The sequence below is a fragment of the Salmo salar genome, chromosome 05 (genome assembly GCF_965601325.2).
Source record: "Salmo salar chromosome 05, fSalSal1, whole genome shotgun sequence".
NCBI classification, from domain to species: domain Eukaryota; kingdom Metazoa; phylum Chordata; class Actinopteri; order Salmoniformes; family Salmonidae; genus Salmo; species Salmo salar.
The window spans coordinates 6,355,703-6,499,881 of record NC_138295.1 but is presented as its reverse complement, the minus strand read 5'-3'; the positions used below and the strand labels follow the sequence as shown (position 1 = coordinate 6,499,881).

Here is a 144,179-nt window from a genome sequence, read left to right as displayed (position 1 = left end):
CAAGCCAGGCCTTTCACAGCTGAATGGAGACATGACCTTCCAGCTTCAAAGAAGGTTCTGTGACAAACATTCCAAAAGAGGTTCTAGAGTTTGACTTTAGAATCACCAAGGTCCAATCAACAAAGACAATAGAATGCTGTTGAACAAAACAAAATGACAACAACAAGATGAACCCTATTATATTTTGTGGAGATATTCAGTTTACAGTAACTGATATGTTTTGTGTTGTGTTTAGTCTGTGTCTTGTCATCAACATCTTGGATAACTATATCTTTGAATGAAGAACACTTACGTACTTTGGATTGCTCAAGCAAGGCCAAGGGCTCTGTCTCTTTGCTTCCTGTTTGTCTGTTAACAGAGGGACACATGGAGAGAGAAGAGGAATAGGAGTTAATCACATTGATTGATCGACTAGTTAAGTTCATTCTCACGTCCACACGTCTCTCTTGTATATGTTACTCACACAAGACAGCAACCAACTTCAACACACTTTCATTCATGGCTTTCGGACAGACATAGAAACAAATTCATAAACTACGCCCGTACTTATACGGTATTGCTCCAGGGATATCTAGTCTACATGACTACGTCACATGTCTGCAGTGTGTTGCGATTGTGTCTTCCTAACAAGGACTTTCACCTCAGAGAGAATTGCTTTAATCAGCTGGAGGGGCACTCCGGAACATTAATAATGAACCTGCCTGGGTGAGAATAAAGTATTGATGGCAAAGAGTACCAATTATGTAAAACACTCCCTTAAATTATGTGTATGCAGCTACTGCTTAGCTCTGCATCATTTTACCCCCCCCCCAAAAAAAATCTATGTGATGACATTGAATCAATGTGGACAACTGATTGGATTTGCAAAAAGTTATCAACGTAAGGACATTTTAGTCTTTTTTACACCCAAATTCTTACCTAAATCCAACAACGTGGTTAAATGTTTTGAAGATTTCACATTAAATTGGCGTTAGTGGACAACTCAACCAAATGCAAATCAAAACGAGACGTTTAACTGACGTCTGTGCCCAGTGGGTAATGTGAATTATGTGGCAGACCATACCATAGCAGGCAGCCATACCATTTAAAATATGCACCACTGATCACTCAACACAACAAGATACACCGCAGGCAGGTCATTTCAGTTTCCCAACTCAACGCAAGACTAGTATGTTTAAACCACAACTTGAACACATTGCTGGACTATCAAATGGTGCCAAATCAGTCCCATACAAAAACAGTCACGAGGTATTGGCCCTTTACTTATAATGTTCCCCTGGGGAGTCAACACCTTGGCTTGTACACAGACCTCACATACCCAGCTGCTGTCTGCCGTAGGCCTAGTTCTGATGTCTGCATGTGGCTGCTAATACGTTTAGTCAAGATTCACTTTCAGTTCAGCTCTATTAACATCTTAAAAACAACTAGCGACTAGCCTTAGGCCAACCTAACAGATAGTGTTTCGCTTGAGGTTATAGCACCTTCAGAAAGTATTCCCACACCCATGACTTTTTCCACATTTTGTTTTTGTAGTGGGGAGGACAACGCCGACATTTCTCGCTTAAATCATTTTACAGACACAAAAAGATCCCACCTTGTCTGGCGTATTTTGTTTTGTGGACATTTGGAAAGTTTACTGAAAAAAATTCTGTTTCCATCAGGCCTGTCCTTGTATTGTTTTATTCGACATGAACTTTACTCACATAAACATTTTGGATGGAAACCTGCTTAGTGTCCCAATACTTTTGGAGCTCACTGTACTAGCACATGGCTGAAGGTGAAGAAATATCTGATTTAAGATTCATGACTCATACTATAAATTATCTGGAGAATTCTGATTTCCTGAATGATTACGGTCATTTTCAGCACAGCCTTTAAGCTTTGAGACGTCTATATTTTCAAGATATAATTGTATAAGCATATGCTAGCCAACTGCTTTGGTATTGATATATTTATTTTCCAATTAAACTTTGACATTTGTCTAGACAGTAAAAGCTGAACTTGGTACGTTATATTTAAAGTGCTTTCATTCCGGCTTAGTTCACAATTCCTGTTCACGTTTGAAGATTACTGCTTAGACTGGAAGAGGGTACTGTGAAACAAAGAATAGTCTTTCCTCTGGAGCAGAAACAGCACATGGTGGGACTGGATTCCTCACAGACAGGAACAGACCAGTGACAACCTGCCCCATTTACAAATTCTTTAAAGACAAGTTATTTTTTTAACAACTGTCATTATTCTGCTGCTTCCTCCCCTGTTGTTGTATACAGCTGAACTGTTCAATACTTCCAAGAAAAGTACAACAAACAACTGTTTACAATCCTAAGAGACTTTATTGGACTGTCTTCCCTCGCCACCAGCAAACATGTTGTTGTTTTGTTTTGTTTATTTGAGCCACTTTCAATTGAAAAACAGAACTCAAAGTCAAAGTTATAGTAAAGGGTAAAAATATGAAAAGCTTTCCAGGATTTTGATTGGTTACTTAACAGGCTGAACTAGTTTGAGCATCAAAGACAAACCTTTGATGCATAACACAGTTATATGTGCATATTGTTAACAAACTGGATCTAAGCTTGATTTATAGTTATGTATCACTCCGGTGTTCCGTTTGTGCTTACCTGTTGAAGTTGTAGAAGAGCAGAAACCAAGCACGTCATAGCTACATGTCGTTGTCTATAGAGATAGAGGCTGGCAACGGATCCAACAAGTGTTTCTCTCTTAACTGACCGCCAGCCACCAGTCATTTCAAACCCTCATTAAAGTCTTTCATCACAACACCACCAAGCTAAAACGTCTTCCTATCCTTACTGCTTTATTGTTGGCGCAGCTAGCTGGTTGGTTATTTCTGCCTGGTACTGAAATAGATAGGCCAGTGGTGATAAACGCCAAGCGATACGAGGTTGGATTGTCACTGTGTTTGCATAGAGAGACTCAGGGTATGGCAGCTGTCTAAACTAGCAGACACCAGCGGCGTTGTATTCATTTGTCTCCTGTCACGAAGGGGAGATCAACAACATACGTAGTAGGGCTGACCCCAATTAGTCGACTGGTCCGATTGTTTGGTCGTTAGGGTGGTAGTTGACCGCCATGCGCCTCCCAGAGTACACAACCTATGCTACACTTGTGAGAAACAAGTTTTGGTTTATTTCATTCCATTTACGAGTTTTGTCAATTTAGTCATTGTCTTTTGTTTGGAGCGCTCCAGTCAATGTTGAGTAAGGACGCGCACGCATAGAAGTAGGTCTATAGGCTACCTGGCCTGCATGCAAATGTAGGCATATAAATGTGCCCATTTGGGCATCTGATAGTATTTCTGATTGGCTTAACACACCACCACTAATGAGCTGTGGAGCTTCTCAAAGTAATGTTTTCTTTACCTCAAACAACAAGCAAAGTCTGTTTTACATCCGTTGAGAATGATAATAGTTCCTCCATGTATTTGAAAAATCTTTCCAGCTCTTTCCCTTTCAATAACCACTCAGTGTGATAGGGAAAAATGTCATGCTCTGATCCAATGGAAACATCATAAAATAGGCCTACCTGATTACTTCTTATCAGTGCTTGACTTGGACTGAATTAGGTTCCGGTACTCATTTTGGGTGCTGGTACTGTATATATTTAGGTGCAGGAGCTCCACAATAATTTTTTGCTAATTCTATCAGAGGAATAGAGCAGTAGAACATTTGAGGTGCTGGTACTCAGCTCCAGTGAGCTCCTCCCCAAGTCAAGCACTGCTTCTTATCGCTTGCGCAAATAGCCTACAGCTGTGTCTGTCCCAGGCTCACTGGCGTGGGAAACTCTGAGGGCCCAGAATATTTTATACAATGTTGCAAGCTTCAGCCAACACAAGCTAATAGTTGATAAAAATGTTTCAAGTTCGTTGCAGACAGGCTGAATATGATTTAACAGATATTTATTTTTATGAGGATATTTTCTACCTGCAGGCTGCAATGTTTATATTTGTTGGATTTATATAGGCTATTTTTTACATAGTTAGCAATAGCAATAGAAGTTACATTTTAGGTTTGTATCATTTTCATTTAGATTTGGATGGAATTTTGATGAACCTCATGAACAACGATTTTGAGATATGAATAAGTTATTATGAATTAAATTTCACAAACATTTGCATATGAAAACCATACCTTGCACGCAGATCAGTTGAAATGGTAAGATAAATTGGCATTCCACATGAGAAACGCTACCAACTCCTTATGGAGCCTAGTACCGGCAACTTCAGGAAAGTAACGGCAGAATCTGTTAAAGCCAGTATGAGCAGCAGGAGGAGGATGGTCAGGTTAAATTCTTTATTTTTTTCTGGTTATCTAGATCTCTGGCGCCCTCTTGAGGCATTTGTCTTATTTAATCAATCCGTAAGCTTAAAGCATCAGACAAGCTCAATGCATCGAGTTGATTTCATTAAAACACATAGGGTGTGTCTATATATAGAAAAATAGACATTGAACAATGTTGGCCAATCGATTGGTCGAAAGAATAGACGACTTTGTGGGCTCTGTATTCCATTCAAGGAAGCAGATTCAGGTAAGGTTGATCTGATTTGCATTGGTTGTTTTAATGTCTGTTTGGAAACATGTTCTGACTAGATAAATGGATATTGTCAATGGTGCTATTAACATAGGAAAATGTCAACCTTGACTTGCATTGACTAGTTACATGGGCATCACACATCCAAAACACTATTTACAATTGGTCACACCTATGTGGTAAAGCGAACGCCATTAGTCAAAGCAAGGCGACTGGAATAACAGTTACAGAAATATTCTGAGAAGTGTGGGGAAACCTTCACCTATCATAGTACTGTTTTTGGAAACTAGTTCAAGGTCACTGCAAAACTAAGCTGAACAAATCTCAGGTAGGTTTAATCCAGAAAGGAAACAGTGTGGGCCCCAGACTACTGCTGACCATCACAAGCACAGCAGTACACACAGAGGGGTGGTCAGCGTTAGCTAGCTTGCTAGTGACAGATAGCCAAGTGGTTAGAGCATTGGACTAATAACTGGAAGGTTGCAAGATCAAATCCCTGAGGTGACAAGGTCAAAATCTGTCTTTCTGCCTCTGAACAAGGCAGTTAACCCACTGTTCCTAGGCTGTCATTGAAAATAAGAATTTGTTCTTAACTGACTTGGCTAATTAAATAAAAGGTCAAATAAAACATTTTTTTAAATGAAAGCTGTGTAGGGATGTGCAGGGCTGGCTTGGGAATTCGACTGACTAGAATAGATGCATCACAATACCATGTCAGGAAATATTGATTGTACCCTTGAGTGTACTGTCAAAATGTCTGAGATCTGATGGGCTTTTCCCCATTCTAGTCAGTCAAACAAATATGTGTATTTCTATGTGCCTCCGGTCTTTTCACCATCTCAGCTCTAGCTTGTTTGCTATTGGATCGGAGCAACGGGCTAGGCTTTGGGTCCTACCTCAGGCAGTGCTTGCTTGGTAAAGGAGCAACAGGCTAAAGGGCTAGGTGCTGTGCTACGATGCTGGGCCCCACCCTAGCCTCCAGCCATGTCTCAGCGCTAGCAGTTAGCTTGCTAAGCGATTGGAGCAATAAGCTACGAGGCTATGCCCCACCTTAGCCCCCAGCCCTGTCTCAGCCCTAGCAGTTAGCTTGCTAAGAGATTGGAGCAATAGGCTGCAATGCTGGGCCCCACCCTAGCCTCCAGCCCTGTCTCAGCGGTAGCAGTTAGCTTGCTAAGCGATTGGAGCAATAGGCTACGAGGCTGGGCCCCACCCTAGCCTCCAGCCCTGTCTCAGCCCTAGCAGTTAGCTTGTTAAGAGATTGGAGCAACAGGCTACGGGGCTGAGATCCACCATAGTCTCTCAGTTCTAGCTAGATTGCTAGGAGAGCAACCAACGTGCTAGGCAACAGGGCTGGGTGTTGTGCTGTGCTCTAACGGGCTGAGCAGGCCAGGCCCTGGGATGGGTGTTGTGCTGTGCTCTACGGGGCTGAGCAGGCCCCACCCTGCCTCTACCACATTCCTTGATAGAGTTGTCAGGCCAGCTGGAACAGAGCCTAGTCTCTCCTCTCCTCTGTCTCTCTCTCGCAGTGACTAACTCCAAAGAAATGTCCTCCACTCACTCTACCCAGCCTCTTCGTGTGCTGCCTGCCACCCAGAGCATGTCAGCACAGGGTTCAGCCACAAAACAGAATCACTTTTTTCTTTCTTTATTTCTTAATACTGTTGGGTTGTGCAACTACAATCATCATCACTGAATGGATCTCTGTACATGATTGTGCCAAGGAGCCATATAGACACTCCAGTTTAGTAAATACATAGTGAGATAGTCTTGTCTCTGAAAGAGGCAGTGAAAGTGAATGAAACCAGAGCGCAAAGGATCTGAAAGGATCTGTCAGTCAAGACAACAATAAACAATAGATTGAATGGTGACTGTGTTAAGAACACTAATAAAACAATGAAGTGTGAAACCCTGGTGAGTGAGTGGCAAGATTTGGTTAAGGATCTATGGGCCATGGTTAAAAGTAGTGCACTATGAAGGGACTAGGGTGCCATTTGGGATGCATATTTAGTTGCGGAATTTTTCCAATGTTATCAAACAGAATTGTCTCAATGTTTTCCTCCTTCCTTTATTGAAGGGGTGGACTGATCAGCTGACAAAGCAACATTTGCTACCACTAACTGGCGTGACTGGTTTACAGACCAGAGAGAGAAATGGAGAGAGAGAGAGGTTTTACATAAACAAAGAGAAATATGTTTAGATTGACAGAGGCAAATGTGATTTTTCTACAGTACATGGTGTGTGAAACCTCAAAATCAAATAACATAACATTGTTCAATAACTGAACATGAAATTATTTATTACACTGATTTGCAAGTGGAATATATTTTGCTTCCAACGCGCATCAAAATGCACCAACAACTAAGGATGGCATACAAGTATTGTTTTAAAAGAGTGCAAATAAGTATTGTTATTTATACTGTAGGCTGTTGTTGTCTGACCCAAAGTGGCAGGAACACTGTTTATTGCTTGTGTGAATGTCACCAGTGGCTAATGGTATTTACAGGCTTATATCACACCTCCATTTTAATCTTAAAGTGATGGAGCTTTGTAAATCACCATTTAATACCTGAAATGTTATTACATTCTATAGTTATTGTTGACATTAATCATTATAACGTCTTCCAGTGACATGACATATTGATATATAGTGTTTAACACACCTGGAACCTTTTGACGTTTTGCAACTTTCTGCACATTCTATAGACTGGCGGTTTTATTTCAGAGTACAAGAACAACTGTGATTGGAAACAAGTGCTGAGAAGGAGGTAAACAAATTACAGTTTAAAAAACATATGTGAGCCAGTATCTGTTGCCAGTAAGATAACAACCTCAACAAAGCAAAATATAAGTCTAAATTAACATTCCTCGCACTGCCACAATGATATTTAGGCACTCCATTCCAAACAACATGTACGTACAGATGTAGGATCTTAATTTGACCCGTACAACAGGAAAATAATCCTACAGCAACGGGAAATGTGAATGATTGTGTGGATTATAATTAAATGTACATTTTTGTAGGGGTTGATAAATGTTTTGTTTAGTTAGGGCAAATGAAGTCTGACTTTGTGGAAATTACAAATACTTTTTAAACCTTGAATACACTACAAGTTTGCAAACTTGTAGGGTGATCAACAACAGGGTGATCAAATTAAGATCCTATATCTGTACACCACATGTCAACTCTAGTCAGAGCTGTATAAAGGGAGTTGGAAGGCGGTTGCACATATGCAAGGTTGTGTAAGGTTTACAGCGTGAGTACTGTCGGGTTTTTCTGTGTTTCTTAGTTGTTATCTTTGTGATAGTGAAACCACTATCACCTAGGATGTCTGTTAACACATACTAGATTAAGGCACCATTTCTACTGAGTGACAATTATACACCTTTCAAACCAACTTTCCAGCTGAAATAATACATTTCATAAAAAAGATATATCAAATGTCCTAAATCAAAGATATACACAAATAAAAACATCTGATTCAATTGCTTTAGAAAGGGGCACATGACAGGGATGTCCTCTCTCCCCCCTTCTGTTTGCACTTGCAATTAAACCGCTTGCAGAAGGAATTAGACAGGATCCAAACGTAACAGGTATCAGTATTGGTAAACATGAATATAAGCTAAACTTATTTGCAGATGATATGTTGATATACCAGACCAATATTGAAAACTCAATGCCTCCGTTGCTAAAAAATATTATCAGAATACTTAAAACAATTATGGCAATAGGGGAAAAAAATGAATAACTCATGATCTACAGCAATCCTTTAAGTGGACCAAAAAAATATATTAAATACTTAGACGGTTAATAAGTGACAACAAACAACAAATATTTAAAGATAACTTCATCCCATTATTCAACAAGTTGAAAGCAGATCTGAATAAATGGAACAAACTTCCCATAAATCTTACAGGTAGAATAAACCTCTTCAGAATGGCATGGCTCCCAAAGTTTTTATATTTATTCTCGGTAATACCAATTACCCTACCGAAGACATTCTTTAAATAACTATACTCGGTCATAACAGACTTTATAGTGTCAAATAAAATGCATAGAATAAAAAGGAAAGCTTTATCTTCTTAAGCCTGAGGGTGGTTTTAACCTTCCAGACTTGGAATTGTATCAACTTGCCACCCAGGGCTTTTACTTACGACATATAGAGTACCAGTCAAAAATTTGGACACACCTACTCATTCAAGGTTTTTTCTTTATATTTACTATTTTCTACATTGAAGAACAATATTGAAGACATCAAACTATGAAATAACACATGGAATCATGCAGCAACCAAAAAAGTGTTAAACAAATAGAAGACAGATTCTCTATTTGGTAAAAGACCAAGTCCATATTATGGCAAGAACATTTCAAATAAGCAAAGAGAAACAACAGTCCATCATTACTTTAAGACATGAAGGTCAGTCAATGCGGAACATTTCAAGAACTTTTCAAGTTATTCAAGTGCAGTCGAAAAAACCATCAAGCGCTATGATGAAACTGGCACTCGTGAGGCCCTCCACAGGAAAGGAAGGCCCAGAGTTACCTCTGCAGCAGAGGGTAAGTTTATTAGCGTTAATTGTACCTCAGATTGCAGCCCAAATAAATGCTTCACAGTGTTCAAGTAACAGACACATCTTAACATCAACTGTTCATCCATAAACTGTTCCACATGGTAAACTAAAGCCTTCCAATTGGCTCATTCATCCCCCCTCCTCTCCTCTGGAACTATTCCCCAGGTCGTTGCTGTAAATGAAAATGTGTTCTCAGTCAACTTTCCCTGTAAAATAAGGGTAAAATAAAATAACAAATGTAAAGGCATAGAAACCATAAATGACTTGGTAATAGGAAATTATTGCCATGACAGAATTAAAAAGCAATTTTGGACCAATGTAGATATCTTCAAATACATGCAACTTGAAAGTTTCATATCAAGACATTTCAATTTGAAATCTTTTGGACATCAGAGCAATCTTGAGGAAACCTATTTCAATCAGAAAAGGATGTTCATATGATAGATAAGCTATACAAAACCTTGCAGAGAGACTATCCAACTGACAATCTCTTTGAAAAAAATATAAACTATTGGAAACAAGACTTAAAAAGAACTGATGTTGGCACAAGATAGAGGGAATGATGGAACATAACTAAGAGTTAACAAAAATGTACACATAATTCATTATAAACTAATGTATATAATGTATTACACAAGAGACAAAATTCACAAATTCTACAGCACAATGGCAGAGTCATGTCTTAAGTGTAAAACTAACAATGACTCAATAATCCGTCTGGGAATCCTATAGTCCAAAAGTTATGGGCTGAGTTTTGCCTTAGTATTAAATGTAGCCATAATGCTGAGGTGGCTTTGGCACACACTATGCTCTTAAGTTCTTGATGGTTGCTAGGCAGCGCCCATTACTACTATCATCCTGGCAGTTCTAAACTTTGCAAGGCATGTCACTTCACCCATGAAAAAAAAAATATATATATAATCTTAATCATAACTGGATGGATCCATAAAGAACTGCTGTGGGAATAAATACAACTGAACGGTGAACATATTGGAATAAAGTACGCTAATGAAATTGAAGGCATCAAATTGTTATAATACTATATAATATATATATATAATAATAATATATAATAATAGCATGTTCAACTATTTCAGCTGCATTGAGACAATGTCAGATGTTTTTTTTTCTTCTCACTAAATCTTTGTTTGGATACTGTTTAGGCTAGAATTAGAAATGTTAGCTTAGTTGAGGTGAGTGCTGCTCATGATCATCTTGTCTAGTTCGCTCGTTCATTGTCACTGATCAGAACATTTTGCCAGCATGTTGTGTAGCTAACAAGTGGATTAGTTTACTCTTCACTCGCAGCCACTTAGTAACCTAGGCCCATCTCCTGACCAAAAGACTGTGACTTGTTTTAATTCATCAATGTGATTTTGTTTCACTGAATCTCTATCTTTATATTTGGTTAATTCTCTGACTGGGCAAATAAGTGGAGGTGGTATAGCTCATCAATTCGTTTGCTTATCTATCACTAATCAGAAACATTTAGCATGTTATAATTAAGCAATAAGCCATGAGGGGGTGTGGTATATGGCCAATATACCTTAGGTATATTGTCTTAGGCACAACGCAACGCAGAGTGCCTGGACACAGCCCTTAGCAGTGGTATATTGGCCATATATCACAAACCCCTGAGGTGCCTTATTGCTATTATAAACTGGTTATCAACATAATTAGAGAAGTTAAAATTACTGTTTTGACATACCCGTGGTATACGGTCTGATATACCACGGCTGTCAGCCAATCAGCATTCAGGGCTCGAACCACCCAGTTTATAATGTAGCCTAAACCAAATGTAGATCTACTATTTTGCTTGATCGCGTAAATACAACTCCAAAAGCCCGCTGAGGATCTGAGATATGAACACGAGAATCTTGTAAATATAGATTGCTATTATTTTCTATCAGTATCATGATGAAGATACTTTCAATGTAAAACCATATGTCTGCTCCCTAACGAAGTGGAGTGAGGAAAGAGATGAAAACATGGATTTTAAAAAAAAAACATGGGCTCTGTTTCAAAATATCACCTGTTTTTTCCCCCTACGACAGCGGTTCCACACGTTGCCGTGACGACGCAAGTTGTGTTGGGGGAAAAAAGTATTATTTTATATTTTATTCTGTTATATTTCATTATATTCTTAGCCTACTATAAAATATAATTGTGTTGACTGTGATCAGTAAGTGTGTCGTGTCTGTTTAATGAACATAATAACTATTGATTTAACGTCCGCCCACATCTACTTCCACTCATAAACGTGCCGCCATGTGCACAAGAGATATAAAAAAGCTTATTACGGCAAGAATTTGGTAAAAAAAAAAAAAGGACTGTATGGAATTGGGCTCTAAAAACATTGGCAGGTTTTTTTTTTTTACAGGCAACATCCTGCAAAGTCTGTCTCTAAATGCACAGACAGAATAGTAGGGAGGAGGGTGTAGGGAGTGGCTCTCTCTGTGTACAATCGCTCTGTCTGAAAGAGATATTTTGCAATAATTATTATCATGAACATTGCTACATTTCATTATGGCAAAATAAGTCCATGAGTCAAGAGATATTTTTTTAGATTTGCTTACAGTTACACAGAGGGGGAGGAGAACCCGCTCCAGCCAACAATTTCACAAGTTGGGATCAATAACGTACTACTGTCCTACTTCTGACGGATGGACAACTGTTCCTGCTTTAGTGTACCAGTTATGAAATCTACGTGATAAATAAAAGAAAATAGGGTGGGATTAAAATGAGTTAAATGTCTCAATTATCCACAATCAGAACACCCAGGGACCAATCAGACAAAGAGATTAATCGAAGTGTTAAAATAAAAACTTGTTTGATGGGAATCAGTCCTCCTCCCGTACTCTCTCTCTCCCTCTCTCTCCCGTACTCTCCCTCTCTCCCGTACGCTCTCCCTCTCTCTCCGGTACTCTCCCTCTCTCTCCCATACTCTCCCTCTCTCTCCTGTACTCTCCCTCTCTCTCCCGTACGCTCTCTCTCCCTCTCTCTCCCGTACGCTCTCTCTCTCTCTCTCCCGTACGCTCTCCCTCTCTCTCCCGTACGCTCTCCCTCTCTCTCCCGTACGCTCTCTCTCTCTCTCCCGTACGCTCTCTCTCCCTCTCTCTCCCGTACGCTCTCCCTCTCTCTCCCGTACGCTCTCCCTCTCTCTCCCGTACGCTCTCTCTCCCTCTCTCTCCCATACTCTCTCTCTCCCGTACGCTCTCTCTCCCTCTCACTCCCTCTCTCTCCCGTATGCTCTCCCTCTCTCTCCCGTACTCTCCCTCTCTCTCCTGTACTCTCTCCCGTACGCTCTACCTCTCTCTCCCTCTCTCGCACTCTCCCTCTCTCTCTCCCGTATGCTCTCCCTCTCTCTCCTGTACGCTCTCTCTCTCTCCCGTACGCTCTCCCGTACGCTCTACCTCTCTCTCCCTCTCTCTCCCTCTCTCTCCCGTATGCTCTCCCTCTCTCCCCCATACTCTCTCTCCCCCGTGCGCTCTCCCGTATGCTCTCCCTCTCTCTCTCCCTCTCTCCCGTACTCTCTCCCTCTCTCTCGTACGCTCTCCCTCTCCTACCCTCTCTCTCCCGTATGCTCTCCCTCTCTCTCCCATACTCTCTCTCTCCCGTGCGCTCTCCCGTATGCTCTCCCTCTCTCTCTCCCGTACTCTCTCCCTCTCTCTCGTACGCTCTCCCTCTCCTACCCTCTCTCTCCCGTATGCTCTCCCTCTCTCTCCCGTACGCTCTCTCTCTCCCTCTCTCTCCCGTACGCTCTCTCTCCCATACTCTCTCTCTCCCTCTCTCTCTCTCCCGTACGCTCTACCTCTCTCTCCCATACTCTCTCCCTCTCTCTCCCGTACGCTCTCCCTCTCTCTAACGGGGAAGGTCCTAAACGCCCCTGAATGGGACCGTGAGAAGGAAATGACAAAAGGAAGTGTGCGAGAGTCTGGGCTCTTTCTGTTTCACACTGGCACAGTGAGAATGCCACTCCTCTCCTCTGCTATCAACAGTTGGCAGGGGGAAAGCTGTGGTGGCACGTTTGGTGGAGTACAATAATGAGTGTTCTATGAATTCCATGTCCACTGGATTGACAGATTACGTTAATAAATAACAAAACCAGGTCTGGGTTTGTCAGGGGGTTGTCAAGAACAATTCTGAATCTGAAGTTGGCTGTGTAGTAACTTATCGCTTACTTTGTTCCAGTCAAAATTTGACACTTACTATATTCTCTGTTTTGAACAAGTACTACCATGTCAAATGAACTGTTCAAAACACTGAACATACAGACATAGGCTATACTTTTACATACCATCCCAATAAAAAAACATTTAAAGGTCCAGTGCAGTCAAAAACGTGATTTGCCTGTGTTTTATATATTGCCACACTGAGGTTGGAATAATACTGTGAAATTGTGAAAATTATGATAATGCCCTTTTAGTGTAAGAGATGTGTAAGAAATGTTTGAAAATATTGCCTGAAATTTAACCTGTTTTTTGGTGGGATGTAGTTTTTGCCTGTCTGGTTACATCATCAGGTGGTAAATTAGTTAATAGACCAATAAGAATGAGAGTTCCAAACCTCTCTACCAATAACAGCTAGTTTTAAGTTTTCCCCTCCCCACTCAGACCACTCCCAGACAGTCCTAGCTAAATTCTTACTGGAGTAATTGCTCTTTGCTAAGAAGCTATTTTAGTTTATTTTTGATCATTTTAATTTGAAACAATCACTGTAAGGTACTTAATATTTACCCAGAAATTATTTGATATTGAGATTACATTTTTTTAAAGAGTCTGTATTGGACCTTTAAGCACGACTTGACCGACCATACAACCCTTTGCTCATAGCCGCTGTTATTATCCATCACTTCGACAGGAACAATTGGGAGAAACACTATACTTTTACAGCTTTAAGACATTTTCTGTGAGCTCGCTGGCTCTGGTGCCAGCCTGTGGCTTGTGTTCTCTGGGAGAGAGACTTTCCTTTCCCTGCTGCTCTAACAGAAGAAAGTCGGCCAGGGTGTGGCAGAAAGGGGGAAGGGAGCGATTAAAGCATTTGAATTTCCACCCAACTATTCAAAGCATAATATCAGGGGGATCTAAGTCTCTCCGTCTATAACTCTATCTCTATCTATTGGAATGGAGAAACACACAGAAGGTGGCTGTTTGGTTTTATTATAACTCTTCAAAGTTAATACACGCCTGAAGTTATAACAACGTAGCTGTTTCTGTTATTCAAACACATTCTGTATCTTTGTTACTTAATGCTCTGAGCTCGAGTAAAACACCTCTTTCACTCTGAAATGCAGAAGTTTTGATTATTTTTTCCCCTCTTTTCCTCAAGCCTGGTTTCAATTAGTAAGTATTTCCAAACCACTACATTCCATTACCATACCCCACCCCTCTCTCTCTCTTTCTCTCTCTGTCTCTCTCTCTCTCTCTCTCTCGCTCTCTCTCTCTCTCTCTCTCTCCACCCTGGCTAGAATCCCAGGATATAACGAATCGAGTTAAAACTGCAAGTGAGGAGAAAGTCGCTAGAACCCCATTCATGTGAACACCTTAAAACTTAAAACAGATGAAAACAGTTTTGGGTTTTTTTAAGTTTTAGCTAAATTGGAAAGTACAGTTTGATTTATCACACACACACTGTATACTCGTATACTATATTAAAACCGTTACTATATTATACTCTGAAAAGCGTTGGTTTTTTGGTGAAGATGGGTTAGAAGATGGTGTTCTAAGATTGCAGAGTGTGTGTCATTATGTTCTCTCTCCCATGGGTGCGCCTCCCTGAAACAGGGAGTAAGAGGGAGGGAGGGAGGGAGTAGGAGGGTAATAGTAAGAAAGTAGAACCCACACCCAAAGCATGTAGCCTATCTTAAAAGGTTTTATGGGTAACTGCCTTTACTGATAGTCATTTCTAAACAAACAATTACTCTTACTCATACAAACACAAACAAAACATTATTTAGCTTGACAGGTTTTTCATCAAAGATGATACTTGGGCGTTTTCTTTGTACATTAAAAAAAAAAAGTTTTACTGCGTGCAGGGTGATGTTAGAATAGGAGGGTCTATATCCACGTTGCTGAGATGAAGTAACAACTGAACGAGGCTATACATCTGCATGGGGGGGGGGTTATTTTAAAATGGGATAGATAAGCATTAAGCACAATGGAACATAAACCCCCTTTATGGGACTGGCGTCGCTCCATATGCCCCAGTCAGCCTTTATTTTGTGCGCAGTAAAAGAGAGTGAAATAAGAAGTGCGACCCAAGTCTCCGTTAATGTGTGGTGGTGACACACACCCACTTCATCTCGTGTTCTAAATTACAGAACTTTGACCGAGAAAACCAAGTAACACCACGAACCAGCACCCTTCATCTCAGTTAGTTAGCGGGCTGAAAGACTGTTATTCTTATTTTCAAAAACGTAATGTAAACGAACCTCAAACGACACGGTTGCCACGTCATTTAACAAATGCCTTACAACTTTGTGAGTTTACCAGATATGATACCATCACCATAATACACTTTTAAAATAAGCTAAATAAGAATTGTGATGAAACGGTTGTTTTACCTATGAGCAGTCTGAGTTGCAACAACTTTATCACAGCAGCTTGAGCATCTTCGGCCGTGTTCTCTTCCCCTCCTCTGTTCCAGCAGTTGATAAAAGCACGTCTTCTTCTTAACAATCAAACCTTATTTCTCTCTTATAAAAAAAACAACTTTTCTTGCTTTATCAACCCGAGTCTCCCTCGGTGTCCAGGGAGTTTTTCTCTCTCCCCTCCCTACTCACTCTCTCCCCTTAGAAAGTGCGTGTTACCTTTTTTTCTAGTCTGCGTGGCTGTTACTCCGGGCGATGCAGAATGGTTGGACATGCGAACGGGTAGGGCTACTGGTCGTGGATAGAGGGCGGGAAGGAGGGATATAGGGAGGGAGGTGAAGGGAGTGGCCGTAGTCTCCTTTTCTGGCTCTGCCCATCCAATGCAACCTGGAATCAGGGGTAGACATAACATAGTATATAAAATCCTGGAGACTAATTATGCTGAACAAAAATATAAACGCAACATGCAACAATTTGAAAGATTTTACTGAGTTACAGTTAATATAAGGAAATAAGTCAGTTTAAATAAATGAATTAGGCCCTATTCCATGGATTTCAGAACTGGGCAGGGGTGTAGCCATGGGTGGTCCGGGAGGGCATAGGCCCACCCACTTGGGAGCCAGGCTCACCTACTGGGGAGCAAGGCCCAGCCAATCAGAATGAGTTTTTCCCCACAAAAGGGCTTTATTACAGCCAGAAATACTCCTCAGTTTCATCAGCTGTCCTGGTGGCTGGTCTCAGACAATCCTGCAGGTGAAGAAGCTGGATGTGGAGGTCTTGGGCTGGCCTGGTTACACCTGGTCTGCGGTTTTGAGGCCAGTTGTATGTACTGCCAAATTCTCTAAAACGACATTGGTGGCTTATGGTAGAGAAATGAACATTAAATTATCTGGCAACAGCTCTGGTGGACAGTCCTGCAGTCAGCATGCCAACTGCATACTCCCTCAAAACTTTTGATATCTGTTGCATTGTGTTGTGTGACAAAACTGCAGATTTTAGAGTGGCCTTTTATGGTCCCCAGCACAAGGTGCACCTGTGTAATGATCATGCTGTTTAATCAGCTTCTTGATATGCCACACCTGTCAGATGGATGGATTATCTTGGCAAAGGAGAAATGCTCACTAACATGGATGGAAACAAATTTGTTGATCAAAGTTTGAGAAAAATAAGCTTTTTGTGCATATGGAACATTTCTGGGATCTTTTATTTCAGCTCATGAAACATGGGACCAACACTTTACATGTTGCATTTATATTTTTGTTCAGTATAGTATGTAATGTTACTTTGGTATGGTATGTATTTAATTTGTGGATGTCCATCATCCATTTTGTATGACGTTACGAAATACAATTTGTATAATATGTTACGAATTGCAATTCGTACAATATATTACAAATTTTGAATACCTATGATATGTTACAAATTCAAATGTTTTGTTGCTAATGTTAGCTAGGTTAGGGTTAGGGGTTAAGGTTAGGGTTAAAGTTAGGGTTAAGGTTAGGGTTAAAGTTAGGGTTAAGGTTTGGGTTAGGAGTTAGATTAAAGGGTTCAATTTAGGGGAAGTGTTAGCTAACACGCTAAGAAGTAGCACAGTATCTAGAAAGTAGTAGGTTGTTGCAAAATTGCTAATTGGCTAAAATGATGAAGTTGTCCTTGATGAGATTTGATAACGAAATATTTCAGTTGCTAGACATTCGCATTATACGCCCACCCATAAGGGACCTTCTGTCTTATGTAACCATACAAAATGTAACACATCATACTGATTTGTGTCCCGGATTTTGGTGCATTATGTTACGTCTAGTCTATGAGACCAGCCTTCCCAATGCAACAGTCATACACTGCTCCAATGACATGTAATAGAAAACTTTTCTACAACCAAAAAATGTGGTTAAAGGGGCAGTCCTTCATGGTCCAGTTCTCCAACATAATACATTTGTAACAGAGTTCTAGAGCACAGATAAACTCATGTGTTTCAAATATAACTTTTTATCCTTTAAATATAACTTTTGTCTCTTTTTCTTTGAAGAAACAATCTCTCTTGTTTCTGTATAAACTTTTGAAGTAGTTTTTGTTTGAAGCAATAGGAAAATGGCATATTTTTTTTAACCTTTATTTAACTAGGCAAGTCAGTTAAGAACAAATTCTTATTTACAATGACAGCCTAGGAACAGTGGGTTAAGTGCCTTGTTCAGGGGTAGAACGACAGATTTGTACCTTGTCAGCTCAGGGATTCCATCTTGCAACCTTCCGGTTACTAGTCCAACACTCTAACCACTAGGGTACCTGCCACCCCAATAAAGACAAACAATATAGTCCTAACCTATTTATTAACAACACATAAAGATGAAACTTTCTAATTTTGTGAAGGAGCTTTGGTTGAAACTCAGCAGGGACAATTTATTATTGCTTTGAATGATTGTTCAACTTTGCTCTCTCAGATTCAAGAGATCCATTCAAAACTTCAAACAACCCTTTGTTATGATCAGGGTTGAGTAGGTTACTTTCTAAATGTAATCCGTTACTTGTTACCTGTCCAAAATTGTAATCAATAACATAACTTTTGGATTACCCAAACTCAGTAACATAATCTGATTACATTCCGTTACTTTTAGATTACTTTCCCCTTAAGAGGCATTATAATTTGTATTTAAACAAAGTCAGTTAAGAACAAATTCTTATTTACAATAACAGTGTACACCAGCCAAACCCGGACAACTGTGCACCGCCCTATGGGACTCACAATCACTTCTGGTTGTCACACAGACAGGATTCGAACCAGGGTCTGTAATGACACCTCTAGCACTGACATGCAGTGCCTTTGACGACTGCACCACTCAGGAAGAAGACAAACATTAACGTTACCAATTGAATGAGAAATCCATTTTTTACCCCCTTTTTTCTCCCCAATTGGTAGCTACAGCCTTGTCTCATCGCTGCAACTCCCATACAGACTCGGGAGAGGCAAAGGTCAAGAGCCATGCATCCTCCGAAACACAACCCAACCAAGCCAAGCCACACTGCTTCTTGACACAATGCACATCCAACCCGGAAGCCAGCCGCACTAATGTGTCGGAGGAAACACTGGCAACCTGGTCAGCGTGCACTGCACTCAGCCCAACAGAGGAGTCGCTAGTGCACATTGAGACAAGGATATCCCTGCCGGCCAAACCCTACCCAACCCAGATGACGCTGGGCCAATTGTGCACCAACCCATGAGCCTCCCGGTCGCGGCCGGCTGCAACAGAGCCTGGGCTCGAACCCAGAATCTCTGGTGGCACAGCTAGCACTGCAACGCAGTACCTTAGACCACTGAGCCACCTGGGAGGCCGACGACAAATCAATGTTAAAGTTTACACAGCTGGCCATAATACATTTTTTATGACAATTTTGGACAGGTAAACTTGTAACGGATTACATTTGGTGATGATTTGATTATAACAAAGGGTTGTTTCACGTTTTGAATTGATCTCTTGAATGTGAGAAAGTTGAATGTCTAGATATCTTTGTTATTATGTGTCATAAGTTGACCCAGATGAGACCCATATATTGCACCAGTCCTGGTCAAAAGCAGTGCCCTATAAAGGGAATAGGGTGCCACTCAGAACCATAGGGTTGCAGGTAGCCTAGTGGTTAGAGTGTCGGGGCCAGTAACCGGTAGGTCGCTGGTTTGAATACCTCAGCTGACAAAGGTGAAAAATCTGTCCTTGGGAAAGGCACTCAAACCGAATCTGCATTCCAGCTGTGTCACCCAATTCTGTTATTCATACCAGAGCAAATGCTACTTTGCTATTTTCACCCTCATTGCTGTAGCTTCACCGCTTGCTCATTTTCAGTGCTAGTCTCACGGCAGCAAGATAAAGCATTGTACATATCATCTTTGTCAACAGCAATTAAGTTAAATAGGGAAAACTTCTCAAACAGCACCCTATTCCCTATATGGTGCACTACTTTTGACCAGAGGCCCAAAACATAGGCAACAGAGTGTCATTTGGGACGTAGACATGCTGGGCGTTGTCTAACTTGGTTCCAGGTAGACTACTCTTTCAGCAGTTATTGTCCTGACCTGAATACACAGGAGAAGTAGACACGGAGAGAAGGTTTTGTTTTCTATCAAAAAGGTTATATTTTGTTTTTCATGTGAGGCAGAATATGTACAGTGGGTATAGAAAGTTCGCTTTCAAAATGTTCATATTTTGTTACCTTACAGCCTGAAATGAAAACACATCAAATTTGACTTTTTCCAGCTTTATTTACACACAGTAACCCACAATACCCAAGTCAGAAGAAAAAAAAATTCTGAAAATTAATTACAATTAAAACAGTAAAATACCCTATTTGGATAAGTGGACACCCCCCCCCCTGAGTTAATACTTGGTGGAACCACTTTTTGCTTGAATTACAGACATGAGTCTCTTTGAATACGTCTCTACTAACTTTGCACACCTAGAATTCGCAATATTTGCCCATTCTTCACTGCAGAATTGTTCAAGCTCAGTCAAATTGCATGGTGACAGCTCGTGGACTGCACTCTTCAAGTCATTCCACAGATTCTCGATGGGATTTAGGTCGGGGCTCTGACTAGGCCACTCAAGGACATTGACCTTCTTGTCCTTCAGCCACTGTACGATTGCATTGGCGGTGTGCTTTGGGTCATTGTCATGTTGAAACGTGAACCATCTTCTCATTTTCAACTTCCTGGCAGAGGGCTGCAGGTTCTCTTCAAGAATCTGTCAGTATTTTGCGCTGACCATTTTCCATTCTATCGTGACAAGTGCTCCAGTCCCTGCTGAAGAGAAACACCCCCACAACAGGATGCTGCCACTGCCGTGATTTACTGTAGATGTGGTGTTCTTTGCTGTAGACGTGGTGTTCTTTACTGTAGAAGTGGTGTTCTTTACTGTAGACATGGTGTTCTTTACTGTAGACATGGTGTTCTTTACTGTAGGCATGGTGTTCTTTACTGTAGACATGGTGTTCTTTACTGTAGACATGGTGTTCTTTACTGTAGGCATGGTGTTCTTTACTGTAGGCATGATGTGCTTTACTGTAGGCATGGTGTTCTTTACTGTAGACATGGTGTTCTTTACTGTAGACATGGTGTTCTTTACTGTAGGCTTGGTGTTCTTTACTGTAGACATGGTGTTCTTTACTGTAGACATGGTGTTCTTTACTGTAGACATGGTGTTCTTTACTGTAGGCGTGGTGTTCTTTACTGTAGACATGGTGTTCTTTACTGTAGGCATGGTGTTCTTTACTGTAGACATGGTGTTCTTTACAGTAGGCTTGGTGTTCTTTACTGTAGGCATGGTGTTCTTTACCGTAGGCTTGGTGTTCTTTACTGTAGGCATGGTGTTCTTTACCGTAGGCATGGTGTCCTTTACTGTAGACATGGTGTTCTTTACTGTAGACATGGTGTTCTTTACTGTAGACATGGTGTTCTTTACTGTAGGCATGGTGTTCTTTACTGTAGACATGGTGTTCTTTACTGTAGATGTGGTGTTCTTTACTGTAGGCTTGGTGTTCTTTACTGTAGACATGGTGTTCTTTACTGTAGACATGGTGTTCTTTACTGTAGGCATGGTGTTCTTTACTGTAGACATGGTGTTCTTTACTGTAGGCATGGTGTTCTTTACTGTAGACATGGTGTTCTTTACTGTAGACATGGTGTTCTTTACTGTAGACATGGTGTTCTTTACTGAAGACATGGTGTTCTTTACTGTAGGCATGGTGTTCTTTACTGTAGACGTGGTGTTTTTTACTGTAGACATGGTGTTCTTTGGGTGGGAAGATGTATTGGGTTTTCACCAGAAATACCGTTTTGCATTCAGGCCAAAAAAGTTCTATTTTGGTCGCATCTGACCACAGCACCTTTTGCCACTTGGCCTCGAAATCTACAATGTGCTTTTTTTGGCAAAGCTGAAACGAGACTTGTGTTTTTTTTAAGGAGTGTTATTTTTCTTGAGCAGTGGAGTCCTCTATGAACAGCTGTTTTTATTCGGAACTAATCAAAGTCATTACAATTTCTTAATTTTTTTTATTTCACCTTTATTTAACCAGGTAGGCCAGTTGAGAAAACGTTCTCATTTACAACTGCGACCTGACCAAGATAAAGAAAAGCAGTGCGACAAAAACAACAACACAGAGTTACAAATCAACAAATGTACAGTCAATAACACAATAGAAAAAAAAAGAATAATCTATGTACAGTGTGTGAAAATGTAGAAGAGTAGGGAGGTAGGCAATAAATAGGCCATAGAGGTGAAATGTATTACAATTTACCATTAACACTGGAGTGACAGATGTGCAGATGATGATGTGCAAGTAGAGATACTGGGGTGCAAAAGAGCAAGAGGGTAAATAACAATATGAGGATGAGGTAGTTGGGTGGGCTATTTACAGATTGGCTGTGTACAGGTACAGTGATTGGTGAGCTGCTCTGACAGCTGATGCTTAAAGTTAGAGAGGGAGATATAAGTCTCCAGCTTCAGTGATTTTTGCAATTCGTTCCAGTCTTTGGCAGCAGAGAACTGGAAGTAAAGGCAAACAAATCAGGTGTTGGCTTTGGGGATGACCAATGAAATATACCTGCTGGAGCGCATGCTACGGGTGGGTGTTTCTATGGTGAACAGTGAGCTGAGATAAGGCGGGGCTTTACCTAGCAAAGACTTATAGATGACCTGGAGCCAGTGGGTTTGGATACGAATATGTAGCGAGGGCCAGCCAAACTAGAGCATACAGGTCGCAGTGGTGGGTGGTACATGGGGCTTTGGTGACAAAACGGATGGCACTGTGATAGACTACATCCAGTTTGCTGAGTACAGTATTGGGGGCTATTTTGTTAATGACATCGCCGAAATCAAGGATCGGTAGGATAGTCAGTTTACGAGGGTATGTTTGGCAGCATCAGTGAAGGAGGCTTTGTTGCGAAATAGGAAGCCGATTCTATATTTAATTTTGGATTGGAGATGCTTAATGTGAGTCTGGAAGGAGGGTTTACAGTCTAACCAGGCACCTAGGTATTTGTAGTTGTCCACATATTCTAGGTCAGAACCGTAGTAGAGTAGTGGACATAGTAAACGGCTCTCTATCCACCGGATGTGTACCAAATTCACTAAAAGTGGCAGTAATAAAGCCTCTCTTGAAAAAGCCAAACCTTGACCCAGAAAATATAAAAAACTATCAGCAACTCACTGCCTTCCTGAAGACAAACAATGTATACGAAATGCTTCAGTCTGGTTTTAGACCCCATCATAGCACTGAGACTGCACTTGTGAAGGTGGTAAATGACCTTTTAATGGCGTCAGACCGAAGCTCTGCATCTGTCCTCGTGCTCCTAGACCTTAGTGCTGCTTTTGATACCATTGATCACCACATTCTTTTGGAGAGATTGGAAACCCAAATTGGTCTACACGGACAAGTTCTGGCCTGGTTTAGATCTTATCTGTCGGAAAGATATCAGTTTGTCTCTGTGAATCGTTTGTCCTCTGACAAATCAACAGTAAATTTTGGTGTTGCTCAAGGTTCCGTTTTAGGACCACTATTGTTTTCACTATATATTTTACCTCTTGGGGATGTCATTAGAAAACATAATGTTAACTTTCACTGCTATGCGGATACACACAGCTGTACATTTCGATGAAACATGGTGAAGCCCCAAAATTGCCCTCGCTGGAAGCCTGTGTTTCAGACATAAGGAAGTGGATGACTGCAAACTTTCTACTTTTAAACTCGGAAAAAACAGAGATGCTTGTTCTAGGTCCCAAGAAACAAAGAGATCTTCTGTTGAATCTGACAATTAATCTTGATGGTTGTACAGTCGTCTCAAATAAAACTGTGAAGGACCTCGGCGTTACTCTGGACCCTGATCTCTCTTTTGATTAACATATCAAGACAGTAGAGATACTCTCAATGAAAAGCCAACTGACATTTACTCCTGAGGTGCTGAACTGTTGCACCCTCGACAACTATTGTGATTATTATTATTTGACATTTGCTGGTCATTTATGAACATTTGAACATCTTGGCCATGTTCTGTTATAATCTCCACCCGGCACAGCCAGAAGAGGACTGGCCACCCCTCATAGCCTGGTTCCTCTCTAGGTTTCTTCCTAGGTTTTGGCCTTTCTAGGGAGTTTTGCTTGCTGTTTGGAGGTTTTAGGCTGGGTTTCTGTACAGCACTGAGATATCAGCTGATGTAAGAAGGGCTATATAAATACATTTGATTTGATTTGATTAGTGATGCTAGTCGGGCGGCAGGGTGCGGGCAGCAGTCGGTAGAAGAGCACTTAGTTTTACTAGCATTTAAAAGCAGTTGGAGGCCACGGATGTCTTTCCTTAAAAGTCAATCAGCAGTGTGATAGATCACTGATAAATGAGACAATTGATCAATTGATTGATGAACTGCTGCCAGAAAGGTTCTGCTAAAGTCCATAGATTCTACCAAAGGAAGATATTTGTGCTATCTGTGTGTGTGTGTGTGTGTGTGTGTGTGTGTGTGTGTGTGTGTGTGTGTGTGTGTGTGTGTGTGTGTGTGTGTGTGTGTGTGTGTGTGTGTTTGTGCATACTTGCAGGTAGGTGTCTTTGTATGGGTGTGGGTGTGGGTGTGTTTGTGTGTCCTTGCACGTAGGTGTGTGTATGTGGACGTGCCCGTGTAGGTGCGTGTGCTTGTCGATGCTGTCATATCCCAGGCCATGTCACACCCATATTGACTGAGGTGAAACAGCAAACAGTCAGATGAAGAGAGAGAGAGGGAGCGAGAGAGAGAGAGGTTGAGAGAATGAGTGAAAGAGAAAGAGAGAGTGAGTGAGACACCATTGTAAATACAACCTATGTTTATTTATTTTCCCTTTTGTAATTGAACTATTTGCACATCATTACAACACTGTATATATACATAACATGACATTTGAAATGTCTTTATTCTTTTGGAACTTGTGTGTAATGTTTACTGTTGTTTTTTTATTGTTTATTTCACTTTTGTTAATTATCTATTTCACTTGCTTTGGAAATGTAAACATATGTTTCCCATGCCAATAAATCCCTTAAATTCTAATTGATTCATGCAGTCTCCTCTGAGATGTTGAGATGTGTCTGTTACTTTAAGAAAACGCACTGAGGTCAAACGCTGCCCCATGGATTGATGATGAGCTGAGAAATATAATGATGCCAAAAAAGCAGCAGATAAATCTGGCACTCTGTTATGTTGAGCAAAGTTATTCTAAATTAAGAAATCTTGTGACCAAGCTAAACAAAGGAAAGAAGAAGGGATTCTATCAAAAAACTGTGGAGAACATTGAACGCTATTATGGGTAGGAATTTGAACATGTCCACCTCTGTTGATGAATCAGAGGGTATATTTATTACAAAACCACACGACATCGCAAACTACTTTAACTTAAATTTAACAGGCAAAATGGACAAGTTGAGGAATGCTATGATTCCAACTGATGGCTCCATGGCCATATACCCTTATAAAAGATTGTATCATGAAGGAGAAGCAATGCAGGTTTGAATTTCACCAAGTAGAAAGGGAAGACGTTGATAGGATGCTGTTGTCTCTTTCAGATGACAAGGCACCTGGTACAGATAATCTGGACACCAAATTGCTAAGAGTTACAGCTAACGAAAATATCTAGCCCAATCTCTCATATTTTTAATAAGTGCTTGATATATGGGGTGTGCCCAGAAGTCAGGAAAGAGTCAAAGGTTATTCCACTACCTAAGGATAACAAATCTGCATTCACTAGTCATCCTATAAAATTGCTGCCTGTGTTAAGTAAATTATTGGAAAATGTTGTATCTGTACACATAAAGGATTATTTCTCATATAATGGTCTGATAATGGGTTTCTAGCATGCATACAAAGAAGGGCATTCTACGAGTACGGCCTTAGCACAAATGACAGATGATTGGTTAAAGAGTATGGATGACAGAGAGTGAGTGGTGCAGTGTTGCTAGATTCCAGTGCTGCTTTTGATGTAATTGATCATGAATTGCTACAAGGTAAACTCAAATGTTATGGTTTTAAGTCTACAGCTCTATCCTGGATGGAAAGCCATCTATCCAAGAGAAGGCAAAAAGTGTTCTTTAATGGTAGCTTTTCAAATAGTAAAGATATACATTGTGGTGTTCCTCAAGGAATCTGCCTAGGCCCACTTCTCTACTTTTCTAATGATTTACCTTCAGTAATGAACAAAGCAAGAGTGGTAACATATGCTGATTACTCTAGAACGTATAGCGCAACATCAGAATTTAATGAGCTAACAGACGTACTGAGCAGTGAACCAAGAATGGTGTCTGAGTGGGTTGATATGAACAAATTGGTGTTGAACATTTCTAAAATGAAATGTATTATATTTGGTTCAAGATATATGCTTGCTGATGATCCCCAATTGAATTAGTCAATGAATAGAACACATGTACAGCAAGTGAACAAAACAAACTACAAGGTGTCATATTGGATGCAGCTTTATCATGGTCAGAACACATAGATAATATTGTTATTAAGATGGGTAAGGGAATTGCTGTTACAAGAAAATGTTCAGAGTATGTAACATCTAGCACTCTGTATCAGGTGATTCAATCCCTGGTCCTATCACACTTAGAGTACTGTCCAGTTATATGGTCAATCCCTGGTCCTATCACAATTAGAGTACAGTCCAGTTAAACGGTCATCTGCAGCAAAGAATGATATAAAAAATCACCAAATGGCTCAAAACAGGGCTGCCAGATTAGCTCTTCATTGCTCTAAACAGGGCTGCCAGATTAGCTCTTCATTGCTCTAAACAGGGCAGCCAGATGAGCTCTTTATTGCTCTAAACAGGGCTGCCAGATTAGCTCTTCATTGCTCTAAACAGGGCAGCCAGATGAGCTCTTTATTGCTCTATCTGTATGAATATTTTCCAAGTGCATCAGAAATTCTCATGGCTTCACGTTGAAAACCAATTACTATCCAGTCTTCTGATTTTCTATAGGAATGTTATATTTATACTAGCAACACGCATAACCACCAAACCAGACAAGGCAAATTCAGGGCAGCTAAGACAACCCAAGCCAAGGACAAATCACATGAAATCTACAGTTTTATATAGAGCCATAGCTAAATGGAACTCTTTACCAACCCATATTTCTCAGGCAAAAAGTAAATCAACCTTCAAGAACATTTTTTAAGAACATCTAATGTGATAGACAATATGACTGGACAAGAAATAGAAAGTATCAACTGAATTTTAAATGTGTTTCCTGTCAGGTATTTTAATTATCTGTATTGTCTACTTGTTAAATGTTTGTAAAGCCTTAATTTGTAATTGTTTCTAAAGTCTTACTAATTGGTGTTGGACCCCAGGAAGATTAGCTAACGTTATGGCGTTAGCTAATGGGGATCCTAACATAAATTAACATAATTTACTTGAATTCTGTGAAGCATTTATTTTGGCTGCAATTTCTGAGGCTGGTAACTTTAATGAACTGGGTCTTCCTTTCCTGTGGCAGTCCTTATGAGAGCCAGATTCATCATAGCGCTTGATGGTTTTGGCAACTGCACTTGAAGAAACATTCAAAGTTCTTGAAATTTTCCCAATTTTCCCCATGCCTTTTTTTTTTTCTTTGTATTATCTTCTACCAGATCAATTGTGTTATATTCTCCTACATTAATTTAGCATTTCCACAAGCTTCAAAGTGTTTCCTTTCAAATGGTATCAAGAATATGCATATCCTTGCTTCAGGTCCTGAGCAACAGGCAGTTAGATTGGGGTATGTCATTTGAGGCGAAAATTAAAAAAAAAAGGGGTAGATCCATAATTAAGAGGTTAAAGTAATGATTGACTGTCGTTTCTCTTTGCTTATTTGGTCTGTTCTTGCCAGAATATGGACTTGATCTTTTACCAAATAGGGCTATCTTCTGTATACCACCCGTACCTTGTCACAACACAACTGATTGGCTCAAACACATTCAGAAGTAAAGAAATTCCACAAATGAACTTTTAAGAAGGTACACCTGTAAATCGAAATGCATTCCAGGTGACTACCTCATGAAGCTGGTTGAGAGAATGCCAAGCGTGTGCAAAGCTGTCATCAAGGCAAAGGGTGGCTACTTTGAAGAATCTCAAATATAAAATATACAGTGGCTTGCAAAAGTATTCACCTCCTTTTTCCTATTTTGTTGCCTTACAACCTGTAATTAAAAAGGATTTTGGGGGGGGTTGTATCATTTGATTTACACAACATGCCAACAACTTTGAAGATGCAAAATATTTTTTTATTGTGAAACAAACAAGAAATAAGATTACAAAAAAACAGAAAACTTGAGTGTGCATAACTATTCATCCCCCCCAAAATCAATACTTTTAAAAGTCACCTTTTGCAGCAATTACAGCTGCAAGTCTCTTGGGGTATGTCTCTATAAGCTTGGCACATCTAGCCACTGGGATTGTTGTCAATTCTTCAAGGCAAAACTGCTCCAGCTCCTTCAAGTTGGATGGGTTCCACTGGTGTACAGCAATCTTTAAGTCATACCACAGATTCTCAATTGGATTGAGGTCTGGGCTTTGACTAGACCATTCCAAGTCATTTAAATGTTTCCCCTTAAACCACTCAAGTGTTGCTTTAGCAGTATGCTTAGAGTCGTTGTCCTGCTGGAAGGTGAACCTCTGTCCCAGTCTCAAATCTCTGTAAGACTGAAACAGGTTTCCCTCAAGAATTTCCCTGTATTTAGCGCCATCCATCATTCCTTCAATTCTGACCAGTTTCCCAGTCCCTGCCGATGAAAAACATCCCCACAGCATGATACTGCCACCACCGTGCTCCACTGTGGGGATGATATTCTCGGGGTGATGAGAGGTGTTGGGTTTGCACTAGACATAGCGTTTTCCTTGATGGCCAAAAAGCTACATTTTTGTCTCATCTGACCAGAGTACCTTCTTCCATATGGTTGGGTAATCTCCCACATGCCTTTTGGCGAACACCAAACATGTTTGCTTATTTTTTTCTATAAGCAATGGCTTTTTTTCTGGCCACTCTTCCGTAAAGCCCAGCTCTGTGGAGTGTACGGCTTAAATCAAATCAAATTTATTTATATAGCCCTTCTTACATCAGCTGATATCTCAAAGTGCTGTACAGAAACCCAGCCTAAAACCCCAAACAGCAAGCAATGCAGGTGTAGAAGCACGGTGGCTAGGAAAAACTCCCTAGAAAGGCCAAAACCTAGGAAGAAACCTAGAGAGGAACCAGGCTATGAGGGGTGGCCAGTCCTCTTCTGGCTGTGCCGGGTGGAGATTATAACAGAACATGGCCAAGATGTTCAAATGTTCATAAATGACCAGCATGGTCAATTAATAATAATCACAGTAGTTGTCGAGGGTGCAACAAGTCAGCACCTCAAGAGTAAATGTCAGTTGGCTTTTCATAGCCGATCATTGAGAGTATCTCTACCGCTCCTGCTGTCTCTAGAGAGTTGAAAACAGCAGGTCTGGGACAGGTAGCATGTCCGGTGAACAAGTCAGGGTTCCATAGCCACAGGCAGAACAGTTGAAACTGGAGCAGCAGCACGGCCAGGTGGACTGGGGACAGCAAGGAGTCATCATGTCAGGTAGTCCTGAGGCATGGTCCTAGGGCTCAGGTCCTCCGAGAGAGTGGTCCTTAAAGTGGTCCTATGGACAGATACTCCAATCTCCACTGTGGAGCTTTGCAGCTCCTTCAGGGTTTTCTTTGGTCGCTTTGTTGCATCTCTGATTAATGCCCTCCTTGTCTGGTCTGTGAGTTTTGGTGGGCGGCCCTCTCTTGGCAGGTTTGTTGTGTTGCCATGTTCTTTCCATTTTTTAATAATGGATTTAATGGTGCTCCGCGGGATGTTCAAAGTTTCTGATATTTTTTTATAACCCAACCCTGATCTGTATTTCTCCACAACTTTGTCCCTGACCTGTTTAGAGAGCTCCTTGGTCTTCATAGTGCCGCTTGCTTGGTGGTGCCCCTTGCTTAGTGATGTTGCAGACTCTGGGGCCTTTCAGAACAGGTGTATATATACTGAGATCATGTGACAGATCATGTGACACTTAGATTGCAAACAGGTGGACTTTAACTAATTATGTGACTTCTGAAGGTAATTGGTTGCACCAGATCTTATTTAAGGGCTTCATAGCAAAGGAGGTGAATACATACGCACGCACCACTTTTCCGTTTTCTATTATTTTTTATTTTTTTAACAAGTTATTCTTTTCATTTCGCTTCACCAATTTGGACTATTTTGTGTATGTCAATTACATGAAATCCAAATAATAATCAATTTAAATTACAGGTTGTAATGCAACAAAATAGGAAAAATGCCAAGGCACTGTATTTTGATTTGTTTAACACTATTTTGGTTACTACATGATTCCATATGTGTTACTTCATAGCTTGATGTCTTCACTATTATTCTGCAATGTAGAAAATAGCAAAAAAATAAAGAAAAACCCCTGGAATTTCTGGTACTGTATTTTATACATCAAACATACATGATGTTTGAAAGTAGGCACTTTTCTGTATGGGGTGTGTATGTCATGCTCACACAGTTTGTTAAGCAAATTTAGAAACATGCTTTGTATGAAATTACTCTTCTTTCAACTAACATTGTGTTAAACTTTTGAACATTTAGTTAAATCACACACAATCATATAATCATACTCAAGCCAAAAAAAATCCAGCAGCAGATACAATAAGTGGTTGTACTTCAGAAAACTGCAACTGCACCTGTTTACCTGAGTACCTGTTTGATTCACTTTCACTTGGGCGTTGTCCATTTTGAAGACCAGTTGCTTTTCTCACAGGCTGCTGTGTCTGACAAACACTTTGTCATGCTCAGTGACTCACAATGCCACAAATGTATTAAATCATTTTGTAATAAAATGCAGCTAAAATCTATACATTTCTAAATGCCTTCCTATAATGCGTCTACTTTTCATTTTCTCAACAGCTCATTGTTATTTTTGTGTTGTTGTAAAAACGTAAGGAATGTGTCAGTGGTTGAATGGTAGGATATGTAGGAAGCACGGGTGTGTTTCCTGGTGAGTGTACTATAGTGTAGGTGTGTCTGCCTGTGAGAACCAGAGAAAATAGCTGGAGCAACAGTCACCATGAGTCAGAGAGATTGTCCCAAATGGCACCCTATTCCTTATTTAGCGCACTACTTTGTTCATATTGGGATCTGTTCAAAGTAGTGCACTGTATAGGGTGTAATTTGGGAAGCATGTAGAGCCCCACATGACTACAATACATACACAGCCACCGTAGCATAGAGGCAGAGAAGAGGAAAAGTCTTTATGAATTAGAAGAGAGGGATGAATGCGTTGGACGTGTTTAACTATTCTGGACCAGAAGTCCCAGAAGAACAGATGTCCCCACAAGAATAGTAAACAAACAGAAATTTGACTAACTGGGGACATTTTGTTAATCCCCACAAGGTCAAATGCTATTTCTAGGGGGTTTAGGTTTAAGGTTAGAATTAGAGTTAGGGTTAGAATTAGGTTTAGGGTTACAATTAGGGTTAGGAGCTAGGTTTAGGTTTAGGGTTAAGGTTAGGTTTTTGGGTTAAGGTTAGGGTTAGGGTAAGGGTAAATAGGATTTTGAATGGGACTGAATTGTGTGTCCCCACAAGGTTAGCTGTACAAGACTGTGTGTGTGTGTGTGCGTGCGTGCGTGCGTGTGTGTGTGTGTCCTCCCATTGGACAGATCTACAAACACATTTACAAACATCCTGGAGCAGCCAAATACGATAAGACAGATGTTTTCCATCAGTTCAAACAAGAAGGTCCACATGCCAATAGTAAAACACTAAAACCCAAATGATGATAATACACTGGAATTCCAATCCTCCGATTGGACAATACAAGCAGTGTGTTTAGTAGAGAATAGCCAGCCTCTTTGTCTCTTTCATTTTTTTCATGAGATCAGTTGATAGATCATGGGGTAGTATTTGTGATATTTCAGGCCTGCTCCTCAGTGTAACCATTGGATGTTGTGTTGTTGTCCTCAATGTAACAGTAGGATGTTGTGTTGTTGTCTTCAGGGTAACCTTAGGATGTTGTGTTGTTGTCTGTAACCTTAGGATGCTGTGTTGTTGTCTGTGACCTTAGGATGTTGTGTTGTTGTCTTCAGGCTGACCTTAGGATGCTGTGTTGTTGTCTGTAACATTAGGATGTTGTTGTCCTCAGTGTAACCTTAGAATGTTGTGTCGTTGTCTGTATCCTTAGGATGTTGCGTTATTGTTTGTAACCTTAGGATGTTGTGTTGTTGTCTTCAATGTAACCTTAGTATGTTGTGTTGTTATTTGCCCCCCCCCCCCCCCACAGATATGGAATGAACTCCAAGATAGACTTCAAGTAGGAACATGTAGTCCCCTCCCCAACAGTCATTTTAAGACATTAATAGACCATTGTATGTATATTTCTGTATATTGTATATATATTTCTGTATATTGTATGTATATTTCTGTATATTGTATGTATGTCATGTCCTGACCAGGTAAAGAGGTAATTTGCCATAGTAGAATGGTCAGGGGTGGCGGGGGGGTTTGTTTTGTATGTATTTTGTTTTTTTTGTTTCTATGTGGGTTTGTTCTAGTTATCTATTTCTATGTGTTGTTTTTCATGTTCGGCCGGGTATGGTTTCCAATCAGAGGCAGGTGTCTTTCGTTGTCTCTGATTGGAAACCATACTTAGGCAGCCTGTTTTTCCTTTGGGGTTGTGGGTAGTTGTTTTACGTTTTAGTCTTAGTACCTGACGGGACTGTTATCGGTCGTTTTCTTGTTTTGCTGTTGTAGTGTTTTTCATTAAAGAAAAAGAATGAGCACTTTACACGCTGCACCTTGGTCTCCTTTCCACGACCCCTGTGACAATATAGAGTTTTCTTTGTATCCAGGACTCCCTTGTGAAAGAGACTTTGATCTCAATGTTGATGTCAAAATAAAGGTTAAACAAATTTAAAAAAGTGTCTTCTTTTAAACTTTTGAGACATCTTGCTTTCATTGAAACTGAGTTCTAAATGTCTAGACCTCTTCTGTGGTAGCTTGGAAATGTCATTCTGATCATTTTCTAGACCTCTTCTGTGGTAGCTTGGAAATGTCATTCTGATCATTTTCTAGACCTCTTCTGTGGTAGCTTGGAAATGTCATTCTGATCATTTTCTAGACCTCTTCTGTGATAGCTTGGAAATGTCATTCTGATCGTTTTCTAGACCTCTTCTGTGTTCACTTGGAAATGTCCTGATCGTTTTCTGGACCTCTTCTGTGGTAGCTTGGAAATGTCATTCTGATCGTTTTCTGGACTTCTGTGACAGCTTGGAAATGTCGTTCTGATCATTTTCTGGAGTACAATCGGAGGTAACTGCCAAAATAACGGAAATACTTGAGTAAATGAGAGATACAAAGTATATTGAAAGCAGGTGGGTCATTCTCACAAAACTGACATTTGACCCTAAAATTCTGAAGTGTAATTTTTCACAAAATGTCCTCTAGGATCACTGAGATCAGGATCTGAACTTATCTATTTCAAATTATCTATTTTTTTAATCAGATATTATGCATTTTACCACAATTTCCAAGGCAAAAAATGATCATTATCGCAACAGTTTGCAAAGTCCCAAAAAGTAATAAACAAATCAATTTAATTTGTATTTGTTTACATTGCTACCCTAATGAGAAGGCCTGAGTTTAGCAGAGTCGCCAAAGACTGGATGTTCTGGTTTTCAGGGATAAAGCTATTTGCAACCTAGCTTTCATTTCCTTTAAACCTAGCTTCTCTTATGCCTGCTACGTTACATTTTACATTTAAGTCATTTAGCAGACGCTCTTATCCAGAGCGACTTACAAATTGGTGCATTCACCTTATAATATCCAGTGGAACAACCACTTTACAATAGTGCATCTAAATCTTTTAAGGGGGGGTTAGAAGGATTACTTTATCCTATCCCAGGTATTCTTTAAAGAGGTGGGGTTTCAGGTGTCTCCGGAAGGTGGTGATTGACTCCGCTGTCCTGGCGTCGTGAGGGAGCTTGTTCCACCATTGGGGTGCCAGAGCAGCGAACAGTTTTGACTGGGCTGAGCGGGAACTGTGCTTCCTCAGAGGTAGGGAGGCGAGCAGGCCAGAGGTGGATGAACGTTAGCCTGAGTTATACATAACACTCATATTTATTTTTATTCTTTAAAATGTATTTTAGAATGTATCTCATTACTGTGGCACAACTTTTTCTTTGTCTTTTTTTTGTCACTTGTGTATGCATGTTATTAGTCTTTACTTACACATATTTGGATAAAGAACAAAGGTCACACTATCAGATTAAGTTAAATATTGGTGCATTACGGTAATGATGAGCAGGTTTCAGAGATGAGACTGAATGTTTCAGTAATGAGTGTTATATAACTTGCCATTGAAAACCTGTACTGATCTTAATCAGAGACTCAGTAACCCAATGCATCCTTCGACTGTGTCACTTGTTAATCTCCAATTACTTGCATTATACTAAAATCACTGATCTTAATGCAATTGACCAAAATACCGCTTATTTCAGTTTAAGTATACGTACTGTAATTGAATTAATGTATTTTCAAAAGTCGAAAGGACTTGAACTTAACAAAGTGACTTAAACAAATATAGAATTATCCAAGGTCTTGACAGCTAATTGGTGTATTAGGATGTGGATATTTGTGGTTGTAAGGTATTTTAGATGTACAGCGCATTCGGAAAGTATTCAGACCCCTTGACTTTTTCAAAATTTTGTTACGTTACAGCCTTCTATAAAATTGATTAATTTGTAATTAATTAGAATTAAATTAATTTGTTTTTCCCCACATCAATATACACTCAATATCCCATAATGACAAAGCAAAAACGTTTATTTTTAATTGTTACAAATTTATTACAAATAAAAAACTGAAATATCACGTTTACATAAGTATTCAGACCCTTTACTCAGTACTTTGTTGAAGCACTTTTGGCAGCAATTACAGCCTCAAGTCTTCTAGGGTATGACGCTACAAGCTTGGCACACCTGTATTTGTGTAGCTTCTCCCATTCTTCTCTGCAGATCCTCTCAAGCTCTGTCAGGTTGGATGGGGAGCGTCGCTGCACAGCTATTTTCAGGTCTCTCCAGAGATGTCGATCGGGTTCAAGTCTGGGGTCTGGCTGGGCCACTCAAAGACATTTAGAGACTTGTCCCATAGCCACTATTGCGTTGTCTTGGCTGTGTGCTTAGGGTCGTTGTCCTGTTGGAAGGTGAACCTTCGCCCCAGTCTGAGGTCATGAGCGCTCTGGAGCAGGTTTTCATCAAGGATCTCTCTGTACTTTTCTCTGTTCATCTTTCCCTCTTTCCTGACAAGTCTCCCAGTCCCTGCTGCTGAAAAACATCCCCACAGCATGATGCTGCCACCACCATGCTTCACCGTAGGGATGGTGCCAAGTTTCCTCCAGACGTGACGCTTGGCATTCAGGCCAAATCTTTGTTTTATCAGACCAGATAATCTTGTTTCTCATGGTCAGAGTCCTTTAGGGGCCTTTTGGCAAACTCCAAGAGGGCTGTCATGTGCCTTTTTACTGAGGAGTGGCTTCCGCCTGGCCACTCTACCATAAAGGCCTGATTGGTGGAGTGCTGCATAGACGGTTGTACTTCTAGAAGGTTGTCCCATCTCCACAGAGGAACTCTGGAGCTCTGTCAGTGTGACCATCGGGTTCTTGGTCACCTCCCTGACCAAGACCCTTCTCCCTCGATTGCTCAGTTTGGGATATTAAACAACAGTATAGGTACATTTGAAAACAGATACACATGTCAAAATTGGGGATATCCTCATTTAGTTGGTGTGGTTGCTCTTTGCTGAATGGTTTTACACTCCATACATCTTGACAAACCCTACAATAACAACAACAAAAAAGGTTGTTTTGTAAAAATAAAAATAAAATCTATACAATGGGTTTAAAGACTGGTCCCAGTAAGTAAATAAAAGTTACCAGCTCAACACACCCATTGAATATACATTTGAATTAGCTTATTATCAATACCGAAATTAAGGTTCTCATTAACGAAACTGACCTAAAAAAATGACGTGGTAATAAGAACTGTGTGTTTCGGTAATGATAGATCTTTAGCTCAATCTGCAAATAATGGAATACAGCCATTATGAGTCAGCAAACAATGAACCATATCACTAAAGCCCATTCATGCGTCCATATTGGTAAGGTAATCGTTCTCTTACCTTTACCTGATTTGAGCTTTTTGTTGTTGTTGCTGTTTCAGTAATGTGGGGTTAAGAACCTCATTCTGAATAAACGAACACATGAACTTGTGCTCATCTAAGGACTACAACTCTAGATGATGCATCATGGGTAAATAAAACTTAATTTAAAAATGAATTAAGCTATTAACATCCCATCATGCTTAGGGTCATGTATGAAAATGCTGGGCAGGGCATTATTTTGGCTACCATGGCTATGCCCCCATAGGATGACAATGCCCCCATTCACAGGGCACGAGTGGTTTTGAATGGTTTGATGAGCAAGAAAACGATGTAAACCACATGCCATGGCCGTCTCAGTCACCAGATCTCAAACCCAATTGAACACTTATGGGAGATTCTGGAGCGGCGCCAGAGACAGTGTTTTCCACCACCATCAACAAAACATCAAATTATGGAATTTCTTGTGGAAGAATGGTGTCTCATCCCTCCAATGGAGTTCCTAGAGCTACTGTAGGTCAGGAAGGCTGAGTTATCAGACACCAAAATCCCTCCACCAAACATGTAGTGTAAAAACTAAAAACAGACGAACCAGCAATGACAGCTACAAATATCTAACCATCTTGCAACACGCATATCATAGATCACGGAAATATGGCTATTGTTATGTCGTTGCCATAGTTACTTTGTCATTTGATGATGGGATGTTTTTGGGATTTCCCCACGCACTCACATGATTCAGATAGTCAGGCAAGCCTTCCCCGGAGCCTCCCCACCCCTATCCCTTCTTCTGATAGGCTACAGAGAAGATAATGAAGAAGAAAAAAAAGCAGGGAATGAGAGACAGATTGAATTGTGGTTTCCACTGCGAGTTGTGAGTCACAAACACGAGGGAGGGACAGAGAGGAGTCTGAAAAAAAATACTATTCTGGGATGGTTGGCTGCTATAGCAACATAATAAGCAAGGGGGCAGGTTATTGCAGGGATGTTTCCATAGCAATGCCCTGTGTGTGTATATAAATATCAGATGCCAAAAAGAGGTTGTAAGTGCTGTGACAAACTATGCAGAAATGAAGTGCAGTCCAAAAAAACTTTTCTTTATACTATTATTGCGTGGTGAATAGATAGTTTGTCTATAGGACTGAGAATATGTCCCGGTACTTTGAACTTTTCCGGGATTACCCTCCCATAGCTAACAGCTTTGGCATGTTACGTCTTGTTATAGCCGACCACAGCACTGGACAATCAGCCACCCTCCACTTAGGGAACAGTTGCCTCAGCATTTTGCTCAAGGTGCGTAACACTCCACCTAGAATTTCAACAGCCAGGCGGAAAAGTTGATAAACCCCTTTATTTGCTACTTTAAGGCTAAAGGCAATGATAGTTTGAGTTTTATCTGTTCAGAGATAAAACCGTTTCTCAATGTGGATGCCTCCCCCCCGAGCCGTTGTTCCATCGAGTCAGAGGTTTTTACTATTGACCCAGTGTGTGATAAAAAAAAAAACACTTTGCAATAGTTTAGTGTAGCCCTCGTCAATGCTCCTTCTAGTCTTTACTCAGACAGATACCTTCCTGTGAGCTCTGCATTCCTCTATTAGTTGAACGTGTTCCAGAAGTCCAACACTGCAGTGTGGCAATGAATCCTGTTAAAAGTAGGTGGTGTTGTAATTATCTATGTGACTCAAAACGTATGCCGAAGGACTCTGGTCACCACCCGTGGTAGCTAGACCTTAAACAAAACAAGTCCCAAATACACCAATAAGGTACCCTGGTTTTACCTGAGTGTGTTGAGTGTATCTGAGTCCAATAGTGTGCTCACTTACCACTACCCTCCCGCAGGCCTCGCCCGAGAAACCTATATTGAGAAGTATTTAAATGATTCTATATCTCTGCAGAATGTAAGCTATGGCATTTATCTACTTCAAACACAGACACTGAGACGCACGTGCTATTTACACACGTCATATTAACTTTTGCTCTTTGTTTGATCAATATCAAATCCGAGATATCTTGTAGATTTTTGGCAAAACAATGATCAATAGTTCTCGGCTGAGCCTGTGACTTTAGTGTGAGCATTGCAGTTGTGCTTTGTAGACGACATTAACTTCAACGCCCCACCTCCCAACTTTGGAAATATGAGCCTGAGGAACTAAGGGGTCTCATATCCAAAAATGCAGGGGCTGCCTGTCTGTTTTCCTTCTCCGTCCCCCTCTTCTCTCCCTCTCTTCTCTCTCTCTCTGCTTTCTGGTATGTAGCAATGACATAGTGTTCTCTCTCTCTCTCTCTCTCTCACACACACACACACACACACACACACACACACACACACACACACACACACACAGTCCTACAGAGCAGCTGAAAATAAACAGAAATGGCATTGACAAAATTATCGACACCCTAGACTTAATATTTGGTAGCACAGCCTTTGGTCAAAATAACTGCAATCAAGCGCTTCCTATAGCCGTCAATGAGCTTCCTGCACCACTGTACTGGCAGTTTGGTCCGCTCCTCTTGTGCAAACAGCTCTAGTTCGCCCAGTTTCGAAGGGTGCCTTCTCCCAACTGCTGATTTCAGATCCCTCCATAAAATGTTCAATTAAACTTAGATCTGAACTCATTGCTGGCCACTTCAGAAGCGTCCAGCGTTTTTTTGTGATGAACCATTCCTCGTGCTGTTTTGAAGTGTGTTTTGGTGGTCATTGTCCTGTTGGAATTCTCATTACCTTTGACGGAGACCCAGCTGTCTGACACTGGATCCGACATTGCGCTCCAAAAAATGCCTTGGTATTCTACTGACTTCATAATGCCATGCACACGTTCAAGGCACTCAGTGCCAGAGGTAGCAAAGCAACCCCCAAAACATCACTGAATCTCCTCCATGTTGGACTGTAGGGAAGGTGTTCTTTTCTTTTGAAGGCTTCATTTTGTTTTCTGTAAATATAGAGATTGTGTGCTTTACCAAAAAAGCTCTAATTTGGTCTCATCTATCAACAGGACATTCTCCCAGAAGGATTGGGCATGTTCAGGTGTGTTTTGGCAAACTGCAATCTGGCTTTCTTTTTTCTCTCTCTCAGCAGTGGGGTCCTTCTGGGTCTCCTACCACATAACCCCCTTTCATTGAGTCGGCAAAGGATGGTGCAAGTTGAAACTGTCGTACCTTGTGTGTGAAGGTCAACTTGAAACTGTGTGGCAGTTTATCGAGGTGCTTTCTCCACCATTCTAACAGTCCATCGCTGCAATCTTCCATCAAGTTTTCTCTTGCGGCCACGTCCAGGGAGGCTGGCTACAGTGGCATGGGCCTTAAACTTCTTAATAACATTACGTACGGTGGAAACAGGAAACATCAAGGTCTCTGGAGGTGGACTTGTAGCCTTGAGATTATCCATGCTCGGCTACAATGTTGTGTCTGACCTCCTCAGATAATATTCTGGTTTTCTATCTTTTCTCCATGCTCATTGCGGTACAAACAGTGACACAAAACAGGAGAATGAGTCCTTTTCTCTATTCAAACTGGTTGAATGAGGGATTTTTATATTGCAGGCACCTGCAACTCACCACAGGTGAGTTCAATTCCAGGCACCTGCTAAATATCAACTAATTTCTAACTACTTCTAGAAGGCGCCAATAAAATTGTTGTGCCATTTTAAGACTTATTTATGGAATAAGCTATCATTTAGTAAATTATTCTGATTTTTTTTGTTTTGTTGCAAACCAAAGACATACATATGTGGATACCAAAGGATTTTTTAAATTTCAACAGTTTTCTGGAAGAAATTGTGCATTATTTGAAAAAAGTGCAAGGTTGACATGAAATGAAATGAAACATTGTTTACGTACTCAATATATCAGACTATGTTGCCATGGCTCCCTGCCTGGTGAGTGTTGAGATGTTCATATCAGACAGTGCATGCATCCCAAATGGCACCCTATTCCCTATGCACTACTTTTAACCAGAGCACTATGAACACGCTCTATTGCCCTGGTCAAAAGTAGTGCACTAGATAAGGAATAGGGTGCCATTTGGGACAAGGGCACTGTCTTCTTCCACAGCCCCATTCAGCTATTTCACCCTTTGCCACAGTCATAACCCTTGCCCTCTGACCCTCACCATTCCATTCCAATGCAAAATGACTCTGCTGTTGTGTTTTAGTGCCACTGCAAAACACAACCTCATGACCCCTTTAAGTGTGTGTACCAACTGACTGGAGGCTGCAGGGAGCGGAGGGAGACAGGGCAGAGGGGAGGGAGACAGCCCAGGGTGGAGGGAGACAGGGCAGAGGGGAGGGAGACAACCCAGAGTGGAGGGAGACAACCCAGGGTGGAGGGAGACAGGGCAGAGGGGAGGGAGACAGGGCAGAGTGGAGGGAGACAACCCAGAGTGGAGGGAGACAGGGCAGAGGGGAGGGAGACAGCCCAGGGTGGAGGGAGACAACCCAGGGTGGAGGGAGACAGGGCAGAGGGGAGGGAGACAGGGCAGAGGGGAGGTAGACAGCCCAGGGTGGAGGGAGACAGGGCAGAGGGGAGGGAGACAGGGCAGAGGGGAGGGAGACAGCCCAGAGTGGAGGGAGACAGGGCAGAGGGGAGGGAGACAGCCCAGGGTGGAGGGAGACAACCCAGGGTGGAGGGAGACAGGGCAGAGGGGAGGGAGACAGGGCAGAGGGGAGGTAGACAGCCCAGGGTGGAGGGAGACAGGGCAGAGGGGAGGGAGACAGGGCAGAGGGGAGGGAGACAGCCCAGGGTGGAGGGAGACAGGGCAGAGGGGAGGGAGACAGCCCAGGGTGGAGGGAGACAACCCAGGGTGGAGGGAGACAGGGCAGAGGGGAGGGAGACAGGGCAGAGGGGAGGGAGACAGCCCAGGGTGGAGGGAGACAGCCCAGGGTGGAGGGAGACAACCCAGGGTGGAGGGAGACAGGGCAGAGCGGAGGGAGACAGCCCAGGGTGGAGGGAGACAGGGCAGAGGTGAGGGAGACAGCCCAGGGTGGAGGGAGACAACCCAGGGTGGAGGGAGACAGGGCAGAGCGGAGGGAGACAGGGCAGAGGGGAGGGAGACAGGGCAGAGGGGAGGGAGACAGCCCAGGGTGGAGGGAGACAGGGCAGAGGGGAGGGAGACAGCCCAGGGTGGAGGGAGACAACCCAGGGTGGAGGGAGACAGGGCAGAGGGGAGGGAGACAGGGCAGAGGGGAGGGAGACAGCCCAGGGTGGAGGGAGACAGGGCAGAGGGGAGGGAGACAGCCCAGGGTGGAGGGAGACAACCCAGGGTGGAGGGAGACAGGGCAGAGGGGAGGGAGACAGGGCAGAGGGGAGGGAGACAGCCCAGGGTGGAGGGAGACAGCCCAGGGTGGAGGGAGACAACCCAGGGTGGAGGGAGACAGGGCAGAGCGGAGGGAGACAGCCCAGGGTGGAGGGAGACAGGGCAGAGGGGAGGGAGACAGCCCAGGGTGGAGGGAGACAACCCAGGGTGGAGGGAGACAGGGCAGAGGGGAGGGAGACAGGGCAGAGGGGAGGGAGACAGCCCAGGGTGTAGGGAGACAGGGCAGAGGGGAGGGAGACAGCCCAGAGGGGAGGGAGACAGGGCAGAGGGGAGGGAGACAGGGCAGAGGGGAGGGAGACAGGGCAGAGGGGAGGGAGACAGGGCAGAGGGGAGGGAGACAGGGCAGAGGGGAGGGAGACAGGGCAGAGGGGAGGGAGACAGGGCAGAGGGGAGGGAGACAGCCCAGAGGGGAGGGAGACAGGGCAGAGGGGAGGGAGACAGCCCAGAGTGGAGGGAGACAGGCCAGAGCGGAGGGAGACAGGGCAGAGGGGAGGGAGACAGGGCAGAGGGGAGGGAGACAGCCCAGAGTGGAGGGAGACAGGGCAGAGGGGAGGGAGACAGGGCAGAGGGAGGGAGACAGCCCAGAGCGGAGGGAGACAGGGCAGAGGGGAGGGAGACAGGGCAGAGGGGAGGGAGACAGCCCAGAGTGGAGGGAGACAGGCCAGAGCGGAGGGAGACAGGGCAGAGGGGAGGGAGACAGGGCAGAGGGGAGGGAGACAGCCCAGAGTGGAGGGAGACAGGGCAGAGGGGAGGGAGACAGCCCAGAGGGGAGGGAGACAGGGCAGAGGGGAGGGAGACAGGCCAGAGCGGAGGGAGACAGGGCAGAGGGGAGGGAGACAGGGCAGAGGGGAGGGAGACAGCCCAGAGTGGAGGGAGACAGGGCAGAGGGGAGGGAGACAGGGCAGAGGGAGGGAGACAGCCCAGAGCGGAGGGAGACAGGGCAGAGGGGAGGGAGACAGGGCAGAGGGGAGGGAGACAACCCAGAGTGGAGGGAGACAGGCCAGAGCGGAGGGAGACAGGGCAGAGGGGAGGGAGACAGCCCAGGGTGGAGGGAGACAACCATACCCACACTCAAGCCACCCAGGATTGTTTTGTAAAAATAAATATTGTAAAATGGAATTTGAAAGGTTAAAGTCATATCCCACGGTGGGCCGGGAGGAAAACTTAAAATAAAAGTGTGTTATTTTGCAATTTTTTTAATGTTGTTGTTATAAAGCAAAATAAGAATATTAATGTTGATCAATATGGTCTAACATTTTTTAGAAAAATATGAAACAATTATAGAAGAATGTCAATACATTAGTATATCCTTACCACCATATGAAATAGTATCTTCTGTCTAGCTTACTAAATAGTATCTTCGGTCTCCCATACTAAATAGTAACATTTGCAGGATGTTAACAAAGATATATATGAAAAATGTTACTGGGTTGTTGGTCCGCTGTCTAATTCATTAACATTTCTAAAACTGTCTGGTATTGACAATTAAATCACTATTTCTGGCATGAATATGTCAAGACGGAGAAGATCCCAATTTAGACACAATGTTGTCTAAACCCACTTCCTCTAAAAGATTCTGATACATCGGTTTGTCATTCAACCAATGACAAACAAAACTAGAGCTCTCCAAACTAGAGTACCGTAACTGTCACTCTACCATAGTAACGACACAAATCAGAGGACAAGTGTGACAGTGAAATAAAGTGCGTGAGTTGAAGTGAAATATTTAGAGAACAGGGAAGTAGGGATTGGGGTGAGGTTGGTTTCTACTTCTGTTGTGTATTGTTCTCTTCAGACCCAAACCAAACCTGACTACAACCATCCCACTCTCTCCAGATGTGTGGACCGAAACAGATGCCAAGCACATGCATACCATGCCTAAACATTCACATGGGATTAACAAAGAGAAAGAAAGGAAAAACTAAATGAACAATACATAGTTTTTGTTATTTTTTCAATTGGCCAAACATGCTTCTTTTGCAACTGCTTTGCTCGAATTTTCAAAAAGATCCCATAAAGTACAGAAGAAGATCAATTATTGTAAAGTTGAGCAATGAGAGAAGAAGTCAAAGTAAGAAATGAAGCGGAGGGTGGGGGTGGGAGGGGGTGAGGGTGGGAGGGGGGCAAGTTTATCGAGGTGCATTCTCCACCATTCTAACAATCCATCGCTGCAATCTTCCATCAAGTTTTCTCTTGCGGCCACGTCCAGGGAGGCTGGCTACAGTGGCATGGGCCTTAAACTTCTTAATAACATTACGTACGGTGGAAACAGGAAACATCAAGGTCTCTGGAGGTGGACTTGTAGCCTTGAGATTATCCATGCTCGGCTACAATGTTGTGTCTGACCTCCTCAGATAATATTCTGGTTTTCTATCTTTTCTCCATGCTCATTGCGGTATAAACAGTAACACAAAACAGGAGAATGAGTCCTTTTCTCTATTCAAACTAGTTGAATGAGGGATTTTTATATTGCAGGCACCTGCAACTCACCACAGGTGAGTTCAATTACAAAGTAAAGGAGAATTACTTCTAGAAGGTGCTAATAACATCGCTGGGGCCATTGTAGGATTTCTTTGTGGAATAAGCTAACATTGCTGTTGGACTTTTTAACTTAAAAGTTACTGGCCAAACTCTAGAGACTGTACAGCCTTTAAAGACTAGGCTTGTTCTGGTCGCTGTACAGCTTGTACACTTTTATTCACGCCGTATTTCCCTGTAGCTCTATGCTCTTACATACCAATATGCTTTAGACACACGTAGAGTTCAGTTCAACAATACCAGTCCTTATTGTAGGAATGGGATCAAGGAATAGGAAACCATAGATGTTGGGAACACCCAAAGTCTTGTTGCTATGGTGACTATGATAATGAATTTGGTGTGTGTAAACGAATTCTTATGTTACGGTAGGCTTAAGCCGTGATCCACAGGACGAGTGAGTCATTCATCCGCTGTAGGACTCAGGTCTGGCACCACTGTCTTGTGTTGTGGGAACATTTCCATAGTGTGTGTGTGTGTGTGTGTGTGTTGTGTGTGATTTCCATGGGACCACAGAATAAACTAAAATGGCGGTCAGAATGTATAACTCATAACTAGTATTACTCAAGAAATATCTGGATATAGTCTCAGACAGTCACCAGCCACACATCACATGGGTCTCAGCACACAAGACAAGACTTAACTTTGGGATATTGTCCTTGAGTGTGCATCTACACTCCCCTATGTATGTATTTGGACAGTGAAACTATTAATATGGCTCTATACTCCAGGATTTTGAATTTGGGATCAAATGTTTCATATGATGCAACAGTACAGAATGTCACCTTATATTTGAGGGTATTTTCATGCATATCTGTTTTACCCTTCAGAACTGAAAGCACTTCATGTATCTAGTCCCCCCATTTGAATATGTCATAAATATTTGACAAATTCACGTGTACTGTAAGTGACAGAAATACGTATTAAAATGGTAACCATGTATTTCCTTTTAATGTGGCATGAACACAACCAGTCATGATGTTGTCATCTGTTTGTCAAACAAAGCACCTCACAAAGTAAATACAAAACTTTTCAACTACTTTTTTTTACAATATAAGTGAATTTGTCCAAAAACACACTTCTTCAAATTAGGGGACCAGATACATAAAGTGCCTTCATTTCTAAATGGCGAACAGTGCCGCGAGTTCACCCCCTTGGCATTTTTCCTATTTTGTTGCCTAACAACCTGGAATTAAAAATGATTTTTGGGGGGTTTATATCATTTGATTTACACAACATGCCTAGCACTTTGAAGATGCAAAATATTTTTTCTTGTGAAACAAACAAGAAATAATATTGAAAAAAACAGAAAACTTGAGTGTGCATAAGTATTCACCCCCCCAAAGTCAATACTTTGTAGAGCCACCTTTTTCAGCAATTACAGCTGCAAGTCTCTTGGGGTATGTCTCTATAAGCTTGGCACATCTAGCCCCTGGGATTGTTGTCAATTCTTCAAGGCAAAACTGCTCCAGCTCCTTCAAGTTGGATGGGTTCCACTGGTGTGCAGCAATCTTTAACCTCTTACATCTAGACGTTCCGCTAGCGGAACACCTGCTCCAATATCCAATGATAGGCGTGGCGCGAATGACAAATTCCTCAAAAATACAAAAACGTCAATTTTTCAAACATATGACTATTTTACAGCATTTTAAAGACAAGACTCTCCTTTATCTAACCACACAGGCCGATTTCAAAAAGGCTTTACAGCGAAAGAAAAACATTAGATTATGTCAGCAGAGTACCCAGCCAGAAATAATCAGACACCCATTTTTCAAGCTAGCATATAATGTCACAAAAAACAAAACCACAGCTAAATGCAGCACTAACCTTTGATGATCTTCATCAGATTACACACCTAGGACATTATGTTATACAATACATGCATATTTTGTTCAATCAAGTTCATATTTATATCAAAAACCAGCTTTTTACATTAGCATGTGACGTTCAGAACTAGCATACCCCCCGCAAACCTCCGGTGAATTTACTAAATTACTCACGATAAACGTTCACAAAAAACGTAACAATTATTTTAAGAATTATAGATACAGAACTCCTTTGTGCAATCGGGTGTCCGTAAAATAGCTTTTCGGTGAAAGCACATTTTGCAATATTCTGAGTAGATAGCCCAGCCATCACGGCTAGCTATTTAGACACCCACCAAGTTTAGCCCTCACCAAACTCCGATTTACTATTAGAAAAGTTTGATTACCTTTGGTGTTCTTCGTCAGAATGCACTCCCAGGACTGCTACTTCAATAACAAATGTTGGTTTGGTTCCAAATAATCCATTGTTATATCCAAATAGCGGTGTTTTGTTCGTGCGTTCAAGACACTATCCGAAGTGTAAATAAGGGTCACGCGCACGACGCATTTCGTGACAAAAAATGTCTAAATATTCCATTACCGTACTTCGAAGCATGTCAACCGCTGTTTAAAATCAATTTTTATGCAATTTTTCTCGTAAAAAAGCGATAATATTCCGACCGGGAAAGCGTGTTTATGTACAAAAGAGAGAGAAAATAAAAGCATGGGATCCCCTCGTGCACGAGCCTGAGTCTCATAGTACTGTGACTGGCCACTATCCAAACGCGCTAATGTTTTTCAGCCAGAGGCTGCCTCGATATCATTCAGCTTTTTGCCGCCTTCTGAGAGCCCATGGGAGCTGTAGGAAGTGTCACGTAACAGCAGAGATCCCCTGTATTGGATAGAGACAATCAAGAAGGCAAAGAAATGGTCAGACAGGGTACTTCCTGTACAGAATCTTCTCAGGTTTTGGCCTGCCAAATGAGTTCTGTTATACTCACAGACACCATTCAAACAGTTTTAGAAACTTTGGAGTGTTTTCTATCCAAAGCTAATAATTATATGCATATTCTAGTTTCTGGGCAGGAGTAATAATCAGATTAAATTGGGTACGTTTTTTATCCGGCCGTGAAAATACTGCCCCCTAGCCATAACAGGTTAAGTCATACCACAGATTCTCAATTGGATTGAGGTCTGGGCTTTGACTAGGCCATTCCAAGACATTTAAATGTTTCCCCTTAAACCACTGTTGCTTTAGCAGTATGCTTAAGGTCATTGTCCTGCTGGAAGGTGAACCTCCGTCCCAGTCTCAAATCTCTGTAAGACTGAAACAGGTTTCCCTCAAGAATTTCCCTGTATTTAGCGCCATCCACCATTCCATCAATTCTGACCAGTTTCCCAGTCCCTGCTGATGAAAAACATCTCCACAGCACGATGCTGACACCACCATGCTTCACTGTGGGCATGGTTTTCTGGGGGTGATGAGAGGTGTTGGGTTTGCGCTAGACATAGCGTTTTCCTTGATGGCCAAAAAGCTAAATTTTTGTCTCATCTGACCAGAGTACCTTCTTCCATATGGTTGGGTAATCTCCCACATGCCTTTTGGCGAACACCAAATGTGTTTGCTTATTTTTTTCTTTAAGCAATGGCTTTTTTTCTGGCCACTCTTCCGTAAAGCCCAGCTCTGTGGAGCCTCCGCTGTGGAGCTTTGCAGCTCCTTCAGGGTTTTCTTTGGTCTCTTTGTTGCCTCTCTGATTTATGCCCTCCTTGTCTGGTCTGTGAGCTTTGGTGGGCGGCCCTCTCTTGGCAGGTTTGTTGTGATGCCATATTCTTTCCATTTTTTTAATAATGGATTTAATGGTGCTCCGTGGGATGTTCAAAGTTTCTGATGTTTTTTTATTACCCAACCCTGATCTGTACTTCTCCACAACTTTGCCCCTGACCTGTTTGGAGAGCTCCTTGGTCTTCATGGTGCCGCTTGCTTGGTGGTGCCCCTTGCTTAGTGGTGTTGCAGACACTGGGGCCTTTCAGAACAGGTGTATATATACTGAGATCATGTGACAGATCATGTGACACAGATTGCACAGAGGTGGACTTTAACTAATTATGTGACTTCTGAAGGTAATTGGTTGCACCAGATCTTATTTAGGGTCTTCATTGCAAAGGAGGTGAATACATACGCACGCACCACTTTTACTCCAAAAAAAATTCACAAGTAGTTTTTTTCATTTCACTTTAATATTTTGTGTATGTCCATTACACAAAATCCAAATAAAAATCTATTTAAATGAAAATAATAATAATAATGCAACAAAATAGGAAAAACGCCAAGGAGGATGAACACTATTGCAAGGCATTGTATGCATGAAAATGCCCTCAAATAAAAAGTGACATTAAATAATGTCGTTTAATATGAAACATTTGATGTCAAATCCAAAATGCTGGAGTATAGGGCCTAATTTACAAATGTTATCTTCACTGTACAAATACATACTGAGTGTATGTTCAGCAGTATGATAATGTGACATCCCTTTATCCAGGCACTGAACTGATAGCCTACAGTACAGTCCTGTCTTATTGACATTCATTTGTGTGATTATTAATCCTCTTCAGGGAATAAAGACGTTCAATCAATTTAAATCGAAACATATTTGTACAGCACTCTTTGCATAGCATTCAAGAAATCGGCAAAAGAAACCAGGCATAACCCACTACACTGGCAAAATAAACCAGGCATGACCCACTACACTGCCTGAAGGAACCAGGCATGACCCACTACACTGCCTGAAGGAACCAGGCATGACCCACTACACTGCCTGAAGGAACCAGGCATGACCCACTACACTGGCAAAAGAAACCAGGCATGACCCACAACACTGCCTGAAGGAACCAGGCATGACCCACTACACTGGCAAAAGAAACCAGGCATGACCCACTACACTGGCAAAAGAAACCAGGCATGACCCACTACACTGGCAAAAGAAACCAGGCATGACCCACTACACTGGCAAAAGAAACCAGGCATGACCCACTACACTGGCAAAAGAAACCAGGCATGACCCACTACACTGCCTGAAGGAACCAGGCATGACCCACTACACTGCCTGAAGGAACCAGGCATGACCCACTACACTGCCTGAAGGAACCAGGCATGACCCACTACACTGGCAAAAGGAACCAGGCATGACCCACTACACTGCCTGAAGGAACCAGGCATGACCCACTACACTGCCTGAAGGAACCAGGCATGAGCCACTACACTGCCTGAAGGAACCAGGCATGACCCACTACACTGCCTGAAGGAATTAGGCATGACCCACTACACTGCCTGAAGGAACCAGGCATGACCCACTACACTGCCTGAAGGAATTAGGCATGACCCACTACACTGCCTGAAGGAACCAGGCATGACCCACTACACTGCCTGAAGGAACCAGGCATGAGCCACTACACTGCCTGAAGAAACCAGGCATGACCCACTACACTGCCTGAAGGAACCAGGCATGACCCACTACACTGGCAAAAGGAACCAGGCATGAGCCACTACACTGCCTGAAGGAACCAGGCATGACCCACTACACTGGCAAAAGGAACCAGGCATGACCCACTACACTGCCTGAAGGAACCAGGCATGACCCACTACACTGCCTGAAGGAACCAGGCATGACCCACTACACTGCCTGAAGGAACCAGGCATGAGCCTCTACACTGCCTGAAGGAACCAGGCATGACCCACTACACTGGCAAAAGGAACCAGGCGTAAAGAGTCAGTCAGTTGTCCGTTGCCAAGACAGATTTACCGTTCTCAATATAAGATCAGTTCATTCTTCACGGTCCATTGGGAATACATTAATGTCAAAAGTACAAGTTAGTGCTAAAAAATATTTTGGAACTCGGCTCCAACGGTCACCAGTCTATTGTAATGTGGAGGAACTACAGTGTATCCATAAGCTCTGGTCAAAGTAGTGCACTATAAAGGGTGTAGTAGAAAGTAGTGCACTATAAAGGGTGTAGTAGAAAGTAGTGCACTATAAAGGGTGTAGGAGAAAGTAGTGCACTATAAAGGGTGTAGTAGAAAGTAGTGCACTATAAAGGGTGTAGTAGAAAGTAATGCACTATAAAGGGTGTAGGAGAAAGTAGTGCACTATAAAGGGTGTAGTAGAAAGTAGTGCACTATAAAGGGTGTAGTAGAAAGTAGTGCACTATAAAGGGTGTAGGAGAAAGTAGTGCACTATAAAGGGTGTAGTAGAAAGTAGTGCACTATAAAGGGTGTAGTAGAAAGTAGTGCACTATAAAGGGTGTAGTAGAAAGTAGTGCACTATAAAGGGTGTAGTAGAAAGTAGTGCACTATAAAGGGTGTAGTAGAAAGTAGTGCACTATAAAGGGTGTAGTAGAAAATAGTGCACTATAAAGGGTGTAGTAGAAAGTAGTGCACTATAAAGGGTGTAATAGAAAGTAGTGCACTATAAAGGGTGTAGTAGAAAGTAGTGCACTATAAAGGGTATAGGAGAAAGTAGTGCACTATAAAGGGTGTAGTAGAAAGTAGTGCACTATAAAGGGTGTAATAGAAAGTAGTGCACTATAAAGGGTGTAGTAGAAAGTAGTGCACTATAAAGGGTATAGGAGAAAGTAGTGCACTATAAAGGGTGTAGTAGAAAGTAGTGCACTATAAAGGGTGTAGTAGAAAGTAGTGCACTATAAAGGGTGTAGTAGAAAGTAGTGCACTATAAAGGGTGTAGTAGAAAGTAGTGCACTATAAAGGGTGTAGTAGAAAATAGTGCACTATAAAGGGTGTAGTAGAAAGTAGTGCACTATAAAGGGTGTAATAGAAAGTAGTGCACTATAAAGGGTGTAGTAGAAAGTAGTGCACTATAAAGGGTATAGGAGAAAGTAGTGCACTATAAAGGGTGTAGTAGAAAGTAGTGCACTATAAAGGGTGTAGTAGAAAGTAGTGCACTATAAAGGGTGTAGGAGAAAGTAGTGCACTATAAAGGGTGTGAAATAAAACTTGATTTGATGGTGGCATCGAGACATGTTTATTGGGAGGGAACTTAATGTGGCTGAGGTTGGCACACAGGACAGAGTAAAACAGAACAGAGTTAAGGTTGGAGCGAAACAAAGGCAGGTTAAGGCGTGGTGGTGCCAGGTTAGGGCGTTAGTAGTACCGCCTGCAGCGGTAGTATAGGGGTCAGGTTAGGGCGTTAGTAGTACCACCTGCAGCGGTAGTATAGGGGCCAGGTTAGGGCATTAGTAGTACCACCTGCAGCGGTAGTATAGGGGCCAGGTTAGGGCGTTAGTAGTACCGCCTGCAGCGGTAGTATAGGGGCCAGGTTAGGGCGTTAGTAGTACCGCCTGCAGCGGTAGTAGAGGGGCCAGGTTAGGGCGTTAGTAGTACCACCTGCAGCGGTAGTATAGGGGTCAGGTTAGGGCGTTAGTAGTACCACCTGCAGCGGTAGTATAGGGGTCAGGTTAGGGCGTTAGTAGTACCGCCTGCAGCGGTAGTATAGGGGCCATGTTAGGGCGTTAGTAGTACCACCTGCAGCGGTAGTATAGGGACCAGGTTAGGGCGTTAGTAGTACCACCTGCAGCGGTAGTATAGGGGCCAGGTTAGGGCGTTAGTAGTACCACCTGCAGCGGTAGTATAGGGGCCAGGTTAGGGCGTTAGTAGTACCACCTGCAGCGGTAGTATAGGGGCCACGTTAGGGCGTTAGTAGTACCACCTGCAGCGGTAGTATAGGGGCCAGGTTAGGGCGTTAGTAGTACCACCTGCAGCGGTAGTATAGGGGCCAGGTTAGGGCGTTTGTAGTACCGCCTGCAGCGGTAGTATAGGGGCCAGGTTAGGGCGTTAGTAGTACCGCCTGCAGCGGTAGTATAGGGGCCAGGTTAGGGCGTTAGTAGTACCGCCTGCAGCGGTAGTATAGGGGCCAGGTTAGGGCGTTAGTAGTACCGCCTGCAGCGGTAGTATAGGGGTCAGGTTAGGGCGTTAGTAGTACCGCCTGCAGCGGTAGTATAGGGGCCAGGTTAGGGCGTTAGTAGTACCGCCTGCAGCGGTAGTAGAGGGGCCAAGTTAGGGCGTTAGTAGTACCGCCTGCAGCGGTAGTATAGGGGCCAGGTTAGGGCGTTAGTAGTACCGCCTGCAGCGGTAGTATAGGGGCCAGGTTAGGGCGTTAGTAGTACCGCCTGCAGCGGTAGTATAGGGGCCAGGTTAGGGCGTTAGTAGTACCGCCTGCAATGGTAGTATAGGGGCCAGGTTAGGGCGTTAGTAGTACCAACTGCAGCGGTAGTATAGGGGCCAGGTTAGGGCGTTAGTAGTACCACCTGCAGCGGTAGTATAGGGGCCAGGTTAGGGCGTTAGTAGTACCACCTGCAGCGGTAGTATAGGGGCCAGGTTAGGGCGTTAGTAGTACCACCTGCAGCGGTAGTATAGGGGCCAGGTTAGGGCGTTAGTAGTACCACCTGCAGCGGTAGTATAGGGGCCACGTTAGGGCGTTAGTAGTACCACCTGCAGCGGTAGTATAGGGGCCAGGTTAGGGCGTTAGTAGTACCGCCTGCAGCGGTAGTATAGGGGCCAGGTTAGGGCGTTAGTAGTACCACCTGCAGCGGTAGTATAGGGGCCAGGTTAGGGCTTAAGTAGTACCGCCTGCAGCGGTAGTATAGGGGCCAGGTTAGGGCGTTAGTAGTACCACCTGCAGCGGTAGTATAGGGGCCAGGTTAGGGCGTTAGTAGTACCACCTGCAGCGGTAGTATAGGGGCCAGGTTAGGGCGTTAGTAGTACCACCTGCAGCGGTAGTAGAGGGGCCAGGTTAGGGCGTTAGTAGTACCACCTGCAGCGGTAGTATAGGGGCCAGGTTATGGCGTTAGTAGTACCACCTGCAGCGGTAGTAGAGGGGCCAGGTTAGGGCGTTAGTAGTACCACCTGCAGCGGTAGTATAGGGGTCAGGTTAGGGCGTTAGTAGTACCACGTGCAGCGGTAGTAGAGGGGCCAGGTTAGGGCGTTAGTAGTACCACCTGCAGCGGTAGTATAGGGGTCAGGTTAGGGCGTTAGTAGTACCACCTGCAGCGGTAGTATAGGGGCCAGGTTAGGGCGGAGTTCATGTATTCAACCTGGGTCATTGTCATTAGGCACCGAACAGAAGAAAACAGACTGAAACAGGGAGGGTCTAAGATTAACTCGTCCAATAAGAAACACTAGTTTTTGTTGCAAGACGTTTACAGTGCACTAATGTATACAACCCAGGTCAGGGCAGAGATATTGTGGCTTACTGGTACGACATATTTGTTTATTAGGATTCCCATTAGCTTTTGTAAAGGCAGCAGCGACTCTTCCTGGGGTCCACATAAACACAAAATATGACAAGTAACAAAACACGGGTACCCTAACTAGGTTTTCATCCAATTGGCAACAGATGTTCATGCTAATATTCTAAAATCCGCAATAAAACAATATGCACATTTTTCCACCAAAGATGTGTTTCTATCAAATTGACTTCTTGCCGATATAAGGCTGTGCGTAATGACGTAGTACACATAAAAATACCTTTGGCAGGTAAATTCCCATGTACATATGTAACAGTACAGCTTCCGTCCCTCTTCTCACTCCAACCTGGGCTTGAACCAGGGACCCTCTGCACACATCAACAACTGACACCCTCGAAGCTTTGTTAGCCATCGTGCCACAAAAGCCACGGCCCATGCAGAGCAAGGGGAACTACTTCAGGTCTCAGAGCGAGTGACGTCACCCGATTGAAACGCTATTGGCGCGCACCACTGCTAACTAATTAGCCATTTCACATCGGTTACATTTTCAAGTTAAATTAGTTTCCATCGCGTTTGTAACTCTACTTATATAGGCACGTGAGTCTACATTATGACATTATTATGGACAAAAGAGCGAGATTATTTTGTCAAGCGGCAGCTAAACATCCATCATGTCACCAGAATAAAACCCTCAATATTTATTGGAAAGGAACAGCTCATCACCGTGCTCTTTCACCACCCTGTAATCGGTAGACAAAAAAAACCCGGCATGATTTCCGAGTCATAACGTGACTCCCAAGTTTACTTCGATATGATGGTTATTATATCAATATTTGCCCATAAATGCTTTTCCACCGCCATTTCTCGCATAATTAATTTTAATAACACAAAAAGACCTTGTCTAGCGTATTTTCTTTTGTCGACATTTTGGAAAGTTGGAAATGTTTCCATCAGGTCATGACATTTTTTTTATCCGACATGTAGGCCTACTTTATTTACTCCCATAAAAAGGTTGGATGGAAACGTGGTTAGTAACCAGGTTCGGGGCGGCAGGTAGCCTAGTGGTTAGTAACCAGGTCCGGGACGGCAGGTAGCCTAGTGGTTAGTAACCAGGTTCGGGGACGGCAGGTAGCCTAGTGGTTAGTAACCAGGTTCGGGACGGCAGGTAGCCTAGTGGTTAGTAACCAGGTCCGGGACGGCAGGTAGCCTAGTGGTTAGTAACCAGGTTCGGGGCGGCAGGTAGCCTAGTGGTTAGTGACCAGGTCCGGGACGGCAGGTAGCCTAGTGGTTAGTGACCAGGTTCGGGGCGGCAGGTAGCCTAGTGGTTAGTGACCAGGTTAGGGGCGACAGGTAGCCTAGTGGTTAGTGACCAGGTTCGGGGGGGGGGGGCAGATAGCCTAGTGGTTAGTAACCAGGTAAGGGGGGGCCAGGTAGCCTAGTGGTTAGTAACCAGGTTAGGGGCGACAGGTTGCCTAGGGGTTAGTAACCAGGTTCGGGGTCGGCAGATAGCCTAGTGGTTAGTAACCAGGTTAGGGGCGACAGGTTGCCTAGGGGTTAGTAACCAGGTTCGGGGACGGCAGGTAGCCTAGTGGTTAGTAACCAGGTTCGGGACGGCAGGTAACCTAGTGGTTAGTAACCAGGTAAGGGGGGGCAGGTAGCCTAGTGGTTAGTAACCAGGTTCGGGGGCAGCAGGTAGCCTAGTGGTTAGTAACCAGGTTAGGGGGGGCAGGTAGCCTAGTGGTTAGTGACCAGGTTCGGGACGACAGGTAGCCTAGTGGTTAGTAACCAGGTTCGGGGGGGGGGCAGGTAGCCTAGTGGTTAGTAACCAGGTTCGGGCGGCAGGTAGCCTAGTGGTTAGTAACCAGGTCCGGGACGGCAGGTAGCCTAGTGGTTAGTAACCAGGTCCGGGACGGCAGGTAGCCTAGTGGTTAGTAACCAGGTTCGGGCGGCAGGTAGCCTAGTGGTTAGTAACCAGGTCCGGGACGGCTGGTAGCCTAGTGGTTAGTAACCAGGTCCGGGACGGCAGGTAGCCTAGTGGTTGGAGCGTTGGACTAGAAACTGAAAGGTTGCTAGATTGAATCCCCGAGCTGACAAGGTATAAATCTGTTGTTCTGCACCTGAACAAGGCAGTTAACCCACTGTTCCTAGGCTGTCATTGAAAATAAGAATTAGTTCTTAATTTACTTGCCTAGTTAAAATGAGAAAAAAAAGTAACGATTGAATGTCTCAACCAGGCTGATGGAAACAGGAAATGCCGGTAGTTTTATAAATGCCTAGAGACAATATGTTCGTTTGACATTAATTCAAATTAATTATAGATAAATTACAGCGGAAACGCCTTTATGGGCAAATATTGATATAATAACCATCATATCGAAGTAAACTTGGGAGTCACACGATGACATGTTGTGTGGTCCTCCCGCTACGACTCACCGTCAAAAGCATGCAGTTTATTAGTATACAGATGAAATAAATGATAAACTTCACAGGGTGGTGAAAGAGTAAAGGAGATGAGATTGATCCTCTTTTCCAATAAATATAGAGGGTCTTATTCTGGTGACGTGATGATCGATGATTGGCTGCCGTTTGACAAATAAAATAATATCACTTTTATCCATAACAATGTCATCATGTATGTAGACTACCCGCACTGTATGTGCGAGCTGTTGACTAGAGCGCATGTCCCAATACCAGAGTGAGCACACGTGCTATATAACGCAACAGTTTTTGTGACAAAACCATCAGTAGAGTTGAAAATGCGAAGGAAACCCTTGCAACTTGCATTTTTTTAAATTCGAAACATTGGAATTTAACCGCAAAAAGTTATTTGTATGTGCATTACGTCATCACCCACAACCTTTTATACGCAATGAGTTAGTTTGATGGAAACACATCTCTGGACGGGAAAATGCCTTTATTGTTTTATTTAGATTTTAAAATATTGTGACGACGCTGTCTTTATAAACGCGGAAATCGACTCTGCCGATAGCGCGCCGGACTTCGGGCTAGAAGGTCGAGGGTTCGAGACCTGCTCCCTGCCTGTTTCATTACAATATTGATCAGAAAATGTGCCAGCCATACAAATTTAAAATACGATATACCACTTTTTTTTTAAATATAATACAAACAATACAACAATTTGTGTCCCATCACAGTCACCACCATTTCAGGAGATGTGGTTGTATGTTTTTTTCTTGGTGATTTTACTGTTTTCTAGAGTAGTGGGAGATGAAAGACTTCTATTCCCTGTATAATACTGGGCTTTGTTGCGAATTCATTTTGGAATTGGGGACTGTGAAGAGACCCCTGGTGGCATGTCTTGTGGGGTATGTATGGGTGTCTGAAAATGTATGCTATTTGATTATGCAGAAATCTGGAATTTTCATTCCAGTAATATTTCTCATGGAAAGTAGAAGAGAAGTAGTTCATCTCGTCAACCCGTCAAAAAGGAAAGACTGACATGCATGTAGTTGGACTGGTGAGATGAATTGAAAACACTCCCTGCACTGCCACTTAGTGTATGGAGATGTAAGTGAAGCCTGAGGCCTTGACAATATGCAACGTATGCAAAGGGTCTGTTCTGTGTGGAGTGGTTAGACCTGAATGTTGACTGTTGGTGATGGTGTATTTTCTTTGTACTTCCACTTGAGGACAAACCAAAAGTATGTAGACACCTGCTCGTCGAACATCTCTTTTCCAAAATCATGGGCATTAATATGGAGTTGGTCCCCCTTTGCTGCTATAACAGCCTCCTCTCTTCTGGGAAGACTTTTCACTAAATGTTGGAATATTGCTGTGAGGACTTGCTTCCATTCAGCCACATGAGCATTAGTGAGGTTGGGGCACTGTTGTTGGCCGATTAGGCCTGGCTCGCAGTCTGTGTTCCAATTCTTCCCAAAGGTGTTCGATGGGGTTGAGGTCAGAGCTCGGTGCAGGCCAGTCAAGTTCTTCCACACCGATCTCAACAAAACATTTCTGTATAGACCTTGCTTTGTGCACAGGGGCATTGTCATGCTGAAACAGGAAAGGGCCATCCCTAAACTGGGGAACAACAAAGTTGGAAACACAGAATCATCTAGAATGTAATTGTATGCTGTAGCGTTAAGATTCCCCTTCACTGGAACTAAGGGGCCTGAACCATGAAAAACAGCCCCAGACCATTATTCCTCCTCCACCAAACTTTACAGCTGGCACTATGCATTGGGGCAGGTGGTTTTCTCCTGGCAACCGCCAAACCCAGATTCTTCTGTCGGACTGCCAGATGGTGAAGACTGATTCATCACTCCAGAGAATGCGTTTCCACTGCGCCAGAGTCCAATGGAGGTGAGCTTTTCAACACTCCAGCCGACGCTTGGCATTGCACATGATCTTAGGCTTGTGTGCGGCTGCTCGACCATGGAAACCCATTTCATGAAGCTCCCGACAAACTGTTCTTGTGCTGTTGCTTCCTTGCAACCGAGGACAGATTTTTATGTGCTACAGCACTCGGCGGTCCCGTGCTGTGAGCTTGTGTGGCCCTTGTTGCTCCTAGATGTTTCCACTTCACAATAAAAGCATCTACAGTTAACCCGGGTCAGCTCTAGCAGGGCAGAAATTTGACAAACTGACTTGTTGGAAAGGTGGCATCCTATGATGATGCCACGCTGAAAATCACAGAGCTCTTCAGTAAGGCCATTCTGTCAATGTTTGTCTATGGAGATTGCATGGCGGTGTGCTCGATTTTATGCAACGGGTGTGGCTGAAATAGCCGAATCCACTCATTTGAAGGGGTGTCCACATACTTTTGTATATAGAGTGTAGCAGGAAAAGGGTGGACCAACTGCATATTAATGCCCATGACATTGGAATGACTTAGTCATGTAGTGCATCTAATCCAAGGGGTTGTACGTCCCCTGGTGGACAAACAAAAATACTGCACCATCACCATTTTGACCCACCCATCTACCCCCCCCCCCCCCAAAAAAAAGTTTTGCTCATTTAAATACCAAAGCAACCATTTTGTAGCCTTTGTTTTGAAAGTAGCTCCAGACATGAATGACTTTATTTGACTAATTTAGAAACTTCTAAATCCTTTTGATGTATTCAGATGAAATCAAATTATTTTCATGTAGCACATAAAATGAATGCAAATTAAATCGTATACATTTTTTCTCAATACACCCTATGAGCCCTGGTCAAAAGTAGCACCCTCCTGAGTGGCGCAAAGGTCTAAGGCACTGCATCTCAGTGCTGGAGGTGTTACTACAGACCCTGGTTCAATTCCAGGCTTTATCACAACCAGCTGTGATTAAGGGGTTTCATAGGGCGGCGCAAAATCATCCCAGCGGTGTCTGGGTTTGGCCGTCATCGTAAATAATTATTTGTTCTTAACTGACTTGCCTAGTTAAATAAAAAAATGTAACCTTGAAGTATAGGGAATATGGCGCTACTTGGGACAGATCCACTGTATGCACAGCAGAATCCTAAGGTGGAGGGAAGGGAGAATCCTAAGGTGGAGGGAAGGGAGAATCCTAAGGTGGAGGGAAGGGAGAATCCTAAGGTGGAGGGAAGGGAGAATCCTAAGGTGGAGGGAAGGGAGAATCCTAAGGTGGAGGGAAGGGAGAATCCTAAGGTGGAGGGAAGGGAGAATCCTAAGGTGGAGGGAAGGGAGAATCCTAAGGTGGAGGGAAGGGAGAATCCTAAGGTGGGAGAATCCTAAGGTGGGAGAATCCTAAGGTGGGAGAATCCTAAGGTGGTGGGAGAATCCTAAGGTGGTGGGAGAATCCTAAGGTGGTGGGAGAATCCTGGGGAGAATCCTAAGGTGGAGGGAAGGGACTGGTACTCAGACTAAAACCTAAAGGAAATTCAGGCTTAAAAACAGGGTAAGCTAGGTGATGGGATACAACAAGGCCACAAAACAAAAATGATCTAAAGTAAAACAAGTCATCTACCATTACTTTTTTTTTTGGGGGGGGGGGGGGAATTCCATCACCAAAAAACAAATCCAGAAAATGGCATTGTGGAAAACATGTTTATTTGTCAACTCAAAACAACCACTTCTGTTGGGACCATTGAGACACAATCCACTCATACTGAAGATCAGTTAGAGAAGGTCCAAGTGCAGTTTAAGGTGGTTGAATGTCCTTAGGTTAAGGTGTTGATGTATAACGGCGGACGTATAGGGGTCATGGTGCCATCATCCTCCACGCTGCTCACTTGAAGCACTTGCCCTGGTTAAAGGGTTTTCCTACATGTTTGAATTCTCCCTCCCAAGCAAAATACTCCTTGACCATGGTCTTGGTTTCGTCGCTGTCGGGGTCCAGTTTGCGCCAGGCGTAAGACTCGTAATCGATCTGCCAGTCATCAGACAGCTACACAGGGAGAGAGAGATGATAGGTGGTCAACTGAACGCAAGCATACAATCATTGAATTCCCAACATTGGGACAGAAGAATGAACCTGTAGGGTTTATAAATGCTTGGTGAGACTAACAAGATCAGTTGTAGCACATGGTTCTCCAAGAGCACGTTTTCAATTCAGAAGTGCAGTAGACCTCCCAATTCTCTCTGATACCCTTAGGCCCAGTTCTCCAGACACAGATCAACTTCAGTCCAGGACTAAAAAGCTTGGTCAAGGGAACATTTAAATGTTTAATCCTGGTCTACGCTTAATATATGTCTGGGAAACCAGTCCCCAGTGTATCCCCAAGACTGTTCAGTCAACTTTATTATTCCACAGGGGAATAATGGACAAGAATTGTCTACTAAATGACCTTCCACCCCAAGGGGAATCAGAAACTCACAGTGAAAGCTAAATCCTGTCCTCTGAAGATCCAGATTCCAGAAATGCTACTGTCGTTGTTCCCGCCGAACAGGATCACGCTGGCAAAGCCGTTCTTGCGTAGTTTGTCAAGTCGCTGGAACATTCCTGAAAGATGAAGCAGCTCTCAGTACCCCCCAGACTCACAATATTACATTTTTGACAATAATTGCTACATGTGAAATCCTTGACGAAATACACAGCTGTATGCGGCGTGAAAAGTGAGATTAACATGAAAGTTAAACCTTTACTATCGAGTCGTCCCTACGAACTGTTGACATAACCATCACTTTACAGTACAACGTACATGGATCACACTACTTCTGAAATGATCAGCTGGAGTCTGATACGTGTGGAGCTATGATTCTCTGTATTCTACATCTCACCCATGAGGTTGCAGCTCATGAAGGTTGTGGATATGTGGCTGTCGAGCCTATGGGTGGCTGTCGAGCCTATGGGTGGGTGTAGAGCCTATGGGTGGGTGTAGAGCCTATGGGTGGGTGTAGAGCCTATGGGTGGGTGTAGAGCCTATGGATGGCTGTGGGTGTAGAGCCTATGGATGGCTGTGGTATGGATGGCTGTGGGTGTAGAGCCTATGGATGGCTGTGGTATGGATGGCTGTGGGTGTAGAGCCTATGGATGGCTGTGGTATGGATGGCTGTGGTATGAATGGCTGTGGGTGTAGAGCCTATGGATGGCTGTGGTATGGATGGCTGTGGTATGAATGGCTGTGGGTGTAGAGCCTATGGATGGCTGTGGTATGGATGGCTGTGGTATGAATGGCTGTGGTATGAATGGCTGTGGGTGTAGAGCCTATGGATGGCTGTGGTATGGATGGCTGTGGGTGTAGAGCCTATGGATGGCTGTGGTATGGATGGCTGTGGGTGTAGAGCCTATGGATGGCTGTGGTATGAATGGCTGTGGGTGTAGAGCCTATGGATGGCTGTGGTATGGATGGCTGTAGAGCCTATGGAAGGCTGTGGTAGGTATCTCACCCATGATGAGGTTGCAGCTCATGAAGGTCATGGTAAGCTCCTCGGGGTATTTGTACTCGCCGTACCAGATGGAGTAGCCCTCCTTGTCAAAGTGTTCCCAGAAGTGGGGCACGGCTACAGTCAGCGTGTCCTCGTTAGAGTACTTCCTCTTAAACTCGTCCATGACAAACGCACTGCAGGAAGGAGGAGGAGAGAGGAATCATGAGAACAGGGGGAGAGACTAGTCACCTAATAACTCAGAGGTTAATACACTGCTCAAAAAAATAAAGGGAACACTTAAACAACACAATGTAACTCCAAGTCAATCACACTTCTGTGAAATCAAACTGTCCACTTAGGAAGCAACACTGATTGACAATAAATTTCACATGCTGCTGTGCAAATGGAATAGACAATAGGTGGAAATTATAGGCAATTAGCAAGACACCCCCAATAAAGGAGTGGTTCAGCAGGTGGGGACCACAGACCACTTCTCAGTTCCTATGCTTCCTGGCTGATGTTTTGGTCACTTTTGAATGCTGGCGGTGCTTTCACTCTAGTGGTAGCATGAGACGGAGTCTACAACCCACACAAGTGGCTCAGGTGGTGCAGCTCATCCAGGATGGCACATCAATGCGTGCTGTGGCAAGAAAGTTTGCTGTGTCTGTCAGCGTAGTGTCCAGAGCATGGAGGCGCTATCAGGAGACAGGCCAGTACATCAGGAGACGTGGAGGAGGCTGTAGGAGGGCAACAACCCAGCAGCAGGACCGCTACCTCCGCCTTTGTGCAAGGAGGAGCAGGAGAAGCACTGCCAGAGCCCTGCAAAATGACCTCCAGCAGGCCACAAATGTGCATGTGTCTGCTCAAACGGTCAGAAACAGACTCCATGAGGGTGGTATAAGGGCCCGATGTCCACAGGTGGGGGTTGTGCTTACAGCCCAACACCGTGCAGGACGTTTGGCATTTGCCAGAGAACACCAACATTGGCAAATTCGCCACTGGCGCCCTGTGCTCTTCACAGATGAAAGCAGGTTCACACTGAGCACATGTGACAGACGTGACAGAGTCTGGAGACGCCGTGGAGAACGTTCTGCTGCCTGCAACATCCTCCAGCATGACCGGTTTGGCGGTGGGTCAGTCATGGTGTGGGGTGGCATTTCTTTTGGGGGCCGCACAGCCCTCCATGTGCTTGCCAGAGGTAGCCTGACTGCCATTAGGTACTGAGATGAGATCCTCAGACCCCTTGTGAGACCATATGCTGGTGCGGTTGGCCCTGGGTTCCTCCTAATGCAAGACAATGCTAGACCTCATGTGGCTGGAGTGTGTCAGCAGTTCCTGCAAGAGGAAGGCATTGATGCTATGGACTGGCCCGCCCGTTCCCCAGACCTGAATCCAATTGAGCACATCTGGGACATCATGTCTCGCTCCATCCACCAACGCCACGTTGTACCACAGACTGTCCAGGAGTTGGTGGATGCTTTAGTCCAGGCTGGGAGGAGATCCCTCAGGAGACCATCCACCACCTCATCAGGAGCATGCCCAGGCGTTGTAGGGAGGTCATACAGGCATGTGGAGGCCACACACTCTACTGAGCCTCATTTTGACTTGTTTTAAGGACATTACATCAAAGTTGGATCAGCCCGTAGTGTGGTTTTCCACTTTAATTTTGAGTGTGACTCCAAATCCAGACCTCCATGGGTTGATAAATTGTATTTCCATTGATTATTTTTGTGTGATTTTGTTGTCAGCACATTCAACTATGTAAAGAAAAAAGTATTTAATAAGATTATTTCTTTCATTCAGATCTAGGATGTGTTGTTTAAGTGTTCCCTTTATTTTTTTGAGCAGTGTATATACAGTGCATTCGGGAAAGTATTCAGACCCCTCAACTTTTTCCACATTCTTACTTTACAGCCGTACTCTAAAATGGATTAATTCAATTCATGTTTTTCCCTCATCCATCTACACACAACACCCCATAATGACAAAGCGAAAAACAGTTTAAAATATTATTAGTAATGTCCTGCAGTAATAGCCCCCTGAGACGAGTCCGTCAGGATAGACCTCAGTACTAGAGCCCACAGAGAGGAGTCCGTCAGGATAGACCTCAGTACTAGAGCCCACAGAGAGGAGTCCATCAGGATAGACCTCAGTACTAGAGCCCACAGAGAGGAGTCCATCAGGATAGACCTCAGTACTAGAGCCCACAGAGAGGAGTCCATCAGGATAGACCTCAGTACTAGAGCCCACAGAGAGGAGTCCATCAGGATAGACCTCAGTACTAGAGCCCAGAGAGAGGAGTCCATCAGGATAGACCTCAGTACTAGAGCCCACAGAGAGGAGTCCATCAGGATAGACCTCAGTACTAGAGCCCACAGAGAGGAGTCCATCAGGATAGACCTCAGTACTAGAGCCCACAGAGAGGAGTCCATCAGGATAGACCTCAGTACTAGAGCCCACAGAGAGGAGTCCATCAGGATAGACCTCAGTACTAGAGCCCACAGAGAGGAGTCCATCAGGATAGACCTCAGTACTAGAGCCCACAGAGAGGAGTCCATCAGGATAGACCTCAGTACTAGAGCCCACAGAGAGGAGTCCATCAGGATAGACCTCAGTACTAGAGCCCACAGAGAGGAGTCCATCAGGATAGACCTCAGTACTAGAGCCCACAGAGTCCGTCAGGATAGACCTCAGTACTAGAGCCCACAGAGAGGAGTCCATCAGGATAGACCTCAGTACTAGAGCCCACAGAGAGGAGTCCATCAGGATAGACCTCAGTACTAGAGCCCACAGAGAGGCGTCCATCAGGATAAACCTCAGGTTTTTAACCAAGTGGAGTATTCCAGAAAGCAGGATTATTATTCAACTAATTTATAGCCACATGTAATTTAGGATTTTATGGTTGATTAAAAGGGGATTTTTGGTTGTCAAAAGCGTGATTTTCCTGCGTTTTATATTTACACAAACACTGCAGTTCCACACTGAGGTTGGAATAACAGTGACATTTTGAACATATTAATGCCCTTTTAGTGTAGGAAGTGTTTGGGGAAAAAAAGCCTGAAATGTCAGCCTGTTTTGGTGTGATGGAGTTGTGGAGTTGTGGCCTGCCTGGTGACATCACCAAGCATTAAATTAGTTAATAAAACAATAAGAAAGAACTGCAAAACTCTCTGCCAATAACATCTCATCTGCCACCCACTCAAACATTCCTTGCTTGAGAAATTACTCTTTGCTACAAAGCTAGTTTTGTTCATTTTTGGCCCTTTCAATTGAAAACAAAATCACAGTAAGGTACTTAATTGTTACCCAGAAATGATTTGATATCGAGATAAAAACGGCAGCATTGGTCCTTTAAAAAAGAAAAAAAGCTACATATGTAGAAGATAATTACGCCATGATAATTTTAAGTCTATTCCTCAAAAACGATTCAGTTATTTCAAGCAACTTTGGACAGCTGGACAACTCAGTGATCCAGCCTTCTGGAACAGCCCCCAGTCCTCAAAGGTGTTTAAAAGAAGGTTAAAGATTGGCTTTTTTAAACGAACCAGAAAATCTATAGTTATTTCTGGTTGCTAATCAAAGTTACCTGGCTAACTCATTGATCCAGCTTTACAATATACCCCCTTTTTGAATCAATGAGTTAGCCAGCTAACTTGGATAAACAACCCAAAATAACTTTAGATTTTCTGGTTCATTAAGAAAGCTAAAGTTTTTTTTTTTTTTTTTTGCAGGGAGTCTCATTGATATCTATTTTATGAGGGAGCCCTACATCACCACAATTTATAAATATAACAATACAAATACACAAGATTACAAAAATTTGCTGGCTAACTCATTAATCCAGCTTCGCAAGTATAACCCTCAGGTCTGATGCATGTGGAAATATGATGTACCTCTTTGGCAGGTGAGCGAAAGGGTCCTTTGTTTTGGGTTCTGAAGCCAGAGCTGCTTCACACTCGTCCATTTCCTCCTCAGCAGGGGCAGCTTCCTTCTCTTCCTTCTTCTTCTTCTCCTTCTTCTCCTGAGGTTTGCTTGCCTCCTTTCCAGCTTTCTCTTTCTTGGGAGGGGTGTCTTTCTTGGGAAGGCCGTCTTTCTTGGGCTGCATGTCAGTGAACTTTTTGGCTGGAGAATAAAGACATTCAATAACAAATCCAGTGTAGTGTACTACACCGAGCGTTTCCTTGTGTTTGCATCTTTCAACATGAAAACAAACGTTAGTACCATTAGACCACAATATTAGCATACATCAGTGCTTGAAGAGGGACGTACAGGCACAGCTCATAATATATCAACTATTGTCCCAGGTCTTCTAGTCAGATTATTGTAGATTGGGTCTACTTTAACCTGTGCCAAAGTCCTGTGTCATTCTCCCAAGGATTAGATTTCACAACGAGGGGGAGGCCTCTGTCATGATAGTACGGTCTTGGGTGGGTGACAAATTACTTGATATAAACCTTTCAAATCTTCTCCATGAAAACAAACTCCCAATTATTTTTCATTTAGACATCTATCAAAATGTGTCAAATGTGCAGAAAATCCAACACGATGCATCAAAGAAAACAAAATGTTTTATATAATGGAACTAGAACACGTGGAAGAATCCCTTCTTCTACAGTTGGTCCTTACGATCAAACTGAGCCATCTTGTCGCAGAGCTTGACCTCTCCGAGCACGGTCTTGAACTGGGGCTGGTTCACGCAGGTCTGGAACCAGCGGGTCACGTTGGGGAAAGGTTGGCGGAAGGAAGGCTCAAGGACCTACAGGAGGAGGAGAGGGACAATTAAAAGACACGCGGACAGCTCCACTACTCTAAACAAAAGATGCAGCATTTAGGCTAATGTTTCCCATACATTGGTCAAGTTTGTAGATAGAGGTGATATGTGTAGTCATACGGGTTCTGCCTCGAGGAATGACTAGAGAAATACTAACCTAGGCTAAGTCATAAGACATCAAAGCCATATCGGCCAGTTTCCCGGACCCAGATTAAGCCTAGTCCTGGATTCAAAACCCTTTCATTCTTTTTTTTCCCAATCTCCATTGAGTGTGTTTTAGGGTTATACTGTCTCTGGTAAACCATCCTGAATGGAACACTAGTCTGTTCTAGTCCATCACTAGGGTTACCGTCTCTGGTAAACCATCCTGAATGGAACACTAGTGTGTTCTAGTCCATCACTAGGGTTACTGTCTCTGGTAAACCATCCTGAATGGAACACTAGCGTGTTCTAGTCCATCACTAGGGTTACTGTCTCTGGTAAACCATCCTGAATGGAACACTAGTCTGTTCTAGTCCATCACTAGGGTTACTGTCTCTGGTAAACCATCCTGAATGGAACACTAGTGTGTTGTAGTCCATCACTAGGGTTACTGTCTCTGGTAAACCCTAATGGAACACTTCTCTATATAAAGTGCACTTAATAGGGAGCCAATTTGAGACACAGCCTATGTTAGTTAACTGAAGCAAAATGTGTGCAGTTCAAGAGGTACTTTGAGGAATGGATATGGAAACGCCCACCTAGACTAAGTCAGAGGACATGAAGCCCCTAGGTATTTGTTGTCATAACAGTAAAACAGAATATCAAACCTGTTTATAGAGCCAGATCATGCTGCAGGCCACGCTGATATCAGCCAGGCTGACTCTCTCTCCAACCAGGAAGGTCCTGGTGTTGAGGTGATGGTTGAGGACAGACAGAACCTTCTTTACCTCCTCCTTGGCCTGCTCTGTTGCCTGGGGGGGGGACGGGACGACGCAATGCATTACATTTACAATGGATACATTACATTGTGCAAGTCTAGAGGCTACAGGGTGAGAGACATAGCAACGATTTGAGCATTGAGCAGAGTAACCTTTAACCAGAACAGATAAGTTAGCTCCTAAGACACTTAGCATTAGTCACCTAAACACATTTCTATGTTATACTACCAGTGTGAAGTTACGTTGATCATTTTAAAATGTTCATGCAGCACATCTCAGATGATTGCTATAGTATGTGACTTAATGTATCTCTCACAACACCTAGAGAATGTTAACAGCAATACAGACTATGGGTGTGAACGTTACAACCAAATTGGGATGGTTAGCACACCCCCCCCCCCCCCCAAAATGTAAGATCACAGTGGAGATATCTGTGTTATAGCCCAAATAGACGATAGGCTATGAAGGCCTGGAGAAAGTTTACATTAAATAACTTCTAGAATAATGTAAATAAAACTAGAGGAAGAGGTGAACTTTAAAACTACTTTGGTAAATTTGTAGGTAAATATTATTAGTTATGTCCTGCAGTAATATCCCACAGGGTTAAAGAGAGGAGTCCGTCATGATAGACCTCAGTACTAGAGCCCCCTCAGAGAGGAGTCCGTCATGATAGACCTCAGTACTAGAGCCCCCCGCAGAGAGGAGTCCGTCACGATAGACCTCAGTACTAGAGCCCCCCAGAGAGGAGTCCATCAGGATAGACCTCAGTACTAGAGCCCCCCCAGAGAGGAGTCCGTCACGATAGACCTCAGTACTAGAGCCCCTCAGAGAGCAGTCCGTCATGATAGACCTCAGTACTAAAACCCCCCAGAGAGCAGACCTCAGTATTCAGATGTTTAACAAAACAAATAGCATTTGTACCCAGTGGAATATTCCAGAAAGCAGGATTTCTGCAAACAGCTAGTCTGTCTTTTTTTTTAGCATGTTGTGGCGAAAATAAATCCGTATTAGACTAATGCTAAATCGCTAGTTAGCTGGCTAGCTAATACAATGTACTGAGTCAGAGCACACTTAGCTAGGCAATATAGCCTGATACCAGTGCTGCTGTAGGCTTATATTAGCATGTTGCTTGTGCAACATTATCTTCTAAATCAGGGAGAATTAGGCAAATGCATGAATTTGTTAGCTAGCTACATAAAGTAAGCGAAAAATAATAAATATTTTGCTGATAAACAATCTGAGTGGCTGGTAGATTAATTTAGATTAAAAAGGTTAATTTCCCACAATGGTTGTGATATCTGATCATCTACAGTGTAATTCCAGTAGCTGGAAAGCACCCAGAAAGACCATCAGTATACAGTGATAAACAGTACATACCTGTTTGTTGAACTGCATGATTCCCAAGGTAGGGAAGACCCACGCAGAGGCTGGAGGGATAATTTCAGCATCAGCAAAGCTTACCCACTGAAGCACCTGGGACTGGGCCTGGGGACTGCTGCCACGCAGGGCCTCATTGCTCACTGGAGGAGAAGACAGTACATACGATGAGAATGTGGGCACAGATCTTAACAAGGTAATGCCGTCCCAAAGGGCAGTGAATCCAAGTAAAGTGCTGCATGATCTGTATCTTTTCGATCCATGTTTACAACAACAACAAAAAAAGGTGGATATGGCGATTTGGTGGACATTCCAGCCCCATTGGCCTTAGAAAACACAGTCCAGTCATGACTTGTATCAAGGATCAGAGCAGATACTCTACCAGTAGGGCTTTCCCACTGAAGCACTGCTGTTACTCCTTATAAAACACGACAGTGCTGTACCAGGGAAATTGAGTCTCCAATCCTAAGGATGGAACTACTAACTTGGGTCAAGAGCATGTCAACCATCTAAACAGTTGCCATTGATAAGGAAAAAGATTCAAGTGTTATGTTAACTGTTTGCTAACAGTAGTAGTCCCACCCCCTTCAATGATTTCAGCATTTAAGCATAAGAGTTTAACACCGCCATCTCGCACAGTAGAAGAATAGAAACTCGCTTTGTTTTACTTTAACAATACACTTCAGGTGATAAAATTTTACAGTAGTTTTCCTATTCAAATCTGGATCCTGAGACGCAGTTAGCGTTAACGCTGGGACCGCTGATATATGTCCAGGGATCCTAGCTCAAACAAGGTGGTAATACATTGGCAAAGCAGCTAGCCTAGCTGCTAGCTATAAAGCTAGACAACCTGGGCTACTATTGCTGGATACCAAGCACGCTAAGCTGGATACCAAGCACGCTAAGCTGGATACCAAGCACGCTAAGCTGTTAGCCCTTGTGGCTAGGACCACCGATTTCAATTTGTCTCGGTTTAAAGATCACCGATTTATAGAGTTTTCTGCTGGCGTGTCTCATTTCACGGAGTGAATAGAGGGCTCGTCCTACTATCACGCCTCCGAAAAAAGACGAGGATTACATCTCTGCTGGGAAGGTACATGAACTCTTGGAGAAGCAGAAAGTTTCCGATAAGGAAATGATACTTCAGCAGGAAAATAACTTTAAAAGCTTCATACAAACGATAATGGATTCTACCAACGGCTGGATGACCTAACTAAAGATGTACAAGACATTAAAACAAGCCTTCAGTTCACACAGAAGGATGTGGATGTATTGAAAACCACACAGGATACACTTTCCAGAAATTGTTCCTCTATGCGGAATGAAATCACCAGTCAGGGAGGGTCTCCAGAACATGTCTGGGAAGGCTGATTACCTGGATGGAGAATCCAGGAGTAATCATCTTGTAATAGATGGAATCCAGGAGCGCCGAAGTGAGACATGGGCTGAATCAGAGGTCAAAGTTCAAAAGCTGTTTTTTTTTTATGAGGAGCGACAATTGGATCAACAGGTAGAGCTGGAACGTGCTCACCGGTCTAGGAAACCAGGGGTCACTAGTGGTGAGAATGGAGCCAGACCCAGGCCAATTGTAGTGACATTCCTCAGGTTCAAGGATAAGCTTGCAGTCTTTGAAAAAGCCAAACGCCTTAAAAGGTTCCTTCATCTTCATCAATGAGGATTTCTCAGATTCAGTCCGTCAAAGAAGAAAGGAACTAATACCAGCCATGAAGGCTGCAAGAGAACGAGGTGACACAGCACATCTGAGGTATGACAAACTGACTGTTCACCCTCCCTCCCATGGGAGTTAGGAGGAGCGACAGACGAGTAATTTCAGCCCCGCATAAACACACTGAGTATCTCTCTCAGATTCCAACTACTGATTTATGTTTGGACATATACTGTAAATCTACCAAAGAAAGGTCTGTTAATTGCTCACTTGAATATACGCAGTTTAAAGGAACAAAATTCATGAAATATACTGTCTAGTGCAGTCAAACAATATTCATGTATTGGTAATATCAGAGACTCACTTGGGACTCTTCTTTTGAGGATGCTGAGATCTCTATACATGGATACAATTTGTTCAGGAGGGACAGACATAGATATGGGGGTGGAGTTGCAGTTCACATCCAGAGTCATATTCCAATAAAACAACGTACGGACTTAATGTTGAATGGATTAGAGGCGCTATGGGTACAGGTGTATTGACCACATTTAAAACCTATACTAGTTGGTTGCTGCTATAGGCCACCTAGTGCTGATGTGAAATATCTTGATGGAATTTGCAAAATGTTGGATAAGGTATCTGATGAAAATAGGGAAATATATTTTTTGGGGAGATACGAATATGGATTTTTTTGAATACAAACTGTCCGAAGATTCTGTTGCAACTGAATGTAACCTGACCCAAGTTATGACATTACCAACCAGAGTGTTCACTAATAGGTCTGGTATTACACCATCAACTTGTATCGATCACATTTTTACTAACATGGCTGAACGTTGTTCTAAAGCTGTATCAGTTGCACTAGGTTACAGTGATCATAACTTGGTTGAACTCACAAGGAAAACTAAAATACCAAAGTCTGGCCCTGAAATAAATCTACCGCAGGTCCTACAGAGGGTTCAAATCAGGACTCATTTGTGGATGAGATTAAGAATGTTCAATGGTTAGAAGTGTGTTGTAAGGATGATCCTGAAATGTCACTAAATTTGTTTATGAAATTATTTACGAGTATAGCTGATAAGCACGCCCCTTTAAGAAAATGCACTGTGAGGTCAAACGGTGCCCCGTGGATTGATGATGAGCTGAGAAATTTAATAATTCAACTTGATGCCAGAAAAGTAGCAGATAAATCTAGTACTTTGTTTGATGAGCAAAGTTATTGTAAATTAAGAAATCTTGTGACCATCTAAACAAAGGAAAGAAGAAGGGATTCTATCAGCACAAAATTGATGAAGTAAAGGGTGATGGGGGAAAAAAATGGAGAACGTTGAACGCTATTACGGGTAGGGAAATTCAAACATGTCTGCCTCTTTTATTGAATCAGAGGGTATATTTATTACAAAACCACACTACATCGCAAACTACTTTAATATTTAACAGGCAAAGTGGACAAGTTGAGGAATGCTATGATTCCAACTGATGGCTCCATGGCCATATACCCTTATAAAAGATTGTATCATGAAGGAGAAGCTGCAGGTTTGAATTTCGACAAGTAGAAAGGGAAGACGTTGATAGGATGCTGTTGTCTCTTTCAGATGACAAGGCACCTGGTACAGATAATCTGGACACCAATTTGCTTAGAATCTCTCATATTTTTAATAAGTGCTTGATGTATGGGGTGTGCCCAGAAGTCTGGCAAGAGTCAAAGGTTATTCCACTACCTAAGGATAAAAAAAATCTGCATTCACTGGTTCTAATAGTCAGCCTATAAACTTGCTGCCTGTGTTAAGTAAATTATATCTGTACAAATCAAGGATTATTTCTCATGTAGTGGTCTGATAACTGGTTTCCAGTATGCATACAAAGAAGGGCATTTTGCGAGTACGGCCTTAGCACAAATGACAGATGATTGGTTAAAGAGTATGAATGATAGGAAGTTAGTTGGTGCAGTGTTGCTGGATTCCAGTGCTGCTTTCTATGTAATTAATCATGAACTGTTACTAGGAAAACTCAAATGTTATGGTTTTAAGGATGCAGCTCTATCCTGGATGGAAAGCCATCTATCCAAGAGAAGGCAAAAAGTGTTCTTTAATGGTAGCTTTTCAAATAGTAAAGACATACACTGTGGTGTTCCTCAAGGAATCTGCCTAGGCCCACTTCTCTACTTTTCTAATGATTTACCTTCAGTAATGAACAAAGCAAGAGTGGTAACATATGCTGATTACTCTAGAACGTATAGCGCAACATCAGAATTTAATGAGCTAACAGACATACTGAGCAGTGAACCAAGAATGGTGTCTGAGTGGGTTGATATGAACAAATTGGTGTTGAACATTTCTAAAACTAAATGTATTGCATTTGGTTCTAGATATATGCTTGCTGACGATCCCCAATTGAATTTGTTGATGAATAGAACACATGTAGAGCAAGTGAAAAAAACTAAACTACAAGGTGTCATATTGGATGCAGCTTTATCATGGTCAGAACATATAGATAACATTGTTATTAAGATGGGTAAGGGAATTACTGTTGCAAAAATTCTCTCAGAATATGTAACATCTAGCACTCTGTATCAGGTGATTCAATCCCTGGTCCTATCACACTTAGAGTACTGTCCAGTTATATGGTCAATCCCTGGTCCTATCACAATTAGAGTACTGTCCAGTTATATGGTCAATCCCTGGTCCTATCACAATTAGAGTACTGTCTGGTTATACGGTCATCTGCAGCAAAGAACGATATAAAAAAACCTCCAAATGGTTCAAAACAGGGCAGCCAGATTATCTCTTCATTACTCTAACTGAATGAATATTATTAAAATGCATCAGAATCGCATGGCTTCAAGTTAAAAACAAATTTTACAGGCCTCAACCCACCTCCATTCTCTACTAGACACTACAGGAGAGGACACTACCGAGTCACTACGGAGGGAGTGAGCCACTGCAGGCTCAGCCTCGATGACGGTCTGCATAAAAACTATTGAGATTAGATTTTTTTTATAAATGTCACGTGGATTTTGGGTATGCATTTTTGATGATAGCAGATCTAGCTATGCATATCAGATATTGATAATGAGACCTCTGGTTTGATATTGGCTAAACAGGCTTGGGTCGAGTCCCAATTCTCTCCAACCTTGTTAAATCCATGTGAGAAAGTGTGCAAATGTACACTGGAAGAAGGATGGAGAATGGGGCTGAAGACCAAGGTTGCATCCCCAGACAAACACCCGATGCAGCCAATATTCAGGTGATGAATTAGGGCAGTTGGAAACCTAACCCTGCATGAGGGCAGCTATCGAGGAGGACGAGGGTAGCTGGCCACCCGTCTGCAGGTAGCCTAGTGGTTAGAGCGTTGGGCCAGTAACCGAAAGGTTGCTGGTTCGAATGCCCCAAGCTGACAAAATAAAAAATCTGTCGTTCTGCCCCTGAACAAGGCACTTAGCCTACTGGGGAACAGTGGGTTGTCAATGTAAATAAGAATTTGTTCTTAACCTCACTAGGGTAGGGGGCAGCATTCGGAATTTTGGTTGAAAAGCGTGCCCAAAGTAAACTGCCTGCTACTCAGGTCCAGAAGCTAGGATATGCATATAATTGGTAGATTTGGATAAAAAAACACTAAAGTTTCCAAAACTGTTAAAATAATGTCTATGAGTATAACAAAACTGATATGACAGGCAAAAACCTGAGGAAAATCCATCCAGGAAATGCTTTTATTTTGAATTGGCTGTTTTTCCATTGAAAGCGTATCAACCATACAAAGACTTATGACCCAGTTCACAATCTCTATGGCTTCCACAACATGTGGCCAGTCTTTAGGCATCGTTTCAGGCCTTTCTCTGAAAAATGAGGGAGAAACAGCACTTTCAATGGGAGGACAGTGGAAATTTCCAGACATGAGTCCAGCGTGTGACCGGGAGCGTGCGACCGGGAGCGTGCCTTTCTTGTTTTTCCTTTTCTATTGAAGTTATTGTCCGGTTGAAATATGATCGATTATTTATGACAAAAACAACCTTGAGGATTGATTATAAACATCGTTTGACATGTTTCTACGAACTTTTATGGTACTTCTTACATTTTTCATCTGTGTGTTGTGAACGCGCTTTGTTCCATTGGATTACTGAACAAAACGCACCAACAAAAGGTTGGTTTTAAGACATAATCGAACAAAACAAACATTTATTGTGTAACATGGAGTCTTGGGAGTGCAACCATATGAGGATCAAAGGTAAGGGATACATTTTATCGCCATTTCTGACTTGTTACTCCTCTTCTTGGCTGCTAACTGTTTAATGATTTGTCTGCTGGACGCTGTTCTCAGATAATCGCATGGTTTGCTTTCGCCGTAAAGCCTTTTTGAAATCTGACACAGCGGTTGGATTAACAAGAAGTTTATCTTTAAGCTGGTGTATAACATTTTTACCTTTTATGTATGTTTATTATGAGAATTTGTTTTGTTGAGTTTCACGCTCCGCAATTTCACCGGATGTTGTTTGAGACAGTGGATTACTGAACAAAACGAGCTAACAAAACTGAGGTTTTTGGATATAAAGAGGGACTTGATCGAACAAAACGAAAAATGTTGGGGTAACTGGGAGTTTTGTGAGTAACCATATGAAGATCAAAGGTAAGTGATAAATTTTATCGCCATTTCTGACTTTTGTTACTTGTCTGGTTACTGTTTAAATGATTTGTCTGCTGGGTGCTGTTCAGATAATCGCATGGTTTGCTTTCGCCGTAAAGTCTTTTTGAAATCTGACACTGTGGTTGGATTAACAAGAAGTTAATCTTTAAACCGATGTATAACACTTGTATGTTTCATGAATTTTTATAATGAGTATTTCTGTTTTTGAATTTGGCGCTCTGCAATTTCACTGGACGCTAGCGTCCCACACCCCCTAGAGAGGTCAACTGACTTGCCTAGTTAAATAAAAGTTAAATAAATTTAAAAAAATGTAAGGATCAAAACAATCCATCTTCAGGCACTTTTAGTCCACAGAAAATGTAGAAGGGCTAGAGTACATAACGCCTAGTGTCCAATTGAACTAGCTTCAGGTCTTAACTGTAAATTAAATATGATTATTTTAGGGCTAGAGTACATAACGCCTAGTCCCAATATAGTGCACTACTTTAGACCAGGGCCATATTCCCTATATAGTACACTACCGTATGGACAATGTTCCCTCTAAGATGAGTTCGCAGATGAAATATCTGCCCCCCCACCCCACCCACAGAGAAGCAAGAGATTAGAAAATGGAGTGAAGTTCAGAGTTTTCCCCCATTAGTTAACACTATCAACATGTCCCTTTACTGTGGGAATTGTGATTGAATCAACGCAATATTAGTCAGTTTCAATCCAACATACTGAAACAAAACTACACAAGACTTAGTACGCAAAGCTAATTACGCAAAAGATTTTGGGTTGTAGGCAGAACGAATCGGAATAGAATTCTATTGAGCAACTAAGCATGTACTCTACAGACCGGTGTGCCATAACCAATCAGAGCTGCAGTAGGCCTATATGCAAATAGACCAGTGCCATATATGGATCTGTGTCATTTACTTAGAACTGGACTGTGTTTACAGCATGAGCAGTTGTGAGTAGATGTGCTTGTTTTGAGATCAAAGGAAGAGCTGCATGTAGCCACATGCACATTTTGTTCATATCCTTTGCTACTTTGAGTTATTAGCCCAGTTATAGATAATTTGTAGTCAGCAATGGTGGAGTGGTTGCTTCCAACAAGAACACAAAACGTGTGCATTTCTAGCCATCTTTGAAAAGCGAGTCAGGTAAAGAGCTTTTTCTTTTGCCTCAAAGGGGAAGTGATTTATTTTGAGACAGGCTTGAATGAGCCAAGTAGCCAATAGGCAGAGAGTAGCATACATTCTCTGATTCTCTGTAATAATGGTATGGGAATAATGCATTTTATTTTGTTTCTTGCATCAACTACAACATTTTTCAGTCACCTCCTTATCTGAAGGACAAGTGGATAATCAGGTTAATGTCAGGCTCTGCATGTGTTTTTTTTCAAAAGTCTCATGGAATGTTGGCCTACATTGAACACCCCACATTGGCTGCTACTGTAGGCTGAATGATAGAATAGCTATTTCCATGTTAAAATGTTATGGGATGGATGGCCACTAACTTAAAGCTGGTACAGCCTGTGTTCACGGTAAACGCACACCGGAAGTTGCACAGAATTTTCACAACGTTCCAAGTTTGCGCTCAGCAGACCTGACTTTTGAGCGAACACTGCCCTATGGCACCTGGGTCAACAGTAGTGCACTATATAGAGAATAGGGTCCCATTTGTCTACTCCAGACTCAGAAAAAGACGGGATGTGAAAAGCAGACTTACGGTAGTGAGCAATGGCATTACTCTCGAAAAGACAGAAGCCGTCATCGCCCTGAAAAGCTGGAACCTGGCGAGGGGGAACAGTTTAAAAAGGAAAACAGAGTCAGTCATTTATTTATTTGATTAATTGGGAGTCCCTTTTCAACACCTGTCCCTAGTTGGGAGACACCAACCAATAGCCAATGTTTACATCTGATGCTCAGGGTTAAAAAGCTCAATAAAACTTCATGATTATTTCAGGTGAAGAAATTCAAAACATCATTGCATCATACAAACTATTTTTGGGAATATAGCGCTGCTAACACAGACAATACAACATCTTATCATCCAAGTTCAAGGATGTGTACAAGGTAAACCATGGCAGTATCCCAAGTGGCACCCTATTTCCTATATAAGACCCTGGTCAAAAGTAGTGCACAGTGTAGGGAATAGGGTGCTATTTCAGATGGATCACATTACAAAATGGATACAGAAACTGACCTTGCCCAAGGGGAAGTTGTTGAGGAAGGCGGGGGTACGGTTCGTCTGCCCGAAGGTGAAGGCAGGGGCGCTGCTGGCCACCTTAAGAGAGACGAGATGATACTTTATTCATCCCAAGAGAAATTAGGCTGCGTTTACTCAGGCAGTCCAATTCTTATCTTTTGCCCAATAGAGCTGATCGGTCAAATTACAAATTGGTGGCAAATGATCTGAATTGGGCTACTTGTGTAAACAGAGTTACGTTGTCATCGTTACAGCCGTAGTAAAAACAATATAAATACAACATTTAATAACAAATCACAGGGCAATAAGAATAAATAAATATGATACGGTAGGTTTAAACATGTAGTACCTTGAGGCGTGCACCGCTGTACTGGGCTGCAATTTGAGCCTTGAAGGCTCTCCAGTTCTCTGGATACGTGTACAGAGTCTACGGAAGGGAGGAGAGAGAGAACCATCACAACTATATTAAATGGGGAAGAAAAACCCTGTACACAGTAGTGCTTCTAGATCCAGGTAGTGGTTTAGGCAGGAACTACTAGTAGAATCACTTACTAGTAGAATCACTAGTAGTTACATAACTAGTGGTTTCTAACAGTACCTTGTCAGCTTGGGGATTTGAATTTGCAACCTTTCGATTACTAGTCCAACGCTCTAACCACTAGGCTACCCTGCAGCCTCAAGTTAAATAAAATACTTAAATAAAAGGCAAATAAAAAAAATTCAATTGTATTTTAATAATTTAGCATACGCCTTTCATATTAATGCCAAATTCCTGTTCTTTTTTCAACGATTTCTCACAAAAACAAGCCCATCTCTGTAAAATGTCAACGGAGCACTGAGCGTACAGCAAGCTTTTTATTTTCATAGCCTTTTGCATTGAATTCAGCTCGTGTCATGTTAATTCAGCGACCTGAGGAAACAACTTTGCAGACGTTAACCACAACATGTAAAATCCTCAAGACTGTGAGAAAGCAGCGCCGCTCTGTGATTATTAACGTTTGTATTAGGTTACCAAATTCTACTTTTTTTTTTATATATAATGTTGATGAGTTAGAGAAAGATGGCACTCAACAATTCAGAACATGAATAATTATATTTGTCTTGGTAAAAAATGTATTTTATAACACAAAGAAGTGAAATTTAATGAAATCTGGTTTTCAACCACTTGGGGCAGTGTGTAGACACCCTACAGTATGGGACAGTTTTCCCAGCCACAGATAAAAAGCCTAGTCCTACTTTGGGCTGTTACGGTCACTGGTCAGGAGTCATGACCGCAGTCAAATACCAAATTTGGGGAAAATAATTTTCACCATTAAAAAAAAAACCTTTATAATAATGCACTAAAAGGCATCACATTTGCAGTCTATTTTGAGAATTAGTGTTCCAGCAAATTGATAGCATTTTGGAAAATGTGCACTTATAGCCTACTGTCCTGTGCTCATTGCTGCGCTTATAATGTGAAGAAATAGCCTAATAGTTTACCAACATTTTAAGCTAATGCTACTTCCTTATGATGTGCCCTGCGTTTCGCCAGTGGTAAACAGCCTGCTGCAGCCCGATTGGCTGAAGTCAATACGCAACATCCGAGACTTGCATTCCTAGATATTAGTCACGGAATGGATGTTTTATGTGCTAACCACGGGGGATAGGGGCGTATAGCCAGCTGAATACATTAACTTTGGACGGTAAGATGAAACGACTGAATATCGCCATCTGTCAGGCTTTGGGCTAGCCTAGAAGCTGATTGCTGGTAAAAACATTTTTAATAATGCATAGCCAAAATACATCAGGGGGATGTCAGTAAAACAGCTTAACTATTTGTTTGCAATTCCAGTGCCAAAAATGTATTCCTAATATCTCACAACAGCTATAGAACAAGCAACCCACTTAGACCCTTGGTGTTGGGAATGTACAGGATATGTAAGCCTTATCGGCCGATATGTTTATTATTACAACCAATGCAGGCAGAGGTTACACCCCTTTAAATTTCACTTCCTTGCATTGGCTACTGAGCTTCCTAAAGTCAAAGTTATGCCAAGTCATTAAGGCACATCACTTGCGGATCACAAAGATGCTTTGGCTATCAAAATGAATATCCTGCATTGGTAGTGGCTTACCCCCAAAGTTGACCACAATCCTATCCAAACAGCAAACAAACTAGTTAATTTGATACCTACTTTCCATTAGGTACCTAGCTAATTAGCTAAGTAGCCACAAGTATGCTACCCAGAGACTCTGGATGGCAATATTTGGATACTTTGCAAATAAAAGCTGTAAATAAGCCATGACACGCGGGAGGTACAAAATCGAGAGCAAGTAATTTCATTCATTATTCGTCACGAACTCTGAAGAACCCAACGTGGCACAAGGTACGGAAAGAGGCGTCATTTTACCATCGCAAATGCTATTATGCTGCATCGTCAAGGAATACTTTATGAGAGGTAAAAATAAACATAGCAATGACGTTTAAAGTGGCTAAATGTGTCAGATATACTAAAGGGTAATGGATAAGTGGACGGATGGGGGCGATTTTGTACAGATGGTTGCTGAAAAGCAAATAACAATTAAGTGACAAGGCATCTCTCCATCTTACTCACCCCTGCCGCCATCTTTAGGACGAGAGAAAGGAAGAAACAGGGCGCGCACCAGTGACGTATTTACTGCCTGTTGGGGCGCGTCGCTGAAATCAAACGTCGACTGAAAATGCTGAAAATAAATGGCATTTTGCCCAAAAAAAGAAAATATGAGCTGTGTTTTAATACCCATACTATTATACGGTATACTTGAGTATATACTACATACTATTGGTATACTACATACTGTTAGTTGTTTTGAGTATACTGTAAGCGAACACTGTAACTAGCACTTCGCCTGTTTACCGGAAGTTGATGCTGTTGCTATGCAACCTCTTGCGAGTTTGTTTGGGTAACATATTACCAGCTACAGGTTTTACGATTTCGCGTGTGTTCATAAATTCAATCTGGAATGCCAGTTCGTATAGTTCGCTCTAGGATAGTTCAGACCATTTTACTCGCCCCAGCAAGCTGTTTTCATGTTATCAGACGTTCTCTCTGAACTATCCTCCTGAACATCTCTCTCTGATTCGGAGTAGATGGCCAGAATTAACAATTTCCATTGTCAAGTCCGTGTTAGCATATAGTTAATATGGCAAGTTCGACGTATTATTAGCCAACTAACGATATATATATATATATATCGTTATATAATTTAACCTTTATTTAACTAGGCAAGTCAGTAAAGAACAAGTTCTTATTTAAAATCAAATAACGGCCTAAGAACAGTTGGTAGAACGACGATTTTTACCAACTGTCAGGTCGAGTCGGGTATTCGATCTAGCAACCTTTCGGTTACTGGCCCACTAGGCTAACTAGCAAACATAACGGTAAATACTGCTGTAATGCTATGCTGTACGTAAGGATAGCGTAGCTAACAAATTGTCAGCCAAAATAACGTGTAATGTAAGTTATTTGAAAAGTTATTACTTTATTACATTGCTCAACATGTTAACATTTGTCATAATTATTTAAAGCAATGAATTTGTATCGGCTCTCGTCAGACTCCGGCTGCATATTTTCCGCCATTTTCTTCAAAACTGAAAACGTAGTGAAGCCACGCCCATTTTATGTAGAATTGCATTATGGGCCCAAAAATCAATTTATACAAAGTGGGCACGATTTTGTGTTACAACAATAAAATGTTATGTATTTTTCGAAGTAGGTTTCAAAGAATTTCCATTGATTGAATGTGATGGATAGGTCTGTATCCCATTTGTTATTTGTGTGTATTATAATTTTAAAAAGCACAACACATACGAAATGGGGCAGACCTCAATGCAAAACATATTTTGCAAAACATTCAATGAAGACAAGGTCAACATTACCAAAAAAGAAACATTTATTTCAGTTCAAGTTGTAGAAATACAATATACAACAGCAACTGAAGGGTAACTCAGACGATACAGTAGCGATTAATGCAGCAACATAACCACCTGCTTATCAACAGGCTCTGTGTGGTTTCAATAGTATGTATTCATACTGTGTCCCCACTTAGTACAGGATTTGTAGCAATAACACATTATCAACCTAGAAAAATATTTGTACTGACAGTACTGTGTTGTCGAGGCATTTACATAAAATATGAGAGATGTTCATACGTCAGCATAGCACTGCAGGGACATCAGCTGACAAGACCTGAGAAGAGAAAAAAAATGAATTACAGATCAATTCAATCTTTCAAAAAAAAAATAACACCTATGAAAGATGATGACTAATAAAAGTGAAAACAACATACCCAGGTAATCATCCATGAGGGATCCAATAGCAAACTGAAAAAAAGGAAAGCAAATATTTAACATTACAACTTGCAGGGCTCTTCACAGAGATGAGACTATGGAAATATTTCATACTTTAGATAGTGCGCGATGGCTTGCAATCTGTGAGGATATACTGTGCCTAAAGAAATTATTCAGACCCCTTGACTTTTTCACGTTGTTACGTTACAGCCTTATTCTATGATTGTTTTTCCCCCCCAATCAATGTAATCAATCTACACACAATACCTCATAATGGTGAAGCAAAAACAGGTTTTTAGAACTTTTGCTAATTTATTTGTTTAAAAACCCGGATATCACATTCAAAAAAATTATTCAGACCCTTTACTCAGTACTTGTTGAAGCACCTTTGGCAGCGATTACAGCCTTGAGTATTTTTGGGTATGATGCTAAAAGCTTGGGAGACCTGTACTTGAGAAGTTTCTCCAATTCCTCTCTGCAGATCCTCTCAAGCTCTGTCAGGTTGGATGGGGAGTGTTGCTGCACAGCTATTTTCAGGTCTCTCCAGAGATGTTCGATCGGGTTCAAGTCCGGGCTCTGGCTGGGCCAATCAAGGACATTCAGAGATGTGTCCCAAAGCCACCCATGTATTGTCTTAGCTGCGTGCTTAGGGTCATTGTTCTGGAGCAGGTTTTCATCAAGGATCTCTGTACTTTGCTCCGTTCATCTTTCCTTTGATCCTGACTAGTCTCCCAGTCTCCTGAAAAACATCCCCACAACGTGATGCTGCCACCACTATGCTTCACTGTAGAGATGGTGCCAGGTTTCCTCCAGACGTGACGCTTGGCATTCAGGCCAAAGAGTTCAATCTTGGTTTCATCAGACCAGAGAATCTTGTTTCTCATGGTCCGAGAGTCCTTCATGTGCCTTTTGGCAAACTCCAAGCGGGCGGTCATGTGTCTTTTACTTAGACGTGGCTTCCGTCTGGCCACTCTACCATAAAGGCCTGATTGGTGGAGTGCTGCAGAGATGGTTGTCCTTCTGGAAGGTTCTCCCATCTCCACAGAGGAACTCTAGAGCTCTGTCAGAGTGAGCATCGGGTTCTTGGTCACCTCCCTGACCAAGGCCCTTCTCCCCCTGAATTGCTCCATTTGGCCGGGTGCTCAGCTCTCGGAAGAGTCTTGGTGGTTACAAAGTTCTTCCATTTAAGAATGACAGAGGCCACTGTGTTCTTGGGGACCATCAATGCTGAAGACATTTTTTGGTACCCTTCCCTAGCTCGGTGCCTCGACAGAATCCTGTCTCAGAGCTCTACGAATAATTTGTTTGACCTCATGGCTTGGTTTTTCCTCTGACATGCACTGTCAACTGTGGGACCTTATATAGACAGGTGTGTGCCTTTCCAAAACATGTCCAATCAATTGTATTTACCACAAGTGGACTCCAATCAAGTTGTAGAAACTTTTCAAGGATGATCAATGGAAACAAGATGCATCTGAGCTCAATTTTGAGTCTCATAGCAAAGGGTCTGAATACTTATGTAAATAAGGTATCTGTTTTTTATTTTTAATAAATTAGTAATCATTTCTAAAAACGTGTTTTCGCTTTGTTATTATAGGGAATTGTGTGTAGATTGCTGATTTTTAAAAATGTATTTAATCAATTTTAGAATAAGGCTGTAACGTAACAAAATGTAGAAAAAGTCAAGGGGTCTGAATACTTTCCGAAGCCACTGTATAGGTCTGTCAGGTAGCATCCTAGTTTATGGGGATTTGACAGCATACTCACAATGTCGTTTTTATCCACTCTTGTTCCCACGATCTTCAACCGAATCTCATCATCCTGTTGGATTACAATGTCCTAATGTGGAGAAGACAGAATCCTTAATAAGAAGGCATGTATCCAAGTTGTGTATACTAAATATTCATTTTCAAAAATGACACCCACACCACCACTATTTAGTGAAGAGCTAATTTTAGATCTCACCTCATCAGTGGTCTTATAACAAGGAGGATTTGAGTTGGGGTCAAACTCCATCTCTGAGGGAATGGACTGCAGAAACAGTAAGTAACCACATTGACATTTATTAAAGTAACTAAAAGGAGACATTTCCATGTGGACCTACGTGACGAGAGATGAAACAGGACATGGAGCCGATCTCTGTGAACAGTCCAACCTGAAAAGAACGGACCATCTTGAATTATTTTAATTTCACCATAAAACAATATGATCTATTATTGTCAATCCTTATTCTGATGGTAATGAGTTCAAAGAAGATTTGTCTGTGTCCCAAATGACACCCTATTGACTCTGGTCAAAAGTAGTGCACTATAAAGGGAATAGGGTGTTATTTGTTCCACACAGTCTGAATAACTAACCCCTTTTTTGCATAATGCTTCTGATAGCTAAATAAACTGTCCCATTGTTTCAGATTGCTCCACCTCAAATATCAGCTTATGGACGCTCAAGACGATCTATCCCCCATCCTCTCCATCGTGGCAGACGCCATGTATGTCTACATCTAAGTCATAGATTATCTTCCAAAGTCCCAGTTCACTGAGCCACTCAGGTGACAGTTTGTCAGCACTCAGTTTTCATGTACAGTACATGTTGTGAATTAAAACATTTTTTTTTTTTAAATGTTACATTTGTACGTATTCTTTTGTACCAAGAAAAACAAATTTGGCCCACTGATTATTTTATTTGGCCCCCCCAAATAATTATTCATTGTTGGGTATAAAAGACTGTAAAAACACCAGCAAATTAACTCTGATTTAAATTTCGGAAATCTATTCCAAAGTATTCCCATGCATAATAGAGAGATATGTGATTGTATAGAAATGGTAGCCAGGTTTGAAATAATGTTTTAGTCAAATATTATATCTGTTTGGGCTTCAATGCAGTCAATTTGAAGTTAACAAATTCTTTGTAATATTTCTAAAATCGTCCAGCGGCTGAATCTAGTTGATGACCCCTGATATAGGGAAAAGATTTCCACTTGGGACGTAGCCCTTGTTGTTTCCTTACTTTGTTGACCTGGGTAACCACGGCATCTACCACCTCGCCTTTGAATGGACGGAAGACAATAGCCTTGTACTTGACGGGGTAAAGCACAAATCCTCTGCCTGGTTGGATGACACCTGCACCAATGTTGTCAATGGTGGTCACCGCAATGACGAACCCATATCTGAAACAAAGAATTACTGAGTCAATAACTGAACAAGCATATGAACATGTTACTGGTCAAAACAACCAACCCAGTGTTGTGGAAGTGTGCAAACTGTAAAGACAATTTGTGGTCTCTTGTCTACATTGAAATGTAGCCTGGAGTCCAAAATGAATATTACTTAGTTTCACTACCCTGAGCAATACGGAGTGTGGGTTCCAGGTTAATTAAAGGGAAGCTTCCCTGGCTCAATACCACTCACTTTCCTGTGCATGTTCCCTCCACTTCTGTGAAGAGCTTCTGTTTCACAGTGTTCAGGAGATTGGGACCAAAGTACCGAGGGTGGAGCAGGATCTCATGCTCCAGGGAAATCTGTGAATGATCATATATATATATATATATATATATATATATATGAGAGAGTACCAGTCAAAAGTTTGGACACATCTACTCATTCAATGGTTTTCTTTATTTTTACTATTTTCTACATTGTAGAATAATAGTGAAGACATCAAAACTATGAAATAACACATATGGAATCATGTAGTAACCAAATAAGTGCTAAAGAAATATATATATTTTTGATTTTAGATTCTTCAAAGTAGCCACCCTTTGCATTGATGACAGCTTTGTACACTCGGCATTCTCTCAACCAGCTTCATGAGGAATGCTTTCCCAACAGTCTTGAAGGAGTTCACACATATGCTGAGCACTTGTTGGCTGCTTTTCCTTCACTCTGCGGTCCAACTCATCCCAAACCATCTCAACTGGGTTGAGGTTGGGTGATTGTGGAGGCCAGGTCATCTGATGCAGCACTCCATCACTCTCCTTCTTGGTCAAATTGCCCTTACACAGCCTGGAGGTGTGTGTTGGGCCATTGTCCTGTTGAAAAACAAATGATAGTCCCACTAAGCCCAAACCAGATGGAATGGTGTATCGCTGCAGAATGCTGTGGTAGCCATGCTGGTTAACTGAGCCTTGAATTCTAAATACATAACTGACAGTTTCACCAGCAAAGCACCCCCACACCATCTCACCTCCTCCTCCATGCTTCATGGTGGGAACCACACATGCAGAATCATCCATTCACCTTCTCTGTGTCTCACAAAGGCACGGCAGTTGGAACCAAAAATCACTAATTTGGACTGATCAGACCAAAGGACAGATTTCCACTGGTCTAATATTCATTGCTTGTGTTTCTTGGCCCAAGCAAGTCTCTTCTTCTTATTGGTGTCCTTTAGTAGTGGTTTCTTTCCAGCAATTCGACCATGAAGGCCTGATTCACGCAGTCTCCTCTTAACAGTTGATGTTGAGATGTGTCTGTTACTTGAACTCTGTGAAGCATTTAACTCTAATGAATTTATCCTTTGCAGCAGAGGTAACTCTGGGTCTTCCTTTCCTGTGGCGGTCCTTATGAGAGCCAGTTTCATCATAGCGCTTGATGGTTTTTGCGACTGCACTTGAAGAAACTTCCAAAGTTATTGACATTTTTACTGATTGACTGACCTTCATTTCTTGAAGTAATGATGGACTGTCGTTTCTCTTTGCTTATTTGAGCTGTTCTTGCCATAACATGGACTTGGTCTTTTACCAAATAGGACTATCTTCTGTATACCATCCCTACCTTATCACAATACAACTGCTTTCCTCAAACGCATTAAGGAAAGAAATTCCACAAATTAACTTTTAACAGGGCACACCTATTAATCGAAATGCATTCCAGGTGACTACCTCATGAAGCTGGTTGAGAGAATGTCAAGAGTGTGCAAAGCTGTCATCAAGGCAAAGGGTGGTTACTTTGAAGAATCTAAAATCAAAAATATATTTTGATTGGTTTAACACTTATTTGGTTACTACATGATTCCATATGTGTCATTTCATAGTTTTGATGTCTTCACTATTATTCTACAATGTATAAAATAGTCAAAATAAAGAAAAACCCTTGAATAAGTAGGTGTCCAAACTTGACAGGTACTGTATATATAGTTAGTGTATAGTTTGTTTTTACAGTAGGTAACTTAGTACTGAACAAGTCCTACTGTTTATAACTGAGAATGACAGCAGTTACTTTCATTGAGTCTACAGGTGTTCTCACATATAGTCCTCTTTAAAGTGAACTCTGGAGTAAAAAAAAAGCTAAAGAACTCAGGTATCTTTGTATTCACACTGCCCTTGTATTTGAATGACTCAACCCTTTTGCCAGTTCACTTCACCTATTTTGTGGACAGAGTCCTCTTTGCATTCACATTGCTATGTTAAGAAAGGAACCAAGATCTTTTTCCAACATGCACTCTGGGTTTTTACTAAGTGCATGACAAGCCATTTAATCAGAATGTGTTATCCGTCTGCTACTATTAGACATCAATCTAATCAGAAGATACTGTTAACATGTACATTTGATGGCTAACAAAATAAATAGTAATATAATAACTGCAGAATAAATAATGCTGTCATTGAAAATTGTACACCCAAGGAAGGCTACTGCCCCTTTTAAAAACTAGAATGGATTTTGTACCCAATGTTGCGATTCTCACCAAATATATTGTCTTCTCACACTATTAAAGCAGCGTATGAAACTCTCAGCTTATTGGTCACATATTGCAAACAAATACTATGACCTAAAAACGAATTTCTGCGCGTCCTTGACAATAGCTAATATATATATATTTAAAAAAAACAATTTTTTACTGCAAACTTGCACATCATTTCTCTTTTGTGACTCCAATGTGAGGAATTATGGCAGGGGTTAACGGTGTTGTTGTGAAAACACCCTAAAGTAACATGTAGCTTTCTTAAACTATCATCGCCAGACAGGTATCAAACAGTTAAATATGCTATTATGGACGTTGAGTTTTCCTTTTGGTAACAGTTAACAGAGCAGTTAGCTAGCCAACCGGCTAGCACTAGCGATAGCATAGTTAGCCATGGGTGTTATCGTCACAAGATCATACAAATCGAATATCTTACATGATAAAACATGATTTCCCGCTGACGCTTCCTTGATTGTAGCCTTCTGTTTAATTTATCAGCAAGTACTGGTTATCGTTTCTAAATTATTATTTAAATCCAGCGGCACATCACAGGAAGACGGTAATTTTTTACTTCTGGAAAAAGTTTTACTTCCGGAGCATTTCTTTTCTTCACAGCTTTTTGGTCCAATAATGTGATCACTGATTATGATTCAAGACAAGGATTCGTGGGCTTAAAAATAACTAATATTTAATTTCAAGAACAAGAATGAAGTTGAAACGTCTTTGGTTTTAAAAAGAAGCAACAGATGACAATAAGACAAAAATGCATCTGACATGACACGTGCAGGCCATCAGTCTTTTGCCATATAGACAACACATGCATTGATTCACTGAGTGTCAGTCAGTCAAAGCAAAAGTAATTGATCAAAAACAGAACTTCATCATTCAATATTGACACTTCCATTGAGAAGCAAAAAAGTTACAGCAAATAACTCAAGTAGAAAATATGTATACACCAAAAAAATTCAAATATATACAGTAAAATGCTGAGTGTAACAACATAATTATGAAATGAGTAGTTGATTGTAAGCAATCAATGCAATGTAAGCGCTTGTGATAGGCAGCATACTGAGGACCAGTGGAAGTATATGCCAAAACAATTATCTAAGACTAATATGGGTATGTGTCCCAAATGGCACCCACCCTATTCCCTTCACCGTGCACTATTTTCTCAGTTCAAAAATAGTGCACTATATATGGAATACGGTGCGATTTGGGACGCACACAATGGGTCATCACCGTTAGCATCATCTACCACAGTGTTTGACATTGGTCATTAGAAAGGTATTGGGAGTATTGAGCTGTTCAGTCCCTTAAGAAGACTTCCTGTAGCTGAGCCTGTTAACTCCTCTGGCTCTCTCTCTGCCACCACAGAACCTGTCTGGTTCACCACCAGCCCAACACCTGTTAACTCCTCTGGCTCTCTCTCTGCCACCACAGAACCAGTCTGGTTCACCACCAGCCCAACACCTGTTAACTCCTCTGGCTCTCTCTCTGCCACCACAGAACCAGTCTGGTTCACCACCAGCCCAACACCTGTTAACTCCTCTGGCTCTCTCTCTGCCACCACAGAACCAGTCTGGTTCACCACCAGCCCAACACCTGCAGTGTGGGTGAAATAGTTCTCTGACTAGTTGGAGGTTCCTGTGATCACACAATACAAGATACAAGTTAGTGCATTGATATGGCAGGTCAACATTTCTGTGTACATCAGAATGCAATGTGATGTTTATATTGTAAAAAAAAAAACAGCAGACAGTTTTGAAGCAGAATGAAATCCATAAAAACTGACATTTTGTCCAATGAGTAGTGATTGTGATGTATATAGACGACTCGGTCTGTCACCATGTACTTGGCATGGAGAAATGGAAACAGCAAATGTACCACATTGATGTTGCAACCCAAGGGAGATCTGTTGAAGATGGTCAGAGACTGTAGGATAAGGAACATGGAGCCTGGAGAGTGTGACCAGCAGCTCACTAGTAGGTTGACCTCTACCCTTCTAGTACACTCTGCGCTGAGTTAATCGCAGGCCAGAACCTAATACATAAATGGACTTGATTGGTTAGATGTTTAAAACATATACACAACATACATCCAATACATTTCCTCATGAAAAAATATGATACACTATTACATACATTTAGAGAATCATTGAGGAGCGAATCCTAAACTTCCACTTATGTCAAATTTTCACTCAGGCATTGATATCAATGGGAGAAGTGAAAATTCAACTCAAGTGGAAGTTCGGATTCGCCCGAGTACTGACAGTCACCTGAGTGGCTCAGTGAAATGGGACAGTGGAAGATAGTCCATGACTGAGATGTAGACATATTTATGGACGTCTGCGATGACAGACAGGACGGTGGATAGATCATCTGAGCGTCCATAAGCTGATATCTGGGGTGGAGCGCTCTGAAACAATAGGAAAGTTTAACTATCAGTAGCATTATGCAAAATATGAGTGGAAGGGGTTAAATAGTCAAAGACTGTCCCAAAGGACACCATTTCCTCCCATAGGGCTCTGGTCCAAAGTAGTGCACTATGTAGGGAATAGGGTGCCAATTGGGACACAGAAAAGCAAGAAGATCCAACTCACAGAAAGATATACTTGTGCAGGGAGGGGGCAGAGTATCGGGCAGGCCAGAAGCGGGGTAAGGAACCATTTTTCTGAGCACCAATGTTCCAGTACACCCCGAATATCCTTGACGCATCCTGTGCCAGGCAGCTGCAGTCCTCCATGGAAACTCCCACGTCCTTCACCTGAGATGAACAGAGATAATCAATCAATCCACCAATCAATGCATTGGAAAATATACGATAAGGAGATGCAGCAGTTCTTGCAGTTTTGCACTAATTATCTTGCACTGAGTATGCACACACACGCACGCACACACACACACACACACACACACACACACACACACACACACACATACATACATACATACATACATACATACATACATACATACATACATACATACATACATACATACATACATACATACATACATACATACATACATACATACATACATATACATACATACACACATACACACACACACACACACACACACACACACACACACACACACACACACACACACACACACACACGCTGTTGGCTGGTAACTTTCCCCCTACCTATATGTACAGTACATAGCTACCTCAACAACCCCTTACCCCTGCACAACAAGCAGAAGGAGATCCCTGCCAAGTACATGGTGACAGACAGAGTCGTATAGTATAGTCGTCTATATACAGTGCATTTGGAAAGTATTCAGTATTCACATTTTGTTACAATACAGCCTTATTCTAAAATTGATTCAATTGTCCCTCCGCCCCCTCATCAATCTACACACAATACCCCATAATGACAAAGCAAAAACTGGTTTAGAATTTTTTGCAAATGAGATGTAAATGTACTTGAACCCGATCGAATTGACTAGTCTTGTATTGTGTTGGATCTGAGCTTTGACTGCTGCTGTTGGTGGTTGGGCGTTTTTTGGGCTAATGTTTTGTGAAAAGCAGGAATTCGAGAGGCATATTGTTTCCCAGTTTTGCATGAATCTTCTTCTTCGTCCTCTTTCTTCTCAGAGTCTTCCTCTTGGTCTAACCGGTTCAACATTACAGTTCAATTCTTAGCTCCCTGTTTACAAATAATTTGCCCGAGTCAGGAATGGAGAGAATGTCCGAAATGAATAGTTTAAAATAGAAAAAAATCTCATCTTAGTTGCAAGGTGTGTGTGAGTAATTAAGATATTATAGATAATAAAAAGTGACAGGGACAAGCGTAGTGTAAAAGTCTTTCCATTTCAAATGAATAATTTCAGTGTCCTATCTACAGTTTCATCAATGCAAAGTAACAGAAAGCAAATGATCAGTACATCCTAAAGACGTGTATGATTTCATTTGATGTGAGGAGTAAATCATACAGGACAAGGCCAACGTTTAAAAAGTGTCTTCACCACAGTTTCTATAATTAAGGATAGGCGTTCCGTCAACAGGACAGTTGTAAATCATGCAGCGCGTTATGTCAAGATCACAGATTTTAGAGAAACAACAAATGTCGGTACATATACGTGTCTTATATCAGCTGAAAGCTTAACTTCTTGTGAATATAACTGCACTGTCCAATTTACAGTAGCTATTACTGCGACAAAATGCCATGCTATTGTTTGAGGAGAGCTCCAAAAAACAAAACACTTTTTTCACCGCAATAGGTTTGATAAATACACCTCTGAAGGTGAAATGTGTACTTACATTCTGAAATCTTGCTCTGATTTATCATCCAAAGGGTCCCAGAGATAACATGAAGTGTCGTTTTGTTAGATAAAATAATTTTTCATATCCTAAAAAGGTCCATATAGCATGCACGATCAATTTTGTATTTCCACTCGTTCAATTTGCAAAGAAAAGAATCTGTGAAAATCTCACCCTAAGCGTTGTTTCAACGAGTCAAATCATGTTCGTATGTATTCCTCAGAGATCCTAAAAGGTAACAAGACTTCACTATATCAATAGGAGTGTACTATATCCTATAGAACACCATATTTGGTCAGAGAGCGACGCCTTCATGGTACGACGATGACGCGGACGGTCATCACTTGAACGACTGTATCTTTGTCAAATAAGCACCAATCGGGGTCAAACAAAGCTAGCTAGATAGCCAATGAGCTGGGCTTTACCATGTATGTGTCGTAAAATGTAGCTACTAACCTTGTACGATAGCATGCCTTTTCATTTTGGACAAACATTATAAGGATATTCAGAGTTATGAAGTTATGAAAACTGGTTGTTTTGCAAGTGTTGAATTTATAATATGGCTACTAATACTTGGAAAGCTAAATCAAAGTCCAAGTATACAGATTTGATGATATTCTTGCAGAAAAATGTAATATGAATGTGAACGTCTCCTTCACGATTTGCCCAAATGTACCTGGGGACTTCACACTAAAAGTCTTGTAGTTCACTCATACTTCAAGTTATCCATCTGAAACTTTGCTGCTGCCATCTTGTGGACACTACTGGAATTACAACCAGAGTGATGGCTGGAACTGTGACCTTTCTCTTGCATTTCAAAGATGGTGGTAGAAAAAAAAGGTTTGTTTTTTTTTCTTTGTTTTTTCTTCTACCAAAACAATTGTGTTATATTCTCCTACATTCAATTCACATTTCCACAAACTTCAAAGTTTTTCCTTTCAAATGGTACCAAGAATATGCATATCCTTGCTTCAGGGCCTACAGGCAGTTAGATTTGGGTATGTAATTTAGGCGAAAATTGAAAAAAAAAGGGGGCTATCCCTCAGAAGCTTTAGGTTTAGCTAACATGCTAAGTAGTTGCAAAGTTGCTTATGAAAAAAAATTATCTGTGAAGAGATTCAAACACGTAACCTTTGGATTGCTAAATGTTCGCGGTATACCCACTGTCGCTTCGTTTTAATTTACCTATGAAAAGTCGGATGAGGAAGGCGGAAGAGATAACTCACTCAATTAAAAAAATCACCCACCTCTAAAGACGTGCTCTTATTTTTTCTGAAACGGGTTGACCTTCTGACTTGCACCTCCACTCCAGCAGATTTCCTTCGAAGCTCCATCTTCAAGTAGCTACGGCCTCAGCGCACCAAGTCACAAAAGTTAGACTAGCTAATGTTTTCGCGCAAAATAAATAATAGAACAAAGTCAACAAATAAGCTAGATAACTAGCTTACTTGTGACGGTTACACATTGTACCCGGTAACTTATTTTGTTCAACATTATGTTTGTTAGCTTAATTAACATTAGCAAGCTTAAACGGGTAAACTGCGACACCACACACAAAACAAATTGAAGCCACCGTGATTGACATACAGTACTAGTCAAAAATTTGGATACACCTATTCATTCAAGGGTTTTTCTTTATTTTTTTTACTATTTTCTACATTGTAGAATAACAGACATCAAAACTATGAAATAACACATATGGAATCATGTAGAAACCAAAAAAGTGTTAAACAAATCAAAATATATGTTTGATTTTAGATTCTTCAAAGTAGCCACCCTTTAACTTTATGACAGCTTTGCACACTCTTGGAATCCTCTCAACCAGCATCATGAGGTAGTCACCTGGAATGTATTTCAATTAACAGGAGTGCCTTGTTAAAAGTTAATTTGTGGAATTTCTTTCCTCAATGCATTTGAGCCAATAATTTGTGTTGTGACAAGGTAGGGGTGGTATACAGAAGATAGTCCTATTTGGTAAAATACCAAGTCCTTATTATGGCAAGAACAGCTGAAATACGCAAAGAGAAATGACAGTCCATCATTACTTTAAGACATGAAGGTCAGTCAATCTGGAAAATTTCAAGAAGTTTCTTCACAAATGAAGTCGCAAAAACCATCAAGCGCTATGATGAAACTAACTCTCATGAGGACTGTCACATGAAAGGAAGACCCAGAGATACCTCTGCTGCAGAGGATAAGTTGATTAGAGTTAACTGCACCTCACCTTATGGCTTGGGGATAGAAGCTGTTTGGAAGCCTCTTGGACCTAGACTTGGAATTCTTGTACCGCTTGCCATGTGGTAGCAGAGAGAACAGTCTATGACTAGGGTGGCTGGAGTCTTTGACAATTTTTAGGGCCTTCCTCTGACACCGCCTGGTATAGAGGTCCTGGATGGCAGGAAGCTTGACCCCAGGTATGTACTGGGCCGTACGCACTACCCTCTGTAGTGCCTTGCAGTCAGAGGCAGAGCAGTTGCCATACCAGGCAGTGATGCAACCAGTCAGGATGCTCTCGATGGTGCAGCTGTAGAACCTTTTGAGGATCTGAGGACCCATGCCAAATCTTTTCAGTCTTTTGAGGGGGAATAGGTTTCGTTGTGCCCTCTTCAAGACTGTCTTGGTGTGCTTGGACCATGTTAGTTTGTTGGTGATGTGGACACCAAGGAACTTGAAGCTCTCAACCTGCTCCACTACAGCCCCATCGATGAGAATGGGGGCGTGCTCGGTCCTCCTTTTCCTGTAGTCCACAATTATCTCCTTAGTCTTGATCACGTTCAGGGAGAGGTTGTTGTCCTGGCACCACACGGCCAGGTCTCTGACCTCCTCCCTATATGCTGTCTCGTTGTTGTTGGTGATCAGGCCTACCACTGTTGTGTCATCGGCAAACTTAATGATGGTATTGGAGTCGTGCCTGGCTGTGCAGTCATGAGTGAACAGGGAGTACAGAAGGGGACTGATCACGCATCCCTGAGGGGCCCCTGTGTTGAGGATCAGTGTGGTGGATGTGTTGTTACCTAACCTTAACCTGTTAGGGCTAGGGGGCAGTATTTACACGGCCGGATAAAAAACATACCCGATTTAATCTGGTTATTACTACTGCCCAGAAACTAGAATATGCATATAATTATTGGCTTTGGATAGAAAACACCCTAAAGTTTCTAAAACTGTTTGAATGGTGTCTGTGAGTATAACAGAACTCATATGGCAGGCAAAAACCTGAGAAGTATCTGTACAGGAAGTGCCCTCTGACCATTCCTTGGGCTTCTTGACTCTTTTTATTGAAAACTTAGGATCTTTGCTGTAACGTGACACTTCCTACGGCTCCCATAGGCTCTCAGAACCCGGGAAAAAGCTGAATGATGTCGAGGCAGCCCCTGGCTGAAAAACATTAGCGCCTTTGGTAAGTGGTCTATCTGAGGACAATGACACTGAGGCGCGTGCACGAGGCGACCCCATGTTTTTATTTTCTCTCTCTTTGTACTAAAACACAGATTCCCGGTCGGAATATTATCGCTTTTTTACGAGAAAAATGGCATAAAAATGGATTTTAAACAGCGGTTGACATGCTTCGAAGTACGGTAATGGAATATTTACAATTTTTTTGTCACGAAATGCGTCGGGCGCGTCACCCTTCTTTACCCTTTCGGATAGTGTCTTGAACGCACGAACAAAACGCCGCTATTTGGATATAATAATGGATTATTTTGAACCAAACCAACATTTGTTATTGAAGTAGAAGTCCTGGGAGTGCATTCTGACGAAGAACAGCAAAGGTAATAACATTTTTCTTATAGTAAATCTGACTTTGGTGAGGGCTAAACTTGGTGGGTGTCTAAATAGCTAGCCCTGTGATGCCGGGCTATCTACTTAGAATATTGCAAAATGTGCTTTTGCAATAGCTATTTTAAAATCGGACATAGCTAGTGCATAGAGGAGTTCTGTATCTATAATTCTTAAAATAATTGTTATGTTTTTTTGTGAACGTTTATCGTGAGTAATTTAGTAAATTCACCGGAAGTTTGCGGGGGGTATGCTAGTTCTGAACGTCACATGCTAATGTAAAAAGCTGATATAAATATGAACTTGATTGAACAAAACATGCATGTATTGTATAACATAATGTCCTAAGATTGTCATCTGATCATCAAAGATCATCAAAGGTTAGTGCTGCATTTAGCAGTGGTTTGGGTTTATGTGACATTATATGCTAGTTTGAAAAATGGGTGTCTGATTATTTCTGGCTGGGTACTCTGCTGACATAATCTAATGTTTTGCTTTCGTTGTAATGCCTTTTTGAAATCAGACAGTGTGGTTAGATTAACGAGAGTCTTGTCTTTAAAATGGTGTAAAATAGTCATATGTTTGAGAAATTGAAGTAATAGCATTTCTAAGGTATTTGAATAACGCGCCACGGGATTCCACTGGCTGTTACGTAGGTGGGACGAAATCGTCCCACTGGCCCTAGAGAGGTTAACACCCGGAGGGCGGCCTTTCAGGAAGTCCAGGATCTAGTTGCAGAGGGCGGTGTTTAGTCCCATGGTCTTTAGCTTTCTGATAAGCTTTGAGGGCACTATGGTGTTGAATGCTGAGCTGTAGTCAATGAATAGCATTCTCACAAAGGTATTCCTTTTGTCCAGGTGTGAAAGGGCAGTGTGGAGTGCAAAAGAGATTGCATCATCTGTGGATCTGTTGGGGCGGTATGCAAATTGGAGTGGGTCTATTGTTTCTAGGATAATGGTGTTGATGTGAACCATGACCAGCCTTTCAAAGCACTTCATGGCTACAGACGTGAGTCGGTAGTCATTTAGGCAGGCTACCTTAGTGTTCTTGGGCACAGGGACTATGGTGGTCTGCTTGAAAGATGTTGGTATTACAGACTCAGACAGGGAGAGGTTGAAAATGTCAGTGAAGACACTTGCCAGTTGGTCAGCGCATGCTCGGAGTACACGTCCTGGTAATCTGTCTGGCCCTGCGGCCTTGTGAATGTTGACCTTTTTAAAGGTCTTACTCACATCGGCTGCGGAGAGCTTGATCACTCAGTAGTCCGGAACAGCTGAGGTTCTCATCCATGTTACAGTGTTACCTGCCTCGAAGCGAGCATAGAAGTAATTTAGCTCGTCTGGTAGGCCTGTGTCACTGGGCAACTCTCGGCTGTGTTTCCCTTTGTAGTCTGTAATATTTTTCAAGCCCTGCCACATCAGACAAGCGTCGGAGCCAGTGTAGTACGATTCAAAATCAAATCAAAATCTAATTTTATTTGTCACTGTCACGGTTGTTGTCGGTGAATGAGGACCAAAACGCAGCAGGTACGTGAATGCTCATCTTGATTTTTAATTATCTTAAAAAATGAACATACAAAATAACAAAACCGAAAAACGAACAACTAATAAACAGTCTGGCAAAGCAAAGCTCAACACAGAACAATCACCCACAAAACCCAAACCCAAACACACCCTAATATATGGGACTCTCAATCAAAGGCAGATAGACAACACCTGCCTTCAACTGAGAGTCCCAACCCCAATTAACCAAACATAGACATACACTCACTAGACTCCACATAGAACTACCTAGACATAAACCAAAACCCGGAAATACTAAACCAAACACCCTTTTAACAAACACACCACCCCGAACCACATAAAACAAATACCCTCTGCCACGCCCTGACCAAACTACAAAACAATTAACTTTATATACTGGCCAGGACGTGACAGTGACATACACATGGTTAGCAGATGTTAATGCAAGTGTAGCGAAATGCTTGTGCTTCTAGTTCTGACCATGCAGTAATATCTAACAAGTAATCTAACCTAACAATTTCACAACAACTACCTTATACACACAAGTGTAAAGGAATGAATAAGAATATGTACATAAAAATATATGAATGAGCGATGGCCGAACAGCATAGACAAGATGCAGTAGATGGTATAGAGTACAGTATATACATATGAGATGAGTAATGTAGGATATGTAAACATTATATAAAGTGGCATTGTTTAAAGTGGCTAGTGATACATTTATTACATACATTTTTCATTATTAAACTGGCTAGAGATCAGTCAGTATGTTGGCAGCAGCCACTCAATGTTAGTGATGGCTGTTTAACAGTCTGATGGCCTTGAGATAGAAGCTGTTTTTGTTTTTGCGTCGCGGAAGTTAGAATAACAATGATCCAGGGTTTTGCCAGCCCGGGTCGTGCATTCGATATGCTGATAAAATTTAGGGATCCTTGTTTTCAGATTAGCCTTGTTAAAATCCCCAGCTACAATAAATGCAGCCTCAGGATATGTGGTTTCCAGTTTACATAGAGTCAAATGAAGTTCTTTCAGGGCCGTCGATGTGTCTGATTGGGGCGGGATATACACGACTGTGATCATGATCGAAGAGAATTCTCTTTGTAGATAATGCGTTTGGAAATTTCTTGTAAGGAATTCTAGGTCAGGTGAACAAAAGGACTTGAGTTCCTGTATGTTGTTATGATCACACCACCTCTCATTAATCATAAGGCATACACCCCTGCCCTTCTTCTTACCAGAGAGATGTTTGTTTCTGTCGGCGCGATGCGTGAAGAAGCCAGGTGGCTGTACCGACTCTGATGACATATCCCGAGTGATGTTTCTGTGAAACAAGGAACGTTACAATCTCTGATGTCTCTCTGGAAGGCAACCCTTTCTCAAATTTTGTCTACCTTGTTGTCAAGAGACTGGACATTGGCGAGTAGTATGCTCGGGAGCGGTGCGTGATGTGCCCTTCTACGGAGCCTGACCAGAAGACCGCTCCGTCTGCCCCTTCTGCGGCGCCGTTGTTTTGGGTCGCCGGTTGGGATCCGATCCATTGTCCTGGGTGGTGGACCAAACAGAGGATCCGCTTCGGGAAAGTCGTATTCCTGGTCGTAATGTTGGTGAGTTGACGTTGCTCTTATATCCAATAGTTCCTCCCGACTGTATGTAATAAAACCTAATATTTCCTGGGGTAACAATGTAAGAAATAACACATAAAAAAACAAAATACTGCGTAGTTTCCTAGGAACGCGAAGCGAGGCGGCCATCTCTGTCGGCGCCGGAAGTTAAAAAATAAAAAATTTGATCTTAGTCCCGTATTGATGCATTGCCTGTTTGATAGTTCGTCAGAGGGCATAGCGGGATTTCTTATAAGCTTCCGGGTTAGAGTCCTGCTCCTTGAAAGCGGCAGCTCTACCTTTTGGATGTTGCCAGTAATCCATGGCTTCTGGTTGGGGTATATACGTACAGTCACTGTGGGGACGACGTCATTGATGCACTTATTGATGAAGCCAGTGACTGATGTGGTGTACTCTTCATTGCCATTGGAAGAATCCCGGAACATATTCCAGTCTGTGTTAGCAAAACAGTCCTGTAGTTTAGCATCTGCTTCATCTGACCACTTTTTTATTTACCGAGTCACTGGTGCTTCCTGCTTAATTTTAGCTTGTAAGCAGGAATCAGGAGTATAGAATTATGGTCAGATTTGCTAAATGGAGGGCGAGGGAGAGCTTTGTACGCATCTCTGTGTGTGGAGTAAAGATGGTCTATAATTCTTTTCCCCTCTGGTTGCGCATCTAACATGCTGGTAGAAATGAGGTAAAACGGATTTAAGTTTCCCGGCCACTAGCAGCGCCGCCTCTGGATGAACATTTTCCTGTTTTCTTATGCCGGTATACAGCTCATTGAGTGCGGTCTTAGTGCAGGATCGATCTGTGGTGGTATGTAGACAGCTACAACAAATAATGATGAAAACTCTCTCCGTAGATAGTGTGGTCTACAGCTTATCATGAGATACTCTACCTCAGGCGAGCAAAACCTCGAGACTTCCTTAGATATCGTGCACCAGCTTTTGTTTACAAATATACATAGACCTCCACCCCTTGTCTTGCCAGAGGCTGCTGTTCTTTCCTGCCGATACAGTGTATAACCCGCCAGCTGTATGTCATTCATGTCATTGTTCAGCCACGACTCGGTGAAACATAAGATATTACAGTTTCTAATGTCCCGTTGGTAGGATATACGTTCTTTTAGTTTGTCCAATTTATTATCCAGAGATAGTTCATTGGCCAATAGTACATATGGCAAAGGCAGATTAGCCACTTGTTGGCGGATCCTCATAAGGCACCCCGATACCTCTTCCATCTTTTTCTCCTGCGAATGACGGGGATGAGTGCCTGTTCGGGTGTCTGAAGTAAATCCCTCTCGTCCGACTCATTAAAGAGAAATTATTTGTCCAGTTCAAGGTGAGTAATCGCTGTTTTGATTTCCAGAAGCTATTTTCGGTCATAAGAGACAGTAGCAGCAACATTATGTACAAAATAAGTTACAAAAAAAATAGCAGGCATACCCTCCGGCGCCATCTTTGGGATGAGTTGGACCGCAGCATGAAGGGAAAGCAGCCAACAAGTGTTCAGCATACGTGGGAACTCCTTCAAGACTGTTGGTTAAGCATTCCAGGTGAAGCTTCCAGGTGACGGATCACCACCTCAAGCTGAACCTCGGCAAGACGGAGCTGCTCATCATCCCGGGGAAGACTGCCTGTTCCATGATCTCGCCATCACGGTTGACAACTCCATTGTGTCCTCCTCCCAGAGTGCTAAGAGCCTTGGCGTGACCCTGGACAACACCCTGTCGTTCTCCGCTAACATCAAGGCGGTGACTCGATCCTGTAGGTTCATGCTCTACAACATTCGCAGAGTACGACCCTGCCTTACACAGGAAGCGGCGCAGGTCTTAATCCAGGCACTTGTCATCTCCCGTCTGGATTACTGCAACTCGCTGTTGGCGGGGCTCCCTGCCTGTGCCATTACACCCCTACCACTCATCCAGAACGCCGCAGCCCGTCTGGTGTTCAACCTTCCCAAGTTCTCTCACGTCACCCCGCTCCTCCGCTCTCTCCACTGGCTTCCTGTTGAAGCTCGCATCCGCTACAAGACCATGGTGCTTGCCTACGGAGCTGTGAGGGGAACGGCACCTCCGTACCTTCAGGCTCTGATCAGTCCCTACACCCAAACAAGGGCACTGCGTTCATCCACCTCTGGCCTGCTCGCCTCCCTACCTCTGCGGAAGCACAGTTCCCGCTCAGCCCAGTCAAAACTGTTCGCTGCTCTGGCACCCAATGGTGGAACAAGCTCCCTCACGACGCCAGGACAGCGGAGTCTAATCACCACCTTCCGGAGACACCTGAAACCTCACCTCTTTAAGGAATACCTGGGATAGGATAAAGTAATCCTTCTAACCCCCCCCACCCTCCCCCCAAAAAAAGATATAGATTTACTATTGTAAAGTGGTTGTTCCACTGGATATCATAAGGTGAATGCATAAATTTGTAAGTCGCTCTGGATAAGAGCGTCTGCTAAATGACGTAAACGTAAAATGTAAATGAAGCTAGTTGAGAGAATGCCAATAGTATGCAAAGCTGTCATCAAGGCAAAGGGTGGCTCATCCATATATTTTATACTTAAAATTCTTATCCGTATTAGGTTTTGTTGTGGAATTTGTTAGAAATTAGGTTTTGTTGTGGAATAGTTAGATATTACCTGTTAGATACTGCTGCACTGTCAGATCTAGAAGCATAAGCATTACGCTACACTCGCAATAACATCTGCTAACCATGTGTATGTGACCAATAAAATTTGATTTTTTATTTGATTTTATATTTGATTTGGCTACTTTGAATAATCTAAAATATATTTTGAATTGTTTAACACTTTTTTGGTTACCACATGATTCCATATGTCTTATTTCATAGTGTTGATGTCTTCACTATTATTCTACAATGTGGAAAATAGTTACAAAATTAAGAAAAACCCTTGAATGAGTACGTGTGTCCAAACTTTTGAAAGGTTACTCTATGTACGCATGGCATAAAGCTTGCCCCCTGTTGGTTTAAAATAAAACTTCACCTCACCAAAAAAACATTATCATAACCCACCAACCGGTGGCGCCATCGACCCAACGACAACAGTAGGTGACGTCGACGCCTGGGGATTCATGCCGCGTTCACAACAATTGGGAGCTCGGAACTCGGAAATCATTTACATTTACATTTTAGTCATTTAGCAGATGCTCTTATCCAGAGCGACTTACAGTAGTGAATGCATACATTTCATTTCATGCATTTATTTTTTATTTTTTTAATAAAAAAAAAATTAATAAAAAAAATAAATAAATATATATATATATATATATATATATATATGTTATGTAGGCGCTGACTTCATACGTCAGCGCCTACATAACAACTGGGAATTCGGAAAAAAAACGAGCTCAGACTGAGAAAAATCGATTTGAACGGCCACCCAACTCGGAATACCAAGTCAGGAACTCGGGCCTCTTTCCGGAGCTCCAACTTTCCGACCTGAAAATCACTGACGTCATTATTTGACCTCGTATTCTTCCGTGTTCCCAGTTCTTCTTGAACGCGGCATCAGTTAGAGATGGCGTCCCTTTTGCAGCCTGACAGGGTTCTCTACCTAGTTCATGGAGAGAAAAAGATCCGATCGCCGTTGTCGACACTTTATTTTTGTCGGTATTGCAGTGAATTGCGTTCCCTAGAATGTGTGTCTCACGAGGTAAGTGACGAAAATGTCAACACTACTGTGGCTAACTATCTCAATCCTGGAGATAGCTAGCTAGCTCGTAGCGTTAGCGGTTTGGGAGGGATTGGTCAACATAGTCCAGCCCCTGTAAATAAATATTTTAATCTCATTTGCCATATCGCACGCCAATCAATATTTATTAAACAGCTCTGTCGTGTGATTGGCCGGATATGTCGTCTTTACTTCCGTCCTACTTTCATAATCTTGTACGTTTATCTAGTTACCTAGCTAAGCTAACTGTTAACAATCAAGCAAGACAGCTAGCCAAACAACATAATACATCGTTTGTGTTCACTAGTAATTTATTTTGTCCAATTAACAGTGACACAAATTACCACTGGAAATCAAATTTAAACCCAACAACCATTTGAAAAGCGTTTTTAATTGTTAGCTAGCTTCACAGCCTCCTAGCTGGCTAACGTACTCTATTCATTACCACACCCAGACAGATCGACCACAGTGCGGTCTCAGATCTATCAAACACATTTTGACAGAGTTCGTTTATTCTTGTGAAATATCTTATTTAGGGAGCTGGCTAACTATTTATCTAGTCGATACGTGCCACGTCAGACAGCTATGATTGTTCATTTACACAGCCACACAACTGACAATGATCCTCACCACAGAAACTCACATTTTTATTATACTGAAGCTGATAGGTTGCTAACGCATACTAATCATGTTTCAGCATGAACCAAAATCTATCTGTGCAGTTATAACTACTAGCTAGCTACGATGGATAGCAATGCACATGTATGTATTCCCACGAACCACGGTTCATAATAATGGCCGAGAACGGTGCAAATTGAATGGCATGTATTTGATACCATTCCACGAATTCCGCTCCAGTCATTAACACAAGCCCGTTCTCCCCAAATAAGGTGCCACTAACATAGATCGTTGAATGCTGCCTCTGGTTTCTAGGTGGACTCACATTACTGTCCAAGCTGCCTGGAGAATATGCCTTCAGCAGAGGCAAAGCTGAAGAAGAACAGGTGAGAAACATTTGCAACTGAGCATCAGCATAGACCTGTTATATACGTCTATGGCATAGACTTATTGCTTAGTGTGTAGCCATTGACACCCAATGCATCCAGCCTACATTTCCCAGCTCTCTGTTTTGTTCTAGGAAGAGGATATGCAACCAGCTGAACGAAAACTTCAGGTTAGGCATAGAGGTTAAGCTTAGGGTTATCTATCATTCATGTTTATTTTCTATATTAATGCTAGAAATTGCCACGGACCTCAAGATACGATATTATCACGATACTTCGGTGCCGATGTATTACGATTCTTACAATTCTATATGTATTGTGATCTGATACTCAAGATTTTTATTGCGATTTGATGTTCCAAACATATTGCTCACCATATGTCTGCTGCTGCAGAGGGACAAGAGAGAGCCATGAGATGTTTTTTGTTGTTGATCGGTAATGGAAATAAAGCGCTGAAAACAAATTGACTCCCTATTTAAAAAGATGGAGAACAAGTTCTGAAGGAAAAATACTGGCGCTTTGGTGCAGGTACAGCCAATTTCTCGCAAAAATTAATATCCCGATATGTAACTATTAACCCCCCTTCCCATCACTATTATATATGTAATTCTGTGGGGTTGAATATTAGGTTAAGGTTAGTTATAGCCTAGTTTAGGGTTATGGAAAGCCATAAAAGCTAGCATTGGGTTTGAGTACTGCGACTATTTCTTCCGGTTGAATAAACACTACCTTTGTTCTAACTAGCTATACCTTCATTCTCTGCGTGCCCCAGGTGTGCCAACTGTTTTGACTGCCCATGCTGTATGCACACCCTGTCCACCCGGGCAACCAACATCCCAGCCCCTCTTCCTGACGACCCCAGCAAGACGACCATGAAGAAGGCCTATTACCTGGCCTGTGGCTTCTGTCGCTGGACATCCAGAGATGTGGGCATGGCTGACAAGTCTGTGGGTGAGTGACAGGCCTACCTTACTGTTGATGAGGGGGAGATATTGGACTGTTGACTATTTCTTTTTTATATTGGGCCTTTGTTAAGCTAGGCCAACTATTCTGTGGCTGAGTGAGTGTGAGAAATGGCTTCAACCAAATCAAATAGCAAACCTTGCTGATGATCCTAGTTACTAAGCTACTGAAGGAAGTGTCCCCCCCCTGCACTGGTGATGAGTGGGAGATATATGGGACTGACTTGTTAATAGGCTATGTTAGAATGGTTCAAATGCTAAACAAATTAATATCTGATGTATGGAGCTTTTTTTGGAATTGTAACTGAATAGAGATGTGTCCCTTATCATGTACATGACTAGTAGCCTACATGTCTGTTATGTGATTGACTTGTTGGGTGTTTTCTGGAGGACTATTTCACTTTTAATTTTTTTTTTTTGTCTTCACTTCAGCCAGTGGAGGATGGCAGGAGCCGGACAACCCTCATACTCAAAGGGTATGTTGACTTCCTTTTGGTCTGATCTATTTTCTCTCTCTCAAGTGTTGCTCACATGTTGAGCTAGGCAACCCCAGGCCATAGAATGCTGTCACACTGGAAGTTACATAGAGTCTATTGTAATTGATGCTGTATTTAAAAAAAACACTGTGTAATCAACCACAAATAGACACACTCCTGATATAGGCCCCAGGCCTAAGTGTTGGCTTTGACTTGTGCTTTCTACTATTTATTTCCTGCTGGTAACATACATGGGTGGGGCGGCAGGTAGCCTAGTGTTTAGAGCGTTGGGCCAGTAACTGAAAGGTTGCTAGATTGAATCCTCTGAGCTGACAAGGTAAAAAGCTGTCGTTCTACCCCTGAACAAGGCAGTTAACCTACTGTTCCTAGGCTGTCATTTTAAATAAGAATTTGTTCTTAACTGACTTGCCAAGTTAAATAAAGGTGAAATAAAAGGGGTATGCTGATGAGATATATAGTTCTCTATCCTATGACAGTCAGACTCATGTTATGTGTATTCTTCCTCCAGATACTCATGGTATTTTTCTTTCAGATCAATAAACTGATAGAGTATTACCAGCAGCTGGCCCAGAGAGAGAAACTGGAGAGGGACAGGAAGAAGCTGGCCAGGAGACGACCCTATATGCCACTGGCCTTCTCGGTACACCGCACACACTCCGGCAGATAACATGCTCAGCTTTCACACTTCTCTCTGGAATACGAACTTGACTTTTTTTATACGTTAAACCTCTCTCAATAACTACAACCCGGCTCCCAATTTTTTATTTATTTTTATAATGAGCATTCTCAAATATGCTTTTAATCTTTGTTTGTTGTGATGGTTATGGCTGTGTTATTAACCCTGCTGGTGGCGGGATCTGAAATGAACAAGGCAACACGATGTAGTGTTATGTTCCAGTATGTTGACATTGATTGAACTGCATGTATAGTTCATGTGTTAATGTGTAGGATAGAGCCTGCGGCATACTGGAACATTGACGAGTCACTATATGCTAGCTGTGTGCTAGCTATATAATGTTACTAGCTACTGCAGCTGAACGGTCACTATAAGCTAGCTGTGTGCTAGCTAGCTATATACTAGCTATTGTAGCTGAAGGGTCACTATAAGCTAGCTGTGTGCTAGCTAGCTATATACTAGCTATTGTAGCTGAAGGGTCACTATAAGCTAGCTGTGTGCTAGCTAGCTATATACTAGCTATTGCAGCTGAAGGGTCACTATAAGCTAGCTGTGTGCTAGCTAGCTAGCTATATACTAGCTACTGCAGCTGATGCTTTTCTGTTGCTGTTGCATGTCGTCAGTTACCTGCCATGTTTGCTGCTTTGGTTTCACTTGATACTTTCTTCTTTGTCTTTGCTTCTGCACGCTGATATGTTGGTTTTAACCCCTCCGTCCCCCAGCAACACACTATTCATGTGGTGGTGAGTTGTATTTTTCACAACTTTGATAGTCAAACACTGTTCTCTCTCTCTCGGAAATGTAATGTTAAAACTGATTTTAGCTTGTAGTATAGTAGAGGGTTGTAACTCACTGTGAACATAAAGATTTGTGTTCTCGTCGTTCAAAGCAAAACATTTCTCTTGGTTTGGTTTATTTCTTTGACTTCGATCACAATTTTATTTTAGGCATTTATGCTAGTAAATGTTTTCCTATAAACATTTAACAGTTATCAATAGAAATGCCAGTGTTTCCTCTCCTGTAAGTCTACCACATGGTGGTGATGTCTGTCTGTCTGTCTGTCTGTCTGTCTGTCTGTCTGTCTGTCTGAGTTAGTTGACATTTGTGTTGTGTTGCTCTATGAAGGAGAAATATGGTCTGGGTACCAGGCTACAGAGACAGAGACCTGGAGCTCCTATCACCAGTCTGGCTGGTCTTTCGTGAGTATTACATTCCATTCACGAAAATGTTATTGTCCATTAATGTATGAGTATCACATCCTGGTACTATACAGCACAATTCCTTTATATTGTCCATTAACATATGAGTATCACATCCTGGTACTATACAGCACAATTCCTTTATATTGTCCATTAACATATGAGTATCACATCCTGGTACTATACAGCACAATTCCTTTATATTGTCCATTAACATATGAGTATCACATCCTGGTACTATACAGCACAATTCCTTTATATTGTCCATTAACATATGAGTAGCACATCCTGGTACTATACAGCACAATTCCTTTATATTGTCCATTAACATATGAGTATCACATCCTGGTACTATACAGCACAATTCCTTTATATTGTCCATTAACATATGAGTATCACATCCTGGTACTATACAGCACAATTCCTTAATATTGTCCATTAACGTATGAGTATCACATCCTGGTACTATACAGCACAATTCCTTTATATTGTCCTTAACATATGAGTATCACATCCTGATACTATACAGCACAATTCCTTTATTGTACACGTACATGACAAATCATGTTGTTCGCTGAACAGGGTGCAGTTTGGGATAAAGCCATGCTGTTAGTTCATAAATACAGCTTTCCCTGTCTGCTATAATGTCTGTCCCTGTCTCCTATAATGGCCTTCACTGTGTCGGTCCCTATTCCAGTCTGAAGGAAGGTGAAGACCAGAAGGAGATTAACATAGAGCCAGCTCAGGCCTTAGATGAAGTGGAACCACTGCCTGAAGACTGCTACACCAGACCCATCAACCTACCTGAGGGTAAGAGACAACAATCCCTAAGCACTAACCCCTAAGCACTAACCCCTAAGCACTAACCCCTAAGCACTAACCCCTAAGCACTAAGCACTAACCCCTAACCCTACACCAGACCCATCCATCTACCTGAGGGTAAGAGACAACAATCCCTAAGCACTAACCCCTAAGCACTAACCCCTAACCCTACACCAGACCCATCAACCTACCTGAGGGTAAGAGACAACAACCCCCAAGCACTAACCCCTAAGCACTAAGCACTAACCCCTAAGCGTACACCAGACCCATCCATCTACCTGAGGGTAAGAGACAACTAACCCCCAAGCACTAACCCCTAACCCTACACCAGACCCATCAACCTACCTGAGGGTAAGAGACAACAGCCCCTAAGCACTAACCCCTAAGCACTAAGCACTAACCCCTAAGCCTACACCAGACCTATCCATCTACCTGAGGGTAAGAGACAACTAACCCCTAAGCACTAACCCCTAACCCTACACCAGACCTATCCATCTACCTGAGGGTAAGAGACAACAGCCCCTAAGCACTAACCCCTAAGCACTAACCCCTAACCCTACACCAGACCTATCCATCTACCTGAGGGTAAGAGACAACAGCCCCTAAGCACTAACCCCTAAGCACTAACCACTAACCCTACACCAGACCTATCCATCTACCTGAGGGTAAGAGACAACAACCCCTAAGCACTAACCCCTAAGCACTAACCACTAAGCACTAACCCCTAAGCCTGGACCTTGATCTCCACACTAACCCTACACCAGACCCATCCATCTACCTGAGGGTAACAATGATTAGTACTTTATTTTGGGTTCTGAAGGGGTACGACAGTTGAACAAAGCTCATGAGGCATTTATAAGTTCTATTCTTCAAGAGTCAATGGGTACAGATCATTCATTTTATTAAAAAATTATCTAGCAACTAAGGATTCTAGCTTCATCCACTACTTTTCCTTAGAGCTATTTGTTATAAGGAAGTCTACAGCTATATCATAGCCAGGGTATGCTGTGGTTGTTTTCAAATCTGCTGCGTCTAGTCGACCATGTCTGGTTGACCATGTTTTGTTGTCTGGTTGACCATGTTTTGTTAACTTCATGGTGTGTGTTATGTATTACAGTGACATCCTTGCGTCAGCGGCTGCTCCAGCCTGACTTCCAGCCTGCCGGAGCGTCTCAGCTCCACCCCAAACACAAACACCTGCTGATCAAGCGCTCTCTGCGATGCAGGGTCAGTTTATGACACAGTACTTTACACTACACTAACCTTCTCAAGAAAGGGCATTTTTCTACTATTTTACAGTTGGTTTTTCTGTCAATTTATCTTGATTACTCATGGTAGAAATGTTGCTTTTCTTCCTAGAAATGTGAGCACAATCTGAGCAAGCCAGAATTCAACCCAACCTCAATAAAGTTCAAAATCCAGCTGGTGGCTGTGTAAGCATCGCTTAGCATCTCCTCTGTACCGAACACATTCACCTTGTTTTCTACTCTGATTGTTGGTGGTGTTGTTGTATTATTTCTCAGTATTTCTCAGTAAAGTGATGTTATTTGCAACCCTAAAGGAGTTACATACCTGAAGTCAGAATAATGTCCATTCCAAACCTGCGCTTCCAGAAGGTAAGTCAATTATTCAAGTATCGGAATCAGGTCCCAAAACATGTTCGAAGACATTCTGTGTCCACATGTTGTCTGTAGGGGAGCAGAATGGCTTACAGTATGAGTGGTATCATGTCTGTAGGAGAGCAGAATGACTTACAGTATGAGTGGTATCATGTCTGTAGGAGAGCAGAATGACTTACAGTATGAGTGGTATCATGTTGTCTGTAGGAGAGCAGAATGACTTACAGTATGAGTGGTATCATGTCTGTAGGAGAGCAGAATGGCTTACAGTATGAGTGGTATCATGTTGTCTGTAGGAGAGCAGAATGGCTTACAGTATGAGTGGTATCATGTTGTCTGTAGGAGAGCAGAATGACTTACAGTATGAGTGGTATCATGTTGTCTGTAGGAGAGCAGAATGACTTACAGTATGAGTGGTATCATGTCTGTAGGAGAGCAGAATGGCTTACAGTATGAGTGGTATCATGTTGTCTGTAGGAGAGCAGAATGGCTTACAGTATGAGTGGTATCATGTTGTCTGTAGGAGAGCAGAATGACTTACAGTATGAGTTGTATCATGTTGTCTGTAGGAGAGCAGAATGACTTACAGTATGAGTGGTATCATGTTGTCTGTAGGAGAGCAGAATGACTTACAGTATGACTGGTATCATGTTGTCTGTAGGAGAGCAGAATGACTTACAGTATGAGTGGTATCATGTCTGTAGGAGAGCAGAATGATTTACAGTATGAGTGGTATCATGTTGTCTGTAGGAGAGCAGAATCACTTACAGTATGAGTGGTATCATGTTGTCTGTAGGAGAGCCAGGTGCTGCTCACCCTGACCAACCCAGTGGAGAATATTACCCACGTCACCCTGGTGGGCTGTGAGGAGGGAGACCCAGAGGACATCAACAGCACTGCTAAGGTACTGCTGATTTAGTGTTGCAAAGCTACCAGTAATTTACCAATGTTACCCGGGATCTTTAGTAAGTTTGGTAAGTAACAGATTGCCATAGATTTTCTTTCGCAACTTTGGTAATTTATACTTGAAAACATGTATTTCTATATATATTTTTTCTTCTGTATCCATGAGTTTCTAATAGATAGACCATGTGGTTCAAGAGAAAATAGACAAATGAATTGATAAATGCATCATAATCAACAATGGCTTTATTTTCACTCTGTAACTCTTGTATTTAGTTATTTCACAACTACTAGTTTGGCCCCAAAACATTGACAGCAAATACATAGTCACAGTAAAATAATAATAAAATTAAAAAAAAAAAATATATATATATATATATATATATATATATATATATATATATATATTACAGTCCCAGTCAAAAGTTTGGAAACAATCTACTCATTCAATGCCAAGAGTGTGCAAAGCTGTCATCAAGGCAAAGGGTGGCTACTTTGAAGAATCTCAAATATATTTGGCTGAAACCCTCATAGTAAACACTGATGGTAATCACTAAGTTGATGGTTTACATATATATTTTTTTTTACAGCTTTCTCATTCTTAATTATATACTTTTTTTTTATAATTAAATTATTTTGTGATAAGGCCATAGAGGGCCAGCAATTATTAGTCCTATGATTAGCTAAAGTACCCATAAGGTCCACTAGATGTCTTGTGATAGATGACATCATTTTTATTTAATTTAATCAAATGTAACCTTTTTATTTAACGAGGCAAGTCAGTTAAGAACAAATTGTTATTTACAATGATGGCCTAGGAACAGTAGGTTAACTGCCTTGTTCAGGAGCAGAACGAGAGATTTTTACCTTGTCAGCTCGGGGATTCGATCTAGTAACCTTTCCGTTACTGGCCTAACGCTTTAACCACTAGGCAACCTGCCGCCCCAAAAAAGCCTTGAAAGATGCCACAATTCTGGCAGTTTACTGGTAAATTTCGAAAGTTTCCAGTAATATACCCTCCCTTTCCAAAGCTACTGCTGACCTCTCACCCCTTTACCTCTGTTGCTGATGTTAATATTGTTGTTTTATAGGTGATGGTTCCTACCAAGGAGTTGGTCCTGGCAGGGAAGGATGCTGCAGCAGAATACGACGAGTTGGCTGAGCCTCAGGACTTCCAGGACGACCCAGAGTAAGTCTTAAGTGCAATATGGTCATATCAAATCACATTTTATACAGTAGAATTAAGCAATAAGGCCCGAGGAGGTGTGGTGTATATAGCCAATATACAACGGCTAAGGGCTGTGTCCAGGCACGACGCAATGCAGAGTGCCTGGACACAGCCCTTAGCCGTGTTATATTGGCCATATACCACAAATCCTAGAGGTGTCTTATTGCTAGTATAAACTGGTTACCAACGTAATTAAAGCAGTATAAATAACTTTTGTCGTACCCGTGGTATACAGTCTGATATACCACGGCTGTCAGCCAATCAGCATTCAGGGCTCGAACCACCCAGTTTATAATATAGTATATACAGTTGAAGTCGGAAGTTTACATACACCTGAGCCAAATACATTTAAACTCAGTTTTTCACAATTCCTGACATTTAATCCTAGTAAAAAATCCCTGTTTTAGGTCAGTTAGGATGACCACTTTATTTTAAGAATGTGAAATGTCAGAATATTAGTAGAGAATCATTTATTTCAGCTTTTATTTCTTTCATCACATTCCCAGTGGGTCAGAAGTTTACATACACTCAATTAATATTTGGTAGCATTGCCTTTAAATTGTTTAACTTGGGTCAAACATTTCGGGTAGCCTTCCACAAGCTTCCCACAAATGAGTTGGGTGAATTTTGGCCCATTCCTCCTGACAGAGCTGGTGTAACTTAGTCAGGTTTGTAGGCCTCCTTGCTCGCACATGCTTTTTCAGTTCTGCCCACACATTTTCTATAGGATTGGGTGGGCGGATGGCCACTCCAATACCTTGACTTTGTTGTCCTTAAGCCATTTTGCCACAACTTTGGAAGTATGCTTGGGGTCATTGTCCATTTGGAAGACCCCTTTGCGACCAAGCTTTAACTTCCTGACTGATGTCTTGAGATGTTGCTTCAATATATCCACATCATTTTCCATGCCTCATGATGCCATCTATTTTGTGAAGTGCACCAGTCCCTCCTGCAGCAAAGCACCCCCACAACATGATGCTGCCACCCCCGTGCTTCACGGTTGGGATGTTGTTCTTCGGCTGCAAGCCTCCCGCTTTTCCTCCAAACATAACAATGGTCATTATAGCCAAACAGTTCTATTTTTGTTTCACCAGACCAGAGGACATTTCTCCACAAAGTACGGTCTTTGTCCCCATGTGCAGCTGCAAACCCTAGTCTGGATTTTTGATGGCAGTTTTGGAGCAGTGGCTTCTTCCTTGCTGAGCGGCCTTTCAGGTTATGTCAATATAGGACTTGTTTTACTGTGGATATAGATACTTTTGTGCCTGTTTCCTCCAGCATCTTCACAAGGTCCTTTGCTGTTGTTCTGGGATTGATTTGCACTTTTCACACCGAAGTACATTCATCTCTAGGAGACAGAACGCGTCTCCTTCCTGAGCGGTATGACGGCTGCGTGGTCCCATGGTGTTTATATTTGCGTACTATTGTTTGTACAGATGAACGTGGTACCTTCAGGCGTTTTGGAAATTGCTCCCAAGGATGAACCAGACTTGTGGAGGTCTACAATTCTTTTTCTGTGGTCTTGGCTGATTTCTTTTGATTTTCCCATGATGTCAAGCAAAGAGGCACTGAGTTGGAATACATCCACAGGTACACTTCCAATTGACTCAAATTATGACAATTAGCCTATCAGAAGCTTCTAAAGCCATGACATCATTTTCTGGAATTCTCCAAGCTGTTTAAAGGCACAGTCAACTTAGTGTATGTAAACATCTGACCCGCTGGAATTGTGATTAAGTGAAATAATCTGTTTGTAAATAATTGTTGGAAAAATGACTTGTGTCATGCACAAAGTAGATGTCCTAACTGACTTGCCAAAACTATAGTTTGTTAACAAGAAGTTTGTGGAGTGGTTGAAGAACGAGTTTTAATGACTCCAACCTAAGTTTACATAAACTTTTGACTTCAACTATATATATGAGATGAGTAAAGCAGTATGTAAAGATTGTTAAAGTGACCAGTGATTCCAAGTCTGTCTATAGGGCAGCAGCCTCTAAGGTGCGGGGTTACGTAACCGTGTGGAAGCCGCCTAGTGATGGCTATTTAACAGTCTGATGGCCTTGAGATAGAAGCTGTTTTTCAGTCTCTCGGTTCCAGCTTTGATGCACCTGTACTGACCTCGCCTTCTGGATGATTGCGGGGTGAACAGGCTGTGGCTCAGGTGGTTGATGATCTTTTTGGCCTTTCTGTGACATCGGGTGCTGTAGGTGTCCTGGAGGGGAGGCAGTCCCCCCCCCCCCCGGTGATGCGTTGGTCAGACCGCACCACCCTCTGGAGAGCCCTGCGGTTGGGGCGGGGGCGCAGTTGCCGTACCAGGCGGTGATACAGCCCGACAGAATCCGTTCCACCTTCTCCACTGCGGTCCCGCCGATGTGGATCTGCTGTTTCCTGAAGTCCACGATCAGCTCCTTAATTTTGTTGATGGGGAGTTCATTTTCCTGGCACCACTCCGCCAGGGCTCTCACCTCCTCCCTGTAGGCTGTCTCGTCATTGTTGGTAATAAAGCCTACTACTGTTGTCGTCTGCCAACTTGATGATTGAGTTGGAGGTGTGCATGGGTGAACAGGGAGTACAGGTGGGGGCTGAGCACCCACTCTTGTGGGGCCCCAGTGTTGAGGATCAGTGAAGTGGAGGTGTTGTTTCCTACTTTCACCACCTGGGGGTAGAGGTGATATGATCCTTGACTAGTCTCTCAAAGCACGTCATGATGACAGAAGTGAGTGTTACGGGGGCGATAGTCATTTAGTTTGGTTACTTTTGCTTTTTTGAGTACATCAACAAAGGTGGACTTCTTGAAGCATGTGGGGACAGCAGACTGGGATAGGGAGAGATTGAATATGTCCGTAAACACTCCAGCCAACTGGTCTGTACATGCTCTGAGGACGCGGCTATGGATGCCGATACAGTGGTAGCAATACAATGTTATAGAAATGCCAATGGTGGAGGTGTTGCTGTTTTTTTTAAATATTCAGAACCACATTCCTGTAAAGATTTAAAGAGGATCTCATGTTAAATACGCAGACAACTCCATTCTGTATACATCTGGCCCTTTGGACACTGTTAACAAACCTCCAAACGAGCTTCAACACCGTATAACACTCCTTCTGTGGCCTCCAACTGCTTTTAAACGCTAGTAAAACTAAATGCATGCTCTTCAACCGATCGCTTCCCGCACCTGTCCGTCCGTCCAGCATCACTACTCTGGACGCTTCTGACTTAGAATATGTGGACAACTACAAATACCTAGGTGTCTGGTTAGACTGTAAACTCTCCTTCCAGACTCACATTAAGCATCTCAAAACCAAAATTAAATCTAGAACACTTCTGGATCTTGAATCAGAAGACTCATCTCTCAGCCTCCCAGATCAGGAATACTACATGATACTGATGCTAAAATGTTTATTCTACTGAGCCTTTTACTTTATGTTCGTATTCTTATCTTTTATTTATTTATTATTGTTGTTGCATTGTCCAGAAGGAACCTGCAAGTAAGCATTTCATTGGATACCATGTGTATCCTGTAAACACGACTAATAAAAACTTGAAACTACAGACAGCTCAAGAGATATGCTTAAATATGCAGAAAAAAAAATGTTTTACATAGAATTAAGCATAATGATTATGGCTCTCGATACAGGAAAAAAGCTTTCAGGTGTTTAAAAAATGAAACATTTCCAACTTCAGATCGGGGAGACTAGCCCCCCTCTGGACCACCCCCCCCCCAGCCATAGTCACATACTCATCTGTAAATAGCACACCCAACTACCTCATCCCCATATTATTACTTATCCTCTTGCTGTTTTGCACCCCAGTATTTCTACTTGCACATCATCATCTGCACATCTATCACTCCAGTGTTAATGGTAAATTGTAATTATTTCCCCTCTATGGCCTATTTATTGCCTACCTCCCTACACTTCTACATTTCCACACACTGTACATAGATTTGTAATTTTTTTTCTATTGTGTTATTGACTAAGTTTGTTTGTTTAACTCTGTTGTTTTTGTCACACTGCTTTGCTTAATCTTGGCTAGGTCGCAGTTGTAAATGAGAACTTGTTTTCAACTGGCCTACCTGGTTAAATAAAGGTGAAATAATGTAATATACTGTTCGAACAATATGGCTACATGTTCATCTGCCTCACCTAAAGCCCATTCTGGTGAGAAACTGCTATAGACCACTAAGTGTTAACAGTCAGTATCTGGATAATGTGTGAAATGCTTGATAATGTATGTGATATCAACAGAGGTATATTTTCTGGGTGATTTAAAAAATATATATATACATATTATTTTAAATTTTGACTGGCATTCATCAAGTTGCCCACTCAAGAAAAAGCTTCAAACTGTATCTATAGTGCCTGCAAGCTGGTTCAGGTTATCAGTCAATCTATCAGGGTAGTTACAAAAAGCACAGGAATTAAATCATCAACATGTATTGATAACATCTTTACTAAATGCTGCAGAAATTAGCTTGAAAGCAGTATCCAGATCCATCGGATGTAGTGATCACAATACAGTAGCCACATCTAGGAAAACCAAAGTTGCTGGGGCTAATATAGTCTATAAGAGGTAATACAATAAGTTTTGTAGTGATTCATATGTTGTTGATGTAAAGAATATTTGTTGTTCCGTGGTGTGTAATGAGGAGCAGACAGACCGGGCACTTGACACATTTATGAAATTGCTTATTCCAGTTACTAATAAGCATGGACCCATTTTAAGAAAATTACTAAAAACGGTTAAATGCTGTGGATCTATGAGGAATTTAGAAAAGGATATGGTTGAGAGGGGATGAGGTAAAAGGAATGGCAAGTAAGTCTGGCTGCACAACCGATTGGCAAACGTATTGCAAATTGAGAAATCATGTGACTAAACGGAATAATAATAATAAGAAATTCTACTATGAAACGAAGAGGAATGATAGTAAAAAGCTTTGGGGCACTTTAAATTACGTTTCGGGGGGGGGGGGGAAATTCGAAACTCAGCTCCATCATTCATTGAATCAAATGGCTCATTCATCAAAAAAACCCACTGATGTTGCCAACTACTTTAATGATTTTTTTCATTGGCAAGATTAGCAAACTTAGGCATGACATGCCAGCAACACGCTGATATTACACATCCAAGTATATCTGACCAAATTATAAAAGACAAGCATTGTAATTTTGAATTCTGTAAAGTGAGTGTGGAAGAATTGTTGTCACCAGGGTCTGACGACTTGGATGGAAAATTACTGAGGAAAATGGAGGACGATATTGCCACTCCTATTTGCCATATTTTCAATTTAAGCCTTCTAGAAACTGTGTGTGCCCTCAGGCCTGGAGGGAAGCAAAAGTCATTCCGCTACCTAAGATTAATAAAGTCCCCTTTACTGGCTCAAATAGACATGCCACGAGGTCTCTTCACAGTCCCCAAGTCCAGAACAGACTATGGGAGGCGAACAGTACTACATAGAACCATGACTACATGGAACTCTATTCCACATCAAGTAACTGATGTAAGCAGTAAAATTAGATTTAAAAAAAAGTAAATAAAATAAAACCCTTTATGGAACAGCAGGGACTGTGAAGCAACACAAACACAGGCACAGACACATGCATACACACACGATAACATACGCACTATACACACACGTACACATGGATTTTGTGTTGTGGATATGTGCTAGTGGAATAGGGGCCTGAGGGCACACAGTGTGTTGTGAAATCTGTGAATGTATTGTACTGTTTTAAAAATGGTATAAACTGCCTTAATTTTCCTGGCCTTGGCAGCAGCTAATGGGGATCCATAATAAATACAAATATGTCGGTGTCCGCAACATGGCTGGTTTTCCCTTTTCGTGGTCCGTGATTGTCTGGAGACCCTGCAACATATGTCTCGTCTGAGCCTTTGAATTGCGACTCCACTTTGTCTCTATACTGACATTTTGCCTGTTTGATTGCCTTACGGAGGGAATAACTACACTGTTTCTATTCAACCATATTCCCCGTTAACTTGCCATGGTTTAATGCGGTGGTTCGCGCTTTCAGTTTTGCGCAAATGCTGCCATCTCTCCACGGTTTCTGATTTAAGGTCGGTTCTAATAGTCACAGTGGGAACAACATCCTCTATACACTTCCTGATGAACTTTGTCCGTGTAAACGTCAATGTTATTCTCAGAGGCTACCCGGAACATATCCCAGTCCGGTGATCAGAATCAATCGTGAAGCTTGGATTCAGATTGTTCAGACCAGCGTTGAATAGACCTTAGCACGGGTACTTCCTGTTTTGAGTTTCTACCTATAGGAAGGGAGGAGAAAAATGGAGTAGTGATCTGATTTGCCAAAGGGAGGGCGGCGGAGGGCCTTGTAGGCATCTTCAAAAGGCGAGTAGCAGTGGTCTATTTTTTTTTTTTTTTTTCCTAAGCGATTACTAGAGTCAATGTGTTGATAGAACTTCGGTAGCATTTTCCTCAAATTTGCTTTGTTAAAATACCCAGCTACAATAAATGCGGCCTCAGGATATGTGGTTTCCAGTTTGCATAAAGTCTAGTGTTTGTTCTTTTGAGGGCCGTCGCGGTATCAGCTTAAGGGGGAATATACATGGCTGTGACTTTAACAGAAGAGGATTCTCTTGGGAGGTAATACGGTCTGCATTTGATTGTGATGTATTCTAGGTCAGGTGAACAAAAGGACTTGACTTCCTGTATGTTATCACAATCACACCATGAGTAGTTAATCATGAAACATACACCTCCGCCTTTCTTCTTCACAGAGTTCTTTATTCCTGTATGCGCAATGAACTGAGAACCCAGCTGGCTGTATGGACAAGGACAGTATATCCAGAGAGAGCTATGATTCTGTGAAACAGAGTATGTTACAGTCCCCGATGTCTCTCTGGAAGGAGATCCTCGTGCTGTATGAACTGAGGAGCAAGGACATTAGCTCTAGTTTAAAACAAGTGTACCTTTTTATAGGGTGACATTTTACTTCTGCCCCTGGTCTCCTAACCTTCCCTCTCTGCTCCCGTCTCTCCTCCAGCGTGGTGGCCTTCAGGAAATCCAATAAGATCGGTTTCTTCATCAAGGTGGTCCCTCAGCGCGAGGAGGACGGTGATGTCACGGTGTCCTTTAAGATCCGCCACGACTTCCGCAACTTGGCGGCTCCCATAAGGCCGAGCGAGGAGGGCGATGCCCCCACCGAGGTCATCTGGCTCACACACCACGTAGAGCTCAGCCTGGGGCCGATCATAGCGTGAAGAGCTTACACACACACCACGTAGAGCTCAGCCTGGGGCCGATCATAGCGTGAAGAGCTTACACACACACACACCGAATACATATCTTTTACACACACACACACACACACACCGAATACATATCTTTTACATATACACACACACACACACACACACACACACACACACACACACACACACATAAGCATAAACTCAAAATACACATATACTAAGTATACAAAACTTTAAGCTCTTTCCATGACAGACTGACCAGGTGACTCCATGTGAAAGCTATGATCCTTTATTGACTTCAAACAGTGAAGATCTAGGGGAGGAAATAGGTTTTAAAGAAGGATTTTCAAGCCTTGAGACATGGATTGTGTATATGTGCCATTCAGAGGGTGAATGGGCAAGACAAAAGATTGAAGTGCCTTTTGAACGGGGCATGGTAGTAGGTGCCAGGCGCACCGGTTTGTAACGCTGCTGGGTTTTTCACGCTCAACAGTTTCCCATGTGTATCAAGAATGGTCCACCACCCAAAGGACATCCAGCGAACTGGACACAACTGTGGGAAGCATTGGAGTCAACATGGGCCAGCATCCCTGTGGTACACCTTTCTACACCTTGTACAGTCCATGTCCTGACGAATTGAGGCTGTTCTGAGGGCCAAAGGGGGGGGTGCACCTCAGGGTCCTAATGTTTCGTATACTCCGTATATATAGTAGAGAGAAAGAGAGAGCGCACACTAACAGATATACAACAGACACACACACACACACACACTGTACATGCATTGGATCACATATCTCTCTCACACACATACACTTTTCTGTACCCCCAAGCAGTTCCTGAGACCCTTTCCTGCTTCACGCTTCAATTTAGGCATTATCTTCATCATCCTCCTCTAAGTATGAAGATTATTTACCTGCATGCTATGCCAGGCTACATCTACCTACTAATAAATGTATCTTAGATGATGTCATTACTGTAACTCCTCTCTGGGTTGGCGGTAGGGTGAGACTAAGGAGTTGGGAGTTATTTTGCTGTTGTCTTCAGTACTAAAGTCCAGTCATTTCTATTAGCAGTATTGAAGTAGTGAGACCTGTAAACGTGTCAGTTTGTCAGAGGTACTCTGCAGCGGTAAGATTATATTACTTTAACACTATCGGTCAATCATACATTTGAATTAAATGTAAAGTTTATATTGATTTGGAGGGTTTCTATTGAAGATGTGACCAACAGGGAGGGGCTGGTAGCAATGTATTCCCTTTCACTGGCACCATTTTGATTTGTCTGGAAGGAATTTCCCCCTTGGTTTGTTAGACAGAGCCTTACAACACGGTTAACCTGTACTGGCTAATAAAATGAATGTTTTAAAAACACCTTGTGTTTATTGTGTTATTGGTGAGGAGTCGAAGGCAATGGGCTCAACCCCCAAACGAGAGACGAGGACCAACCAACCAAAAATCACAAGCACAACTCACTGACAATTTATTTCTCTAATTAAAGTTCAAATCAGGACTTTTTGGCTGTCAATAGCCTTTATTATAATAATTTTGTGTTTTCACCTTTTCATGTATTGTTGTCTTTAAACTGTAGTCTAATCAATTTGCCTTTGTCATTTAGTGCATGTTGACAGTGCCACCACAAGGTGGAGCTGTAGGGTTGTTTATGATATGGTGTAATGGCATGCTGCCTCCTGTAGATGGCAGCTGTGAGTCACTGTCAACAGTGTTTATATTTAACTAGGCAAGTCAGTTGAGAACAAATTCTTATTTTCAGTGACGCCTAGGAACAGTGGGTTAACTGCCTTGTTCAGGGGCAAAACAACAGATTTGTTTACCTTGTCAGCTCAGGGATTTGATCTTGCAACCTTCCAGTTACTAGTCCAACATTCTAACCACTAGGCTACCTGCCTCCCCAGCTGTACTGAACAAAAAATATAAACACAACATGTAAAGTGTTGGTCCCATGTTTCATGAGCTGAAATAAAAGATCCCTGAAACTTTCCATACGCACAAAAAAGCTTATTTCTCTCCCAATTTTGTGCACAAAATTGTTTACATCCTTGTTAGTGAGCATTTCTCCTTTGCCAAGATAATCCATCCACCTGACAGGTGTGGCATAGCAAGAAGCTGATTAAACAGCATACTCATTACACAGGTGCAGCTTGTGCTGGGGACCATAAAAGGCCACTCTTAAATCTGCAGTTTTGTTACACAACACAATGCCACAGACATCGCAAGTTTTGAGGGAGTATGCCGTTGCCATGCTGACTACAGGACTGTCCACCAGAGCTGTTACCAGAGAATTTAATGTTCATTTCTCTACCATAAGTTGCCTCCAATGTCATTTTATAGAATCTGGCAGTACATCCAACCAGCCTCACAACCACAGACCAGGTGTAACCAGGCCAGCCCAGGACCTCCACATCCGGGTCACCTGCGGGATCGTCTGAGCCCATCCACCTGGACAACGATGAAATTAAATTGAGGATTATTCTGTCTGTAATAAAGCCCTTTTGTGGGAAAAAACTAATTCTGATTGAGTGGGCTTGGCTCCTCAGTGGGTAGGCCTATGCTCTCCCATGCCCACCCATGGTTGTGCCCCTGCCCAGTCATATGAAATCCATAGATTAGGGCCTAATGATTTTATTTCAATAGACTGATTTCCTTATATGAACTGTAACTTTTAGAAATTGTTGCATGTTGCGTTTTATATTTTTGTTCAGTATACGTTAGAGATGGACATTTATCTTTGATTTACTTAACAAAAGGCACATCTCAATAGGTGGTCCAGGGATGGAGCAGCGGTCCCCGAGTGTCGCAGCGGTCTAAGGCACTGCATCTCAGTGCTAGAGGCGTCACTACAGACCTTGGTTTGATCCCAGGCTGTATCACAACCGGCTGCTGTGATCGGGAATCCCATAGGGCAGCGCGCAATTGGATCTGCGTTGCTAGGGGAGGGTTTGGCTGGCGTAGGCCGTCATTGTAAACAAGAATTTGTTCTTAGCTTACTTGCCTAGTTAAATAAAGGTTAAATAAAAATTGGCATGATGTGGCGCAAGTGGGTGGGTTCTCTATGGTGTCTTAAAGAGGCGTTGGGTTAAAAACAGAAGACAAATTTCAGTTGGAACTTGTGTGCAATTGACCAATATAGTGATCTTATGATTTGTTGTTTTATATATATATATATATATATATATATATATATATATATATATATATATATTTAAATTTAAAAAATGTATTGCAGAAAAAACAGTATACTTTCAAGAAGTATACAAACAGACAATGATAAAATATGCAAGGGGGGGGGGTTACAACAAATTATAGATTATACAAAGACCTTAGAGGATACAGACATATTGATTGTTTTAACAGCTTTCTTATTAGAAGAATGTTGAATGTTCTTAATGTACTGCTCGGATTCCTTAATGAAAACACGAAAGATCCTGTTCCTCGGGCAAGGGGGAGGCCGATGACATCACGAATTCTTTCAAACTCCTTAAGGTTTGCAGTTGTCTAAAAAAAACACTATTTTACTCCAAATGTTACTATTTATTCTCTTATTTTTCTTGTATTGTTGTGTACTTATTTATACTTGGAATATCGCTTTTTCAACAGTAAAAGTTCAAAAATCGCTGGAAGACGTCATTAAGTGCGAATGGACAATTAACGTTTGAGTCATGTAGCAGATGCTCTTATACAAAGCGACAAGGGTTAAGTGCCTTGCTCGAGCTCGTCAACGGATTTTTCACTTAGTCGCTTCGGGTATCCTGACCAGCAATCATTTGGTTATTGGTTCAACGCTCTAAACGCTAGGCTACCTGCCGAACAATGTACGAATCTTACATGACGTAAAAAGCCATTCTCTCTTGCTTCTCTATAAATAAACTGTCAAAATATTATCATAAACGTCTTTGGTAATACTTGACACCCAGAGTCATAACACGTTACGACACGGTCCTAACCATGTCATAATATGTCGTATCACTGTCATGACCCATATATCTACACCTGTTGTGTTATTTATGGCTGGTTATGACCCGTACATAAATGTCAACCCACATTTATTCAAATGTAGTTCCTGCCAAGAAGTTTCCTTTCATTTGAAAGTTTGTTTCTTAAGTCCTTTGTCGTAATTCAATATTTACTGTCACGATTTTTTTTTGGTTCATCATATTTAAAATAACTTGTTACAAAATACACTTTATGACACTGTCAAGAAGCATTATGACCATCATAATCATATAAGCCAGATAGGCCTATCATGTACATGCCCTTACGTCAGTCATCAGTCAAAAAGAGGTTGTCTTGTCCTGCTCCTGATATCTTCTCCTACATTCATCCCAGTCATCAGACACAGAGCCTTGGTGTGTAGCTGCATGTCTGACATCAATGTGGTGAACAATTACAATGATCATTTAATATGGTCAACTTCAAAACAATATAACATAAACATACTGTTGACAAGTAGACTATGGAGTAATGGAATGTGTTGCCTTGTGTGGTAATGTTCAGTGGGTTTTGACACTCTTATGTAGGTGTTTTTATGTAGGTGTCATAACCAGTTTTTATGTAGGTGTTTTTATGTAGGTGTCATAACCAGTTTTTATGTAGGTGTTTTTATGTAGGTGTCATAACCAGTTTTTATGTAGGTGTTTTTATGTAGGTGTCATAACCAGTTTTTATGTAGGTGTCATAACCAGTTTTTATGTAGGTGTCATAACCAGTTTTTATGTAGGTGTCATAACCAGTTTTTATGTAGGTGTTTTTATGTAGGTATCTTAACCAGTTTTTATGTAGGTGTCATAACCAGTTTTTATGTAGGTGTCATAACCAGTTTTTATGTAGGTGTTATAACCAGCCAGTAAATAACGCAATATATGTCACAACAGGTATAAATATGTGTCACGACAGTGTTATGACAGTGTTATGACCAGTTATGTCAGCTGTTATTACGTATTATAACACGGTTATGACCGCGTCATAACCATGTTACGACACTGAGTGTCAAGTGAAGTGTCACTACGTTTTCTTAGAAGCAAAGTGTCCTCATAGACAGATTAAATATGATTAATTACCAACGATGGTTTGAGGTCAGTGCTGTTTACGAATCGGAACTCATTTTCAAATTTCATGGGAAAATACACTTTGTAGGAGGAGATGTTTCTTCAGCAGAAGAACAAGAAAGACATCCAGCCACACACACACACACACACACACACACACACACACACACACACACACACACACACACACACACACACATACACACACACACACACACACACACATACACACACACACACACACACACACACACACACACACACACACACACACACACACACACACACACACACACACACACACACCACACACACAGCTGTTGCTGATAGAGGCTGTTGTATCCCTACTGTAAATAATGGCCTAATGATCACACATCTGGTAGGGTAAATGTTCTGTAAACTAATTTCAGTAAATGGAGCCAGACTGAGCCAGGAAGGCAAGGCAGGTTAACATGTGGGTGGCTGAGCTGTGTGGTAGTTGCGTTTTTAAGACTCAGTAGTAAAACTACTATATTATACTACTACTGTTACTGTTCTAGTACTATAGAACTACTTAAGGCTGTGTGGAATAGTGATCTGTCAACATCAGGCAAACGTCAATCAACAACCTCACATCAGGCAGCGTCTAGACTACAGAGAGATGAGAAAACACCCCAGAGATGACTGCTAGTCCAAAACAGGACGGCTGAATGTCGACTAGACTACAGAGAGACATGAGAAAATCCCAGAGGTGACTGCTGTGGAATCAAGATTGTAGAGGAGTAGTGGGTCGTAGAGGGGTGGGGGGATTGTAGAGGGGTAGTGGGTTGTAGAGGGGTGGGTAGGGGGGATTCTAGAGGGGTAGTGGGTCGTAGAGGGGTGGGGGGGATTGTAGAGGGGTAGTGGGTCGTAGAGGGGTGGGGGGGATTGTAGAGGGGTAGCGGGTCGTAGAGGGTTGGGGGATTGTAGAGGGGTAGTGGGTCGTAGAGAGGTGGGGGGATTGTAGAAGGGTAGTGGGTCGTAGAGGGGTGGGGGGGATTGTAGAGGGCTAGTGGGTCGTAGAGGGGTGGGGGGATTGTAGAGGGGTAGTGGGTCGTAGAGGGGTGGGTAGGGGGGATTGTAGAGGGGTAGTGGGTCGTAGAGGGGTGGGGGGATTGTAGAGGGGTAGTGGGTCGTAGAGGGGTGGGGGATTGTAGAGGGGTAGTGGGTCGTAGAGGGGTGGGGGATTGTAGAGGGGTAGTGGGTCGTAGAGGGGTGGGGGATTGTAGAGGGGTAGCGGGTCGTAGAGGGTTGGGGGATTGTAGAGGGGTAGTGGGTCGTAGAGAGGTGGGGGGATTGTAGAAGGGTAGTGGGTCGTAGAGGGGTGGGGGGGATTGTAGAGGGGTAGTGGGTCGTAGAGGGGTGGGTAGGGGGGATTGTAGAGGGGTAGTGGGGGGTCGTAGAGGGGTGGGTAGGGGGGACTGTAGAGGGGTAGTGGGTCGTAGAGGGGTAGGGGGATTGTAGAGGAGTAGTAGGTCGTAGAGGGGTGGGGGGATTGTAGAGGAGTAGTGGGTCGTAGAGGGGTGGGTGGGTTGTAGAGGGGTAGTGGGGGGTCGTAGAGGGGTGGGGGGATTGTAGAGGGGTAGTGGGGGGTCGTAGAGGGGTAGGGGGATTGTAGAGGGGTAGTGGGTCGTAGAGGGGTGGGGGGGATTGTAGAGGAGTAGTGGGTCGTAGAGGGGTGGGGGGGATTGTAGAGGGGTAGTGGGTCGTAGAGGGGTGGGGGGGATTGTAGAGGAGTAGTGGGCCGTAGAGGGGTGGGGGGGATTGTAGAGGAGTAGTGGGTCGTAGAGGGGTGGGGGGGATTGTAGAGGGGTAGTGGGTCGTAGAGGGGTGGGTGGGTAGTGGGGGGGAGTTGTAGAGGGGTAGTGGGGGGGGTTGTAGAAGGGTGGGTGGGTAGTGGGGTGGGGTTGTAGAGGGGTGGGTGGGTAATGGGGGGTTGTATAGAGGAGTGGGTGGGTAGTGGGGGGGTTGTAGAAGGGTGGGTGGGTAATGGGGGGTTGTATAGAGGGGTGGGTGGGTAGTGGGGGGGTTGTAGAAGGGTGGGTGGGTAATGGGGGGGTGTAGAGGGGTGGGTGGGTAATGGGGGGGTGTAGAGGGTGAGGGGGTTGAGCTGCTTTCTCAGTGTTCCTTTTCACTCCCAGGTCCAAGGTCAACATTCTGACGGTTGCAGTGATCAAGACCGATAGAGAGAGAGGGAAAGAGAGAGAGAGGGGAAAAAAGAGAGAGGGAAAGAGAGAGTATGGAAAGAGAGAGAGAGGGGAAGAGAGAGTATGGAAAGAGAGAGAGAGGGGAAGAGAGAGTATGGAAAGAGTGAGAGAGGGGAAAAAAGAGAGAGGGAAAGAGAGAGTATGGAAAGAGTGAATGAGAGGGAGAAAGAGAGAGAGAGGGGGAAAGAGAGAGTATGGAAAGACAGAGAGAGGGGAAGAGAGAGTATGGAAAGAGTGAATGAGAGGGAGAAAGAGAGAGAGAGGGGGAAAGAGAGAGTATGGAAAGAGTGAATGAGAGGGAGAAAGAGAGAGAGAGGGGGAAAAAGAGAGTATGGAAAGAGTGAATGAGAGGGAGAAAGAGAGAATGGTGAATACAGAGAAAGAGAGAAAATAGGTCGATTTATTCCAGAGCTAAGGTTTCTCAGGTTGGGCCAGGTTCTAAGGCCAGGTTCTAGTCAGAACAGGAGACTCTGAGGACTGTCTGTACTCTATCCATCCATCTGACCCAGACATCATCTATTACCTGTAATTAGCCTGGTGATGGTCCGCTGAGCAGAGAACGATGGGGGTGATTAATCAGACCCTCCACTCAACCTACAGGGGGTTGTGTATAAAAACATACCCTTGGTATTTTGTGGTTGGTATCTGGCTGGTTGGCCCCGGAGGTAAGGTGTGTGATATATTGAACATCATGGAACACAAACAGCAGAGGGTATAGACCCCTCTAAGTGGGATATATCTACTGGCCCACCAGACAGCTAGGCTGTTACCCAAAACGGTACCCTATTCCTTCCATAGTGCACTACTTGGCCCGTGGTCAAATGTCTTGCACTAAGCCAAGTAGTGCACTAATTTAGTATAATTTGGGAGACTGCCATAGCTCTCTAATGATTTCTATTAGTGGAGAAGACATACCCGTGTTCGGTGTGTCTGACAGTGTACAGTATGCAGCTGTACATCTGATTTGTGAAGGGGGGGGGGATGTGATTGAACACAGCAGTCACGGTGATACTTGTCGTCTTCCCTGTTCATGTCCAGGCTCTTCCACAGATCCTATCTTGATTAGTTCTGTGTTCCCTGTTCATGTCCTCGTTCTTCCACAGATCCTATCTTGATTAGTTCTGTGTTCCCTGTGTATATCCGGGCTGTATCACATCCGGCCGTGATTGGGAGTCCCATAGGGCGGCGCACAATTGGCTCAGCGTCGTCCGGGTTTGGCCCGGTGTAGGGCCGTCATTGTAAATAAGAATTTGTTCTTAACTGACTTGCCTAGTTAAATAAAGGTTAAATTAAATAAATAATAAATAATAATTCCTCCACATATCCTATCTTGATTAGTTCTGTGTGATTTACTACCTTCAGGTGTGTTATGTCTACCTTTCCTTATTGTTGTTCTACTGTGTTGTGCAGCATAGTCTGGTGGTGAGGTATTGGAGTGAGGGTTAGGTTACATCCGAAATGGCACCCTATCCCCTATGGGCCCTGGTCAAAAGTAGTGCACTATATAAGGAATAGGATGCCGTTTGAGACGCGGTCATTGTGAATGACGTAATGGTGGACAAGGAGAGGTCCTGGCCGGTTGCGGTCAGTCAGTCAGACAGACTTGTAATTCAGTGAGGAATGAGCAGGGTGGTGAGCAGGGTGGTAATGAGAGAAAGAAGAAGAAGAAGAAATAAAATCCTGGCCAAAGGAAGGAGAAATGTAGTTTTCCCTCAGAATGAGCTCTTGAAAATATCACAGGGCGGTTCAGGGTGGAAAATTGGTCTCAAGTGCTGAGAATAGAGGCATTTTACTCCTACTCTTAGAAACGCGTTGAATAACACATTCAGAAATGGCAGAAAAGGGCAGTCAGTAAATAAATAATAAGAAATACGTTTTTGAAGTGTCTGTCCTATATCTAGGAGATATAAGAAAGCTCAGGAAATATATATATATATATATTTATTTTTTGGACACATATTTAACCCCTTCTTTTTGTTAGAACAAAACTACCTCCATACTTCCATTCATTTGTATGGGTTATCTGGGGGTCATAGGGCAATATCTAACAAGTAACATCTACAGTGAGGGGAAAAAAGTATTAAAATGCAAATCATTTTATAACATTTTTGACATGCTTTTTTCTGGAATTTTTTGTTGTTATTCTGTCTCTCACTGATCAAATAAACCTACCATTAAAATTATAGACTGATCATTTCTTTGTCAGTGGGCAAACATACAAAATCAGCAGGGGATCAAATACTTTTTCCCTCACTGTAACAAATTACACAACATATACCCAATACACACAAATCTAATTAGGAATGAATTAAGACTATAGAAACTCAGCAAAAAAAGAAATGTCCCTTTTTCAGGACCCTGTCTTTCAAAGATAATTCGTAAAAATCCAAATAACTTCACAGATCATCATTGTAAAGGGTTTAAACACTGTTTCCCATTGTCACGGTTGTCGTAGGATGAAGCGGACCAAAGTGCAGCGTAAATATAGTTCCACATATTTTATTGAATTGTGAAACTATGCAATACATACAAAATAAACTGACTGAACAAAAATAACAAACCGTGACGAAGAGTTAACATACACGTACTCCAAAACAATCTCCCACAAACCCAGGTGGGAAAAACACCTACTTAAGTATGATCTCCAATTAGAGACAACGATGACCAGCTGCCTCTAATTGGAGATCATCCCAAACAAAACCCAACATAGAAATACAAAACTAGAACATAACAACATAGAAAATCTAAACTAGACAAAAAACCCTGTCACGCCCTGACCTACCATAGAAAAGAACAGCTTTCTATGGTCAGGATGTGACACCCATGCTTGTTCAATGAACCATAAACAATTAATGTACATGCACCTGTGGAACGGTCGTTAAAACTAACAGCTTACAGACAGTAGGCAATTAAGGTCACAGTTATGAAAACTTAGGACACTAAAGAGGCCTTTCTACTGACTCTGAAAAACACCAAAAGAAAGATGCCCAGGGTCCCTGCCCATCTGCATGAACGTGCCTTAGGCATGCTGTAAGGAGGCATGAGGACTGCAAATGTGGCCAGGGCAATAAATTGCAATGTCGGTACTGTGAGACGCCTAAGACAGCGCTACAGAGAGACAGGATGGACAGCTGATTGTCCTCGCTGTGGCAGACCACGTGTAACAACACCTGCACAGGATCGGAACATCCGAACATCACACCGGCAGGACAGGTACAGGATGGCAACAACAACTGCCCGAGTTACACCAGGGACACACAATCCCTCCATCAGTGCTCAGACTGTCCGCAATAGGCTGAGAGATGCTGGACTGAGGGCTTGTAGGCCTGTTGTAAGGCAGGTCTTCACCAGACATCACCTGAACAATGTCGCCTATGGGCACAAACCCACCGTCGCTGGACCAGACAGGACTAGCAAAAAGTGCTCTTCACTGACGAGTTGCGGTTTTGTTTCACCAGGGGTGATGGTCGGATTCGCATTTATTGTCGAAGGAATGAGCGTTACACCGAAGCCTGTAGTCTGGAGCGGGATCGATTTAGAGGTGGAGGGTCCGTCATGGTCTGGGGCGGTGTGTCGCAGCATCATCGGACTGACCTTGTTGTCATTGCATGCAATCTCAAAGCTGTGCGTTACAGAGAAGACATCCTCCTCCCTCATGTGGTACCCTTCCTGCATGCTCATCCTGACATGACCCTCCAGCATGACAATGCCACCAGCCATACTGCTCGTTCTGTGTGTGATTTCCTGCAAGACAGGAATGTCAGTGTTCTCCCGTGGCCAGCGAAGAGCCCGGATCTCAATCCCATTGAGCACGTCTGGGATCTGTTGGATCGGAGGGTGAGGGCTAAGGCCATTCCCCCCAGAAATGTCCGGGAACTTGCAGGTGCCTTGGTGGAAGAGTGGGGTAACATCTCACAGCAAGAACTGGCAAATCTGGTGCGGTCCATGAGCTGGAGATGCACTGCAGTACTTAATGCAGCTGGTGGCCACACCAGATACTGACTGTTACTTTTGATTTTGACCCCCCCTTTGTTCAGGGACACATTATTCCATTTCTGTTAGTCAAACGTCTGTGGAACTTGTTCAGTTTATGTCTCACTTGTTGAATCTTTTTATATTCATACAAATATTTACCCGTTAAGTTTGCTGAAAATAAACGCAGTTGACAGTGAGAGGACGTTTCTTTTTACATATGGATGAGCGATGTCAGAGCGGAACAGACTAAGATATAGTAGAATAGTATAGAAAACAGTATATACACATGAGATGAGTAATGCCAGATATGTAAACATTAAGTGACAAAGATACCGTTTGTGAGGGTTTTAGGTGACACATTTCTTTAGCCTCCTGAGGTTGAAGAGCGCTTTCTTTACCACACTGTCTGTGTGGGTGGTCCATTTCAGTTTGTCAGTGATGTGCACGCCAAGGAACTTGAAGCTTTCCACCTTCTCCACTGGGGTCCTGTCGATGTAGATAGGGGGGTGCACCCTCTGCTGTTTACTGAAGTCCACGATCGTCTCCTTTGGATTCTGCGGTCCAACTCATCCAAAACCATCTCAATTGGGTTGAGGTTGGGTGATTGTGGAGGCCAGGTCATCTGATGCAGCACTCCATCACTCTCCTTCTTCGTCAAATAGCCCTTACACAGCCTGGAGGTGTGTTGGGTCATTGTCCTGTTGAAAAACAAATGATAGTCCCACTAAGTGCAAACCAGATAGGATGGTCCCGTATCACTGCAGAATGCTGTGGTAGCCATGCTGGTTAACTGAGCCTTGAATTCTAAATAAATAACCGACAGTGTCACCAGCAAAGCACCCCCACACCATCACACCTCCTCCTCCATGCTTCACGGTGGGAACCACACATGCAGAGATCATCCGTTCAACTACTCTGCGTCTCTCAAAGACACGGTGGTTGGAAACATCAATCTAAAATTTGGACTCATCAGACCAAAGGACAGATTTCCACTGGTTTAATGCCAAGAGTGTGCAAAGCAGTCATCAAGGCAAAGGGTGGCTACTTTAAAGAATCTCAAATATAAAATATATTTAGATTTGTTTAACACTTTTTTGGTTACTACATGATTCCATATTTCGTAGTTTTGATGTCTTCACTATTCTACAATGTAGTAAATAGTAAAAATAAAGAAAAACCTTTGAATGAGTAGGTGTGTCCAAACGTTTGTCTGGTACTGTAGTTAACAAATTTGTAATGTATTGTACGTTTTGCAAATTCGTAACATATAATACAAATTGTAATTCGTAACATATCATATGAAATGGGTGATGGACATCCAGAAATTAATACATACCATACGAAATATAACATACACTAAAGGGAGTGTATTGGATTTAAGTACAGAATAATATACGAAGTGCTATGAGACCAGGTTGGGCGCTACAGACGTTTTCATGAGATGACTGATTATTTTGAATGTTTCCTGGTCTGACACCAGTACTGTACCTCTGCCATTTTCCACGGTAGACGCGGAAGTGCGACAGACGTGGATGCAGTGGATTGAGGCACAGTCCATGCATAAAAACAGATATTTCCATCTTAAACTGACTAGGCAAATAAATAATCACACATTTTTATTTTGATTATTTCATTAACCTACATCCTGTTATTTCAAGTTATCCGTTTGGTGCGCAATATCACGATGCTAAAAACGCTGCCTTATTTGGGCATACCTAAGTGGGGCAGTTGAAAGCATCCAGGGCCTGTTAACTTTAATTGTGTTCAGTGAAAATGGTTTATGCAACATTATCGGTAAGTGACTTGATGCCTATACTGTGCCAAAGCGATTTAGAGTTGTTGAAAAGGAGTGACGAGTGTGTTGATATTGAACTGTAATATTATTCAAACTCTGCTTTTGACAACTACCATACTGTATAATTCAGTTCAATGTCTATCGCATTATTTAAAATATCAGAATTGGGTGAGAAAAAAAAAGGTTATGTATGCCAACATATTAAACAAGAATTAAGAGTAGGCAAAGTGATCGTGTCAGGTGAAAAATGATGTCAAGCATTTTACCATTGCAACATTTTTTTTGTAGGCTACAGTCACTGTGGTTCTCTGCAGCTATGTAGTTCACAGCACTGGGTTCACAGCTGGCGATGCCTCATCATTGTTTTTCCCCCATCTGGGTTCACAGCTGGCGATGCCTCATCATTGTTTTTCCCCCCATCTGGGTTCACAGCTGGCGATGCCTCATTGTGATTGGTTATTCCCCATAATTTGCAGCAATGTAATTGAGCATCATCATCATCTTTCCTACCAGCTGAGGTAAACTTTTATGAGTTGATTTTACTCCTGGCTCCGAGATTGTCTGAGCAGCGTCTTGACATCATCCTAAAACCTACTCTGAGGTGGGAGTATTTTTAGTCTTAAAACCGGTTTTAACGGGATTTCTAGGACTTTTTCTGAGACGCTTTGTGGATACGGGCCCTGGTTCACAGGTCAGTGATACAGGACGAAGCTCCCGAGACCCTGCGACTTCAAGAACACCACAGTCAGATACGATACAGGCCAGGACAGATACGATACAGGCCAGGACAGATACGATACAGGCCAGGACAGATACGATACAGGCCAGGACAGATACGATACAGGCCAGGACAGATACGATACAGGCCAGGACAGATACGATACAGGCCAGGACAGATACGATACAGGCCAGGACTTCTCTAGCTGCCTCTATGAGTGTAGACGTTAACCAGACTGAAATATCAAGCAAATCGAAAAGTCTGGGTGGTACTAGGTCTGTGGTGGTACTGGGTCTGTGGTGGTACTGGGTCTGTGGTGGTACTGGGTCTGTGGTGGTACTGGGTCTGTTTTGGAGGTTGAGGTTCTGTGGTGGTACTGGGCCTGTGGTGGTACTGGGTCTGTGGTGGTACTGGGTCTGAGGTGGTACTGGGTCTGTGGTGGAGGTTGAGGTTCTGTGGTGGTACTGGGTATGTGGTGGTACTGGGTATGTGGTGGCACTGGGTCTGTGGTTGTACTGGGTCTGTGGTGGTACTGGGTATGTAGTGGCACTGGGTCTGTGGTTGTACTGGGTCTGTGGTGGTACTGGGTCTGTGGTGGTACTGGGTCTGTGGTTGTACTGGGTCTGTGGTGGTACTGGGTCTGTGGTGGAGGTTGAGGTTCTGGGTCTGTGGTTGTACTGGGTCTGTGGTGGTACTGGGTCTGTGGTTGTACTGGGTCTGTGGTGGTACTGGGTCTGTGGTGGTACTGGGTCCTGTGTTCTTTAATACATGACTCTATTACCACTTTAATACTACTGTGATACGACACACCCCCAGACTACACAGACACACTCCCAGGAGACAGCCATGCTATCAGACTACACATACACACTTCCAGCAGACAGCCATGCTATCAGACTACACAGACACACTCCCAGCAGACAGCCATGCTATCAGACTACACTTCCAGCAGACAGCCATGCTATCAGACTACACATACTCCCAGCAGACAGCCATGCTATCAGACTACACATACTCACCCCCAGCAGACAGCCATGCTATCAGACTACACATACACACTCCCAGCAGACAGCCATGCTATCAGACTACACATACTCCCAGCAGACAGCCATGCTATCAGACTACACATACACACCCCCAGCAGACAGCCATGCTATCAGACTACACATACACACTCCCAGCAGACAGCCATGCTATCCGACTACACATACACACTCCCAGCAGACAGCCATGCTATCAGACTACACATACACACTCCCAGCAGACAGCCATGCTATCAGACTACACATACACACTTCCAGCAGACAGCCATGCTATCAGACTACACAGACACACTCCCAGCAGACAGCCATGCTATCAGACTACACAGACACACTTCCAGCAGACAGCCATGCTATCAGACTACACATACACACTCCCAGCAGACAGCCATGCTATCAGACTACACATACACACTCCCAGCAGACAGCCATGCTATCAGACTACACATACACACTCCCAGCAGACAGCCATGCTATCAGACTACACATACACACCCCCAGCAGACAGCCATGCTATCAGACTACACAGACACACTTCCAGCAGACAGCCATGCTATCAGACTACACATACACACTCCCAGCAGACAGCCATGCTATCAGACTACACATACACACTCCCAGCAGACAGCCATGCTATCAGACTACACATACACACCCCCAGCAGACAGCCATGCTATCAGACTACACAGACACACTTCCAGCAGACAGCCATGCTATCAGACTACACATACACACCCCCAGCAGACAGCCATGCTATCAGACTACACATACACACTCCCAGCAGACAGCCATGCTATCAGACTACACATACTCCCAGCAGACAGCCATGCTATCAGACTACACATACACACTCCCAGGAGACAGCCATGCTACCAGACTACACATACTCCCAGCAGACAGCCATGCTACCAGACTACACATACACACTCCCAGCAGACAGCCATGCTGTCAGACTACACATACACACTCCCAGGAGACAGCCATGCTATCAGACTACACATACACACTCCCAGCAGACAGCCATGCTATCAGACTACACATACACACTCCCAGCAGACAGCCATGCTATCGGACTACACATACACACTCCCAGCAGACAGCCATGCTATCAGACTACACATACACACTCCCAGCAGACAGCCATGCTACCAGACTACACATACACACTCCCAGCAGACAGCCATGCTATCATACTACACATACACACTTCCAACAGACAGCCATGCTATCAGACTACACATACACACTCCCAGCAGACAGCCATGCTATCAGACTACACATACACACTCCCAGCAGACAGCCATGCTATCAGACTACACATACACACTCCCAGCAGACAGCCATGCTATCAGACTACACATACACACTCCCAGCAGACAGCCATGCTATCAGACTACACATACACACTCCCAGCAGACAGCCATGCTATCAGACTACACATACTCCCAGCAGACAGCCATGCTATCAGACTACACATACACACTCCCAGGAGACAGCCATGCTACCAGACTACACATACTCCCAGCAGACAGCCATGCTACCAGACTACACATACACACTCCCAGCAGACAGCCATGCTGTCAGACTACACATACACACTCCCAGGAGACAGCCATGCTATCTGACTACACATACACACTCCCAGCAGACAGCCATGCTATCGGACTACACATACACACTCCCAGCAGACAGCCATGCTATCGGACTACACATACACACTCCCAGGAGACAGCCATGCTATCGGACTACACATACACACTCCCAGCAGACAGCCATGCTATCGGACTACACATACACACTCCCAGCAGACAGCCATGCTATCAGACTACACATACACACTCCCAGCAGACAGCCATGCTATCAGACTACACATACACACTCCCAGCAGACAGCCATGCTATCAGACTACACATACACACTCCCAGCAGACAGCCATGCTATCAGACTACACATACACACTCCCAGCAGACAGCCATGCTATCAGACTACACATACACACTCCCAGCAGACAGCCATGCTATTGGACTACACATACACACTCCCAGCAGACAGCCATGCTATCAGACTACACATACACACTCCCAGCAGACAGCCATGCTATCAGACTACACATACACACTCCCAGCAGAGAGCCATGCTACCAGACTACACATACACACTCCCAGCAGACAGCCATGCTATCATACTACACATACACACTTCCAGCAGACAGCCATGCTATCAGACTACACATACACACTCCCAGCAGACAGCCATGCTATCAGACTACACATACACACTCCCAGCAGACAGCCATGCTATCAGACTACACATACACACTCCCAGCAGACAGCCATGCTATCAGACTACATATACAGAGCTATTTCTCGGAGAGGTCCGTGGTTCTGTGGTATGATGGTCTGGTCTCTTTATGAGATCTTCCATAGCTGTGATTTATGATACACACACACACACACACACACACACACACACACACACACACACACACACACACACACACACACACACACACACACACACACACACACACACACACACACACACACACACACACACACACACACACACGTCCCCCTTCCTCCTCAGCTTGTTTCTATCTGCATGAGATAAAACACTATCCAGTTTTGTTACCCATCAGGCTGAGTGGGTGTTTATACAGCAGCCCTCTGGCCCTGGGATGTACCATAATATACGGTGTCTTCGGGAAGTATTCAGACCCCTTGTCTTTTTCCACATTTTGTTAGGTTACAGCCGATGGTCACTCTGACAAAGCTGGAGAGTTCCTCTGTGGAGATGGGAGAACCTTCCAGAAGAACAACCAAAAGCACATGACAGCCTGCTTGGAGTTTGCCAAAAGGCCCCTAAAGACTCTCAGACCATGAGAAACAAGATTCTATGGTCTGATGTACCCGAGATTGAACTCTTTGGCCTGAATGCCAAGCGTCACGTCTGGAGGAATCGTGGTACCATCCCTACGGTGAAGCATGGTGATGGCAGCATTATGCTGCGGGGATGTCTTTTCAGTGGTAGGGACTGGAAGACTAGTCAGGATCAAGGGAAAGATGAACAGTGCAAAGTACAGAGAGATCCTTGATGAAAACCTGCTCCAGAGTGCTCAGGACCTCAGATAAGGTTCGAAGGTTCACCTTCCAACAGGACAACGGCCATAAGCACAACAAAACAGCATAGGAGTGGCTTTGGGACAAGTCTCTGAATGTCCTTGAGTGGCCCAGCCAGAGCCCGGACTTGAACCCAATCAAACATCTCTGGAGAGACCTGAAAATAGCTGTGCAGCAACGCTCCTCATCCAACCTGACAGAGCTTGAGAGGATCTGCAGAGAAGAATGGGAGAAGCTCCCCAAATACAGGTTTGCCAAGCTTGTAGCGTCATAACCAAGAAGACTCGAGGCTGTAATCGCTGCCAAAGAAACTTCAACAAAGTTCTGATTGAAGGATCTGAAAACGTACACTACTGTTCAAAAGTTTGGTGTCACTTAGAAATGTCCTTGTTTTTTAAAGAAAAGCCATTTCTTTGTCCATAAAAATAACATCAAATTGATCAGAAATACAGTGTAGACATTGTTGGCAGCTTCATTAAATAGTACCCGCAAAACATCAGTCTCAATGTCAACAGCGAAGAGGCGACTCCGGGATGCTGTCCTTCTAGGCAGAGTCTCAAAGAAAAAGCCATATCTCAGACTGGTCAATAAAAAGAAAAGATTACGGTAAGATGAGCAAAAGAATACAGACACTGAACAGAGGAACTTTGCCTAGAAGGCCAGCATCCCAGAGTAGCCTCTTCACTGTTGACGTTGAGACTGGTGTTTTGCGGGTACTATTTAATGAAGCTGCCAGTTGAGGACTTGTGAGGCACCTGATTCTCAAACTAGACACTCTAATGTACTTGTCCTCTTGCTCAGTTGTGCACCGGGGCCTCCCACTCCTCTTTCTATTCTGGTTAGAGCCAGTTTGCTCTGTTCTGTGAAGGGAGTAGTACACAGCGTTGTACGAGATCTTCAGTTGTTTGGCAAGATCTTGCATGGAATAGCCTTCACTTCTCAGAACAAGAATAGACTGACGAGTTTCAGAAGAAAGTCTTTGTTTCTGGCCATTTTGAGCCTGTAATCGAACCCACAAATGCTGATGCTCCAGATACTCAACTAGTCTAAAGAAGGCCAGTTTTATTGCTTCTTTAATCACTACAACAGTTTTCAGCTGTGCTAACATAATTGCAAAAGGGTTTTCTAATGATCAATTAGCCTTTTAAAATGATAAACTTGGATTAGCTAACACAACGTGACATTGGAACACAGGAGTGATGGTTGCTGATAATGGGCCTCTGTACGCCTATGTAGATTTTCCATAAAAAAATCTGCCGTTTCCAGCTACAATAGTCATTTACAACATTAACAATGTCTAATATATATTTCTGATCAATTTGATGTTATTTTAATGGACAAAAAATGTGCTTTTCTTTGAAAAACAAGGACATTTCTAAGTGACCCCAAACTTTTGAACGTGTATGTGAATGTGATATTTCGTTTTTTTTAAATATAAATTAGCAAACATTTCTGAAAACCTGTTTTTGCTTTGTCATTATGGGGTATTGTCAAATCAAATTAAATTGTATTTGTCACATGCGCCAAATACAACAGGTGCAGACCTGACAGTGAAATGCTTACTTACAAGCCCTTCACCAACAATGCAGTTCAAGAAATAGAGTTAGGAAAATATTTACTAAATAAACTGAAGTAAAAATAGTAAAATAAAAAGTAACACGATAAAATGACATAACAATAACGAGACTATATAAAGGGGGTACCGGTACCAAGTCAATGTGCAGGGGTACAGGTTAGTTGAGGTAATTTGTACATGTAGGTAGGGGTGAAGTGACTATGCATAGATAATAAACAGTGAGAAGCAGCAGTGTAAAAACATGGGGGGGGGAGGGTCAATGTAAATAGTCCGGGTGGCCATATGATTAATTGATTGTTCAGCAACTTATAGCTTGGGGGTAGAAGCTTTTAAGGAGCCTTTTGGACCTAGACTTGAAAGCAAGGTGGACAAATAAGGAGAAAGATGTAAGGGATTGACTGTGGAAAGGATTGGAAAGGCGGGACTTCTTCAGATGAGGAATTTCTTAAGGTGTGACTTTCAGCAGCACATGTCAAGATGAGTTGCTGATAGGACAGCGACAGGCCCTCAGGCCCGGTGTTCAGCTCGTAGAATTAGAATCACAAAATCATAGACTTGAATAGGAAATCCCATTCTAGTTATTCTACTTCTATGGTTCAGCTGACCTGGTTATATTACTCTCAATCAATCAAATGTATTTATAAAGCCCTTTTTACAATCAGCAGATGTCACAAAGTGCTTATACAAAAACCCAGTCTAAAACCCCAAACAGCAAGCAATGCAGATGTAGAAGCACTCATGCTCACTAATCTATGGGGTTTCTAATGGCAGTCTGGTCAGAGTAGACAATACAGGAGGCTATGGTTCTAATGACAGTCTGGTCAGAGTAGACAATACAGGAGGCTATGGTTCTAATGACAGTCTGGTCAGAGTAGACAATACAGGAGGCTATGGTTCTAATGACAGTCTGGTCAGAGTAGACAATACAGGAGGCTATGGTTCTAATGACAGTCTGGTCAGAGTAGACAATACAGGAGGCTATGGTTCTAATGACAGTCTGGTCAGAGTAGACAATACAGGAGGCTATGGTTCTAATGACAGTCTGGTCAGAGTAGACAATACAGGAGGCTATGGTTCTAATGACAGTCTGGTCAGAGTAGACAATACAGGAGGCTACTGTTTCCAACATTAGTAATAAAAACATATGCATTTGGGCATCATTGTCCTCTGTCTGTACTGAAGAGGGGCTGGAGGCTAGAGGTGAGGATAGAGGGTCTGGAATTTAGGGGTGAGGAGAAATTGGCTGGAGTTAGGGGTGAGGAGAGAGGGGCTGGAGACTAGGGGTGAGGATAAAGGGGCTGGAGGCTAGGGGTGAGGAAAGAGGGGCTAGGGGCTAGGGGGAGGAGAGAGGGGCTGGGGTTAGAGAGAGAGGGGAGAGAGGGGAGAGAGGGGCTGGAGTTAGAGAGAGGGCCTAGTGGTTAGAGAGAGAGGGGAGAGAGGGGCTAGTGGTTAGAGAGAGAGGGGAGAGGGGAGAGAGGGGCTAGTGGTTAGAGAGAGGAGGGGAGAGGGGAGAGACGGCCTAGTGGTTAGAGAGAGAGGGGAGAGGGGAGAGAGGGCCTAGTGGTTAGAGAGAGAGGGGAGAGAGGGGCAGGAGTTAGAGAGAGAGGGGCTAGTGGTTAGAGAGAGGGGTGAGAGGGGCTAGTGGTTAGAGAGAGGGGTGAGAGGGGCTAGTGGTTAGAGAGAAAGGGGAGAGAGGGGCTAGTGGTTAGAGAGAGGGGTGAGAGGGGCTAGTGGTTAGAGAGAAAGGGGAGAGAGGGGCTAGTGGTTAGAGAGAGGGGTGAGAGGGGCTAGTGGTTAGAGAGAAAGGGGAGAGAGGGGCTAGTGGTTAGAGAGAGGGGTGAGAGGGGCTAGTGGTTAGAGAGAAAGGGGGAGAGAGGGGCAAGTGGTTAGAGAGAGAGGGGAGAGAGGGGCTAGTGGTTAGAGAGAAAGGGGAGAGAGGGGCAAGTGGGTTAGAGAGAGAGGGGAGAGAGGGGCTAGTGGCTGGGAGTGAGGGGAGACAGGGACTAGTGGTTAGAGAGAGAGGGGAGAGAGGGGCTAGTGGTTAGAGAGAGAGGGGAGAGAGGGGCTAGTGGTTAGAGAGAGGGGCTAGTGGTTAGAGAGATAGGGGAGAGGGGAGAGAGGGGATAGTGGTTAGAGAGAGAGGGGAGAGAGGGGCTAGTGGTTAGAGAGAGAGGGGAGAGAGGGGCTAGTAGTTAGAGAGAGAGGGGCTAGTGGTTAGAGAGAGAGAGGGGAGAGAGGGGCTAGTGGTTAGAGAGAGAGGGGAAAGTGGGGCTAGTGGTTAGAGAGAGAGGGGAGAGAGGGGCTAGGGGTTAGAGAGAGAGGGGAGAGAGGGGCTAGGGGTTAGAGAGAGAGGGGAGAGTGGGGCTAGTGGTTAGAGAGAGAGGGGAGAGAGGGGCTAGTGGTTAGAGAGAGAGGGGCTAGGGGTTAGAGAGAGAGGGGAGAGAGGGGCTAGGGGTTAGAGAGAGAGGGGAGAGAGGGGCTAGTGGTTAGAGAGAGAGGGGAGAGAGGGGCTAGTGGTTAGAGAGAGAGGGGAGAGAGGGGCTAGGGGTTAGAGAGAGAGGGGAGAGAGGGGCTAGTGGTTAGAGAGAGAGGGGAGAGAGGGGCTAGGGGTTAGAGAGAGAGGGGAGAGAGGGGCTAGTGGTTAGAGAGAGAGGGGAGAGAGGGGCTAGTGGTTAGAGAGAGAGGGGAGAGAGGGGCTAGGGGTTAGAGAGAGAGGGGAGAGAGGGGCTAGTGGTTAGAGAGAGAGGGGAGAGAGGGGCTAGTGGTTAGAGAGAGAGGGGAGAGAGGGGCTAGGGGTTAGAGAGAGAGGGGAGAGAGGGGCTAGTGGTTAGAGAGAGAGGGGAGAGAGGGGCTAGGGGTTAGAGAGAGAGGGGAGAGAGGGGCTAGTGGTTAGAGAGAGAGGGGAGAGAGGGGCTAGGGGTTAGAGAGAGAGGGGAGGGGGCTAGTGGTTAGAGAGAGAGGGGAGAGAGGGGCTAGGGTTAGAGAGAGAGGGGAGAGAGGGGCTAGGGTTAGAGAGAGAGGGGAGAGAGGGGCTAGTGGTTAGAGAGAGAGGGGAGAGAGGGGCTAGGGTTAGAGAGAGAGGGGAGAGAGGGGCTAGGGTTAGAGAGAGAGGGGAGAGAGGGGCTAGGGGTTAGAGAGAGAGGGGAAAGTGGGGCTAGTGGTTAGAGAGAGAGGGGAGAGAGGGGCTAGTGGTTAGAGAGAGAGGGGAGAGAGGGGCTAGGGGTTAGAGAGCGAGGGGAGAGAGGGGCTAGTGGTTAGAGAGAGAGGGGAGAGAGGGGCTAGGGGTTAGAGAGAGAGGGGAGAGAGGGGCTAGTGGTTAGAGAGAGAGGGGAGAGAGGGGCTAGGGGTTAGAGAGCGAGGGGAGAGAGGGGCTAGTGGTTAGAGAGAGAGGGGAGAGAGGGGCTAGGGGTTAGAGAGAGAGGGGAGAGAGGGGCTAGGGGTTAGAGAGAGAGGGGAGAGAGGGGCTAGGGGTTAGAGAGAGAGGGGAGAGAGGGGCTAGTGGTTAGAGAGAGGGGGGAGAGAGGGGCTAGGGGTTAGAGAGTGAGGGGAGAGAGGGGCTAGGGGTTAGAGAGATAGGGGGAGAGGGGGAGAGAGGGGCTAGGGGTTAGAGAGAGAGGGGAGAGAGGGGCTAGTGGTTAGAGAGAGAGGGGAGAGAGGGGCTAGTGGTTAGAGAGAGAGGGGAGAGAGGGGCTAGGGGTTAGAGAGAGAGGGGAGAGAGGGGCTAGGGGTTAGAGAGAGAGAGGGGAGAGAGGGGCTAGGGGTTAGAGAGAGAGGGGAGAGAGGGGCTAGGGGTTAGAGAGAGAGGGGAGAGAGGGGCTAGGGGTTAGAGAGAGAGGGGAGAGAGGGGCTAGTGGTTAGAGAGAGAGGGGAGAGAGGGGCTAGGGGTTAGAGAGAGAGGGGAGAGAGGGGCTAGGGGTTAGAGAGAGAGGGGAGAGAGGGGCTAGGGGTTAGAGAGAGAGAGGGGAGAGAGGGGCTAGGGGTTAGAGAGAGAGAGGGGAGAGAGGGGCTAGGGGTTAGAGAGAGAGGGGAGAGAGGGGCTAGGAGTTAGAGAGAGAGGGGAGAGAGGGGCTAGGGGTTAGAGAGAGAGAGGGGAGAGAGGGGCTAGGGGTTAGAGAGAGAGAGGGGAGAGAGGGGCTAGTGGTTAGAGAGAGAGGGGAGAGAGGGGCTAGGGGTTAGAGAGAGAGAGGGGAGAGAGGGGCTAGGGGTTAGAGAGAGAGGGGAGAGAGGGGCTAGGGGTTAGAGAGTGAGTGTGAGGAGAGATGCTGAAGAAGGAGTTCTCCATCTGGTTTCCTTCTCTCGACCTTCCCCAGGTCTGCATCCAAACCCACAACACAACTTATTTTTCTACCAGGTTTATTCTCATGGAAACCAGTCATCTCTTTTTAGAGAGAAACCTGACCAAAATAACAATAGACATAGACATTAATAGACATTAAAAGTGGTGAATCCACAAGCGAGTGAAATGTACATTTACATTTTTCTTTTTCCGTACTTGGACCCCATGTTTTATTAAGCATGAAACACAGAGAATCTGACTGCTGATAGACTGCTGATAGACTGCTGATAGGTACTGATAGACTGCTGATAGACTGCTGATAGACTGCTGATAGGTACTGATAGACTGCTGATAGACTGCTGATAGACTGCTGATAGACTGCTGATAGGTACTGATAGACTGCCGATAGACTGCTGATAGGTACTGATAGACTGCTGATAGACTGCTGATAGGCTGCTGATAGGCTGCTGATAGGTACTGATAGACTGCTGATAGACTGCTGATAGGTACTGATAGACTGCTGATAGACTGCTGATAGACTGCTGATAGACTGCTGATAGGTACTGATAGACTGCTGATAGACTGCTGATAGGTACTGATAGGTACTGATAGACTGCTGATAGACTGCTGATAGACTGCTGATAGACTGCTGATAGGTACTGATAGACTGCTGATAGACTGCTGATAGACTGCTGATAGGTACTGATAGACTGCTGATAGACTGCTGATAGGTACTGATAGACTGCTGATAGACTGCTGATAAGTACTGATCACAGTAGGTGGCCGTTCCTTCTCTTGCCAGAACAAAAGCGGTTCCTACTGGGTATCGACCCGGTACCGACAAACCTGCCGTTTCTACTTGTAGAATCGCATTGCTCCTCAGTGGTTTGACTTTAAACCAATCAGAGAGCACGAACCTCCACGTGGGGGAGCCAACAGGAGCGACAACAAAAATCCACCCCCTTTTCATCAGAGAACGCAATGAAAGATCAACAAGAGCAAGATAGGAGGGAACTTTCCGTTGTGCCGTATTGAAATAGACAGAGAGAGTCCTGGATGCAGGGATCTATGGTCTGATTAGCCTGCTAATTAACTTGGTCTCTAAGGGTCCTCCTCATGTTGTAAACTACAAAACCCATCGTTTAAAGACCACTTATCTCTCCCAACACAGCCAGGGTTATGACATAGTTCAGTCTTATTGAGATTCACATCACTTTAACAGCACATATTTACAGTAGTCACAGCCCCAGGGTTGTTTAACTAACTAGTATTCACTCACCATTGGAGCTACGGCATCATGAGATTAGATTTTAAAGCATGGTTAGTGAACGCCACAGGATAGCCACTGTCTGTTTCAGAGAGAGAGAGAGAGAAAGAGAGAGAATCAGAGAAAGAGAGCGAGAGAGAGAGTGTGAGAGAAAGAAAAACAGAGAGAGAGAGCAAAACAGAGAGAGAGAGAGAGCAAAACAAAGAGAGAAAAAGAGAGACAGAGTGAGAGAGAGAGACAGAGTGAGAGAGAGAGAGACAGAGTGAGAGAGAGAGAGAGTAAGAGAGTGTGAGAGAGAGAGAGAGAGAGAGAGAGAGAGAGAGAGAGAGAGAGAAAGAGAGAGAATCAGAGAACGAGAGAGAGAGAGAAAGCAAAACAGAGAGAGAGACAGAGTGAGAGAGAGAGAGACAGAGACAGAGTGAGTGAGAGAGAGAGAGAGATAGATGCAGGGGTCTGTGTCCGGTTAACCTGTTAATTATCCTGACCTCAGTTGATTACTGACTGCAGTCCTTGCACACACTGTAAACTATAAACCCCATGCCCATAGGGTTAATGTGGGGTTAAAGAGAAAAATACCCTGTGGGGGGGTGGTGAAATAGTCTGTCAACAGTGTGTGTGTGTGTGTGTGTGTGTGTGTGTGTGTGTGTGTGTGTGTGTGTGTGTGTGTGTGTGTGTGTGTGTGTGTGTGTGTGTGTGTGTGTGTGTGTGTGTGTGTGTGGGGCTGTGCGTGCCAGCAAAGCAGAGCTGTAGACGCTAATTGGAGAGTCAAAACTAACAGTTAGCTGGCAGAGGAGTCGGATGTGAGATACCACAGGATATGTGCTGGAGAGAGAACATAAAGCATATCATAGGAAGGCATAAGCTTATGCTCAAAGAATGCTAGAAAGATTATACACTACGTGACCAAAAGTATGTGTACACCTGCTCGTCGAACATCTCATTCCAAAATCATGTGCATTAATATGGTGTTGGTCCCCCCTTTACTGCTATAACAGCCTCCACTCTTCTGGGAAGTCATTAATATGGAGTTGGTCCCCCCCCTTTGTTGCTATAACAGCCTCCACTCTTCTGGGAAGTCATTAATATGGAGTTGGTCCCCTCCCTTTGCTGCTATAACAGCCTCCACTCTTCTGGGAAGGCTTTCCACTAGATGCTGGAGCAATACTGACGGGACTTGCTTCCATTCAGCCAGAAGAGCATTAGTGAGGTCAGGCTCTGATGTTGGGCAATTAGGCCTGGCTCGCAGTCGGTGTTCCAATTCATCCCAAAGGTGTTCAATGGGGTTGAGGTCAGGGCTCTGTGCAGGCCAGTCAAGTTCTTCCACACCAATCTCGACAAACCATTTCTGTATGGGCCTCGCTTTGTGCACAGAGGCATTGTCATGTAGAAGCAGGTAAGCGCCCTCTTACATCTAGACGTTCCGCTAGCAGAACACCTGCTCCAATATCCAATGATAGGCGTGGCGCGAATTACAAATTCCTAAAAAATACAAAAACTTAAATTTTTCAAACATGACTATTTTACACAATTTTAAAGACAAGACTCTCGTTAATCTAACCACACTGTCCGGTTTCAAAAAGGCTTTACAACGAAAGCAAAACATTAGATTATGTCAGCAGAGTACCCAGCCAGAAATAATCAGACACCCATTTTTCAAGCTAGCATATAATGTCACATAAACCCAAACCACAGCTAAATGCAGCACTAACCTTTGATGATCTTCATCAGATGACAACCCTAGGACATTATGTTATACAATACATGCATGTTTTGTTCAATCAAGTTCATATTTATATCAAAAACCAGCTTTTTACATTAGCATGTGACTAGCATGTGACTAGCATTCCCACCGAACACTGCAGGTGAATTTACTAAATTACTCACGATAAACGTTCACAAAAAGCATAACAATTATTTTAAGAATTATAGATACAGAACTCCTCTATGCACTCGATATGTCCGATTTTAAAATAGCTTTTC

General features: G+C 43.0%; 4 protein-coding genes and 1 non-coding gene across 10 annotated transcripts in view; 1 reads left to right on the top strand and 4 right to left on the bottom strand.

Moving 5' to 3' along the window:
• The window catches only part of LOC106604153 (neuroblast differentiation-associated protein AHNAK), a 45,184-nt gene extending 29,194 nt beyond the window's left edge, over positions 1-15,990 (bottom strand). For 3 of the 4 annotated variants that reach the window (XM_082975007.1, XM_082975009.1, XM_082975010.1), the window contains exons 1-2: positions 15,677-15,990; positions 297-348 (exon numbers count right to left, since the gene is read on the bottom strand). The gene's annotated coding sequence lies outside the window, so the exon portion shown is untranslated. Of the gene's footprint in view, positions 1-292; positions 349-15,676 lie in introns of all 4 variants that reach the window. The other variant, XM_082975008.1, reaches the window with a different exon arrangement.
• A 42,816-nt stretch (positions 15,991-58,806) lies between these two features.
• On the bottom strand, positions 58,807-78,775 carry ef-1g (elongation factor 1 gamma; the record flags this gene model as incomplete). Its single annotated transcript, NM_001139763.1, is given in 12 exon segments — positions 58,807-59,160; positions 59,591-59,715; positions 60,603-60,766; positions 60,768-60,775; positions 64,475-64,703; positions 65,208-65,337; positions 66,162-66,305; positions 67,650-67,792; positions 75,670-75,733; positions 76,147-76,227; positions 76,499-76,576; positions 78,747-78,775. Coding segments are annotated over 10 exon segments (933 nt in total). The 3' UTR covers positions 58,807-59,160; positions 59,591-59,715; positions 60,603-60,722.
• On the bottom strand, positions 75,861-75,933 carry LOC123743268 (small nucleolar RNA SNORD36). Its single transcript, XR_006770076.1, has one exon. It is a non-coding gene; the product is annotated as a small nucleolar RNA SNORD36 (small nucleolar RNA).
• Positions 78,776-80,046: 1,271 nt separating the features above from the next.
• LOC106604162 (DNA-directed RNA polymerase II subunit RPB7) lies at positions 80,047-86,731 on the bottom strand. Of its 2 annotated transcripts, XM_014198581.3 has the most exons (8): positions 86,574-86,731; positions 83,869-83,978; positions 83,468-83,627; positions 82,566-82,616; positions 82,427-82,492; positions 82,229-82,300; positions 80,461-80,494; positions 80,047-80,360 (listed from the first exon to the last, which is right to left on the bottom strand). In XM_014198581.3, exons 1-8 carry the CDS (start codon positions 86,583-86,585, stop codon positions 80,347-80,349), a joined length of 519 nt encoding a protein of 172 aa, XP_014054056.1. In that variant the 5' UTR covers positions 86,586-86,731; the 3' UTR covers positions 80,047-80,346. The 2 variants fall into 2 exon arrangements, with proteins under 2 accessions (XP_014054056.1, XP_014054057.1); XM_014198582.3 differs by lacking the exon at positions 82,566-82,616.
• A 14,077-nt stretch (positions 86,732-100,808) lies between these two features.
• On the top strand, positions 100,809-118,516 carry LOC106604160 (dynactin subunit 4). 2 transcript variants are annotated; one of them, XM_014198578.3, is made up of 14 exons: positions 100,809-100,988; positions 101,940-102,010; positions 102,783-102,961; positions 103,405-103,448; positions 104,002-104,109; positions 104,868-104,888; positions 105,271-105,344; positions 106,042-106,154; positions 107,284-107,393; positions 107,526-107,599; positions 107,728-107,782; positions 108,582-108,689; positions 109,780-109,877; positions 116,939-118,516. In XM_014198578.3, exons 1-14 carry the CDS (start codon positions 100,854-100,856, stop codon positions 117,153-117,155), a joined length of 1,407 nt encoding a protein of 468 aa, XP_014054053.1. In that variant the 5' UTR covers positions 100,809-100,853; the 3' UTR covers positions 117,156-118,516. The 2 variants fall into 2 exon arrangements, with proteins under 2 accessions (XP_014054053.1, XP_014054054.1); XM_014198579.3 differs by lacking the exon at positions 104,868-104,888.
• The last annotated feature ends 25,663 nt before the right edge of the window (positions 118,517-144,179 follow it).

Coding starts and splice junctions, on each gene's coding strand:
- LOC106604162 (XM_014198581.3), bottom strand. Junction 82,493..82,565: donor CCTGTTTCATCTCTCGTCAC/GTAGGTCCACAT, acceptor CTGTTTCTGCAG/TCCATTCCCTCAGAGATGGA. Junction 80,495..82,228: donor GAGTGGATAAAAACGACATT/GTGAGTATGCTG, acceptor CCTTTTTTTCAG/TTTGCTATTGGATCCCTCAT.
- LOC106604160 (XM_014198578.3), top strand. CDS start 100,854: ATGGCGTCCCTTTTGCAGCCTGACAGGGTTCTCTACCTAGTTCATGGA. Junction 102,962..103,404: donor CATGGCTGACAAGTCTGTGG/GTGAGTGACAGG, acceptor TCTTCACTTCAG/CCAGTGGAGGATGGCAGGAG. Junction 108,690..109,779: donor ACATCAACAGCACTGCTAAG/GTACTGCTGATT, acceptor GTTGTTTTATAG/GTGATGGTTCCTACCAAGGA.